Source organism: Pseudophryne corroboree, chromosome 11, assembly GCF_028390025.1.
Source record: "Pseudophryne corroboree isolate aPseCor3 chromosome 11, aPseCor3.hap2, whole genome shotgun sequence".
NCBI classification, from domain to species: domain Eukaryota; kingdom Metazoa; phylum Chordata; class Amphibia; order Anura; family Myobatrachidae; genus Pseudophryne; species Pseudophryne corroboree.
In genome coordinates, this window is record NC_086454.1 from 256,790,080 (window position 1) to 256,934,258 (window position 144,179).

Genomic DNA, 144,179 nt, shown 5'->3' on the forward strand with positions numbered 1-144,179 from the left:
CAGTAAACACAGCGGTATTTGTGGCCGCGGGAAATGCTTCAACCCAATTTGAGAACACATCAATACAGACCAATACATACTTTAAATTTCTACAAGGTGGCAATTGTATGAAATCACTTTGTATTACCTGAAAAGGGCCATCTGTCGGAGGGATATTGTCACGAACCGGTCTCTCACCTCTGCGGGTTCTGGGGTTCATCCATTGCCAGTGCGGTTGCTTGCGGTGCTGTGCGCCCGTGTGGGGACACGGCGTGATCAATGGCACAGGTGATGCAGAGTCTGGGAACTGTGAGTGCGGGGACCAAATGGCCTAAGGCACTGCGGTGTGTCTGCTGTATAGGAGGTGGCCATGTTGGAGACCAAATAGCTAATACAGAGCACTTGTGAAAACACCTGTGGGCAGGTGTAAGCCAATCCCGTGCTTGTGCTGCCTTTAAGTAGGCTGGGATTATGTTACTCTGAGCCAGTGCTTTGTTGTATCAAAGCTGTGCTCTAGCTCTGAACTCTCTCCGTGCATTCCTGTGTGATTCCCGTGGTCCAGATATCGCCTCCGTTCCCAGAGGTCCGTTTGCAGCCTTCACTGCCAAAGATCTACCGGCTCTCCATTGTGCTATCAGTCAATTGCACACCTATTGGAAATACTTGGATTCCCAGTGTCCTGCATGAGGTTACCTTGTCAGTCTGCCTATCCTACAAAGTCTGCAGGATCTCATTTCTCTCAGCTGTTCGTTTGTTCAACTCTGCATTTAACCCATTCATCACCTTGTCTTCTACTACAGTTTCACAGTGATCTCCGGAACCCGCAAGTAACCCAATTCAGTACTTTTGCTATGTTGTCATTACAAGGATAATTCATCACAGTCTCTCAGTTAACTCTCAAAACTCCATTGCAAATCCTTACAGTTATCTCTTCATGTCTGCATTATCCAGTTAATAACATTCTACAGTTCAGCATCAAAGTTTGTTTATATTTGCTATGTTGTCATAACAAGGATAATTCTTCACAGTCTCTCAGTTAACTCTCAAAACTCCATTGCAAATCCTTACAGTTATCTCTTCATGTCTGCATTATCCAGTTAATCACATTCTGCAGTTCTGCATCAAAGCTTGTTTATATTTGGACAATCCAACATTTATTCATCAGCTTGTTTTGCATATGTTTCCATGAACATTTCTTTTATTTATTTTTGAGTTTTCTCTTGCATATTATTCCTGCAATACTTCAGTATAATATGATGATTACCAACTTGTCAGTTAACCCTTTACTGAATTATTATTTTGAATAAATATATGAATCGGAACTTTCTTCGTCCTCCCTGCTTTCTTCATAGCCCAGCACCTACACCTGTGGTTGGTTCCGGGTTAACGGATTCACAAAAACACCCGGGCCTGACAGATATGGGATGGCTCTGTTGGTATTGCCTTTCCGATATTCTTCCTCAAGCAGGTGAGACATGTCATCGCTCTTTTACCCGCATGGGAAGAAAATCCTGGGGCGCACCAATAAGCTCTTACCAACTTACACATTCCTTCTTTGCCTAGATGAGTCAGCCCATGTGCCGCTTCCGCTAGACTTGGAAGGTATGCTCTGGGTGCCACTGGCTTACCCTGTCCATCTGTCCAGAGTCCTGAGGACTCCTGGCCATATCCTTTTGACCTCCAAACTGCCTTTTCCTGTGGGGAACACAAGTTTTGCATTTCACACAATTTCTGTGTGTTTACAGTATTAAATACCATCAGTTGTGTGGTGTCTGTCTGTATGGGGGTACTTGCTGCTGATTTAGCAGCTTCGTCTGCTCGGCTGTTACCAAGTGATACCGGGTCTTGGCTATATGTGTGAGCTTTACACTTGATAACAGCCACTCTGTCGGGTTCCTGTATCGCTGTTAGAAGTCTTTTGATGTGGTCTGCATGCGCTACCGGTGTGCCAGCTGCCGTCATGAAATTTCTGAGGCGCCATAGGGCCCCGAAATCATGGACTACTCCGAAGGCGTACCTAGAATCTGTGTAAATATTGGCTGACTTGCCCTTAGCCAATTCGCATGCTCTGGTTAGGGCAACCAGTTCAGCAACTTGTGCTGAGTGTGGTGGGCCTAGCGGTTCTGCTTCTATGGTACTTTGGTCATCTACGACTGCGTATCCAGTACACAAGTCTCCCGAGTCCGTCTGTCTGTGACAACTACCGTCAGTGTAGAAAGTAAAATCTACATCTTCCAGTGGGTTGTCACTGATGTCAGGCCTTGCCGTGAAATTTTGGGTCAAATATTCCATACAATCATGCGTGTCATCCCCTGTATTAAATCCTCCTTCACCATCACTCTCATCCTCCACCCTTTGTGCCTGTCCAGGCACACCTGGGAGATACGTTGCAGGATTTAATGCGCTGCATCTCCTTATGGTGATGTTTACGGGGGGCCATCAATGCCAATTCCCATCTTGTAAACCGCGCTGATGAGACGTGTCTGGTTTGGGCCGAATTCAGTAAGGCTGACACTGCATGTGGTGTATGAATTGTGAGGTTGTGTCCTAGCACTACATCTTCGCTTTTTGTGACTAGCAATGCTATTGTTGCAACACTTCGCAAGCATGTGGGGAGGGATCGCGCTACCGTATCTAGCTGAGCGCTATAGTAGGCTACCGGCCTGCTGGCATCACCATGTTTCTGGGTTAAGACACCTGCCGCGCACCCAGCACTCTCTGTTCCGTACAGCTCAAAGGGTTTCCCATAGTCTGGCATACCTAATGCTGGTGCCTGCGTTAGGCACTGTTTAAGTCTCTCAAATGCCATCTCAGATTCGTCTGTGTGCGAAATCCGATCAGGTTTGTTTGATGAGACCATCTCCTGCAAAGGTAGGGCCAGTATGGAAAAACCTGGGATCCAGTTACGGCAATACCCACACATTCCTAAAAATGTTCTAATCTGTTGCTGGGTTTGTGGCAGGGTCATGTCACGAATTGCTTGAATTCTATCAGCGGTGAGGTGTCTCAGTCCTTGTGTTAAACAGTGTCCCAAATACTTCACACGGGTCTGGCATAATTGTAACTTGTCCTTGGAAACCTTGTGTCCTGTGTCTGAAAGATGAAACAGGAGTTGTTTCGTATCTCTCAGGGACGCTTCCAGTGAATCTGAACACAGCAGTAAATCATCCACATACTGTATCAATATTGATCCACTCTCTGGTTGGAAAGACTGTAAACAATCATGCAGGGCCTGTGAGAAAATACTTGGACTATCTATGAAACCTTGTGGTAAGCGAGTCCAAGTGTACTGAACTCCTCTGTATGTGAATGCGAATAAGTATTGACTGTCAGGGTGCAGAGGTACCGAGAAGAAAGCGGAGCAGAGGTCAATCACAGTGAAAAATTTGGCAGTGGGAGGGATTTGCATAAGGATAACAGCTGGATTTGGCACTACAGGGAATTGACTCTCAACTATTTTGTTGATCCCCCTTAGATCCTGCACTAATCTGTAATCCCTCCCCCCACTCTTTTTAACAGGGAAGATGGGACTATTGGCAGTGCTGGACGTCCTTACCAGAATGCCCTGTTGTAGCAAGCGCTCTATTACAGGGTAAACTCCTAACTCCACCTCTGGCTTCAGAGGGTATTGTGGGATTTTTGGAGCTATCCTACCATCTTTTACTTGCACAACTACTGGGGCTACGTTTGCCATCAATCCAGTGTCTTGTCCGTCCTTGGTCCAAAGTGACTCCGGTATCTGGGAAGTCATTTCTTCTACCTTGGACGGACACCTATTTACAACAACAGTGTGTGACATTAATCTTGTTGGGGAGTCTAGCATATCCTGCGCTTCCTGAGCGTGGTTTTCGGGTATGTCCAAGAACACACCTTCAGGAGTACAGTATATGACGCATCCCATTTTGCACAGTAAATCTCTCCCTAGGAGATTAGTCGGAGCCGATGCAGCCAGCAGAAAAGAATGCTTGGTGTGCAAAGGCCCTATCGTAATCTCTGCTGGTTTGCTCAAAGGGTATTGTCGCACTACTCCTGTTACTCCCATGGCTGGAATTGTTTTACCAGTGGTTCTCATGCCCACGGTTTATCACTGACTTGGCCGCCCCCGTATCTACAAGGAAATTTAGAGATTTACCAGCTACATCAATTGTAACCTCGGGTTCACTTCCAAGGCTCGCAATTAATTTCACTGGCTGCAGATTACAGGTATGGCCCCGCCCCTATGGTGCATGGTGACCTCACTGCATCGCACTGGCAGCTATTACCTGTGAAGGGGGTAAATGGGGACTATCAGAGACTTGCCAGTCTCTTCTTGGGGGATACCTTCTTGTTTCCCCTGTGTGTGGCTCATAACTCCGTCTCTGCGGTCCTTGATCCCAATCTCGTATGTCATGTCGTTGTCTAAGGTTCTTATATGTATTGTGTGGGTTACTGGTGCAGTTACGTGCAAAATGACCTTCCCTGTTACAATTGTAACATTTTACCATATGCGGCTTACCACCAGGGGTCTGAGATTTAGACTGAAGCGGCCTTGTTGTAAGGGCTTGGATACTTATCGCCATCAGTTTATCACCCTGTGACTCCCTGCGTCTTGTGATGTTCCTGTCGTGCCCAACAGCAGTCTCTCTTAAGGCGGCCACCGACATACCTCTCCAGTTAGGTTGAGTGGTTTGTACCCTATTCCTTAATACTTCCTTTAAACCGTCCATCAAGACGGACACCGCTACCTCTCTATGGTGTATATTTGCCTCAATGTCCACAATCCCAGTATATTTAGCCATTTCCTCCAGTGCCCGGTGGAAATAGTCAGAGGCTGTTTCTCCTTCCGTTTGTTTGATGGAGAAAATTTTGTTCCATTTTACCACAGCTGGGAAGTATACTCCCAGCTGCAGATTGATCCTGGTTACATTATCTTGATTATACTCATCCGTAAGGGGTACCTCTTCATCTAATTTACAGTCAGCTATAAATTTCACAGGGTCAATACTAGAGGGCAGGCATGCCCTCAGTAGTGTCCGCCAATCTTTGTTGTTAGGTTCAGTGGAGTTACCCAGGTCCTTAATGAACCTCTGACATGCGGCTAAATCTTTTCTGGGATCAGGAAATTCAGACAAAATTGTTCTTAATTCTGCTCGGGACCAGGGACAGTGCATTGCAATATTCCTGATGGGTGTGACCCCATTTGTGTCGGTCTTCCCATTGGGGACCGCTATCACTCTAACAGGATTAAGATTAATTACTTCACTCTGGGTTGATTCTACAGTGTGTGGTGCAACAGTTTCAGCATATTGTACAGTGCCGTACTTACCTCTAGATACAACCTCACCTGTCCCTGAACTATGGGCCTTTGATACCACTCTTACTGGTTGGGCGGTGCCCACTGAAGTATCGTTTATGGTGGCCGCTAGAGAGAGAGCTGAAATCGTAGTGGGCTCATCTTCCTGGTCGTATTCCTGGGGGAAGTTTAAAATGGGATACAACTTGCATGGGTTAGCGTTAGTATCAACATTTGCATTAACTTTCATTTTATTCTTATCACTACTACATTGGTTAAGTGCACCCTTATCGTACACCCGCATGTCATTCTCTGCAGCCACTTTTTCCCCTACTATATACGGGGGTGGTGCCGTTGCTATCGGACTCCTACCAGGATTTGAATTTGCTTTCTGAGCTAATTCCTGTTGTATTTCACTTTCCTGTTGCCATACCTGTAAACAATCATAATGTCTAATCCTCTGCTTTGCAGATTTTATTAGACCTATCCTTTTTCTTAGATTCTGCAATACCTCAGGGTTCAAACTGCCTACCCGGGGAAACTGCTCCCCATCATCCTCTGTCATTCGTTCCCATTCTTTGCAAAATACCTGTGTGTGTGATCCGTATTTTTCACACATTATATACCGTGCTGACCCTTTGGGCCAACAAATACCAACGTGAACCCTTGTTGGGCGTCCCTTCTTTGAACAACTGGCCCCCATCGTTTGCAGATATTGCTGTCTCAGCGAATTCTTACAAACAAACCAAGTTGCCCGCGGTAAGGCGACAGTGAAAGTTCAACTAGTGCCTTCACTCACTTTACGCCCCAATTGGCCAATACGAGTTCCAGCAATGTGCCCACCACTGGACGTACCCAATTCGCGGGATCTTTTTGTAACCTCTATTTACTGGGGCGTGTGGGAGTATGCTACCCTCCCCAGTAAGTATTGGTTGTTGGAGATTTCCTGAGTGAACAGCGAAACTCCCTTAAAATAACAAAAACCTACACAAATCACGTTAGAATGTACAAATAGCGTTTATGATCCCACAGTAAATTTTAATGGGTATCAAGGTAACAAACTAATGCACACAATTACGTGCGGTCCAGTCGCACTGCGCATAAGTAACTTAATATTTATACGCTGTACGACCAACGGAATCGGTTGTTTAGGCTGCGAAACCTTCAGCCGGAGCTCAACTTGTGTCTATATGGGTACTACGCAAAACCCCCCGGGCTGCGCTTAAACCTTCGCAGTCCTTTTGTCTGCGGATACTACTTGCTCCTTTTACCTTGTATAATGTTAACGCAGGCAAGCCAGTCCCACGCCACCAAGTGTCCACTCACCTGATGTGGTCTCCGACGGGATCCCGATTTCTGGGTTCACAAAATAATACCTTTATTTCCACACTCACTCCTACTCACTCATATGCACACTGATCTTTCTGTACAGAAATTCCTTTCATACAGGCAGTAGTCCAATCCCTGAGTATTGCAAATAGAAAAAAGTTCTCTTTTAACTAAGCTTTTTGGAAACTGAACAAACCTGTGCTATTATCAGGTGGCTATACTATACCGCCCCCACTAAAACAATGTTATCGTGTGATTTGAGTCTCGGTGGGCGTAGCCGTACGCTCCGTTGCGTAAACACGTCACGTGCGTACGCCTTTGTGTTGCGTACGTAATCTCGCACGTTGCCCGAGACACGTATGCACAAGTCCAGATATGCCAACAGCAACGCAACTAACACGCTTCTATAAATGTAAACGATGTTCAACTGTAATCGCTTACCGTACACCACACAGTATTTGCTATGCTGTGTGCGTGTCCTTTACAATTATTCCCTTAAAAATTATCCTTTATAATCTCAACTAAATAGCACCAGATTTCCTCAGCACGTCTCTAATAATCGATTCTAATGGCAACAAGAGAGTGAGCCGCAACAATGCAGGTGTGTGCGTGCGTGCGTGTGTACGTATACAAAACAGAAATAAACAGTTATAAAAGATAATAGCGTATTGTTCTTACCTTCCGGTTTCGGATTCCACCCCAGCACTCCTACAGCGTAGCGTAACAGACGCTTATCTAGTCAGCACCACTGTATCCCTCACCACCAACACGGATACGAAAGGATACTGCTTTCCCGCCCTTTGCTGACAGATAAAGTCTGTGTTCACCAGTGTGGATATGTGGAGGACGGACGAGGCCCCAATTGATAAAGCTGATTATTTACCTTAGAACACAAGCTATTTACTAATATCGTGAAGCCGTAATGGCCGCTGTCCCTCGTGCACGTGCTACGCTCTTCGTACGCTATTTGCGTACAAAGACCTCGCACGTGGTACGCAAGTTACATACACACGCTGCGCTGTGAGTACGGGATACACACAGCGAGCGTACACACAGATAATAACCTTTTAAACCTTACACAGAGTATGCTTATACTGTAATTCTTAGTGTTGAGATACTGCAATGATATAACACTGTTTAACCTTGGTCTGTAAGCTAGCTGTTTGAGCGATTGAGATGCTCAGCAACCCTTAATAACAAATGGTGAAACACACTCCTTGCTAAGGTTCCAGCACCTTTACTAACAATATTTAGCTAAGTAAAAAGGGAAAAACAGTTAACAGTTCATACACTACAGGCTAACATTAATATCTAACAGAATAACTAAACAGAAATATACACAACAGCGAACGATCGCAAACACAAATACATAGGCTAAGAATGAATGGCTTACATTAAACGGGTAACAAAAGTGGCCACAGAGAAACATACCATACGGGGAACACTCGCTAGCGCAACCGGATCCAGTCCTCCAATTATCAGAGATAAATGTTGATGAGAGAGAGTACTGGCCGGTCTGGGGACAGTGACCCTTATATACACAACATACAGTGCACTACAAAGGGTCCTATAATCTCATTGTTCATTGGACACAGGAATGTCTCCTCGCATCATAACAAAAGGTCATAGGTTAGTTTGAACAGGTGGGCTGTGACTATATCAAACTGCTCAGGTGGGAGGGAATCTCAGAATTCCCGCCGCATGGATAATGAACCGCAAATATAGTAAATGTCCAGAAACTACTAATAGACATAACTATACGCAGGAGCGATTAATCTTTACCTAACCAGCACCGGATTGTTTCTAATAAAATGTTCTTTAGTTAGGTACCAAACACAACTGCTCAAACCCTGTCTGACCCTTCGTACCATGCAAAGAGGAATTCCTCTGTCCAGGGACCAGTTACATTAAACAAACTTACAGTTATTATTAAGGGGAACATTATCTATAAAACATATTATTTGGATTTATTATTTAACGATTGAGTCGCCCGCTAGACGCACACAAACTCTACCGTAAATGCACATACCATGCGCTCGAGCGCATGGCCGAGGAGGCGCCGTCACGCAACTGCGAATATGCGCACGCACGGGAGAGAATGTGTACGTGCAGCGGGCAAGCGCATGAGGTGAATATATGGCAACGTGTAGCATGATATTTTTCCGACTTTGACAATATATATAAAAAATAGGATTTTTATTACCTGCCGGTAAATCCTTTTCTCGCAGTCCATAGAGGATGCTGGGGTCCATTTTAGTACCATGGGGTATAGACGGTTCCGCAGGAGCCTTCGGCACTTTAAGACTTTTCAACAGTGTGAACTGGCTCCTCCCTCTATGCCCCTCCTCCAGACCTCAGTATAGGAACTGTGCCCGAGGAGACGGACATTCTCGAGAGAGGAATTACTATTAAACATGTGGCGAGATTCACTCCAGCTCACACCATCCATAAACAACATGTCGGCTAACATGGCCTTTAACATGAGTCATGCCAACCAGCATGCATAACGCAACAGCAACAGCTGTTAACATCTGAACACAAGAAAAATGTGCAAAAATATCAACGTAAACAGCAGGAAAAATGAGCACTGGGCGGGCGCCCAGCATCCTCTACGGACTACGAGAAAAGGATTTACCGGCAGGTAATTAAAATCCTATTTTCTCTTAAGTCCTAGAGGATGCTGGGGTCCATTTTAGTACCATGGGGATGTACCAAAGCTCCCAGTACGGGTGGGAAAGTGCTAATGTTCCTGCAGAACTGACTGACCAAATTTTAGGTCGTCAGCAGCCAAGTTGTCAAACTTATAAAACTTAGCAAATGTGTTTGCACCTGACCAAATAGCAGCTCGGCAGATTTGTAAAGCCGAGACACCCCGGGCAGCCGCCCAGGACGAACCCACTTTCCTTGTAGAGTGGGCTTTTAACGAAGTCGGTAACGGCAATCCTGCCATGGAATGAGCGTGCTGAATGGTACCCCTGATCCAGCGCGCAATAGTCTGCTTAGAAGCAGGACCCCCAATCTTGTTGGGGTCATAGAGGACAAACAAAGATTCTGTTTTCCTTATCCTAGCCGTTCTTGCAACATAAATCCTCAACGCTCTGACGACATCCAAGGATTTTGAGACGGCTGAGGTGTCAGAAGCCACTGGCACCACCACTGGTTGGTTGATATGAAAAGAAGACACAACCTTTGGAAGAAAGTGCTGACGTGTTTTCAGTTAGCCCTATCTTCATGAAATATTAAGTAAGGACTCTTGTGTGAGAGAGCTCCTAACTCAGACACTCGTCTGCCTGAGGCCAAGGCCAATAGCATGACCACTTTCCAAGTGAGAAATTTCAACTCTACCTCTTGTAGAGGCTCAAACCAGTCCGATTTAAGGAACTGCAACACCACATTAAGATCCCATAGCGCCGCAGGAGGCACAAAGGGAGGTTGAATGCGCAGAACCCCCTTTAACGAACGTCTGGACCTCAGGAAGAGAAGCCAATTGTTTTTGAAAGAAAACTGACAAAGCCGAAATCTGAACCTTGATAGATCCTAATCTCAATCCAGCATCCACACCCGCCTACAGAAATAGGAGAAGACGTCCTAATTGAAACTCCACCACAGGAGACTTCTTGGATTCACACCAAGATACATATTTTCTCCAAATACGATGATAATGTTTGGACGTTACCCCTTTCCAGGCCAGAATAAGTGTGGGAATGACTTCATTGGGAATTCCCTTACGGGCTAGGATCTGGCGCTCAACAGCCATGCCGTCAAACGCAGCCGCAATAAGTCCTGATAAACTAACGGCCCCTGCTGAAGCAGGTCCTCGCGAAGAGGAAGAGGCCGAGGATCTTCCAGTAATAACTCTTGAAGATCTGGATACCAGGCCCTCCTTGGCCAGTCTGGAGCAATGAGAATTGCTCGAACTCTTGTTCTTCTGATGATCTTGAGAACCTTTGGAACAAGTGGAAGTGGAAGGAACAGATACACAGACTGAAACACCCACTGGGTCACCAGTGCATCCACTGCTATTGCTTGTGGGTCTCTCGACCTGGAACAATATGTCGGAAGCTTCTTGTTGAGATGAGTTGCCATTGTGTCCACTTGAGGAACGCCCCAACGACTTGTTACCTCCACAAAACTTGTGGGTGGAGGCCCCATTCTCCTGGATGGAGATCGTGTCTGCTGAGGAAGTCTGCTTCCCAGTTGTCCACTCCCGGAATGAAAATTGCCAACAGAGCTTTTGCATGTGTTTCTACCCAGAGAAGTATCTTTGTCACCTCTGCCATTGCCGCCCTGCTTTTTGTTCCACCTTGACGGTTTATGTAAGCTACTGCCATTACATTGTCTGACTGGATCTGTATGGGACGACCTTGCAGAAGGTGTGCCGCTTGATGAAGGCTGTTATACACAGCTCTCAACTCCAGAATGTTTATGTGAAGGCGAGTTTCTTGACTTGACCATCTTCCTTGGAAGCTTTCTCCTTGCGTGACTGCTTCCCATCCCCGGAGACTTGCATCCGTGGTTACCAGGATCCAGGCCTGAATCCCGAACCTGCGTCCCTCCAGGAGGTGAGAAATTTGTAGCCACCGCAGGAGCGAAATTCTGGTTTTCACTGACAAGATTATCCTTTGATGCATGTGGAGATGCAACCCTGACCACTTGTCCAGTAGGTCCCACTGGAAGACCCTGGCATGGAATCAGCCATATTGTAGCGCATCGTAAGCCGCTACCATTTTCCCCAACAGGCGAATGCACTGATGAATTGATACTGTTCTTGGTCTCAAAAGTTGTTTGACCATGCTCTGGATCTCCTGAGCCTTTTCCACCGGTAGAAATATTCTCTGTACCTCGGTGTCCAGTATCATTCCCAAAAATGATAATCTCATTGTCGGTTCCAACTGGGATTTTGGAAAGTTGATGATCCAACCGTGTTGTTGAAGCACCTTCAGGGATAATGCTATGCTCTGGAGTATCTTGTCCCTGGATCTCGCTTTTATGAGGAGATTGTCCAGGTATGGAATTATGTTGACTCCTTGTTTGCGAAGGAGAACCATCATCTCCGCCATCATCTTGGTGAATATTCTCGGAGCCGTGGAGAGCCCGAACGGTAATGTCTGGAATTGGTAGTGGCAATCCTGAACCGCAAACTTCAGGTATGCTTGATGTGGCGGGTAAATGGGGACATGCAAGTAAGCATCCTTGATATCCACTGACACCTGAAATTCCTTTTCTTCCAAGCTGGAAATCACTGCTCTCAAGGATTCCATCTTGAATATGAATCTTTTCAAATAAAGATTCAGAGATTTTAGGTTTAAAATCGGTCTGACCGAGCCATCCGGCTTCGGTACCACAAACAGGCTTGAATAAAAGCCTTGGTTCCTTTGTTCGTCAGGAACCAATGCAATTACATTGTCTTGACATAATTTGTGTATTGCGTTCAGGACATTTGTGCTGTCTTGAGCAGAAACTGGCAAGGCTGATTTGAAAAATCGGCATCGGGGAAGGTCTTGAAATTCCAACTTGTAACCTTGGGATATTATCTGTAAAATCCAAGGATCCAGGTCTGAGCGAAGCCAGACCTGGCTGAAAAATAGTAGACGTGCCCCCACCTGATCGCACTCCAGCAGAGGAGCCCCAGCGTCATGCTGTGGCTTTTGCAGAAATAGTTGCTGACTTCTGCTCCTGGGAGCCTGAGGGTGTTGTAGGTTTTCTACCTTTTCCTCTCCCCTTTCCTTTGAAAAAAGGGGTAGTTTTAGCCTTTTTGTACTTGTTGGGCCGAAAGGACTGCATAGTATGAGAATGATATACTTTTTTAGCTGGTGCAGCTGCCGACAGCAGAAATGCTGACTTGCCAGATGTAGTAGTTGATATCATGGCATCTAGTTTCTCTCCAAAGAGGGCCTCACCATTGTAAGGGAGCACCTCAATATTTCTTTTGGATTCTGCGTCAGCATACCATTGACGGATCCAGAGCGCCCTGCGGGCTGAAATCGCCATAGCAGAGGCCTGTGAGCCCAGTAAGCCTACGTCCTTCATAGCCTCAACCAAGTAGCCTGCAGAGTCTTTTATATGACCTAGAATTTGCAGCATGTCATCTTTATCGACCGTGTCAATATTAACAATCAAGTTATCTGCCCACTTTTCAACTGCGTTGCCTACCCACGCAGAAGCAATTGTGGGCCTGAGTAATGTACCCGTAGCATCATAGATGGAATTTAAAGTCGTCTCTAATTTGTGGTCAGCAGGTTCTTTTAATGAAGCTGACCCCGGGGCAGGTAAAATGATTTTCTTTGACAACCTAGAGACTGAGGTGTCAATCATTGGGAGTGACACCCACTTATGCCTATCCTCATCAGGGAAAGGGTATGCTACCCGCAACCTTTTAGGGATAGCAAATTTCTTTTCCGGGTTAGCCCAGGAATCCTCAAAAAAGTTATTTAAGTCCTTAGAGGGAGGAAACGTCACCACCTGTTTTTTATTTAATTTAAAATAATATTTTTCCTCAGGTGTAGGTGTTGTGTCAGGAAATTTCAACACCTCTTTTACAGCGACTATCATACATTGAATGCTGTTAGCCAGTTTGGGATCTACCCCCGTCAAATCCCCAATGTCGACGTCAGTGTCGGAATCTGTGTCAGTGTCCCTTTGCATAATTTGGGCCAGGGACCTTTTCTGGGAACTGGAGGGGTCCCGAGTGGATGTTGTAGGTGAATCAGCAAATAAAGCATCTTCCACAGACTGTCTCCAATGCTTTTTCTGTTCCTTGCCAGTTTAGCCATATTACTCTGCAGCTTTCTCACCTACGCAGGCTCAGAACACTCTTGTGCCTCCAAATTGGGTTCCTCTGGGGAACTACTTTCTCTAGACATTGCACACACGTGTACAGTCACACCACTCACACACACGGGAGCTAATGGGGACAGACCTACACTAATGTCTGTCAGAGAGAATTGCCAGTCCACACCACGCGCCCTATATGTATTACATACAATGAATATACATATATACCAAAACAGCGCTTTATATCCAATGTGAAGCCCGCAGACTTCAATAAATTATGTGCTCCCCTCCCCTTCTATAACACCCTGGTACTTGTATCAGCGATGTGTGAGGAGAAGCAGCCTGTAGGATCAGCGCTCCGGCGTCTCTGTGAGGAGAAAATGGCGCCAAATGAGTGTTACAAGCAATTCTGAGGTGAATCCCCGCCCCCTGTAATGGCGCTGTTCAGCCACAGTAATATTTATAGTGTACATCAGCGGCTCACATGTATGTACATTTTGCCAGTGAGAGTAAGGATTTATCATGTCCCTCAGAGCGCCCCCCACGCGCGCACGCGCCCTGCACCCTGTGCTGAGAGACATGTGTGTGCGCAGCGTCCCGTGCTGTGCTGGTACCTTTATGCCGCCATGATGACCGGAGGGCCCCTCTCCGCAGGTCTCCGGTTAATACTCACCAGCCTTCTGGCTCTGTTAGGGGGTGACGGCAGTGCTGTGGGAGTGAGCAGCAGCCAGGCAAGGGCTGTGTTCAGTACCTTTCAGGAGCTAATGGTGTCCTGTCAGCGGAAGCACAGCCATTAAACTAACTGAGAAGTTGGTTCCTACTTCCCCCCCTAAGTCCCACGAAGCAGGGAAGCTGTTGCCAGCAGCTTTCCTGTAAAATAAAAAACCTAACAAAGTCTTTTTTAGCAAAACACAGTGGAGCTTCTCTGATGTGCAGCCAGTCTCCCGGGCACATTTTCTAAACTGAGTTCTGGAGGAGGGGCATAGAGGGAGGCTCCAGTTCACACTGTTGAAAAGTCTTAAAGTGTCGAAGGCTCCTGCGGAACTGTCTATACCCCATGGTACTAAAATGGACCCCAGCATCCTCTAGGACGTAAGAGAAATATATATATACTGTGTATATATATATATATATATATATATATATATGAGAAGGGAGGAGATGAGGGTGAGTAGCGACCACGGTGTCAATAAATAAGGTAAAAAATTGCCAGTAATATTTAAAAAGCTAGTTATTACCATAAAATCAAAACATAAAGGAGACACATAAAAATTGGGACAATAACATATACACAGCTGAACTAAAAGCACCAAATGAATATAAGAACAAATAAAGTTTCCTTATCTTAGAGTGAGGTAGGTAAAGGTCACCCAACGCGTTTCGTCTGATGAGACTTCTTTAAAGGGTAGGGACAAAATGAACCTGGGCAGCTATTTATAGCCATATCCCTTAATGGGAGGGTAGTGACATCATTAGGAGTCATGTGATCTAATTAACTAACATATACTTTAAAAATATAAATATACATAGAAGCAATGTATTCAGGTTGGTAGGGATTGAATGCAAGTAAAAATAGGCATAAACGAGTGTGCAGAAGGTCCAAAAAAGACTTTATCAGTCTTTATATGATGAAAACAGCGCTATTTCCGCCCCACTTCTGGTTGCGGCGGACGCAGCGCGTCACTTTCGCCCCACTTCCAGTTCCTTCTGCGCATGCGCCCGCGGCGATTCAATGCGCTCATGTGATCTGTATGCTTGTACATGGGTTGGTAGCTCCAGTTTATAGGGAAGATGGTTGTATTTATAGTGTCTATACAGCGGCGGCCATTTTCAGTAAGATTATGTCCATAGCTCCTCAGTGTACGGCGGCCATTATATATATATATATATATATATATATATATATATATTCACAGCGCTTCACTTTTTTCACATTTTGTTATGTTACAGCCTTATTCCAAACTGGAATAATTTTTTTCCCATCAAAATTCTACGCACAATACCCCATAATGACAACGTGCAAAAAGTTTTTTTGAGATTTTTGCACATTTATTAAAAATAAAAAAAATAGGAAATCACATGTACATAAATAGTCACAGCCTTTGTTCCATACTTTGTTGATGTACCTTTGGCAGAAATTACAGCTTCATGTCTTTGAATATGATGTCACAAACATAGCACACCTATCTTTTTTTTTTTATTCTGTAATTTTTATTGACATTTTTATGTATAACATCCAAACAAAAAGATGTATTGACAGACATAGCAAAACATGCGACAAAAACTAGAGAATAACATAGGGTACTATGTATAGGTGAGCCCATATGGCGCCATATGGGCTCAGGGAATCAGAAATAGGATAAATCGGAAATACAGGAAGCAAATATATCAAACACATATACCCCACAGCAGAAGGTGTTGCTTCACAGTGATGGTATTAAGAATGCATAAAACCACGTACGCAATGCATATATATTACAGTACGGTACATGGCCAGGCAATGATGTTCATAGTTAATAAAGTCACATTTATCATGTAAAATGAAAAAATAAACTTAATTGCATATAGTAATACAAGAATAAACACATCAGTAGCCTTCACCTTTACAAGCTCACTTGCCTATTTTACTGTAATCCTGCAGATAGATTGCAGCAGCATACTGAGAATATTAGCATAAGTGTTAGGGATTTAGGGGCCCATTTATCAAATTATATATTTGCAGCTATATCCCCCAAAACACCCATTATGGGGGGTTAGCCGCAAATATAAGGTATCTCCTGAATGAATGTAGGAGGGACCAGGGGCGTAAATTCATTCCAGTCACCCGGAGGCAAGTTGGAGATTGGTAAATAAAAACACACGCTACTTACATAATTATATAGATAGTGATCTCAGCCAATCTACAGGGACTGGAGCCCGCAGTAAATTGGCTGGGCTCCTGCTACGCTGTGACTCAGCCACCTGCAGCACGCAGAATCAGCATTCATCGGTGGGTCCCATCTCACAGTCCAGCAGTAGTTGCAGGCCTACCAATGCTTGCTGCAGTGCAGGCTGAGCAGTACAAGGCAGGGGCCATCCTGTCCCCTATTGTAGCTGTTAGCAGGGCTCCTGGGAAAGAGCCAATTAACTCTGCAGCAGTGGGTGTGCCGCAAAGCTCTGTTGTAAAAGCAGCGGTATCACTTGGATCCTGTTGTGAACCACACAGGTGCTGATTTAGAAATGTAGCCAAAGGAGGGCTAGAGGATCTGGCTGGAGGCATAGGGTAAAAATACTGTTAAGAAACGTTACCACTTTATTGCAGAAATGCCTTATTTTAGGGCATTCCCAGAAAATAAGATTTTACTCACCGGTAAATCTATTTCTCGTAGTCCGTAGTGGATGCTGGGAACTCGGTAAGGACCATGGGGAATAGACGGGCTCCGCAGGAGACTGGGCACTCTAAAAGAAAGATTAGGTACTATCTGGTGTGCACTGGCTCCTCCCTCTATGCCCCTCCTCCAGACCTCAGTTAGGATACTGTGCCCGGAAGAGATGACACAATAAGGAAGGATTTTGAATCCCGGGTAAGACTCATACCAGTGATAAAGCTAAATATTTATCTTATATAATACCTTTTATGAGGTCTAAGAACACTGTACGCTATTTACGTATGGAGTACCGTAAGGGTACGCACGTTGCGTAACAATCGCTTAGCCGTAGTCGAGACGCTCAAGCGTCACGTTCGCTCACGGCCAAGAGATCACAGGCAGGCACGCTATTGGCTGCCGACTAACGTAATGATTCGCTATAGCGTAGCGGACGCTCGGGACCACGAGGAGATCACCAGCGGCGCTGACGCTCACAATGTTAAACCTTTATATCTAAACCATAAACAGTGTATTATGCAGTAAGACCTTAGTGTAGTGATAGAGTGTAAATGCAGCACAGTATAACCTTATTAACTTAAAAGCTGTTCGAACGTCACAGATGCTCTGAGAATACTTAACACTATAAGAAATACACAGATACCGTGCTTAGGGTCCAACGCCTTATATATATATTATGAATGTTATACTTGCAAAAGAATTAATACAATACAAGTCATACACTACAATATAACATAGACTAACTAACCAGATAACTACACAGTAAATACAATACAATACTATTACGTTTAAGAGAATACTAGAGAAAGAGAAGAGAGAGAGAGAGAGAGACATGGCCCATAATAACAAGAAAGACAATATGATTGCGGAGAAAACTTACGCACAAAGGGGAACGATCGCATGCGCCTCTGGACATCCAGCTCCCGATTATCAGCAATGAGAACCGTTGAAGAGTGAGCTGGATGTGATCGGCTTGTCTATTTATGCCCCACACACAATACAATTCAATGGTCCCTACAATCTCATTGTTCATTGGACACAGGAATTCCTCCTCGCATTATAACAAAAGGTCATAGGTTGATTCATACAGGTGGGCTGTGACGATTTCCAACTGCTCAGGTGGGTGGGAAACTGGGTTTCCCGCCGCATGAATAAGTAAGTGCAAATAATAGTAAATGGACATAAACTTCTTATGTCCATAACTATTCGCACGAGCGATTAATCCGCTCCAAACCAACACCGGAATATTGCTAATGAAATACTCTTCCGATGGATACTAAACATCACTGTATGACCCCTGTTGGACCCTTCGTACAATACAAAGAGGGATCTCTCTGTCCAGGAACATGCTACATTAACTAAACTTTCAGAATCTATCAAAGGGACCATGATCTACAAAATACATTATATAGTGAAAATATGTAACGATTGAGTCGCACGCTACGATCACATAAACTCTACCGTAAATGCGCACATCGTGCGCCTGCGGGTGCACGCGACAGCGAGTATGCGCACGCACGGGAGAGTGTACGCATGCGCAGCACGGACCTGTATGAGGTGCAAATATGGTAGTGTGCATAGAGATATTTTTCTGACTTTGACAGTCCACCCTTTGGCAGTCAACAATAACTGCCACCTTCTAAAACATTTCAAAAAGAGAAAAATATATGTCAGGGGTTAATACATTTCCATGGTTGGGTAGGGGAGGAGAGGAGAGGAGAAGGTAGGAAAAGGGTATGACCTAGTGAGATAGCAGAAGCATGTGTGTATGAATCCGTGTTTGGGGGTCATGTATCATCGTGCCGTACGTGTTTTAAATCAAGCTTCGAGGTATTGCGAAGTATACATTTGAATTCCTTCTTATCCCGTGGTACGGGTCTGTGGATCTGCTGTCAAACTTTACCGAGCTCTTTTCGGATTTTGGTTGCAACAAAATGGGGAGCACATTTTAGTTGATGATACATGAATGGGGGAATATGTGATTGCTGATATCTGTGCCTGTATTCCCTATCGACTATGTGTGTAATTACCTGAAGGTTGTAGAGATGAAGAAAAGACATAATTACGGTAAATGCAGTTGTATTCTATGTCAGGTTAATGAACATTCGTCGGTTGAAGTCTTGTTCGGTGTCTGTTGAATGCAGTCTTCTTTGTGCTTTTGCCAAAAGGCGTGTGGGCAAAAAGCTTTGTCAATGTCCATAGATTTACAAAAGTGTTGGGCTAGCGTAATTTTAAAATTTCTAGGGAAACTGGGGATCTATGGCAAAGTTCATCAAATATCTGTGTATAAGGTTGTCAAAACTTCTTCTTTAATCCATCAGTTGTCTGTATACAGGATCATCAAATTCCTCGTCCAAGTGGGTCTTTTTACCTTGGAGAAAACGGAAAAACAGGTGAAAGAAACGGACCGTAGAAATCGCATTTTCATCACATCATTGTTTCTACATTTGGGTCATAAATCAAATCCATTGGAATTACAGTTTCCTCACTCCTTAAACTCATCACCCTGGTACTTCGTTTACACTTCGTTAAAGCCTGACCGCATCTAAATATCAAGCCAATCGTTATGATAACACCTAAGATACATAGGAGAAACTTTCCAACATCCATTATGACTCCTTGAGCCCATTCTCCTAAACCAGAGAACCAATTTCGCGGGTTCAACCATGACACCCAACCAGTCAGCTCATTACCTACAGCAGCAAGAGTGAGATTGTGTCTCCTGCGAAATTCCCACTTCAGTTGGAGAATATCGTCCATCTTTTGGTCTATGACCTCGACCGGGTCCTCGGTGCTATTTGTAATATATGTGCAACATTTCACGCCGTACTGCGTTGCCAGTGTGACACAATATCCACCTGTCACTGCCGTGAGATAATTGAGAATCATTCTATGCTGAACCAGTTCTGTTTTATAAGCTTGAAGTTCTCTTCCAGTATACCTAAACGTGTCATCATACATTTCAGTGATATTATCTAACAAATTTGCAAGCGCAGAGATGTATCTATAGTTCATCACTCCTCGAGCGCTGCGGATGAAATCTAGCGCACGTAGAACCTGAATCCCGGTGGATTCATGGATCAGATCAGAGGCCGGATGCTCTGTCCTTTCTGTCAGTTGCCTTTTAACTACGTGCTCGTAATGGGTGTGAGTATAAGGAGCTTGGGCACTACGGTGTATGTCTTTCATTTTGTCATGTGATACAGTCATTACTTCAGGCAGTACTTTTCCAATATAACACAATCCTTCAGAGTTTGGGGCAAGCCACTTATACGCCTTCCTCCCGCATATGAAATATGCATCATCGGGGAGAACATATGGGACGGAGTAAGACATAACCATATTACACATCCTCCATGTGAAATCTCCTACCCCTAATTCTCCCATTTGTTTAGTACACGTATCAGTTTGTACGATATGTGCGCAGTATCCTGGTGATACCTCTCCAACTCTCGTAATCCTACTTCCTAGGGTATACCTATATCGGAAAGATTTTTCTCTACTGGCTATGTGGCGTATAAGTTCTGTATCTGTCAGCATTCTATCTGCTCTATATGAAAAGGTCATGGTTTGGTTGCTCCATGACACTTCCCAACTTCCCGGCTTTCGGGGATTGGTAATGTTAAAACATATTAGGGATCTATCCACATGATATTGGTGGAGCTTCAAACTAGGAGGACTGGAGATATTAAACCTCCTGTCCACCGGTCTCCCACCCTTTAGCTCAAGTACCTCCCCTACCGTTAAAGGAAATGGTACTAGTCCTGATTTGCTATGACCTTGAGGTACTTGAGAGCATACCCAACAATCTGTTTGATTTAACACACACTACCCACTAAGGAGTGATAGTCACTCAATGGATGCCGGTCCATGTGGATATTAAAACTGGATTGGCATTTCTTAATGCACCCATCCTCAACTACGTTGTCACAGAGCCTACAGATACAGTTTTCTTCAGCTAACAATAAAAAAAAAAAATGTTTACAAATAACATGGCTGTTAGATTGTTTCCGGTACTCGCCTTTGTTCGGTGCTTGTGTTGCTATTGGAAATTTACACCTCCGTCTTAGTCATTGGAACCTTTCTGGTGTCAAAACTTCTTTCTCGACCTCACTGGTACTCTCACCGAAACAGACTGCTCTGGTCAACATCAGGGTCAACAGGAAAATCCATATCACAGTCTCTTGTGGCAAGTCCATCTTACAGGAGGAGAAAAGAAGAAATTTGTAATGGGGTACAGAAAAACAGTTTGAGGGGGAGAGAAACTTGTTACGATAATTAAGTTCTCTAGTCTTGTTGTTCTTCTTTTTTTGCTGTCATCTCAAAGGTGCTGTCTCTCAGTCTTCCAAACGAACATTCCGGTGATGCAATATTTCTTCCAAACCAGCGATCTTTCTGTAAGGAGCAAAAATCTTGCATTACCATTTGTCTAGCTGATGTATGACATACCATCTTTAAACCATGAAAACATGAGTGAGAAGAGAGGAAAATAAAAAAACAAAAGAGAGAGAACAATTCATATGCATATATATATTACATAAATCAACAATAACCAGCAATAGGAAAAGAGAAAAAAACATTTTTCGAACATTTTTTTTTTTTAAACATTGTCAGATCATCAGGCTGTCATATCTACATGTCCAATGGTTTCCTTGCGCAGTCCCTCCCCACCAGCACCTGCATTACTCCACTGTCTGTATCTGGCCAGGATACATTGATGCGGATAGGTCATGCTGGGGTTTGGTAGACTTCTGCAAAGACCAAGCGGATATGCAATGTTTGAGTCCTTACTAATAATCGTCAGAGATGGGGAGAGAGAGAGAAAAAAAACATTTTTCACAAATACATTTACAACGTTTCACCTTGTCATTCCTGTGTCTTCAGTGAATGACCTCCCAATTTATTAACCGTTACCTCAGGCTTACCATCAGTCCTAATGATCACCTTTCCTGACTACATATCATGGGTGTGGCCCAAAATTCTTCCTAAAAGATCCCTGATTATAATTGTGTGTGTTATAATTTTGCTCATTTCTTGGTCTAGGGGGTCTGACTTTATGTGGGTTATTACAGTTGCTGGCATAATGCCCTTCTCTTCTACAATGATAACAAATCCTTGGCTTTCTCCATGTGCTAGGGGCCTGGGGTTCCGGTCGACTTGATGCCTCCTCTAGTGCTTGGATGCTCAGTACCATCAACCGCTCTCCCTGTGCTTCCCTGGTTCTTTGGATATTTTGGTCATGCTCGATAGCGGACTCTCTTAATGCAGCCACCGAGATACCTCTCCAATGAGGTATAGAGGTTTGTACCCTAATTTTTAGTGTGTCTTTTAAGCTGTCCATTAATACAGACACAGCTACCTCTCTGTGGTGTACGTTAGTTTCAATGTCATCTATACCAGTGTACCTAGCCATATCCTGCAGAGCTCGGTGAAAATACTCTGATGCGGATTCACCTTCTTTTTGTTTTATTGTAAAGATTTTATTCCACTTTACTACTGTAGGAAAATATACTCCTAACTGTAGATTGATTCTTTTTACATTATCTTGGTTATACTTGTCTGTTAGTGGTACTTCCTCATCTAGCTTACAATCAGCGATAAATTTCAATGAATCAACATCGGGGGGTAAACATGCCCTCAAAACTGTCCTCCAATCTTTGTTATTTGGCTCTGCAGTGTTTCCTAGCACTCTAATGTATTTTTGACAAGCAACTAAGTCTTTCCTGGGATCAGGAAATTCAGACAGAATTGTTCTTAATTCTGTTCGGGAAAAGGGGCAGTACATGGCGATGTTCCTGACAGGAGTGACTCCTGAAGAGTCAGTTTTCCCATTTGGTACTGCAATTACCCTGACAGGATTAAGTCCAGTAACGTCATTCTGAATTGATTCCACGATATGAGGTACATTTGTTTGTGTGTGATGTATAATACCATACATACCTGTGGACACGACCTCACCTGACCCTCCGTTAGGGGGTTTGATTACAGTCTTTACCGATTTGGTCGCGTCCACCTGGATGTCTTGTGTGATGGCTGCTGGAAAAGGCTCCGACATTGTGCTGGGCTCACTTTCTTGTTGGTGTTCCTGAGGAAAGTTTAACAAGGGGTGCGACTTGCATGGGTTAATAGTTGTACATTTAACACTTTCATTTTTATAAACCTTATTACATTTGTTACATTCATTCTTAATATAGTTACTAAGTGCACTTTTATCGCACCCCATTGTGCCTTTCTCCGCAACCATAATCCTCTCCATTGCCATGTCTCTCCTCTCAGGATGAAAGTTAGGTATGTAAGTTACATTTCTTTGCATGTCACTTTCCTGTAGCCATATCTGTAAACAATCATTATGTTTAACTCGTTGTTTCCAGGATTTTATGAGACAGATCCTTCGCCTTAAATTATGCAATACCTCTAAGTCAAAACTACCTATCCCGGGAAATGGTGCCTTATCCCCCGCAGTCATTCGTGTCCATTCATCACAAAAGGTCTCAGTGTGGGGACCATACCTCCTCCACATTACTAACCGAGCAGACCCTCGGGGTCTGCAAGCCTCTGCAGTCTGAACCCTGACTGCTGAACGTCCCTGTGTTGTGCACTTGGCTTCCATTGTGGACCTTTTTAACACAGAAAAACTTCCTAAAATGCACCAAACACAGAAGTCTACGGTGGAAATCCTTAAAGCTCTTCCACTGAACTCCTTCTGCTCCGAGTACAACGAATCCGCCCCTTTTAGCAGACACGTGTAACCGTTACAGGCCCTATCTCTAGAGATTTTCCTGAGAGACCAGTGAAAATTCCCTTCTTTACACAAATCACGCTTGCATGTGCTCCCTACAACACGTATGAGGGCAAGATTTACGCATGGATATACTACCTCATATCACGTTGCGTTATTGGTCACACATACAACCGTGCGGTCCAATCGTACCACTTATAGACACTTGTTGCCCATAAATGGTAGGATCATTGGAGTCTCCCTACTGTGCTCCACAACAGCCAGAGCGTAATACAACGAAAACTTTATCACACTCTGTTGCACGTTTTCACTCAGACCGTGCTCATCACGTTCCACCAAAGATCACCCAGATCACTCAGTTCACAAAGCGGGATTCAATACACTCATACCGTTTTCAACCCACTATCATTCTTATAGTTTTCTGATCAGAAAAATCATTTCCCGTAGTCTGATAGCTGTCCCCAGAGGCATTACAGTAAAGTAAGGTATTTAAACTAAGTTTTGGAAAAACTGAAATCAATTTGTGCTATTATCACGTGGCTATGCTATACCGCCCCCACTAAAACAATGCTATTGTGCGATTTGAGTTTCGGTGGGCGTACCCAGACGCTCCGTTGCGTAATATACGCTGCGTGCGTCGGCCTTTGGGTTGTGTTCGCGAGTCTCAGCCTTTTGTTAGAGACACGTGTACGCTGGCCACAAAATACAATTAGCACGTTTATTAATGTAGATGATTCTTTTAACTGTAATCATCTACCAAGCCCCACACAGGTCTTTCTTGTATCTCAGGTAAAGCTGTGTGTGTATTTTACAAATTACCCCCTTAGTGTATAACTTTTACACTTTAACTATTTAAATAGCGACAAATCTCTCTTAGCACGTTTATCAATTATACAATGGCAAACAGGAGAGTGATATGAATATACACGAAAAAGGAATGCAGATATATGCGTGTGTATACAAAACAGAAATAAACAGTTTTAAAAGACACTAGTGTGTTGTTCTTACCTCCGGTTCCCGGATTCCTTCAGCACCCTTTACTAAGCGAAGCAGACGCTTATCCCGTCAGCACTGCGAAGAATATGATCTCCCGCCCTTTGCTGATGGATAATGTCTGCTGAAATTACCTAGCAGAGATATGTGAAGGACTGGACGAGCAGCCAATTGATAAAGCTAAATATTTATCTTATATAATACCTTTTATGAGGTCTAAGAACACTGTACGCTATTTACGTATGGAGTACCGTAAGGGTACGCACGTTGCGTAACAATCGCTTAGCCGTAGTCGAGACGCTCAAGCGTCACGTTCGCTCACGGCCAAGAGATCACAGGCAGGCACGCTATTGGCTGCCGACTAACGTAATGATTCGCTATAGCGTAGCGGACGCTCGGGACCACGAGGAGATCACCAGCGGCGCTGACGCTCACAATGTTAAACCTTTATATCTAAACCATAAACAGTGTATTATGCAGTAAGACCTTAGTGTAGTGATAGAGTGTAAATGCAGCACAGTATAACCTTAATAACTTAAAAGCTGTTCGAACGTCACAGACGCTCTGAGAATACTTAACACTATAAGAAATACACAGATACCGTGCTTAGGGTCCAACGCCTTATATATATATTATGAATGTTATACTTGCAAAAGAATTAATACAATACAAGTCATACACTACAATATAACATAGACTAACTAACCAGATAACTACACAGTAAATACAATACAATACTATTACGTTTAAGAGAATACTAGAGAAAGAGAAGAGAGAGAGAGAGAGAGACATGGCCCATAATAACAAGAAAGACAATATGATTGCGGAGAAAACTTACGCACAAAGGGGAACGATCGCATGCGCCTCTGGACATCCAGCTCCCGATTATCAGCAATGAGAACCGTTGAAGAGTGAGCTGGATGTGATCGGCTTGTCTATTTATGCCACACACACAATACAATTCAATGGTCCCTACAATCTCATTGTTCATTGGACACAGGAATTCCTCCTCGCATTATAACAAAAGGTCATAGGTTGATTCATACAGGTGGGCTGTGACGATTTCCAACTGCTCAGGTGGGTGGGAAACTGGGTTTCCCGCCGCATGAATAAGTAAGTGCAAATAATAGTAAATGGACATAAACTTCTTATGTCCATAACTATTCGCACGAGCGATTAATCCGCTCCAAACCAACACCGGAATATTGCTAATTAAATACTCTTCCGATGGATACTAAACATCACTGTATGACCCCTGTTGAACCCTTCGTACAATACAAAGAGGGATCTCTCTGTCCAGGAACATGCTACATTAACTAAACTTTCAGAATCTATCAAAGGGACCATGATCTACAAAATACATTATATAGTGAAAATATGTAACGATTGAGTCGCACGCTACGATCACATAAACTCTACCGTAAATGCGAACATCGTGCGCCTGCGGGTGCACGCGACAGCGAGTATGCGCACGCACGGGAGAGTGTACGCATGCGCAGCACGGACCTGTATGAGGTGCAAATATGGTAGTGTGCATAGAGATATTTTTCTGACTTTGACACCAGCCACACCAATCACACTGTATAACTTGTGATACAATACCCAGTTAACAGTATGAAATATAACTGAGCCTCTCAACAGATGGCTCAACAATAACCCTTTAGTTAGGCAATAACTATATACAAGTATTGCAGACAATCCGCACTTGGGATGGGCGTCCAGCATCCACTACGGACTACGAGAAATAGATTTACCGGTGAGTAAAATCTTATTTTCTCTGACGTCCTAGTGGATGCTGGGAACTCTGTAAGGACCATGGGGATTATACCAAAGCTCCCAAACGGGCGGGAGAGTGCGGATGACTCTGCAGCACCGAATGAGAGAACTCAAGGTCCTCCTCAGCCAGGGTATCAAATTTGTAGAATTTTGCAAACGTGTTTGCCCCTGACCAAGTTGCAGCTTGGCAAAGTTGTAAAGCCGAGACCCCTCGGGCAGCCGCCCAAGATGAGCCCCCCTTCCTTGTGGAATGGGCTTTTACTAATTTAGGATGCGGCAATCCAGCCGCAGAATGCGCCAGCTGAATTGTGCTACAAATCCAGCGAGCAATAGTCTGCTTAGAAGCAGGAGCACCTATTTTGTTGGGTGCATACAGGATAAAAAGCGAGTCGGTTTTCCTGACTCCAGCCGTCCTGGAAACATAAATTTTCAAGGCCCTGACTACGTCCAGTAACTTGGAATCTTCCAAGTCCCTAGTAGCCGCAGGCACTACAATAGGTTGGTTCAAGTGAAAAGCTGATACCACCTTAGGGAGAAAGTGGGGATGAGTCCTCAATTCTGCCCTATCCATATGGAAAATCAGATAAGGGCTTTTACATGACAAAGCCGCCAATTCTGACACCCGCCTGGCCGAAGCCAAGGCCAATAACATGACCACTTTCCACGTGAGATATCCACAGTTTTAAGTGGCTCAAACCAATGTGATTTCAGGAAACTCAACATCACGTTGAGATCCCAAGGTGCCACAGGAGGCACAAAAGGGGGCTGAATATGTAGCACTCCCTTTACAAAAGTCTGAACTTCAGGCAGTGAAGCCAGTTCTTTCTGGAAGAAAATCGACAGAGCCGAAATCTGGACCTTAATGGAACCCAATTTTAGGCCCATAGTCACTCCCGACTGTAGGAAGTGCAGAAAACGACCCAGCTGAAATTCCTCTGTAGGGGCCTTCCTGGCCTCACACCACGCAACATATTTTCGCCAAATACGGTGATAATGGTTTGCGGTTACTTCTTTCCTGGCTTTTATTAGCGTAGGAATGACTTCCTCCAGAATGCCCTTTTCCTTTAGGATCCGGAATTCAACCGCCATGCCGTCAAACGCAGCCGCGGTAAGTCTTGGAACAGACAGGGCCCCTGTTGTAGCAGATCCTGTCTGAGCGGTAGAGGCCATGGGTCCTCTGATATCATTTCTTGAAGTTCTGGGTACCAAGCTCTTCTTGGCCAATCCGGAACCACAAGTATCGTTCTTACTCCTCGCCTTCTTATTATTCTCAGTACCTTTGGTATGAGAGGCAGAGGAGGGAACACATAAACCGACTGGTACACCCACGGTGTCACTAGAGCGTCCACCGCTATTGCCTGAGGGTCCCTTGACCTGGCGCAATATCTAGTTTTTTGTTTAGGCGGGACGCCATCATGTCCACCTGTGGCCTTTCCCAACGGTTTACCAACAGTTGGAAGACTTCTTGATGAAGTCCCCACTCTCCCGGGTGGAGGTCGTGCCTGCTGAGGAAGTCTGCTTCCCAGTTGTCCACTCCCGGAATGAACACTGCTGACAGTGCTAAGACGTGATTTTCCGCCCATCGGAGAATCCTTGTGGCTTCTGCCATCGCCATCCTGCTTCTTGTGCCGCCCTGTCGGTTTACATGGGCGACTGTCGTGATGTTGTCTGATTGGATCAGTACCGGCTGGTTTTGAAGCAGAGGCCTTGCCAGACTTAGGGCATTGTAAATGGCCCTCAGTTCCAGAATATTTATGTGTAGGGACGACTCCTGACTTGACCAAAGTCCTTGGAAATTTCTTCCCTGTGTGACTGCCCCCCAGCCTTGAAGGCTGGCATCCGTGGTTACCAGGACCCAGTCCTGTATGCCGAATCTGCGGCCCTCTTGAAGATGAGCACTCTGCAGCCACCACAGTAGAGATACCCTGGTCCTTGGAGACAGGGTTATCAGCCGATGCATCTGAAGATGCGATCCCGACCACTTGTCCAAGAGGTCCCACTGAAAGGTTCTTGCATGGAACCTGCCGAATGGAATTGCTTCGTAAGAAGCTACCATTTTTCCTAGGACTCGTGTGCAGTGATGCACCGATACCTGTTTTGGTTTCAGGAGGTCTCTGACTAGAGATGACAGCTCCTTGGCTTTCTCCTGCGGGAGAAACACTTTTTTCTGTTCTGTGTCCAGAACCATCCCCAGGAACAGTAGGCGTGTGGTAGGAACCAGCTGCGACTTTGGAATGTTTAGAATCCATCTGTGCTGTTGTAGCACTTCCCGAGATAGTGCTACTCCGACCAACAACTGCTCCTTGGACCTCGCCTTTATAAGGAGATCGTCCAAGTACGGGATAATTAAAACTCCCTTTTTTCGAAGGAGTATCATCATTTCTGCCATTACCTTGGTAAAGACCCTCGGTGCCGTGGACAGTCCAAACGGCAGTGTTTGGAATTGGTAATGGCAATCCTATACCACAAATCTGAGGTACTCCTGGTGAGGATGGTAAATGGGGACATGTAGGTAAGCATCCTTGATGTCCAGGGATACCATGTAATCCCCCTCCTCCAGGCTTGCAATAACCGCCCTGAGCGATTCCATCTTGAACTTGAATTTTTTTATATATGTGTTCAAGGATTTCAAATTTAAAATGGGTCTCACCGAACCGTCCGGTTTCGGTACCACAAACAGTGTGGAATAGTAACCCCGTCCTTGTTGAAGTAGGGGCACCTTGACTATCACCTGCTGGGAATACAGCTTGTGAATTGCCTCTAGCACAGCCTCCCTGCCTGAGGGAGTTGTCGGCAAGGCAGATTTGAGGAAACGGCGGGGGGGAGACACCTCAAATTCCAGCTTGTACCCCTGAGATACTACTTGAAAGATCCAGGGATCCACCTGTGAGCGAGCCCACTGATCGCTGAAATTTTTGAGGCGGCCCCACACCGTACCTGGCTACGCCTGTGGAGCCCCCGCGTCATGCGGTGGACTCAGAGGAAGCGGGGGAAGAATTTTGATTCTGGGAACTGGCTGACTGGTGCAGCTTTTTCCCTCTTCCCTCGTCTCTGTGCAGAAAGGAAGCGCCTTTGACCCGCTTGCTTTTCTGAAGCCGAAAGGACTGTACCTGATAATACAGTGCTTTCTTAGGCTGTGAGGAAACCTGAGGTAAAAATTTTTCTTCCCAGCTGTTGCTGTGGATACGAGGTCCCAGAGACCATCCCCAAACAATTCCTCACCCTTATAAGGCAGAATCTCTATGTGCCTTTTAAAGTCAGCATCACCTGTCCAGTGTCGGGTCTCTAATACCCTCCTGACAGAATGGACATTGCATTAATTCTGGATGCCAGCCGGCAAAATATCCCTCTGTGCATCCCTCATATATAAGACGACGTCTTTATTATGCTCTTATGTTCGCAAAATAGTATCCCTGTTTGACAGGGTCACAGACCACGCTGCAGCAGCACTATCTGCTTGTCTCAGTCTAGTACCTGAGTGTGTAAATACAGACTTCAGGATAGCCTCCTGCTTTTATCAGCAGGTACCTTCAAAGTGGCCGTATCCTAAGACGGCAGTGCCACCTTTTTTGACAAACGTGTGAGCGCCTTATCCACCCTAGGGGATATCTCCCAGCGTAACTTATCCTCTGGCGGGAAAGGGTACGCCATCAGTAACTTTTTAGAAATTACCAGTTTCTTATCGGGGGAACCCATGCTTTTTCACACACTTCATTCACTCATTTGATGGGGGAACAAAACACTGCCTGCTTTTTCTCCCCAAACATAAAACCCTTTTTTAGTGGTACTTGGGTTAATGTCAGAAATGTGTAACACATATTTTATTGCCGGGATCATGTAACGGATGTTCCTAGTGGATTGTGTATATGTCTCAACCTCGTCGACACTGGAGTCAGACTCCGTGTCGACATCTGTGTCTGCCATCTGAGGGAGCGGGTGTTTTTGAGCCCCTGATGGCCTTTGAGACGCCTGGGCAGGCGTGGGCTGAGAAGCCGGCTGTCCCACAGCTGTTACGTCATTCAGCCTTTTATGTAAGGAGTTGACACTGTCGGTTTATACATTCCACCTATCCATCCACTCTGGTGTCGGCCCCACAGGGGGCGACATCACATTTATCGGCATCTGCTCTGCCACCACATAAGCCTCCTCATCAAACGTGTCGACACAGCCGTACCGACACACCGCACACACACAGGGAATGCTCTGACTGAGGACAGGACTCCACAAAGCCCTTTGGGGAGACAGAGAGAGAGTATGCCAGCACACACCAGAGCGCTATATAATGTAGGGATTAACACTATATTGAGTGAATTTTTCCCAATAGCTGCTTGTATATACAATATTGCGCCTAAATTTAGTGCCCCCCCTCTCTTTTTAACCCTTTGAGCCTGAAAACTACAGGGGAGAGCCTGGGGAGCTGTCTTCCAGCTGCACTGTGAAGAGAAAATGGCGCCAGTGTGCTGAGGGAGATAGCTCCGCCCCTTTTTCGCGGACTTTTCGCTTTTTTATGGATTCTGGCAGGGGTATTTATCACATATATAGCCTCTGGGGCTATATATTGTGATATATTTGCCAGCCAAGGTGTTTTTATTGCTGCTCAGGGCGCCCCCCCCCTGCGCCCTGCACCCTCAGTGACCGGAGTGTGAAGTGTGTATGAGGAGCAATGGCGCACAGCTGCAGTGCTGTGCGCTACCTTGGTGAAGACTGATGTCTTCTGCCGCCGATTTTCCGGACCTCTTCTTGCTTCTGGCTCTGTAAGGGGGACGGCGGCGCGGCTCCGGGAACGAACACCAAGGCCAGTTCCATGCGGTCGATCCCTCTGGAGCTAATGGTGTCCAGTAGCCTAAGAAGCCCAAGCTAGCTGCAAGCAGGTAGGTTCTCTTCTTCTCCCCTTAGTCCCTCGATGCAGTGAGCCTGTTGCCAGCAGGTCTCACTGTAAAATAAAAAACCTAAAATAAACTTTCTTTCTAGGAGCTCAGGAGAGCCCCTAGTGTGCATCCAGCTCGGCCGGGCACAGAAATCTAACTGAGGTCTGGAGGAGGGGCATAGAGGGAGGAGCCAGTGCACACCAGATAGTACCTAATCTTTCTTTTAGAGTGCCCAGTCTCCTGCGGAGCCCGTCTATTCCCCATGGTCCTTACGGAGTTCCCAGCATCCACTAGGACGTCAGAGAAATGATGATTAAAAGGTGGCCACCGAAGAGCGACACTTAGGGCACTGACCAGTCTCCTCTGCAACCATACGGGATCTTTGGTGCTGGGAAATATAAGCCCTATTCAATACACGATAATGCACTCCCTGTAATAAAGCTGTTCGTAAATGACGCATGGTAGAGTCAAAAGGGGATATTCAATTGTTTGAAAAGTCAGTTGGGAGTCTGTTTTTCCTATCTAATAGACAGGAAAAAACAGACATCCAACTGACTTTTCAAACAATTGAATCCCACCCAAAGTCTCGTAACAATACCTCCATAGTAGGAAAGTTGGGAATATCCTTCAACCAACTCTCATGGACTGCCTTCCAGATAGGCCCAAGAGATATGGGGCCTATTTGCAACCTTAGTAAAAAGGGTAGCCAACAATTTGATATGAAGAATGGGTATCTAAATAATCAATAAGAGAGACTAAAGGGTCAATGGCAATTGTAGGGGGGAATGCGGTAGGCAAGCTTTGTACGTAGTGGCACAATTGAAGGTACATATAGAAGTCTTAACTGGATACATTAAAGGTGTCTTTAAAGGGGTTGGAATGTATGCATACCCCCTCCCAGATTGAAAACATCTTTTACCAATAAAATACCTTTACGCCCCCAATCTGGGAATGTCATATATTTTCCAAGGTAGGAATAAAGGAGGGGTTACCATTAATAGGCAAATAGGTAGTAAACTGTCAATTTCCACATAATTTGCAATTAATCGCAATCCAAGCAAAGTAGGTATCTCTAAATAATATATTTGAGAAAATAGATTTAGGAAGGGAAGGCTTCCTAGCATGAAGAAGAGCGCTCGGGGAATAGGGTGCAAACAATTCCTTTTCAACTAATAGTGAAGCATACACAGAGCGGTTCCATAGCCAATGTGAAATATACCTGAAAAAGACAGACATCAAAAAATGACCTAAATCAGGGATTCCCAAGCCACCCTCCGTATGGGGCAATCGTAGTTTAGCCATAGCTATCTTTGGTTTCCCATTTTTCCATCAAAATTTGGTAAAAATCCTCTACCTCATTGCACCTATTTTTTTTTGTATCATGTGCTGTTTGTGGACTAGTTTTTTTAAATCTGCCATCCTGCTGACACTGCAGTGCCACTCATAGATGGGCCAGGTGTTTGTGTCGGCCACTTGGGTCGCTTAGCTTAGTCACACAGCTACCTCATTGCACCTCTTTTTTCTTTGCATCATGTGCTGTTTGGGGACTATTTTTTAAATCGGCCATCCTGTCTGACACTACAGTGCCACTCCTAGATGGGCCAGGTGTTTGTGTCGGCCACTTGGGTCGCTTAGCTTAGTCACACAGCTACCTCATTGCACCTTTTTTTTTTTCTTTGCATCATGTGCTGTTTGGGGACTATTTTTTAAATCTGCCATCCTGTCTGACACTGCAGTGCCACTCCTAGATGGGCCAGGTGTTTGTGTCGGCCACTTGGGTCGCTTAGCTTAGTCACACAGCTACCTCATTGCACCTCTTTTTTTCTTTGCATAATGTGCTGTTTGGGGACTATTTTTTAAATCTGCCATCCTGTCTGACACTGGAGTGCCACTCCTAGATGGGCCAGGTGTTTGTGTCGGCCACTTGGGTCGCTTAGCTTAGCCATCCAGCGACCTTGGTGCACCTCTTTTTTTCTTTGCATCATGTGCTGTTTGGGGACTATTTTTTTAAATCTGCCATCCTGTCTGACACTGCAGTGCCACTCCTAGATGGGCCAGGTGTTTGTGTCGGCCACTTGGGTCGCTTAGCTTAGTCACACAGCTACCTCATTGCACCTCTTTTTTTCTTTGCATAATGTGCTGTTTGGGGACTATTTTTTAAATCTGCCATCCTGTCTGACACTGCAGTGCCACTCCTAGATGGGCCAGGTGTTTGTGTCGGCCACTTGGGTCGCTTAGCTTAGCCATCCAGCGACCTTTGTACACCTCTTTTTTTCTTTGCATCATGTGCTGTTTGGGTACTATTTTTTAAATCTGCCATCCTGTCTGACACTGCAGTGCCACTCCTAGATGGGCCAGGTGTTTGTGTCGGCCACTTGGGTCGCTTAGCTTAGCCACACAGCTACCTCATTGCACCTCTTTTTTTCTTTGCATCATGTGCTGTTTGGGGACTATTTTTTTAAATCTGCCATTCTGTCTGACACTGCAGTGCCACTCCTAGATGGGCCAGGTGTTTGTGTCGGCCACTTGGGTCGCTTAGCTTAGTCATCCAGCGACCTTGGTGCACCTCTTTTTTTCTTTGCATCATGTGCTGTTTGGGGACAATTTTTTTTAAATCTGCCATCCTGTCTGACACTGCAGTGCCACTCCTAGATGGGCCAGGTGTTTGTGTCAGCCACTTGGGTCGCTTAGCTTAGCCACACAGCTACCTCATTGCACCTCTTTTTTTTTCTTTGTATCATGTGCTGTTTGGTGACTATTTTTTAAATCGCCCATCTTGTCTGACACCGCAGTGCCACTCCTAGATGGGCCAGGTGTTTGTGTCGGCCACTTGGGTCGCTTAGCTTAGTCATCCAGCAACCTCGGTGCAAATTTTAGGACTAAAAATAATATTGTGAGGTGTGAGGTGTTCAGAATAGACTGGAAATGAGTGGAAATTATGGTTATTGAGGGTAATAATACTATGGGATCAAAATGACCCCCAAATTCTATGATTTAAGCTGTTTTTGAGGGGGTTTTGTAAAAAAACCACCCGAATCCAAAACACACCCGAATCCGACAAAAAATTTTCAGGGAGGTTTTGCCAAAACGCGTCCGAATCCAAAACACGGCTGCGGAACCGAATCCAAAACCAAAACACAAAACCCGAAAAATTTCCGGTGCACATCACTAGTCTGAATTAGCCCCATAGACAACAACGCGCGTCCTAGCAACACACTTCGGCAGATAGACAGGGTGGCGGCAGATAGTGCGCTCACACACAAAATGCCCTGTGTCCGTCTGCCCTACCCTAGTTATTGCACCTGTGGGAAGGGAAACTTGTGGAGTCAAGGCTGGATTTTGTGGGGCCCTGCTCGACGCCACCTCAAATCCAGTGCCTAGGGCATGTGACTCCTTAGCCCCCCTAGTTACGGCCCTGCTAATGCTAACCCTAACCACAGCCTAATGTTTACACTAACCGCAGCCTAATGCTAACCCTAACAGCAGCCTAATGCTAACCCTAACAGCAGCCTAATGCTAACCATAACCACAGCCTAATGCTTACACTAACCGCAGCCTAATGCTTACACTAACCGCAGCCTAATCAGGGCCGTCTTAACAGCAGTGTGGGCCCCTGGGCACAGCAATGCACTGGGGCCCTTACCCATCCTCCAGCGGTAGGGGTGGGGGGTGCTATCAGCGGCAGCTTTGATGTTTCGCGGGCGGTAGGGGGTGTTCTATCATCCACTCAGCATGTAGGACCTGGAGCAGTAATTTCGGCTAAGTACTCCTTTACTGCACAGATGGTGGGAAATGGGGTGGGAGGGAGAACACTAAACTGTAGAAGGGGGCATTGAGCTGAATGAAGGGGCCTCGGTACATGACTTCCAGGGTGGTATGGGGTGTTTAATATCGGTAGGGGAGGGGTCGGTAGTGGAATGGGCTTAATATTCTACATTTTTTGGTGAGAGGGCTGCTTGCTTGACTGCAGATACAGTATCTCAAGTTCCTGGAAAAAGATTTCTTAGCTTTGAATGGGATAAAAAAAATTAGAATGTCTCACCTTTCAGGAGGTACTGGGGACTTGGGGATCAGAGTTCAGGAGCCAGAGCAATCTACCAATGAATATATAAAACTGCATATTAGGCTTGTGGAGCTGGAGCAGGGACCAGCTGCTGGAAGGCTGATATCTCTGGTTCTGGGCATAGCATAGACAAGCTGCCAATGTCCGCCGAAAGTGGAGACTCCCACTTTTTGGCGTATACCCTCAGAAAAACTGTAAGTCAGACAGAGCCAGAGAGATCTGGCTGGGAACAGCAATTAATAGGCTCGGATGGGGACCACTGCTTTGAAGTCAGATATCTCCGGTTCCCTAGGGTCGATTTTCAAAAATCTGGTACCCCTGGAAAGAGGGGACCCTAAGCTATCAGCCTAGGGCCCTTATACTCCTGGGGCCCTTGGACAAGTGCCCACTGAGACCATACGAAAAGACAGCCTAATGCTAACCCTAAACGCAGCCTAATGCTAACCCTAACTGCAGCCTAAACTTAACCTAACCGCAGCCTAATGCTAACCCTAACCGCAGCCTAATGCTAACCCTAACCGCAGCCTAAACCTCACCCTAACCGCAGCCTAATGTAAACCATAACCACAGCCTAATGGTAAGCCTAACCGCAGCCTAAATTTAACCCTAACCATGGCCTAATGCTAGCCCTAATCGCAGCAGAATCCTAAACGCAGCCTAATGCTAACCCCAACAACAGCCTAATGCTAACCCTAACTGCAGCCTAAATCTAACCTCAAACGCAGCCTAATGCTAACCCTAACTGCAGCCTAATGCTAACCCTAACCGCAGCCTAATGCTAACCCTAATCGCAGCCTAATGCTAACCCTAACTGCATTCTAAACCTAACCCTAACCGCAGCCTAATACTAACTGCAGCCTAATGCTAATCCTAACCACAGCCTAATGCTAACCCTAACCGTAGCCTAATGCTTACACTAACTGCAGCCTAATGCTTACACTAACCGCAGCCTAATGCTAACCCTAAGCTCAGCCTAATGCTAACCCTTACCGCAGCCTAATGCTAACCACAGCAAACCCTCACCGCACCCGAATGCTAACCCTAACTGCATTCTAAACCTAACCCTAACCGCAGCCTAATGCTAACTGCAGCCTAATGCTAACCCTAACCACAGCCTAATGCTAACCCTAACTGCAGTGTAAACCTAACCCTAACCGCAGCCTAATGCTAACTGCAGCCTAATACTAACCCTAACCACAGCCTAATGGTAACACTAACTGAAGCCAACACCTAACCCTAAATGCAGCCTAATGCTAATCCTAACCTCAGCGTAACCCTAACCACGACCTAATGCTAACCCTAACTGTAGCCTAACCCTAACCACAGCCTAATGCTAACCCTAACTGCAGCCTAATGCTAACCCTAACTGCAGCCTAATGCTAAATCTAACCACAGCCTAACCCTAACCACCACCTAATGCTACCCTAACCTCAGCCTAATGCTAACCATAGCCGCAGCCTAATGCTAACCCTAACTGCAGCCTAAACCTAAACCTAGCCACAGCCTAATGCAGGCGCTAACCGCATTCTAATGCTAACCTTAACCACAGCCTAATGCGAACCCTAGCTGCAGCCTAAACCTAACCCTAGCCACAGCCTAATGCTAACTCTAATCGCATTCTAATGCTAACCTTAACTGCAGCCTAATGCCAACCCTAACTGTATTCTAAATCTAACCCTAACCGCAGCCTAATGCTAACCGTAACAGCAATCTAAACCTAACTCTAACCACAGCCTAATGGTAATTCTAACCGTAGACTAAACCTAACTGCTGCCTAATGCTAACCCTAACTGCAACCTATACCTAAACCTAACCCTAACTGCAGCCTAATGGAAACCCTAACCTCAGTCTAATGCTAAGCCTAACCACAGCCTAAACCTAAGCCTAAAATCTACAAAAATCTGTGCCGACATTACCCTGATTCTATTCATGCAAGCGGTGTCTCAGATTTTGCAAATTTGAACACATGGTTGTACACAAGGGAAGGGCTTCTATGCAACTGCTGCAAATGCTACAAGGACAGTCACCAATGCGCCAGACTCAGAATCAGTCACATTGTGGGTGTGACACAGGGAAGCCATAGTGAGCATGTGGGTGATTGTTTCCCTCTGCGCATATGTCTGTGCCGCGTTGCACATGTGTCGCGATGGTTATCGCAAAGAGGAGCAGATCGTTGCATGGTGTTTCATGCAGTTTCGATGGGCATTTCTAGGAGTACCTTGGTGGGAAGAGGGGTGACTACCAAAAGCGTCTGTGTCGGTGTCCGCACACACACACACACATATATATATATATATATATATATATGGTCCCATGAAAGTCAATAAGTGGATACAGATGCTTCATAAAATTCACTGATCCCTTCACCGGAATGACACACATACTTTATTAAAGAGAAGTCATAAGTAGTAAAGAAAATTGCATACTACAAGGGATTTGGGTCATTAGGTCGACCACACTTAGGTCGACAGTCATTAGGTCGACATGCATTAGGTCAACATGTGTCATGTGTCAGACCAGGGTAAAATATTTGGGACATTGCTTGACTCAAGGACTTAGACACCTCACCGCTGATAGAATACAGGCGATTCGCGACATGACTCTACCACAAACCCAGCAACAGATCCGCACTTGGAATGTGTGGGTACTGTCGAAACTGGATTCCAGGGTTCTCTATACTTCTTTACCTTTGCAAGAAATGGTCTCTTCAAACAAACCAGAACGGGTCTCGCACACAGATGAGTCCGAACTGGCATTTGAGAGACTCAAACAGTGCCTATCACAGGCACCTGCATTAGGTATGCCAGATTATGGGAAGCCCTTTGAATTATACGGTAAAGAAAGTGCTGGGTGCGCGGCAGGAGTTTTAACCCAGAGACATGGTGATGCGAGCAGGCCGGTAGCTTACTACAGTGCACAGTTGGACACTGTAGCGCGGTCTCTCCCCACATGCTTGTGAAGTGTTGCAGCGATAGCTTTGCTAGTAAGTAAAAGCGAGGACGTAGTGTTAGGACACAACCTGACCATCCATACACCTCATGCAGTATCAGCCTTACTGAACTCCGCCCAAACCAGACAAGTCTCATCTGCTCGGTTTACAAAGTGGGAATTATCACTGATGGCCCCTGTAAACATCACCATTAAGAGATACAGCTCACTAAATCCTGCAACTTACTTGCCAAGTGTGTCTGGACAGGCACAAAGGGTGGAGGATGAGAATGATGGTGAAGGAGGATTTGGTGCAGACACTGATACGCATGATTGTATGGAATACCTGAATCAGACTTTCACAGCGAGACCTGACATCAGTGACAACTCACTGGAAGGGGTAGACTTTACCTTTTACACTGATGGCAGCTAATATATACACAGATTCTAGGTATGCCTTTGGAGTGGTGCATGATTTCGGGGCCCTATGGCGCCTCAGAAATTTCATGACGGCAGCTGGCACACCTGTAGCGCATGCGTCCAACATAAAAAGACTTCTAACAGCGATACAGGAACCAGACAGAGTGGCTGTTATCAAGTGCAAAGCACATACTTACAACCAAGACCCAATTTCACTTGGTAACAGCCGAGCAGACGAAGCTGCTAAATCAGCAGCCAGCACCCCCATACAAACGAACATCACATCACTGATGACATTTAACACGATCAATACACAACAATTAATTGAAATGCAAGATTTGTGTTCTCTACAGGAAAAGGCAGTCTGGAGGTCAAAGGGATATGGCCAGGAATCCTCGGGACTGTGGACAGGTGGACAAGGTAAGCCAGTAGCCCCCAGAGCATATCTTCCAAGCTTAGCTGATGCGGCACACGGTCTGACTCATCTGGGTAAAGAGGGTATGTGTATGCTGGTAAGAGCCTACTGGTGTGCGTCAGGATTCTCTTCTCATGCAGGTAAGAGAGCAATGACATGTTTTACTTGCTTGAGAAAGAATATTGGAAAGTCAATACCAACAGAGCCATCCCATATCCCTCCAACAGACGGCCCTTTTCAGGTAATACAAATCGATTTCATACAGTTACCACCCTGTAGGAATTTAAAATATGTGTTAGTTTGTATTGATGTATTTTCAAATTGGGTAGAAGCGTTCCCTGCTGCCACAAATACTGCTACGTTCACTGCAAAGAAAATTGTGCAGGAATTTGTGTGTAGATATGGTATCCCTAGAATAATTAAAAGTGATAGGGGTACCCATTTTACAGGTGAAGTCTTTCAGGTCATGTGCAAACTGATGGGAAGAAATAGCAAGCTGCGTACTCCGTACCGTCCACAGGCGAGTGCAAAGGTGGAGAGAGTGAATAGCACTATTAAGAACAAGCTGAGCAAATTAATGGTTGAAACTGGACTGTCGTAGCCAGAAGCTTTGCCACTAGTGTTGTACAGCATCAGAACCACTCCCAGGTCTCCCCTTAACCTATCACCCTTTGAAATCCTTTTTGGTCGACAACCTCATGTAATGATAGACCCCCAGGATGATTTGAAATGTAATAATGAAGTGACTGTGAAATATTTGGTTGGGATGAGCCAGCAGCTGAGAAATCAACAGAGAAATTTAAAGCTGGTGATTCCTGACCTACCGAACAGTAATTGTCATGACATTGAACCTGGGGATTATGTGATGATTCGAAATTTCTTATGCTCAGGTTGCCTCATAGACAGGTGGGAAGGACCATATCAAGTCTTGTTAACCAGCACAACAGCATTGAAAGTCGCCGAAAGAGAGACGTGGATCCACTCGTCCCACTGCAAGAAGGTCGCTGACCCGGAGAGAACTCGTGACAAAGAGCAGAGTGTAGAGAATCTCGTATCACTGGAGTGTCTGTTCCGGGAATGTTGAGAGGCAGGACTGTTGAAGGGCATCTGAGCACAGAGAGTAACAGGAGCTAGAACGGTTGTCGTACCACTTTCTTTTTTTTCACCTCCCCCTACATTTTTTCCTTTCTTTTCTCCTTCTTATTTTCCTCCTTTCCCCTAACGAAATGGATCGATCACAAGAGACTGCGTTTCGGGTTCTGTTAGTAATTTTGGTTTTGATAAGGACAGTTTGTTTTGGTGAGGGTCCCAGAGAGGTCAAGCAGGGATCTGGAATGGGTTCTGATGGCAAGTACGAATTTGTAGGATCTCAGGATCAGCACATCATTTTGGTAAAGGCTGGCATCAGTAAGCGCTCTGGTAGTCAAGGAGCTCGGAGGCACTGTGAGGGGTTATTGTCTGATGAATATTGCATTTGTAGGAATTCTGAGAATATAGTTGAGGATGGGTGCATCCAGAGATGTCAGTCCAACCTTAATATCGACATGGACCGTCATCCGTTGAGTGATTACCGCTCACTAGTGGGTAAGGTCTTAAACCAGACAGAATGCTGGGTGTGCTCACAGGTACCTCAAGGTCAGAGCAAGTCAGGATTAGTACCGTACCCTTTAGCAATAGATGAGGTACTCGAATTATGGGGTGGGAGACCGGTGGACAAGAAATTCAATATCTCTAGGCCCCCTAGTTTGAAGCTCCACCAGTATCATGTAGACAGATCCTTATTATGTTTCAATATTTCCAATTACCGAAAACCGGGAAATTGGGAAGTGACGTGGAATAACCAGACAGTGACCTTTTCACACAGAGCTGATAGGATACCCATAGACTCTGAACTTGTACGCCAAATAGCCAACAGTGGGAGGTATTTTCGGTATAGGTATACTCGTGGAAGCAAGACCATGTGGGTTGGAAAAGTATCGCCAGGGTACTGTGCTCATATCATCCAGCCCGATACTTGTACAGAGCAGATGGGAGAACTAGGGATTGGTTTCTTCACTTGGAAAGTTTGTAATATGGTGATGTTATATTTTGTCCCCTATGTTCTCCCAGATGATGCCTATTTCATATGTGGGAGGAAGGCGTACAAGTGGCTTGCCCCGAGCTCAGAGGGATTGTGTTATATTGGGAGAGTACTGCCAGAGGTCATGACCATAACCCATGATAAGATGAAAGACGTTCACCGCAGTGCTCAGGCTCCTTATACTCATACTCACTATGAACACATCATCAAGAGACACCTCATAGATAGGACAGAGCACGCAGCCTCTGATTTGATCCACGAATCCAACGGGATTCAATTCCTTCTCGCATTAGACATCACCCGTACTGCCAGAGGAATGATAAATTATAGGTATATCCATGCGCTAGCGAACTTGATAGATAATATCACTGAGATGTATGACGACACCTTCAGGTATACGGGAAGGGAGTTACAAGCTTACAAGAAGGAACTGATTCACCACAGGATGGTCCTAAATTATATCACAGCCGTGACAGGTGGGTACTGTGTTACTCTGGCAACTCAATATGGGGTGAAGTGCTGTACGTATATTACGAACAGTACTGACGACCCAACGGAGATTATCGATCAAAAGATGGACGATATCTTGCAGTTGAAGTGGGAGTTCAGGAGGAAACACAACCTTACCTTGGCGACTGTGAGTAATGAACTGACCGGCTGGGTCTCATGGTTGAACCCACGAAATTGGTTCTCAGGTTTAGGAGAGTGGGCTCAAAATGTTATTATGAGTGTAGGGAAGTTTCTCCTTTGTATCCTGGGAGTCGTCATAATTATTGGTTTGATATTTAGGTGTGTTCGAATTCTGACGCGGCGCAAGCACGGCACAAAGTTGATGAGTCTAAGGAGCAAGGGCGCTATTATAGCAGCAGATTTAATTTATGACCCATCCATAGAGACCGTGTTATGATAAGGATTGCAAATGAATTTCATGGCCTGTTTCTTTCACCCGTTTTTCTTTTGTTTCCCCCTCTGCCCAGATACATCCATCCGGAAAAGACATCAGCCCTACCCAAAATGTTTATGTGAATGTATTTTAGATATGTGTCTTATCTTCATCTCTGCAACCTCCAGTTAATGGCACACATAGTCAACAGGTGATATCCACATACTAGCACTCACATATGTTCCCCCTCCATGCATCATCAAATAAATGTGCACCCCATTTGTTGGAACAAGAAGCCAAAAAGAGCTCGGTAGTGTTTGTTGGCCCATTTACAGACCCTTAGTACGGGATGAGAAGGATTTAATGTATACTTCGCAATACCTCGAAGCTTATTTAGAACATATACGGCACGATGATACATGCCCCTCAGACATGGATTCATACATACATGCTTTTTACTATCCCACTAGGTCATACATTTCCCACCTACAACTCTCTCCGATCATCAAAGCTTCTGTAGATATTGTATAGATATTTTTCTGTTTAGTGATTAGATAGTGGCAGTTATTGGTGACTGCCAAAGGGTGGACTGTCAAAGTCGAAAAATATTGCAGTACACACATCACGTACAAACTACACACAGATTGCCTCCCTGTGTGCACTTGTTCTGTCGTGCGTGCGCATATCCGCAATTTGCGTATGGTCGCTCCCGCGGTCCTGCGCATTAGCGCGTGGTATGAGTATTTACGGTAGAGTTTGTGAACGCATGGAAGGCTATCAAAACACATTACATATTTAATCCAAATAGTGCACAATGTACACTTAGTATCCCTGCACCACATCAGAAAGTAACAACAGTTTAATGGTAACAGAACAAAGGGATTCACCTTTACAGAATAGGAGGGGACAGAACAAGGTCATAAGGTGGTGTTTGGTATCCAGCTGAAGGGTATTTTATGGGTAACATTCCGGTGTTGGTTTGAGAAAGATCGCATGTTCCTGCGGATAGTTATGTGCAGAAGCAGAATATAGATATAAACTGTATTTACTGTACATTATGTATGCGGTGGGAATCCAGAGGAGACCACCCACAAGAGCAGTTGGGAAAGACATCGCCTACCTATTCAAACCGACCTATGACCTCTCCTGTACTGTAAATGTGCATTCCTGTGTCCAATGGACAAAGAGATTACAGTATCTATTGTATTGCTTTTTGGAAGAATTGTATAAAGAGAGCTGCTGCAGGCCTGGTCTGACACAAGACTCACAAAGTTATCTATCAGAGGACCGGGCCGGGAAGCGCAAGCGAATCTACTCACGTAGGTACCATTGAATGTAGCCATTTACTCTGTTATATTATATTGTATTGTAACCCCCCTTTTAGCAATAATCCACTGTGGTGTCGGAACCCAGTGGTAAAATCACAATTGGTGTCGTGTCTTCATTGCCCTGCTAAGGTTTAAAGCGTATTTTCATTGCACTGTTCAGGGTTTGTGGTGTATCTCTGGGTGGGTACGCGCTGTGAGTACTTTGTAGAGTCAGCGCGGCGTTTGTACGCGAAGTCCGTACGCAGTACGGTACTTTGTATGCTAATAGCGTACAAAGTGCGCAGAGTGTGTTAAGTACAGCGGCCGCAGCGGCTCTATGGTAAAGTGTATTTAAGGTGTGTTTAAGGTATAGCTTTCTTTCCTAAGGATATTTTCAGCATTATCACATGGTTACTAGGTCAACATGTACTAGGTCGACGTGGAAAAAGGTCGGCATGAGTTTTTTTACTTTTTTGGTGTCGCTTTGGTCGTAAAGTGACAGAGAAACCCAATTAGTGCACCGTGTCCCCTCGCATGGCTCGCTTCACTCCCATGCATCGAGCAGGTTACTATTCCCAATAGAAGTCCACGTAGATCGTAAAGTATGAAAAAATTTACAAAATAAATAAATTGTGATAAACTCATGTCGACCTTTTTTCCATGTCGACCTAGTGACCATGTTGACCTAATGCATGTCGACCAATAGTGGTCGACCTAATGACTGTCGACCTAAGTGTTGTTGACCTAGTGACCGTATCCCACTACAAGAGACTTGTGGAGAATCAAAGAGGCCACAGACTCTGGTAATGGTGGCGAATATACAAAAAGATGTGGAATTCTTCCTAAAGAATTATGGAATTGAGCATCCAGTGACCATCGCCTAGACTCCAGAACACAACGGTGTAAGTAGGCGAGCAAACCACAACAGATTACCTGAAAAACCGTTCTCCCACAGTCACCTTAAAAGACAGAGGGGTTCTATGTATTAAGTCTTGGAGAGAGAGAAAGTGGGCGGAGCTCCTAACTGTAGTCTTTCAAACACAGCCTGTAACATGACAGGATCTGATTGGCTGGTACTTTATCTCCATCCACTTTATCTCTCCCCAAGGGTTGGTAAATAGACCCCAATACACCTACTGAAGCTATATAAATAAGATTTTACTCACCGGTAAATCTATTTCTCGTAGTCCGTAGTGGATGCTGGGAACTCCGTAAGGACCAGGGGGAATAGACGGGCTCCGCAGGAGACTGGGCACTCTAAGAAAGAATTAGATCTACTGGTGTGCACTGGCTCCTCCCTCTATTCCCCTCCTCCAGATCTCAGTTAGGGAAACTGTGCCCGGAAGAGCTGACACAATAAGGAAAGGATTTGGAATCCCGGGTAAGACTCATACCAGCCACACCAATCACACCGTACAACTCGTGATACTATACCCAGTTAACAGTATGAATAACAACTGAGCCTCACGAACAGATGGCTCATAACAATAACCCTTTAGTTAGGCAATAACTATATACAAGTATTGCAGACAATCCGCACTTGGGATGGGCGCCCAGCATCCACTACGGACTACGAGAAATAGATTTACCGGTGAGTAAAATCTTATTTTCTCTGACGTCCTAGTGGATGCTGGGAACTCCGTAAGGACCATGGGGATTATACCAAAGCTCCCAAACGGGCGGGAGAGTGCGGATGACTCTGCAGCACCGAATGAGCAAACTCAAGGTCCTCCTCAGCCAGGGTATCAAACTTGTAGAATTTAGCAAACGTGTTTGATCCCGACCAGGTAGCAGCTCGGCAAAGTTGTACAGCCGAGACCCCTCGGGCAGCCGCCCAAGAAAAGCCCACCTTCCTCGTGGAATGGGCTTTGACTGATTTAGGATGCGGCAGTCCAGCCTCAGAATGTGCAAGTTGAATCGTGGAGCAGATCCAGCGAGCAATAGTCTGCTTAGAAGCAGGAGCACCCAACTTGTTGGGTGCATGCAGGATAAACAGCGAATCAGTCTTTCTGACTCTAGCCGTCCTGGAAACATAGATTTTCAGGGCCCGTACTACGTCCAGCAACTTGGAAGCCTCCAAGTCCTGAGTAGCCGCCGGCACCACAATAGGTTGGTTCAAGTGAAACGCTGATACCACCTTAGGGAGGAATTGGGGACGCGTCCTCAATTCTGCTCTGTCCATATGGAAGATCAGATAGGGGCTTTTACAGGACAAAGCCGCCAATTCTGACACTTGCCTAGCCGAAGCCAAGGCCAAAAGCATGACCACTTTCCACGTGAGATATTTTAATTCCACGGTCTGAAGTGGCTCAAACCAATGTGATTTTAGGAAATCCAACACCACGTTGAGATCCCAAGGTGCCACTGGGGGCACAAAAGGGGGCTGAATATGCAGCACTCCCTTAACAAACGTCTGAACTTCAGGCAGTGAAGCCAGTTCTTTTTGAAAGAAAATAGACAGGGCCGAAATCTGGACTTTAATGGATCCCAATTTTAGGCCCATAGTCACTCCTGACTGTAGGAAGTGCAGAAATCGACCCAGCTGAAATTCTTCTGTGGGGTCCTTCATAGCCTCACACCAAGCAACATATTTTCGCCATATGCGGTGATAATGCTTTGCTGTCACCTCTTTCCTAGCCTTTATCAGCGTAGGAATGACTTCAACCGGAATGCCCTTTTCCATCAGGATCCGGCGTTCAACCGCCATGCCGTCAAACGCAGCCGCAGTAAGTCTTGGAACAGACAGGGCCCCTGCTGTAGCAGGTCCTGTCTGAGAGGCAGAGGCCAAGGGTCCTCTGAGATCATTTCTTGTAGTTCCGGGTACCAAGTCCTTCTTGGCCAATCCGGAACGATGAGTATAGTTCTTACTCCTCTTTTTCTTATTATCCTCAGCACCTTTGGTATGAGAGGAAGAGGAGGGAACACATAAACCGACTGGTACACCCACGGTGTCACTAGAGCGTCCACAGCTATCGCCTGAGGGTCCCTTGACCTGGCGCAATATCTTTTTAGCTTTTTGTTTAGGCGGGACGCCATCATGTCCTTCTGTGACCGTTCCCAACGGTTTACAATCAGTTGGAAGACTTCTGGATGAAGTCCCCACTCTCCCAGGTGGAGGTCGTGCCTGCTGAGGAAGTCTGCTTCCCAGTTGTCCACTCCCGGAATGAACACTGCTGACAGTGCTATCACGTGATTCTCCGCCCATCGGAGAATCCTTGTGGCTTCTGCCATCGCCATCCTGCTTCTTGTGCCGCCCTGTCGGTTTACATGGGCGACCGCCGTGATGTTGTCTGACTGAATCAGCACCGGCTGGTTTTGAAGCAGGGGTCTTGCCTGACTTAGGGCATTGTAAATGGCCCTTAGTTCCAGAATATTTATGTGTAGGGAAGCCTCCTGACTCGACCATTGTCCTTGGAAGTTTCTTCCCTGCGTGACTGCCCCCCAACCTCGGAGGCTTGCATCCGTGGTTACCAGGACCCAGTCCTGTATGTCGAATCTGCGGCCCTCTAGAAGATGAGCACTCTGCAGCCACCACAGCAGAGACACCCTGGCCCTCGGGGACAGGGTGATCAGCCGATGCATCTGAAGATGCGATCCGGACCACTTGTCTAACAGATCCCACTGAAAGATCCTTGCATGGAACCTGCCGAATGGAATTGCCTCGTAAGAAGCTACCATCTTTCCCAGGACTCACGTGCAGTGATGCACCGACACCTGTTTTGGTTTCAGGAAGTCTCTGACCAGAGATGACAACTCCTTGGCCTTCTCCTCCGGGAGAAACACCTTCTTCTGTTCTGTGTCCAGAATCATACCCAGGAATAGCAGACGCATCGTAGGAACCAGCTGCGACTTTGGAATATTCAGAATCCAGCCGTGCTGTTGTAGCACTTCCTGAGATAGTGCTACTCCGACCAACAACTGCTCCCTGGACCTCGCCTTTATAAGGAGATTGTCCAAGTATGGGATAATGAGAACTCCCTTCTTTCGAAGGAGTATCATCATGTCGGCCATTACCTTGGTAAATACCCTCGGTGCCATGGACAGACCAAACGGCAACGTCTGGAATTGGTAATGGCAGTCTTGTACCACAAACCGGAGGTACACCTGGTGAGGTGGGTAAATGGGGACATGCAGGTACGCATCCTTGATGTCCAGTGATACCATGTAATCCCCTTCTTCCAGGCTTGCAATAACCGCCCTGAGCGATTCCATTTTGAACTTGAACCTTCTTATATAAGTGTTCAAGGATTTTAAATTTAGAATGGGTCTCACCGAACCGTCTGGTTTCGGTACCACAAACATTGTGGAATAGTAACCCCGTCCCTGTTGAAGGAGGGGAACTTTTATTATCACCTGCTGGAGGAACAGCTTGTGAATTGCCGCCAGCACCACCTCCCTGTCCGGGGGAGTAGCTGGCAAGGCTGATTTGAGGTAACAGCGAGGGGGAGACGTCTCGAATTCCAGCTTGTATCCCTGAGATACCACTTGTAGAACCCAGGGATCCACCTGTGAGCGAACCCACCGGTCGCTGAAGTTCCGGAGACGGGCCCCCACCGCACCTGGCTCCACCAGTGGAGCCCCAGCGTCATGCGGTGGATTTAGTGGAAGCAGGGGAGGATTTCTGTTCTTGGGAACTGGCTGTATGGTGCAGCTTTTTCCCTCTACCCCTGCCTCTGGGCAGAAAGGATGCGCCTTTAACCCGCTTGCCTTTCTGGGGCCGAAAGGACTGTAACTGATAATACGGTGCTTTCTTTGGCTGTGAGGGAACCTGGGGTAAAAATGTCGACTTCCCAGCTGTCGCTGTGAAAACGAGGTCCGAGAGACCATCCCCAAACAATTCCTCACCCTTGTAAGGCAAAACCTCCATGTGCCTTTTAGAATCCGCATCACCTGTCCACTGCCGAGTCCATAATACTCTCCTGGCAGAAATGGACATTGCATTTATTCTAGATGCCAGCCGGCAAATATCCCTCTGTGCATCTCTCATGTATAAGACTACGTCTTTAATATGCTCTATGGTTAGCAATATAGTGTCCCTGTCAAGGGAATCAATATTATCAGACAGGGAATCAGACCACGCTGCTGCAGCACTGCACATTCATGCTGAAGCAATAGCAGGTCTCAGTATAGTACCTGAGTGTGTATATACAGACTTCAGGATAGCCTCCTGCTTTCTATCCGCAGGCTCCTTTAAGGCGGCCGTATCCTGAGACGGTAGTGCCACCTTTTTTGATAAGCGTGTGAGCGCTTTATCCACCCTCGGGGATGTCTCCCAACGTACCCTGTCCTCTGGCGGGAAAGGGTACGCCATTAGTAACTTTTTAGAAATCACTAATTTTTTATCTGGGGAAGCCCACGCTTCTTCACACACTTCATTTAACTCATCTGAAGGGGGAAAAACCACTGGTTGCTTTTTCTCCCCAAACATAATACCCTTTTTAGTGGTACCTGGGTAAATGTCAGAAATGTGCAACACATTTTTCATTGCCGTAATCATGCAACAGATAGCCTTAGTGGAATGTACATTAGTCTCGTCGTCGTCGACACTGGAGTCAGACTCCGTGTCGACATCTGTGTCTGTCATCTGAGGTAGCGGGCGTTTTTGAGCCCCTGATGGCCTTTGAGACGCCTGGGCAGGCACTGGCTGAGCCGGCTGTCCCACAGCTGTTATGTCATCAAACCTTTTATGTAAGGAGTTGACACTGTCGGTTAATACCTTCCACATATCCATCCACTCTGGTGTCGACATCACATTTATCGGCACCTGCTCCGCCTCCACATAAGCCTCCTCATCAAACATGTCGACACAGCCGTACCGACACACCGCACACACACAGGGAGTGCTCTGACTGAGGACAGGACCCCACCCAAGTCCTTTGGGGAGACAGAGAGAAAGTATGCCAGCACATACCACAGCGCTATATAACACAGGGATTTACACTACACAAAGTGATTTTCCCTATAGCAGCTATAATACACAGTATTGCGCCTAAATTTAGTGCCCCCCCTCTCTTTTTTACCCTATTGAGCCTGGAAACTGCAGGAGAGAGCCTGGGGAGCTGTCTTCCAGCGGAACTGTGAAGAGAAAATGGCGCCAGTGTGCTGAGGGAGATAGGCCCGCCCCTTTCATGGCGGACTTCTCCCGCTCTTCTATTAATATTATGGCAGGGAATTTTTACACATATATAGTTTATTAGACTATATTATGTGTTTTTTTGCCATTTTTAAGGTACTCTAATTGCAGCCCAGGGCGCCCCCCCCCCCCAGCGCCCTGCACCCATCAGTGACCGGAGTATGTGGTGTGCATGGGGAGCAATGGCGCACAGCTGCAGTGCTGTGCGCTACCTTAATGAAGACCGGAGTCTTCAGCCGCCGATTTTCTCCTCGGAATCTTCCGTCTTCTGGCTCTGCAAGGGGGACGGCGGCGCGGCTCCGGGACCGGATGACCGGGCTGGGCCTGTGTTCGATCCCTCTGGAGCTAATGGTGTCCAGTAGCCTAGAAGCCCAAGCTAGCTGCAAGCAGGTAGGTTCGCTTCTCTCCCCTAAGTCCCTCGTAGCAGTGAGTCTGTTGCCAGCAGATCTCACTGAAAATAAAAAACCTAACAAATACTTTCTTTACTAAGAGCTCAGGAGAGCCCCTAGTGTGCAACCAGCTCGAGCCGGGCACAGATTCTAACTGAGGTCTAGAGGAGGGGCATAGAGGGAGGAGCCAGTGCACACCAGTAGATCTAATTCTTTCTTAGAGTGCCCAGTCTCCTGCGGAGCCCGTCTATTCCCACTGGTCCTTACGGAGTTCCCAGCATCCACTAGGACGTCAGAGAAAATATATATAGCAAATACTGCATAATTTATCATTCAAGTACACAGTCGGGAACCTGATCCCTAGAGGAGGATGTGGGGCCCCAGGCAGTGGGGCCCACCGGGGGTTACCCCTGTGGCCCAGTCCGACCCTGTTGTACAGTATATGGTTTTAGCAACTAGTTCCTATGGTGAGTTGTACACTAATCCAACCTAATAAGTGAACCAAAAAATTACAAGATGTAGAACTATTAAAATTTGTATATATAACACTAAAAAAAAATAAGATTTTAAACCTACCGGTAAATCTATTTTTCGTAGTCCGTAGAGGATGCTGGGAACTCCGTAAGGACCATGGGGAATAGACGGGCTCCGCAGGAGACATGGGCACTTTAAGAAAGAACTTGACTCTGGGTGTGCACTGGCTCCTCCCTCTATGCCCCTCCTCCAGACCTCAGTTAGAGAAACTGTGCCCAGAGGAGATGGACAGTACGAGGAAAGGATTTTTGTTAATCCAAGGGCAAGGTCCATACCAGCCACACCAATCACACCGTATAACTCGTGATAAACTACCCAGTTAACAGTATGAAACCAACAACATAGCATCAGTCCAAGACCGATGAAACTATAACATAACCCTTATGTAAGCAATAACTATATACAAGTCTTGCAGAAGTAGTCCGCACTTGGGACGGGCGCCCAGCATCCTCTACGGACTACGAGAAATAACGTCCTAGAGGAGGCTGGGGACTCCGTAAGGACCATGAGGATTATACCAAAGCTCCCAAACGGGCGGGAGAGTGCGGATGACTCTGCAGCACCGCTTGAGCAAACAGGAGGTCCCCCTCAGCCAGGGTATCAAACTTATAGAACTTTGCAAAGGTGTTTGACCCCGACCAAGTAGCAGCCCGGCACAACTGTAGTGCCGAGACCCCTCGAGCAGCCGCCCAAGAAGAGCCCACCTTCCTAGTGGAATGGGCCTTAACCGATTTTGGTAACGGCAATCCTGCTGTAGAATGCGCCTGCTGAATCGTGTTACAGATCCAGCGAGCAATAGTCTGCTTTAAAGCAGGGCTGCCAACTTTGATGGCTGCATACAGGACAAACAGTGCTTTTGTTTTTCTGATCCTAGCCGTTCTGGCCACGTAAATTTTTAAAGCCCTGACCACATCAGGGGACTCAGAATCCTCGAAGTCACGTGTAGCCACAAGCACGACAATAGGTTGGTTCATATGAAAGGATGAGACCACCTTAGGTAGGAATTGAGGACGGGTCCGCAATTCCGCTCTATCCATATGGAAAACCAGATAGGGGCTTTTATGTGATAAAGCCGCCAATTCCGAAACTCGCCTAGCCGAATCCAAGGCTAACAACATGACTACCATCCAGGTGAGATATTTCAACTCCACTGTCTTAAGTGGTTCAAACCAATGTGACTTAAGGAGACTTAACACCACGTTAAGGTCCCAAGGCGCCACCGGAGGTACAAGAAAATGGATAAGGCCGAAATCTGAACTTTTAATGGAGCCTAATTTCAGGCCCAAATTCACTCCAGTTTGTAGGAAACGAAGAAAACGGCCCAGGTGGAATTCTTCCGTAGGAGCATTCCTGGCCTCACACCAAGAAACATATTTTCTCCATACTCGGTGATAATGTTTAGATGTCACGTCCTTCCTAGCCTTTATTTGCGTAGGAATGACCTCATCCGGAATACCTTTTTCCGCTAGGATCCGGCGTTCAACCGCCATGCCGTCAAACGCAGCCGTTGTAAGTCTTGGAACAGACAGGGACCTTGTTGTAACAAGTCTAGCCTTAGAGGAAGAGGCCACGGATCTTCTGTGAGCATTTCTTGCAGATCCGGATACCAGGTCCTCCGTGGCCAATCTGGAACAATGAGAATTGCTCTCACTCCTCTTTTTCTTATTATCCTCAACACCTTGGGTATGAGAGGAAAAGAAGGAAACACATACACCGACTGGAACACCCACGGTGTCACCAGGGCGTCTACAGCTACCGCCTGAGGGTCTCTTGACCTGGCGCAATACCTTTGTAGCTTTTTGTTGAGACGGGATGCCATCATGTCTATTTGGGGTAGTCTCCACCGTCTTGCAATCTGCGCGAAGACTTCCTGATGAAGTCCGCACTCTCCCGCATGCAGAGCGTGTCTGCTGAGGAAGTCTGCTTCCCAGTCGTCCATTCCCGGAATGAACACTGCTGACAGAGCGCTTACATGATTCCCCGCCCAGTGAAGAACTCTGGTGGCTTCCGCCATTGCCACTCTGCTCCTTTTGCCGCCCTGGCGGTTTACATGAGCTGATGTACTGACACTTGTTGTGGTTTCAACAAGTTCATGACTAGAGTCATGAGTTCCTGCGCTTTTCCCTTCGGAAGAAAAAACCTTTTCTGGTCTGTGTCCAGAATCATGCCCAAGAAGGGCAGACGAGTTGTAGGATTCAGCTGCGACTTTGGAATATTGAGAATCCAACCGTGTCGCTGTAACACAGTGAAAGTGATGCGCTGCTCAGCAACTTCTCCCGTGATCTCACTTTTATGAGAAGATCGTCCAAGTATGGGATAATTGTGACACCCTGCTTGCGCCGGAGCACCATCGTTTCCGCCATTACCTTGGTGAAAATTCTCGGGGCCGTGGAAAGCCCAAATGGCAACGTCTGAAATTGGTAATGACAATCCTGTACCTCAAATCTCAGGTACGCCTGATGAGGAGGATATATGGGGGCATGTAGGTATGCATCCTTTATGTCCTGAGATACCAAAAAATCTCCCCCTTCTAGGCTGGCGATGACCGCCCTGAGGGATTCCATCTTGAAATTGAACCGTTTTAAGTAAAGGTTCAGGGGTTTTAAATTTAAAATGGGTCTGACCGAACCGTCCGGTTTCGGAACCACAAACAGAGTTGAGTAGTACCCCTGCCCTCTTTGAAGCAGGGGAACCTCTACCACCACTTGTTGCAGACACAAACTGTGAATCGCATGTAACACTATCTCCCTTTCCAGGGGTTGTTTCGGTAGGGCCGATTTATAAAAAAACGGCGAGGAGGCACTTCTTCGAAATCCAGCTTGTAACCCTGGGAAACAATTTCTATTGCCCATGGATCCACCTGTGAGTGGACCCAGACGTGGCTGAACAATCGAAGACGTGCCCCCACAGGAGCTGACTCCCTCAGGGGAGCCCCAGCGTCATGCGGTGGATTTAGCAGAGGCCGGGGAGGACTTCTGTTCCTGGGAACTAGCTGTGTTGTGCAGCTTTTTCCCTCCGTCCTTACCTCTGGCAAGAAAGGACGAACCACGTGCTCTCTCGCTTTTATTGGAACAAAAGGACTGCATTTGATAATGAGGCACTTTCTTAGATTGTGAGGGAATATATGGCAAAAAAATTTATTTACCTGCCGTAGCCGTGGAAACGAGATCCGAGAGGCCCTCTCCAAACAATTCCTCACCCTTGTAAGGCAACAACTCCATATGCCTCTTTTAGTCGGCATCACTTGTCCAATGCATGTGCCCCAGGACACGTCTAGCAGAAATCGACATAGCGCTAACTCTAGAACCCAGTAGACTAACGTCTCTTTGGGCATGTCTTTTATATATATATATATATATATATATATAAAAGACAACATCTTTTACATATAAATTTATATATATATATATATATATATATATATATATATATTAGGGACAATAACATGGTATCCTTATCTAGGGTTTCAATCTCCGCAGATAAGATATCTGTCTACGCTGCTACAGCGCTATAAACCCATGCCCACACAATCGCCGGTCTGAGTAGTGTACCAGAATGTGTGTAAATGGCCTTCAAAGTACTTTTACTGCATGCTATCTGCAGGATCCCTGAGGATAGCTGTAAAGTCAGGGCTACCTTTTTGGGTAAACGTGTCAATGCCTTGTACACCCTAGGGGAAGATTCCCATCTTATCCTAGCCCCATTAGGTAAAGGATACTCCCTGAGAATTCTTTTTGGGAAGCTGCAGCTTCTTGTCTGGAGATTCCCGCTCTTTTTCTTCATGAGAGGAGGGAAATTTACCATAGCTTTCTTCCCCTTAAATCTGTGTACCCTCGTGTCAGGGACAGATGAGTCATCAGTGATAAGCAAAACATCTTTCATTACAATAATCATATATTGAATACTTTTCTGCCAGTTTTGGCTGTACTTTGCATTATCGTAGTCGACACTGGAGTCAGACTCCGTGTCGATATCAGTGTCTATTATTTTGGATAGTGAGTGTTGTGAGACTCTGAAAGTCTCTGTGACATAGGGACAGACATGGGTAGATTCCCTGTCTGTTCTCTAATCTTTTGTGTAATAAATTCATCTTAGCCCTTAATTTCACATATCCCATCAGGCGTCGGCTTTGTCGACGGAGACACCACACACACATTTGCTCCATCTCCTCCATAGGAGAGCCTTTTACCTCAGACATGTCGACACACATGTACCGACACACCACACACTCAGGGAATGCTCTTCTGAAGACAGTTCCCCCACAAGGCCCTTTGGAGAGACAGAGAGAGAGTATGCCAGCACACACCGCAGCGCAATATGACCCAAGAAAAACACAGCAATTTAATGTTTTCCCCGTAGCGCTGTTATTAATATCTGCGCCGAATTATGTGCCCCCCCCCTCTTCTTTAAAACCCTCTCCTACCGTGGTATAAGCAGGGGAGAGTCCGGGGAGCTTCCTCTCAGCGGTGCTGTGGAGAAAAACACGGCGCTGGTGAGTGCTGAGGGAGAAGCCCCGCCCCCTCGGCGGCGGGCTTCAGTCCAGCTAAAAGTGTAAAATTGGCGGGGGCTCATGCATATATACAGTGTCCAGCTGTATATATGCTCTCTTTTGCCAAATAAGAGGTTTATATTGCTGCCCAGGGCGCCCCCCTGCGCCCTGCACCCTTACAGTGACCGGAGTATGTGAGGTGTACGGGAGCAATGGCGCACAGCTGCCGTGCTGTGCGTTACCTCAGTGAAGCTCACGAAGTCTTCTGCCGCCTTTTGAAGCCTTCTTTCTTCTCATACTCACCCGGCTTCTTTCTTCTGGCTCTGTGAGGAGCTCTGTGAGGAGGACGGCGGCGCGGCTCTGGGACGAACGTCCAGGGCGAACCTGTGTTCAGCCTCCCTCTGGAGCTAATGGTGTCCAGTAGCCTTAGAAGCAGAGCCTATCATTTAAGTAGGCCTGCTCCCCTCTCCTCAGTCCCTCGATGCAGGGAGTATGCTGCCAGCAGTGCTCCCTGAAAATAAAAAACCTAACAAATATACTTTCTTAGCAGGAAACTCAGGAGAGCTCCCTGCAGTGCACCCATCTGCCTCTGGGCACAGTCTCAAACTGAGGTCTGGAGGAGGGGCATAGAGGGAGGAGCCAGTGCACACCCAGAGTCAAGTTCTTTCTTAAAGTGCCCATGTCTCCTGCGGAGCCCGTCTATTCCCCATGGTCCTTACGGAGTCCCCAGCATCCTTTAGGACGTTAGAGAAAAACTGGTGTCATGCTAACAAACAAAAAGAATAGTAATGATTTAATAACAAATGTAATACATCATCACTATAATAATAAATACGGTATATAATATTACAATAAAAACTATTCCATAAGGTTATATGCCCTTAGAAATTGCTTTTCATGCTGATGCACAAGCCACCCAATAGTGAACAGCGTAATGCATGCATACTATTTTCTGTCCTGGGTACAATCAATTGCAATCAGCACCTGCTTTGCAATAAGAAAACATGAGCCAGGAATAGCACCAGGTGAATGTATGTGGAGAGCAAAATTAGGTAATGATTAATTATGCAGCAAGTAATTATATGAAGTTGTACACTAATAATTCTGTAATTGGTATTTATGAAGTGTTGCATATCAAACTAACTTTTTTGCTGGAAACAAGACAAAAATATCAGAATGAGCCTGCTGTCAGCGCTGAACACTTGCACTGCCGAGGAATCTGACAGCAGTAGTCACACATAACACTGGCAGAGGAATGGTTAATGTTAGGCAGGAAAACGGTAAAAGGTGTTTACAGGGCAGTGTATAGTTATGTACGCTACTGGACTGTTATCTATCTATGGGACAATGCATTCAAAATGTTATTGATTCTTAGATTTTACAGCTGTCATTAGCTATTGTGCCCGTCACCCCACCCCACCCACACACACCCATTTGTTCATTCTCTTTTCTGTCTCTCACTGTCCTGTCTTCTGGATACTGTTGTCTGTAGACTAGAGTTGTCTCACCATCTTCGGGGAACACAGCAGCCTTCAGGTTCCTGTGTCTCCAGTCACAACTTAGGTGAGTAGGAGCATTATGTGCCAGTGACGACCAGGGGAGGACACATGCAGTGGCGATGAGAGAGGGAAGGAGGTACTAATTACATGGGCCTCGGTCTGATGGAGAGGACCCCTAACCTGGCAGCAGCAGCTATTCTCCTCAGCCCAGCACACGGTGCTGTGTGCTGGGCCGCATAAAGTACTATTTTTCCTGTATTTTTTTCCAAGGGTGCATGGACACGCCTCCTGTGATTAGGCCACACACCCTGAAAAGTACCTGGGCCCCGCCAGGCTCTCTACTACCCCGGACACATGCGCTTGCCACAATAACACAGGTGTAGCAGGCAATGGGCCATTGCATGCAGCTTTCTACTCTGTCACAGGGTTGTGTGCTCCTGAGAACAGTGCAGTACATCATGTTAGGTGGCCCGGTGTATGTCATGCAATGGTGGCTCCTACCTTTTAAGGGGGGCTGCAATTGCCCAGCCTCTGCTGGTTGTACATGGTACCCAACATACAGATAATAACCTGCCTCACAGGTTCTCAAACTCAATCCTCAGAACCCAAAACAGTTCGTTTTCCAGGTCTCCTCACAGAATCACAAGTGAAATAATGTGGTTGTTTTAAAATGTGTCAGTGAGTAATGAATACACCTATGCACCTGCTAGGTCAGGGCCGAAACTAGGATTTTTGTCACCCGGGGCAAGGTAGTCAATTGACCCCCCCCCCCCCCCCCCCCCCCCCCCCGCAAAAAAAAAAAAAATCATTTACAATAAATAAATAAAAATAGTAATAAAATAAAATAAATAAATACATGAATAAAAATATTATATATATATATATATATATATATATATATATATCTCTTTCAGAACTTTTTTACCTGAAAAATTGCCTTTTCTAACATAAATTTCATATCCAGGAAAAAGTGTCCCCATTTTACACAGTACGACAGGCAAGTGTCCCCATTCCCCATTTTACACATTGCGGCAGACAGGTGACCCCATTTTACACATTGCGGCAGGAAAAAGTGTCCCCATTTTACACATTGCGGCAGACAGGTGACCCCATTTTACACATTGCGGCAGACAGGTGTCCCCATTTTACACATTGCGGCAGGAAAAAGTGTCCCCATTTTACACATTGCGGCAGGCACGTGTCCCCATTTTACACAGTACGCTGGCAAGTGTCCCCATTTTACACATTGCGGCAGGCACGTGTCCCCATTTTACACAGTACGCTGGCAAGTGTCCCCATTTTACACATTGCGGCAGGCAAGTGTCCCCATTTTACACATTGCGGCAGGAAAGTGTCCCCATTTTACACATTGCGGCAGGAAAAAGTGTCACCATTTTACACATTGCGGCAGGAAAAAGTGTCCCCATTTTACACATTGCGGCAGGCACAGGTCCCCATTTTACACATTGCGGCAGGAAAAAGTGTCCCCATTTTACACATTGCGGCAGGCACAGGTCCCCATTTTACACAGTACGCTGGCAAGTGTCCCCATTTTACACATTGCGGCAGGCACAGGTCCCCATTTTACACAGTACGCTGGCAAGTGTCCCCATTTTACACATTGCGGCAGGAAAAAGTGTCCCCATTTTACACATTGCGGCAGGTACAGGTCCCCATTTTACACATTGCGGCAGGCACAGGTCCCCATTTTACACATTGTGGCAGGCACAGGTCCCCATTTTAAACATTGCGGCAGGCACAGGTCCCCATTTTACACATTGCGGCAGGTGGTGGAGGGAGAGAGAGAGAGAGAGAGAGGAAGGGAGAGGGGCTGACTTACATTTGAAGCGGTTCTCGCCGCTCTTCAGCCGCCTCTCCCTCCTCGTCCGGTCTGCGCGGCTCCCCCTTCTCCCTCCTCCGGCGGGGTTTCGTGGAATGACGCGTTTGCGCCGTGACGTCACGACGCAATCGCGTCATTCCGCGAAACCCCGCCCCCCGAGCTGGGCACTCGGGAGAAGGGGGTTTCAAAGTTATAAAAGTGCCGCGGCGGGTGTTAGGGGGTCTCGGCGCCCCCTCCAATCCGGCGCCCAGGTCGCCTGCCCCCCTAGCCCCCCCCTAGTTTCGGCCCTGGCTAGGTGACCTGCAAACCGTGAATTGTATGGGGTCATGAGGACCGAGTTTGAGAACCATTGTCCTACTTTAAATAACCTTAATCCATGGCATACAGCCTCACTCCCATAACACGCCCATAAGACAGCGCATCAATGTGCTTCAGGATAGACATGGCCAGGAAGATCTCAATACATTTCCAATTTATTTATGAGACCATGGGCTAAATGTAATAGGGCGAGAGAATTAAGCGGGAGTCAAACTTGCACGTTCTCGCACATTTTGAAGATGAGAGTTTGACCTACAACTCACAAATGTAATTGCCTATGAATTTGTGAGTTGAAAGTTATTGCATATACAAGTCAATGCAAGTTTTTTATGTGTAAACTCACACCTTGTAATTAGTGATGAGCGGGTTCGGTTCCTCGGAATCCGAACCCGCCCGAACTTCAGCTTTTTTTACACGGATCTGAGCGACTCGGATCTTCCCGCCTTGCTCGGTTAACCCGAGCGCGCCCGAACGTCATCATGACGCTGTCGGATTCTCGCGAGGCTCGGATTCTATCGCGAGACTCGGATTCTATATAAGGAGCCGCGCGTCGCCGCCATTTTACACGTGCATTGAGATTGATAGTGAGAGGACGTGGCTGGCGTCCTCTCCGTTTAGAGAAGAAATAGATAGGAGAGTGAGAGTGAGACAGTGACACTTCATTTACTGGAGCTTAGGAGGAGTACTCAGACAGAGAGTGCAGAATTTTGCTGATAGTATGTCACGATCCGGGTATCTGGACGCCATTTCTTACCCATCAGATGCCTCCTAAGGCTGGCTCAGCGCTCCAGGACCGGATCCCATCTGTTATCCTGATGTGTACATTCCTGTGTCCTCTCCTGTCACTCTGGGACGCTGTCACAGTGGACGCCGTGTTGCACCTGGCATGGCGTCTCCCGCGGCCTCCGCCGCCGTCCCTGAACTTCTGCATGCGGAGTGTCTGAGTGGCGATTGCGTTGGCCGCGGCCTCCGCTGTGTCCGCGTGGTTGGATGTGCATCTGTCAGTCTGGCGCCTCCTGTCTCCGGTGGCCGGCGCCGCCATTACTGTTTTCATTACCACATGGATTACAAACCAAACTTCCCTCCAAGTGTCTGCATGGGCGCAGCCATCTTGGATTCTGTCAGCTGATCATTTCCACCAATCTGTTCTCAGTATTGATAATCTGTATAATTGCCTAGCCAATCCCTTCCTTGCTGCAGGTATAAATACACTGTGCCTGAGCAAGGAAGGCGTCAGTGCTTTGGTTGTCAAACCTAGTTCCTGTTTGTCTCTCTCCTGTGATTGTCTTCCAGGTTCCAGCTCCTGTCTCAAGACTTCCACCATAGAGATCCGCACCAGCATTCCACCTGCGGTGTAGCCTGACTCTCCAATCCATTGTGGATTCATCTGTTTCCAGCTACAACATTACCTGCTTCCAGCTCAGCTTCCAGCAGAGTACAGCTTCCCTTAAAGGGCCGGTGTCCTTTCTACACTTTACCACTCTCCACCGGTATTATTATTTCTCCGCTCTCAAGTTCTACATTTCAGTTCATATTTCATCGCTCCCAAGTTCATTTATTATTTAACTGGTTCCAGCCAGTATCCACTCCGTGCTAACAACAGTCTGGTTCCAGCCAGTATCCACAGCAGCTGTTTTATCTTCAGCAACCCAGCTTTTCCTGGAACACCAGCTGGCACAATCCTGGGTTATCTCCATTGCTACAGTCGGGCCTGGTAAGGACTTTCCATCTAGAAGATCATAAGAACTATCTCACACTACCAGTGCCCTGTGGCTCCTGCCATCCTGTAGTACCCAGGAACTGTATTTATTCTTTGCTGACTTTTACGTTTTCTTTTACTGCTGCTGTGTTGCGGAGTTGTCATAATAAACATCATTGACTTTTATCCAAGTTGTCGTGGTCACGCCTTCGGGCAGTTATTATTCATGTTACTTACATGTCCAGGGGTCTGATACAACCTCCCAGGTTCCGGTACATCTCAGCCCCTACAACTGAGGCTGCCTCCCGTCAGCTCAGGCCCTCAGTTGTGACAGTAAGCACTGACCTAATGAATCCAGCCGGAGACCAGGATCAAGCGGCCAGGCCGATGCAAGAACTGGCAGCCCGACTAGAACATCAGGAGGCTGCACAGGGCCACATCATCCGCTGTCTCCAGGATCTCTCTACTCGGCTGGATGGGATTCAGACAACTCTCCGTGGATCAGGCGCGTCTGGTGCGTCAACCACAGTGACTCCAGCTATAACCCCACCCACCTTACCCATTTCTGCTCCACGTCTTCATCTTCCAACGCCAGCAAAATTTGACGGATCTCCAAGATTCTGCAGGGGATTTCTCAACCAGTGTGAGATTCAGTTTGAGCTACAACCTGGCAATTTTCCCAGTGACCGTACAAAAATTGCCTACATTATTTCTCTTCTCAGTGGCTCAGCCCTTGATTGGGCATCACCGTTATGGGAGAGGTCCGACACCCTGCTATCTTCCTACACTGCCTTCGTGTCAACATTCAGGCGCATCTTCGACGAGCCAGGCCGGGTAACCTCAGCTTCATCCGAGATTCTCCGTTTACGCCAGGGGTCACGTACTGTAGGACAATATCTGATACAGTTCCAGATCCTGGCATCCGAACTGGCATGGAACGACGAGGCCCTGTATGCTGCATTCTGGCATGGCTTATCTGAGCGTATTAAAGATGAGTTAGCTACCAGAGACTTACCTTCTAAGTTAGATGAGCTAATCTCACTCTGCACGAAAGTTGATTTACGTTTCAGAGAGAGAGCAACTGAGCGTGGAAGATCATCTGCTCCAAAATCTTCTGCTCCTCCTCCTCGTCAACTGTCACCATCTAAAGATGAGCCCATGCAACTTGGCCGTTCCCGTTTAACTCCTGCTGAGCGCCGAAGACGTCTCTCCGAGTTTCTCTGTCTCTATTGTGCAGCTCCGTCTCACACCATTAATGCCTGTCCCAAACGTCCGGGAAACTCCAAATCCTAGCTCGCCAAGGAGAGGGCCGGCTAGGAGTAATGATCTCCTCTCCATCTCCTCAAGATTGTAATCTCCCAGTCTCGCTTCAAGTTGCTCAACGTTATCGGAACGTCATTGCCCTCCTTGATTCCGGAGCAGCTGGGAACTTTATTACCGAAGCCTATGTTAAACGGTGGTCCCTACCCACTGAGAGACTTCCTTCGTCCATTTCTTTAACTGCCGTGGATGGCAGCAAAATTTTTGATGCAGTTATTTCTTTAAGGACTCTACCAGTTCGTCTGAGAGTGGGAGTTCTTCATTCCGAACTTATTTCTTTTTTAGTGATTCCAAGAGCCACACATCCTGTGGTCCTGGGCCTTCCATGGCTCCGTCTTCACAATCCTACAATTGATTGGACGACTACGAAAATCCTGGCATGGGGTTCCTCCTGTGCTGAGACATGTTTGTTTAAAGTATTGCCTGTCTGTTCTTCCTCCCCCAGGTCGTCTGATGTTCCACCTCCTCCATATCAAGATTTCACGGATGTGTTCAGTAAAGCTTCTGCTGATATCCTTCCTCCTCATAGAGAATGGGACTGTCCGATTGATCTCGTTCCAGGGAAGGTTCCACCTCGAGGCCGAACTTATCCGTTGTCTCTGCCTGAGACGCATTCTATGGAGGAATATATTAAAGAGAACCTAGCAAAGGGGTTCATTCGACCTTCTTCTTCTCCAGCCGGCGCAGGCTTCTTTTTTGTAAAAAAGAAAGATGGTGGTCTGCGGCCGTGCATCGACTACAGAGGTTTGAACGACATTACCATCAAGAACCGTTATCCTTTACCCCTGATTACTGAGCTCTTTGACAGAGTTAGCGGAGCTACCATCTTTACAAAGCTGGACTTGCGAGGTGCATACAATCTCATCCGGATCCGTGAGGGTGACGAGTGGAAGACCGCCTTTAACACCCGTGACGGACATTATGAGTACCTCGTCATGCCCTTCGGATTGAGCAATGCTCCAGCTGTCTTCCAGCATTTTGTTAATGAGATCTTCAGAGACATTCTATACCGTCATGTCGTGGTCTATCTAGACGATATCCTCATTTTTGCCAACGATTTAGAGGAACATCGTTTTTGGGTTAAAGAGGTTCTGTCCCGTCTCCGTGTCAATCATCTCTATTGCAAATTAGTAAAATGCGTCTTTGAAGTCAAGTCCATTCCGTTTCTAGGGTACATTGTGTCCGGTTCCGGACTAGAGATGGATCCTGAGAAACTACAAGCAATCCAAAATTGGCCGGTACCCTTAACCCTCAAAGGGGTCCAGAGGTTCTTAGGGTTCGCCAACTATTACCGAAAGTTTATACGAGACTTTTCCACCATTGTGGCGCCTATTACTGCTTTCACTAAGAAGGGTGCTAACCCGTCCAAGTGGTCTGAAGAAGCCATGCAAGCATTTCATCTTTTAAAACAAAGGTTCATCTCTGCGCCTGTTCTGAAACAGCCTGACATCGACTCTCCTTTCATCTTAGAGGTGGATGCCTCCTCCGTTGGAGTAGGAGCGGTGTTATCTCAGAGGGCTAAAGATGGCCATTTACACCCTTGCAGTTTCTTCTCCCGGAAGTTCTCCCCAGCTGAGCGCAACTATGCCATTGGCGACCAGGAGTTGCTAGCCATCAAGCTCGCTCTAGAAGAGTTGAGGTATCTGTTGGAGGGAGCTTCTCATTCAATCACCATACTTACAGACCACAAGAACCTTTTATACCTGAAGGGCGCACAATGTCTCAACCCTCGTCAGGCCAGATGGGCACTTTTCTTTTCCAGGTTCGACTTTAAACTCCAGTTCTGTCCGGGCTCTCAGAATCGCAAGGCCGATGCCCTTTCCCGCTCATGGGAGCAAGAAAATGAGTCAGAGTCTTCAGACAAGCATCCTATTATAAATCCGTTGGCATTCTCCACGGTAGGGATGGACTCTACGCCCCCATCAGGGAAAAGTTTTGTGAAGCCGATGCTAAGGAAGAAGCTCATGCATTGGGCCCATGCTTCCCGTTTTGCCGGACATACAGGTATCCAAAAAACCCTGGAGTTTATCTCTAGGTCCTATTGGTGGCCAACTCTGAAAAAGGACGTCTTGGAGTTTATTGCATCTTGCCCAAAGTGTGCCCAACATAAAGTATCCCGCCAGTCGCCTGCGGGGCAACTGGTTCCACTATCCGTTCCCCGTCGACCATGGACCCACTTGTCGATGGATTTCATTACAGACTTACCCATGTGCAACAAGTTCAATACCATCTGGGTGGTAGTTGACCGGTTCACCAAGATGGCACACTTCATTCCTCTCACCGGTCTTCCGTCAGCTTCCAAGTTGGCTCAAGTATTCATACAAGAGATCTTCCGACTCCACGGTCTTCCTGAAGAAATTATCTCAGATCGAGGAGTTCAATTCACAGCCAAATTCTGGCGAAGTTTATGTCAAGTCCTCCAAGTCAAGCTAAAGTTTTCCACGGCTTACCATCCTCAGACCAATGGTCAAACCGAGAGGGTGAATCAGGACTTGGAGGCCTTCCTCCGCATCTATGTGTCCTCCTCTCAAGATAACTGGGTTCAATTACTTCCCTGGGCCGAGTTCTGTCATAACAACCAGTATCATTCTTCATCTGCTTCAACACCATTCTTCACTAACTTTGGATTCCACCCTAAAGTCCCTGAGTTCCAACCGCTTCCAGCAACTTCTGTCCCCGCAGTGGATATCACCTTGCATCAGTTTGACAATATCTGGAAGAGCGTACGATCAGCTCTGCTCAAGGCATCGTTCAGGTACAAGAAGTTTGCGGATAAGAAGCGTCGAGCAGTTCCTGCTCTCAAGGTGGGTGATCGGGTATGGTTATCCACGAAGAATTTGAGGTTAAGAGTTCCCAGTATGAAGTTTGCACCTCGCTATATCGGTCCTTTCAAGATTGAACAAGTCATCAATCCTGTTGCTTACAGACTCCAGTTGCCTCCCTTCTTAAAAATACCCAGGACATTCCATGTTTCCCTGTTGAAACCGCTGATCTTGAATCGGTTTCATTCCTCACTTCCTCCAACTCCGAAAGTCCAAACTCAACGAGGCGTTGAGTATGAAGTGGCCAAGATCCTGGACTCACGTCACCGTTACGGTCAACTACAATATCTTATTGACTGGAAGGGTTATGGTCCTGAGGAACGTTCATGGACCAATGCTTCTGATGTCCATGCTCCTGCCTTGGTCCGGAGATTCCATTCCAAGTTTCCTCAAAAGCCAAAGAAGTGTCCTGGGGCCACTCCTAAAGGGGGGGGGTGCTGTCACGATCCGGGTATCTGGACGCCATTTCTTACCCATCAGATGCCTCCTAAGGCTGGCTCAGCGCTCCAGGACCGGATCCCATCTGTTATCCTGATGTGTACATTCCTGTGTCCTCTCCTGTCACTCTGGGACGCTGTCACAGTGGACGCCGTGTTGCACCTGGCATGGCGTCTCCCGCGGCCTCCGCCGTGGTCCCTGAACTTCTGCATGCGGAGTGTCTGAGTGGCGATTGCGTCGGCCGCGGCCTCCGCTGTGTCCGCGTGGTTGGATGTGCATCTGTCAGTCTGGCGCCTCCTGTCTCCGGTGGCCGGCGCCGCCATTACTGTTTTCATTACCACATGGATTACAAACCAAACTTCCCTCCAAGTGTCTGCATGGGCGCAGCCATCTTGGATTCTGTCAGCTGATCATTTCCACCAATCTGTTCTCAGTATTGATAATCTGCATAATTGCCTAGCCAATCCCTTCCTTGCTGCAGGTATAAATACACTGTGCCTGAGCAAGGAAGGCGTCAGTGCTTTGGTTGTCAAACCTAGTTCCTGTTTGTCTCTCTCCTGTGATTGTCTTCCAGGTTCCAGCTCCTGTCTCAAGACTTCCACCATAGAGATCCGCACCAGCATTCCACCTGCGGTGTAGCCTGACTCTCCAATCCATTGTGGATTCATCTGTTTCCAGCTACAACATTACCTGCTTCCAGCTCAGCTTCCAGCAGAGTACAGCTTCCCTTAAAGGGCCGGTGTCCTTTCTACACTTTACCACTCTCCACCGGTATTATTATTTCTCCGCTCTCAAGTTCTACATTTCAGTTCATATTTCATCGCTCCCAAGTTCATTTATTATTTAACTGGTTCCAGCCAGTATCCACTCCGTGCTAACAACAGTCTGGTTCCAGCCAGTATCCACAGCAGCTGTTTTATCTTCAGCAACCCAGCTTTTCCTGGAACACCAGCTGGCACAATCCTGGGTTATCTCCATTGCTACAGTCGGGCCTGGTAAGGACTTTCCATCTAGAAGATCATAAGAACTATCTCACACTACCAGTGCCCTGTGGCTCCTGCCATCCTGTAGTACCCAGGAACTGTATTTATTCTTTGCTGACTTTTACGTTTTCTTTTACTGCTGCTGTGTTGCGGAGTTGTCATAATAAACATCATTGACTTTTATCCAAGTTGTCGTGGTCACGCCTTCGGGCAGTTATTATTCATGTTACTTACATGTCCAGGGGTCTGATACAACCTCCCAGGTTCCGGTACATCTCAGCCCCTACAACTGAGGCTGCCTCCCGTCAGCTCAGGCCCTCAGTTGTGACATAGTATTAGTTAGTTATACTAGTGACAGAGTGAGACAGTGACACTTCATTTACTGGAGCTTAGGAAGAGTACTCAGACAGAGAGTGCAGAATTTTGCTGATAGTATTAGTTAGTTATACTAGTGACTGACCAGTGACCACCAGTGCAGTTTTATATTATTTAATATAATCCGTTCTCTGCCTGAAAAAACGATACACAGTGACTCAGTCACATACCATATCTGTGCTCAGCCCAGTGTGCTGCTGCATCATCTATGTATAATATCTGACTGTGCTCACACAGCTTAATTGTGGGGGAGACTGGGGAGCAGTTAGGTTATAGCAGGAGCCAGGAGTACATATTAAAATTAAACAGTGCACACTTTTTTTCTGCAGGAGTGCCACTGCCAGTGTGACTGACCAGTGACCTGACCACCAGTATATAGTATACTATATTGTATTGTGAATGTCTGCCTGTAAAAGTTAAACACACGTCGTGTGACTTGTGTGGTGTTTTTTTATTCTATAAAATAAAAAACTCATTCTGCTGACAGACAGTGTCCAGCAGGTCCGTCATTATATAATATATACCTGTCCGGCTGCAGTAGTGATATATATATATTTTTTATATCATTATTTATCATCCAGTCGCAGCAGACACAGTACGGTAGTTCACGGCTGTAGCTACCTCTGTGTCGGCACTCGGCAGTCCATCCATAATTGTATACCACCTACCCGTGTTTTTTTTTTTCTTTCTTCTTTATACATACTACATCTCATTATCATCCAGTCTATATTAGCAGCAGACACAGTACAGTACGGTAGTCCACGGCTGTAGCTACCTCTGTGTCGGTACTCGGCAGTCCGTCCATAATTGTATACCACCTACCCGTGGTTTTTTTTCTTTCTTCTTTATACATACTACATCTCATTATCAACCAGTCTATATTAGCAGCAGACACAGTACGGTAGTCCACGGCTGTAGCTACCTCTGTGTCGGCACTCGGCAGTCCATCCATAATTGTATACCACCTACCCGTGGTTTTTTTTTTCTTTCTTCTTTATACATACTACATCTCATTATCATCCAGTCTATATTAGCAGCAGACACAGTACAGTACGGTAGTCCACGGCTGTAGCTACCTCTGTGTCGGCACTCGGCAGTCCATCCATAATTGTATACCACCTACCCGTGTTTTTTTTTTCTTTCTTCTTTATACATACATACTACATCTCTTTATCAACCAGTCTATATTAGCAGCAGACACAGTACGGTAGTCCACGGCTGTAGCTACCTCTGTGTCGGCACTCGGCAGTCCATCCATAATTGTATACCACCTACCCGTGGTTTTTTTTTTCTTTCTTCTTTATACATACTACATCTCATTATCATCCAGTCTATATTAGCAGCAGACACAGTACAGTACGGTAGTCCACGGCTGTAGCTACCTCTGTGTCGGCACTCGGCAATCCATCCATAATTGTATACTAGTATCCATCCATCTCCATTGTTTACCTGAGGTGCCTTTTAGTTGTGCCTATTAAAATATGGAGAACAAAAATGTTGAGGTTCCAAAATTAGGGAAAGATCAAGATCCACTTCCACCTCGTGCTGAAGCTGCTGCCACTAGTCATGGCCGAGACGATGAAATGCCAGCAACGTCGTCTGCCAAGGCCGATGCCCAATGGCATAGTACAGAGCATGTCAAATCCAAAACACCAAATATCAGTAAAAAAAGGACTCCAAAACCTAAAATAAAATTGTCGGAGGAGAAGCGTAAACTTGCCAATATGCCATTTACCACACGGAGTGGCAAGGAACGGCTGAGGCCCTGGCCTATGTTCATGGCTAGTGGTTCAGCTTCACATGAGGATGGAGGCACTCAGCCTCTCGCTAGAAAAATGAAAAGACTCAAGCTGGCAAAAGCAGTAGCACCGCAAAGAACTGAGCGTTCTTCGAAATCCCAAATCCACAAGGAGAGTCCAATTGTGTCGGTTGCGATGCCTGACCTTCCCAACACTGGACGTGAAGAGCATGCGCCTTCCACCATTTGCACGCCCCCTGCAAGTGCTGGAAGGAGCACCCGCAGTCCAGTTCCTGATAGTCAGATTGAAGATGTCAGTGTTGAAGTACACCAGGATGAGGAGGATATGGGTGTTGCTGGCGCTGGGGAGGAAATTGACCAGGAGGATTCTGATGGTGAGGTGGTTTGTTTAAGTCAGGCACCCGGGGAGACACCTGTTGTCCGTGGGAGGAATATGGCCGTTGACATGCCTGGTGAAAATACCAAAAAAATCAGCTCTTCGGTGTGGAAGTATTTCACCAGAAATGCGGACAACATTTGTCAAGCCGTGTGTTCCCTTTGTCAAGCTGTAATAAGTAGGGGTAAGGACGTTAACCACCTCGGAACATCCTCCCTTATACGTCACCTGCAGCGCATTCATAATAAGTCAGTGACAAGTTCAAAAACTTTGGCCGACAGCGGAAGCAGTCCACTGACCAGTAAATCCCTTCCTCTTGTAACCAAGCTCACGCAAACCACCCCACCAACTCCCTTAGTGTCAATTTCCTCCTTCCCCAGGAATGCCAATAGTCCTGCAGGCCATGTCACTGGCAATTCTGATGAGTCCTCTCCTGCCTGGGATTCCTCCGATGCATCCTTGCGTGTAACGCCTACTGCTGCTGGCGCTGCTGTTGTTGCTGCTGGGAGTCGATGGTCATCCCAGAGGGGAAGTCGTAAGCCCACTTGTACTACTTCCAGTAAGCAATTGACTGTCCAACAGTCCTTTGCGAGGAAGATGAAATATCACAGCAGTCATCCTGCTGCAAAGCGGATAACTGAGGCCTTGACAACTATGTTGGTGTTAGACGTGCGTCCGGTATCCGCCGTTAGTTCACAGGGAACTAGACAATTTATTGAGGCAGTGTGCCCCCGTTACCAAATACCATCTAGGTTCCACTTCTCTAGGCAGGCGATACCGAGAATGTACACGGACGTCAGAAAAAGACTCACCAGTGTCCTAAAAAATGCAGTTGTACCCAATGTCCACTTAACCACGGACATGTGGACAAGTGGAGCAGTTTGGATCAGGACTATATGACTGTGACAGCCCACTGGGTAGATGTATGGACTCCCGCCGCAAGAACAGCAGCGGCGGCACCAGTAGCAGCATCTCGCAAACGCCAACTCTTTCCTAGGCAGGCTACGCTTTGTATCACCGGTTTCCAGAATACGCACACAGCTGAAAACCTCTTACGGCAACTGAGGAAGATCATCGCGGAATGGCTTACCCCAATTGGACTCTCCTGTGGATTTGTGGCATCGGACAACGCCAGCAATATTGTGTGTGCATTAAATATGGGCAAATTCCAGCACGTCCCATGTTTTGCACATACCTTGAATTTGGTGGTGCAGAATTTTTTAAAAAACGACAGGGGCGTGCAAGAGATGCTGTCGGTGGCCAGAAGAATTGCGGGACACTTTCGGCGTACAGGCACCACGTACAGAAGACTGGAGCACCACCAAAAACTACTGAACCTGCCCTGCCATCATCTGAAGCAAGAAGTGGTAACGAGGTGGAATTCAACCCTCTATATGCTTCAGAGGTTGGAGGAGCAGCAAAAGGCCATTCAAGCCTATACAATTGAGCACGATATAGGAGGTGGAATGCACCTGTCTCAAGTGCAGTGGAGAATGATTTCAACGTTGTGCAAGGTTCTGATGCCCTTTGAACTTGCCACACGTGAAGTCAGTTCAGACACTGCCAGCCTGAGTCAGGTCATTCCCCTCATCAGGCTTTTGCAGAAGAAGCTGGAGACATTGAAGGAGGAGCTAACACAGAGCGATTCCGCTAGGCATGTGGGACTTGTGGATGGAGCCCTTAATTCGCTTAACAAGGATTCACGGGTGGTCAATCTGTTGAAATTAGAGCACTACATTTTGGCCACCGTGCTCGATCCTAGATTTAAAACCTACCTTGGATCTCTCTTTCCGGCAGACACAAGTCTGCTGGGGTTGAAAGACCTGCTGGTGAGAAAATTGTCAAGTCAAGCGGAACGCGACCTGTCAACATCTCCTCCTTCACATTCTCCCGCAACTGGGGGTGCGAGGAAAAGGCTCAGAATTCCGAGCCCACCCGCTGGCGGTGATGCAGGGCAGTCTGGAGCGACTGCTGATGCTGACATCTGGTCCGGACTGAAGGACCTGACAACGATTACGGACATGTCGTCTACTGTCACTGCATATGATTCTCTCAACATTGAAAGAATGGTGGAGGATTATATGAGTGACCGCATCCAAGTAGGCACGTCACACAGTCCGTACTTATACTGGCAGGAAAAAGAGGCAATTTGGAGGCCCTTGCACAAACTGGCTTTATTCTACCTAAGTTGCCCTCCCACAAGTGTGTACTCCGAAAGAGTGTTTAGTTCCGCCGCTCACCTTGTCAGCAATCGGCGTACGAGGTTACATCCAGAAAATGTGGAGAAGATGATGTTCATTAAAATGAATTATAATCAATTCCTCCGCGGAGACATTGACCAGCAGCAATTGCCTCCACAAAGTACACAGGGAGCTGAGATGGTGGATTCCAGTGGGGACGAATTGATAATCTGTGAGGAGGGGGATGTACACGGTGATATATCGGAGGATGATGATGAGGTGGACATCTTGCCTCTGTAGAGCCAGTTTGTGCAAGGAGAGATTAATTGCTTCTTTTTTGGGGGGGGTCCAAACCAACCCGTCATATCAGTCACAGTCGTGTGGCAGACCCTGTCACTGAAATGATGGGTTGGTTAAAGTGTGCATGTCCTGTTTATACAACATAAGGGTGGGTGGGAGGGCCCAAGGACAATTCCATCTTGCACCTCTTTTTTCTTTTATTTTTCTTTGCGTCATGTGCTGTTTGGGGAGGGTTTTTTGGAAGGGCCATCCTGCGTGACACTGCAGTGCCACTCCTAGATGGGCCCGGTGTTTGTGTCGGCCACTAGGGTCGCTTATCTTACTCACACAGTCAGCTACCTCATTGCGCCTCTTTTTTTCTTTGCGTCATGTGCTGTTTGGGGAGGGTTTTTTGGAAGGGACATCCTGCGTGACACTGCAGTGCCACTCCTAGATGGGCCCGGTGTTTGTGTCGGCCACTAGGGTCGCTTATCTTACTCACACAGTCAGCTACCTCATTGCGCCTCTTTTTTTCTTTGCGTCATGTGCTGTTTGGGGAGGGTTTTTTGGAAGGGACATCCTGCGTGACACTGCAGTGCCACTCCTAGATGGGCCCGGTGTTTGTGTCGGCCACTAGGGTCGCTTATCTTACTCACACAGTCAGCTACCTCATTGCGCCTCTTTTTTTCTTTGCGTCATGTGCTGTTTGGGGAGGGTTTTTTGGAAGGGACATCCTGCGTGACACTGCAGTGCCACTCCTAGATGGGCCCGGTGTTTGTGTCGGCCACTAGGGTCGCTTATCTTACTCACACAGTCAGCTACCTCATTGCGCCTCTTTTTTTCTTTGCGTCATGTGCTGTTTGGGGAGGGTTTTTTGGAAGGGACATCCTGCGTGACACTGCAGTGCCACTCCTAGATGGGCCCGGTGTTTGTGTCGGCCACTAGGGTTGCTTATCTTACTCACACAGTCAGCTACCTCATTGCGCCTCTTTTTTTCTTTGCGTCATGTGCTGTTTGGGGAGGGTTTTTTGGAAGGGCCATCCTGCGTGACACTGCAGTGCCACTCCTAGATGGGCCCGGTGTTTGTGTCGGCCACTAGGGTCGCTTATCTTACTCACACAGTCAGCTACCTCATTGCGCCTCTTTTTTTCTTTGCGTCATGTGCTGTTTGGGGAGGGTTTTTTGGAAGGGACATCCTGCGTGACACTGCAGTGCCACTCCTAGATGGGCCCGGTGTTTGTGTCGCCACTAGGGTCGCTTATCTTACTCACACAGCGACCTCGGTGCAAATTTTAGGACTAAAAATAATATTGTGAGGTGTGAGGTATTCAGAATAGACTGAAAATGAGTGTAAATTATGGCTTTTGAGGTTAATAATACTTTGGGATCAAAATGACCCCCAAATTCTATGATTTAAGCTGTTTTTTAGGGTTTTTTGAAAAAAACACCCGAATCCAAAACACACCCGAATCCGACAAAAAAATTCGGTGAGGTTTTGCCAAAACGCGGTCGAACCCAAAACACGGCCGCGGAACCGAACCCAAAACCAAAACACAAAACCCGAAAAATTTCCGGCGCTCATCTCTACTTGTAATGCGAGTTTCATTACAAGGTGCAAGTTGTACAGAAGTATGCTCAGTGAGATCTGTGCATGCTACTGTCCAGTTGTGAAATAGTTAAACAAATGTAAAAAATGGTGTGCCCCTCCCCCCCAGCATGTCCTGGTTCAAAATACAGGGAAAAAATGTGTCAGGTCCCCCTGTATTTTAAGAACCAGCACTGGGCTCTTGGACTGGTCCTGGTTCTGAAAATATGGGAGGAAAAAGGCATAGGGGTCCTCCGTATTTTAAAGACCGCCACAGGACTGCAGTAGCAGGTTGGTAATGCCACTGCCAGGGAACACGCTTATATTGGTGCAACTGGCCATAGCATTAACCTCCTTAACTAGTCTGCCCAAGCCAGCATTTCTTGGAGGAGTGGGGACCCCCTAATAAAATGGTCCACCTCCTCCAAGGCACCCAATACCAGGGCTGAAGCCTTGGGCTATCCCTGGCATCCCTGGGCTGTCGGTGCCGAGTTGATAGCAATCAAGTGTAAAATTAGAAATAATAGTCTTTTACATGAGGACTACATGTCCCAGCAAGCCTCCCCGCATGCTGGTACTTGAAGAACCACAAGTACCAGCATGCGAGGCATTAGAGGCTATTACAGAGGTTCTCAAATGCAGTCCTCAAGGCACCCCAACGGTCCGGGTTTTAGGTATATTCATCACTTAGCATAGATGATCAAATTGACTGAGATGCTAATTAAGTCACCTGTGGCCAAGCATGAATAAACTTAAAACCTGGACCGTTGGGGTGCCTTGAGGACCGCGTTTGAGAACCTCGGACTATTACATTGGCCGAGTTGTATGTTTTCCTTTGGAAAACATCTGGATATGAGGATGGCCATTGCAAGTTGGGGGAATGCGGGAAACATGAGAGTTTGCATTTTTCTAATACATTGTCCGAGTTCTAAAAATGTGTGAGCTTTGCAGTAAAATCGCACATTTTCACAACTCGGACCTTATTACATTTAGTCCCATGCATCTCAATCACTAATGTGCCTCTGTGCACATAGACTGTGGGACACTTGCACAGTTGAAAATCATTGACCATTTGTGCAAAATCGCCATTGCGTGCAACTCAGAATCAGGCCCAATGTGTGTGTGTGCTATGGATAGGGTAGTCCAGGGTTCACTATTGCAAAATAAGCTACAATACAAAGTCAGTTGCATCAGATACAATTGTCACATGTGGAATTTATTGGTAAGAGGGCTTGTATCTCACCACAATTCAAGAGAGAGGAAAACAAGACCTGCACATTCTGCACCTCCAGTAGTAATTTGGAACTCCGGGCTTTCTGGGCTACACAGCTCCAAGTGAAAAAATAGAATTCCAGGTTTTTCAGCTCACCCAGAGCAAGAGAGGGGTTTAAAACTCTCATACACCCACTGCACAGTGCAGTGATGCCTGCTATAGGCCATTTAGTAGGCTGGTGTTTTGTAGGGACTGTGGACGTTAGCTGTGCCAGGAAGAGCATGGTGGATGGTGACTGCAGGTCTTTGCAGCAGAATGACTGCTGAGCATGGAGAGTGTTAAGACATTTACTTTTCATTTGTTAATGTTAAGTTATGTACCTGTGTGACCAAGCCCAGGCCTGTGTATGCTGTGCTCAGTGTCTGATGCCATTAAAGACACTGTGTTTCACCGATTGGCGTAGCCAGAACTTTGGGGGCCCCATAGCAACATTTTGAAGGGGCCCCTGTCCCAATGCTTCTAGGGATACACCTCTCCACAGCAGTTGTTAATTGTATGCCCCATAATAGTGCCCTAGTTGATTTTTTGAGACATAGTAGTGCCTTAGTTAATGTTATGCCACATAGTAGTGCCCTAGTTTATTTTATGAACCATAGTAGTGCTCTGGTTCACATTATGTCACATTTTAGGGCTGCCAGTACAATCTATGCCAGTACACATTACTATTATACAGTACCCCCAATTCACCTTATGACATACAGTGTCCCAGGTTCACAATATGCCACATTATAATACCCTCCAGTTCATTTTATACATTACAATTATCAGGATCAGGGGCATAACCAGGGGTTAAAGTGAGCCGGAACGGGGCGGAACTGCGTTCCGTCAGTTCCACCAGGAGACGGAACGCAGTTCCGCCTCCCCCAGCTCACCTAACCTGATGTCCCGGGCGGCGCTGCAGGGAGATGCCGGGCGCCCGCTGAGATCGCGTTACCAGCGGGCGCCCCTCTCCCTCTCCACAGCGGCAACCGGAGCTCAGTACTGAGCTCCTGCTTCCAGCTCTGTCAGTGCGCGCTATGGGAGAGACGTCATGACGTCTCTCCCATAGTGCCGAGGAGCGGGCGGCGAGAGAGGACTGCGGCGGGAGCGGGGCTTGGTAAGTATGGTGCTCCCCCCCCCCTCCCTCCTATATGTGTACCACTAGCGGCGTTTCTACTGGGGGCTAGTTACTGGGGGGCTTTTACTACTGGGGGGCTTTACTACTGGGGCAAACTACAGAGGGGCAAAACTACTGGGGGGCTTTACTACTGGGGCAAACTACAGAGGGGCAAACTACTGGGGGGCTTTACTACTGGGGCAAACTACAGAGGGGCAAACTACTGGGGGGCTTTAGTACTGGGGGCAAACTACTGGGGGGTTTTACTGCTGGGGCAAACTACAAGGGGCAAACTACTGGGGGCATTACTACAAGGGGGCAAGCTACAAAGGGGCAAACTACTGGCAGCATTACTACTGGGGGCTAAACTACAAGGGGGCATAATTTCAGGAGCTAAACTACTGGGGGTATAACTACAAGGGGGCAAACTACTGGGGACATTACTAACTTTGGCAAACTACATGGGGGCTAAACTACAGGGGCTAAACAACTGGGGGCACAACTGCAGGGGGCATTACCACTGGGGTATAAACTACATGGGGCAAACTACATGAGGGCAAAACTACTGGGGGCATTACCACTCAGAGGCTAAACTAAAGGGGGGGGGGGAGTAAATTGCTGGGGTCATAACTGCAGGGGCATTACCAGTATGGGCATGACTACTGGGGCTAAACTACAGGGGCTAAACGACTAGGGGCAATACTACACAGGGGCATTACCATTAAGGGCATTACTGATGGGGTGCACAGCTAATGAGGGCATTGTAAAGGGGGCACTTCATAAGGGGCACTACTGTTGGGGGCATTGCATAAGGGGCACTACTACTGTGGGCATTGTATATGCTACTGCTGGGGGCATTACTGTATGAGCTGACAAAGAAGCTGCGTTCCCGGTCCGCCCTCCGTCGCTCCACCCCTACCATCGCCGCCGCACTGGAAGCCCAGGTTCCAGACTCCCAGCTGCAGCGGATCTGGGACCAGGCCGGCTTTATTAACCCTGCCGCTGCATCGAGCTCCTGTGACCGCGGCGCTACTAGTTCAAATCTGTCGCTGATTGGCTGCCGGTCCGCAGCAGTTTTGAAATATTAGCGCCGTGGTCACAGGAGCTCGATGCGGCGGCAGGAATAAAGCCAGCCCGGTTCCAGATCCACTGCAGCCGCCCTCAGCCTCTTCTGCCGCCCCGCCCTCGGACCTCTGCGCACCCACAGCCTCCTCCTCCGCACTATCTCCGAGGCCCATAGCCTCCTCCACGTCACGCCTACTACAGCCTACTCATCCACAGCACCGCAGACCACCGCCGCTGCTAAACAGGTAATCTAACCTGCTGCCTTTCTCTCTCCCTAGTCCCTACTGTATTCCCTTGCTGTCACTTTCCATGTCCCTGCTGTCACTTTCCATGTCCCTGCTGTCACTCTCCCTGTCACTCTGTCACTCTATAATGTGAATTTCGGCTCATACCGTGTGCTATAATGTGAATTTCGGCTCATACCGTGTGCTATAATGTGAATTTCGGCTCATACTGTGTGGTGTAATGTGAATTTCGGCTCATACCGTGTGCTATAATGTGAATTTCGGCTCATACTGTGTGGTGTAATGTGAATTTCGGCTCATACCGTGTGGTGTAATGTGAATTTGGCTCATACTGTGTGCTGTAATGTGAATTTGGCTCATACTGTGTGGTGTAATATGAATGTGGCTCATACTGTGTGGTATAAATGTGAATTTCGGCTCATACTGTGAGGTATAATGTGAAAGGGGTCCTACTATTGTGGTGCATAATGTGTATAAGTGGTATATGGTGTGGTAAACTACACTGAAGGGCACGCCCCCTTTTGCGTGGCCACGCCCCCTTGTCAGGAGTACGCGCGCCTTCGACGCGCACATAATTGCACCCTTCACTTTTCCATACCCCCACTTCAAAATGTCCACTTGGGTACTACTACTGTGGGCATTATTACTATTGTGTGACCACGCCCCTTTCTTTTTGAGGCCACCCCCCCTTTTTGCTGCGCGCGCCTATGGCGCACGCAATACCTTTATTACATGGGCACCGTGGGAAGGGGGGTGAGTTCCACCACCTCTCTAGGACCACTTTAAGCACTGGGCATAACTAGATATACTGTAAGCCCCAAGGCAAAAGTTGTAAGGGCCCTTATGTATCTACTAATGGTGAAAAAGGTATGTAACATGTAACAGGGAAGGTGGGCCCCTCTCAGCTCTGGCCTCCGGGCCCCATGGCAGCTGCACTGACTGCACCTATGGTAGCTACACTCTAGGCTTCACCAGAAAACCTGCCTAAAAGTCCTCATTTCTGGTACCTGTTTACATATTATAAATACATTGGTATATGTATGTATGTATGTATGTATGTATGTATATATCTATCTATATATATATATATATATTTATTGGAAAGTGAAGAAAAGGGCGCCTACTAGTGTCTAATAAGATTATGTAAAAAAGAACTGGTGTGATCGAGAACAGGACGCTACTTATCTGGCATAAACAGACTTTTGCTTCAGTCATAAGACCAGTATGGGTACATGAAACAAGAAGAACAAGATAACATAGCGCGTACTGTTTTTACGCAATTTTCAATCTACAGATCAAGTGAGCCAATTATGTGTTTATAAAAAACTTTCCGGGTAAAAGCAACATACATAAAGCAACATACATGAAACCAACTCCCATGACATAGAGATTAAGGGGGCGGGGCCTAATGACTCGATTATATGCTAATCGCGTCATGTTAACCCCGTCCCTATGCAAGTCCGAGCCAATCAAGCAATTTTCCCCATGAGGGGGCAGAGCCTAATGACGCTATTAACTCGGCCCCGCCCACCTGATTCTCCTCTCCAGGCATCTCCCCAGAGAGGAGCTTTATAATGTAGGTAAGTATGTTTCTCACACCTTATTACATTTACTCCTTGAAGCTCGGATAAACTACCAGTCAATCAGATCCTAATTGGCATGCTACAAGCTGTGGGGTAGATGTATTAAGATATATTTTATAATAATGACAGCATTCTGTATGTTAGAATTAATGTTATTAGTTTTTAAAAAAACATAAAATTATTATTGTATGTGTATTTAAGTATATATAATATATATATCCTTCTGTCAAAATCATGTATGCACAAGTTTACAAGCACGGGGGCCACTGGGAGAGTTACAGGGGCACCTGCTGTCCAAAGCGCTGAAGAAGAGTTCCCAAAGTTGGAGGGCGCAGATCACCAGACAGGTAATTTGATGCTCTCCCACAATGGCAAATGGAGCATCAGTACATGCTACCAATATCAGTACCCGCTTCACCACGATACTGCGGGGAACCGAAAATAAGGTTTTACACTTACCGGTAAATCTATTTCTCGTAGTCCGTAGAGGATGCTGGGACTCCGTAAGGACCATGAGGAATAGACGGGCTCCGCAGGAGGCATGGGCACTTTAAGAAAGACTTTGGACTCTGGGTGTGCACTGGATCCTCCCTCTATGCCCCTCCTCCAGACCTCAGTTAGAGAAACTGTGCCCAGAGGAGATGGACAGTACGAGGAAAGGATTTTTGGGAATCCCAGGGCAAGATTCATACCAGCCACACCAATCACACCGTATAACTTGTGATAACTACCCAGTTAATAGTATGAACAAACAACATAGTCTCGGTCTAAACCGATGAAACTATAACATAACCCTTATGTAAGCAATAACTATATACAAGTCTTGCAGAAGAAGTCCGCACTTGGAACGGGCGCCCAGCATCCTCTACGGACTACGAGAAGATTTACCGGTAAGTGTAAAATCTTATTTTCTCTAACGTCCTAGAGGATGCTGGGACTCCGTAAGGACCATGGGGATTATACCAAAGCTCCCAAACGGGCGGGAGAGTGCGGATGACTCTGCAGCACCGATTGAGCAAACAGGAGGTCCTCCTCAGCCAGGGTATCAAATTTATAGAACTTTGCAAAGGTGTTTGACCCCGACCAAGTAGCTGCTCGGCACAACTGTAATGCCGAGACCCCTTGGGCAGCCGCCCAAGACGATCCCACCTTCCTAGTGGAATGGGCCTTAACCGATTTAGGCAATCCTGCCCTAGAATCCGCCTGCTGAATCGTGTTACAGATCCAGCGAGCAATAGTCTGCTTTGAAGCAGGCGCGCCGACTTTGTTGGCTGCATACAGAACAAACAGCGCTTCAGTTTTCCTAACCCTCGCTGTTCTGGCCACATTAATCTTCAAAGCCCTGACCACATCAAGGGACTCGGAATCCTCCAAGTACCGTGTAGCCACAGGCACGACAATAGGTTGATTCATATGAAAAGAAGAGACCACTTTAGGCAGAAATTGAGGACGAGTCCTCAATTCTGCCCTATCCACGTGGAAAACCAGATAGGGGCTTTTATGTGACAAAGCCGCTAATTCCGAAACACGCCTCGCAGAAGCCAAGGCCAACAACATGAACACTTTCCAAGTGAGATATTTCACCTCCACTGTTGTGAGTGGTTCAAACCAAGGTGACCTGAGGAAACTTAATACCACATTAAGATCCCACGGCGCCACCGGAGGTACAAAAGGAGGCTGGATATGCAGCACCCCCTTCACGAATGTCTGTACTTCAGGAAGAGAAGCCAATTCTTTTTGAAAGAAAATGGATAAGGCCGAAATTTGGACCTTTATGGACCCTAATTTTAGGCCCAAAGTCACTCCTGTTTGCAGGAAGTGAAGCAGACGATCCAAATGGAACTCCTCTGTAGGAGCAGTCCTGGCCTCACACCAAGAAACACATTATCGCCTATACGGTGATAATTTTTCAATGTCACGTCCTTCCTAGCCTTGACCAGGGTAGGAATGACCTCCTCCGGAATACCTTTTTTCGCTAGGATCCGGCGTTCAACCGCCATGCCGTCAAACGCAGCCGCAGTAAGTCTTGGAACAGACAGAGCCCCTGCTGCAGCAGGTCCTGTCTTAGAGGAAGAGGCCACGGATCTTCTGTGAGCAACTCTTGCAGATCCGGATACCAAGTCCTTCGTGGCCAATCTGGAACAATGAGGATTGTTCTTACTCTTCTTAGTCTTATTATTCCCAACACCTTGGGTATGAGAGGTAGAGGAGGGAATACATAGACCGATCTGAACACCCAAGGTGTCACTAGAGCGTCCACCGCTACCGCCTGAGGGTCTCTTGACCTGGCGCAATACCGCTTTAGCTTTTTGTTGAGACCGGATGCCATCATGTCTATCTGAGGCAGTCCCCACCGACCCACGATCTGTGCGAAGACTTCTTGATGAAGTCCCCACTCTCCCAGATGCAGGTCGTGCCTGCTGAGGAAGTCCGCTTCCCAGTTGTCCACCCCCGGGATGAATACAGCTGATAGGGCGCTTACATGGCCTTCCGCCCAGCGAAGAATCCTGGTCGCTTCTGCCATGGCCGCTCTGCTCCTTGTGCCGCTTTGGAGGTTTACATGAGCCACTGCTGTGACATTGTCTGACTGAATCAGAACCGGTTTGTCCCGAAGCAATGCCTCCGCCTGGCGTAGGGCGTTGTATATGGCCCTCAACTCCAGGACGTTGATGTGGAGACAAGTCTCTAGATTCAACCAGAGACCTTGGAAATTTCTTCCCAGTGTGACTGCTCCTCAACCTCGGAGGCTTGCGTCCGTGGTCACCAGGATCCAGTCCTGAATTTCCGAACCTGCGGCCTTCTAGGAGGTGAGCACTGTGCAGCCACCACAGGAGAGATACCCTGGCTCTGGGAGACAGGGTGATCCTCTGATGCATTTGTAAATGGGACCCGGACCATTTGTCCAGTAGATCCCATTGAAAGGTCCTCGCATGGAACCTTCCGAAGGGGATGGCCTCGTACGATGCCACCATCTTCCCCAGGACACGCGTGCAGTGATGCACTGAAACCTTTTTTAGCTTTAATAGGTTCCTGACCAGGGCTATGAGCTCCTGAGCCTTTTCCATCGGAAGAAAAACCTTTTTCTGGTCTGTGTCTAGAATCAGACCCAGAAAGGTCAGGCGCGTTGTAGGGACTAGCTGGGACTTCGGTATATTGAGAATCCAGCTGTGCCCCTGCAACATCCTCACCGACAGCGACACGCTGTCCAGCAACTTCTCCCAAGATCTCGCCTTTATGAGGAGATCATCCAAGTATGGGATAATTGTGACACCCTGCTTGCGCAGGAGCACCATCATTTCCGCCATTACCTTGGTGAAAATTCTCGGGGCTGTGGAAAGCCCAAACGGCAACTTCTGAAATTGGTAATGACAGTCCTGTACTGCAAATCTCAGGAACGCCTGGTAAGGAGGGAAAATCGGAACATGAAGGTATGCATCCTTTATGTCCAGGGACACCATCCAATGCCCCCCCTCCAGGCTGGCGATGACCACTCTGAGCGATTCCATCTTGAACTTGAACTTTTTCAAGTACAAGTTCAGGGATTTTAGATTCAAAATGGGCCTGACCGAACCGTCCGGTTTCGGGACCACAAACAGGGTTGAGCAATACATACACAGAATGGTGAACCTTCCCAGTACACACAGCGCAAATAAAGGGAAAAGATTACGTTCCTGGTTGGTTGTGTCGGCTCAGATGTCTCTGTCTGGCTTTCCAAGTATGTAGAATCCAACTCGTGAGTATAAAACAGAAAAAAATGAAAGAACAACCAATGTGTAGTATTTCACAATAAAAAAGTCTCTTTAAGTAAATAGATTTTAGATGTCCAGATCCAGCGTACCCCACTCACTCAGTGATAAGTGGATACAAGCATATAAAGGTATCTTTATGCCATCAAATGGTGTGTCAATTCACCCCTGAAGTGCGTTGAGAAGACCGATAGGGGAAATAGAAAGCATCAACTTTATAGAGCGTACCCGAAAACTCACAGGGCAAAGAGGGTTGTAACACATATAAAGGTATCTTTTAAATGCGTTATTCCAGTAGAATACAGCATACCCCAACTCACTCCTGAAGATGCAAAGCAAATCCTATCAAGGTATCTTTGATCTTGATGGGTTTTTCTTCATATGTTCAATCATATATCCTCACAGTTCCACCATAGAAATAAAACAAGAGGAGGAAAAACCCAATGTGTAGTATGTAGAAATTTATATTATACTCTAAATTAAATCTCCTTTTTTTAGATGTTTAATATAGGAGACACAATTTAAGCTCAACTTACACTATATAAAGTAGTAATTTGAGCAAATGTATATAGCCTGATTATATGGTAGTGTAAACCAGGGTAGCGTACCCCAACACTCACGGGAACACCACCAGTCACAAGCACATCAAGGTATCTTTTTTTTTTTTTTTTTTTTTTTTTTTTTTTTTTTCCTTTAAAGGTATATAAAAATTATCACAGATGGCGTACCAGCACTCACACGTATAGATCATGCGCCGCTCCTATCAAGGTATCTTTATGCAGTTTGTCAGATAATTTCATTCCAAGTCGTGAGTTTTTTTTCCCAAGAAAAGGTAAAAATTTATTGAATCCCCAAACTCCACAGAGGAGTGAGTGAAATGTACAATTGATAAAACACAAAAAGAAAGTCCCAGAAAAATATTTAAAAAAATAAAAATGAAAAAACGGAAGTGAAAAAAATAAAAACTAAGTCCACATGGATACAGTTAAAAATGGTTACTCACACTCCTTGTAGTATAATCAACGCGTTTCGGTCTGAATAGACCTTTATCAAGATAAACTGGAGTGTCTAGGAGTGAGATATTTATGCTACAGGTAACCAATGGGAGTCTACCAGAAGTGACATCATCATGTTTACAATTATATGAAGACGCATTCATTAGTGCGACATTTAGCCACTGGATGGTTACATATAAATTTTACAAGTGAATAAAATGTCTTTACATCAGTTATTTACAAAATACATAGATTAACCTGTACAGGAAAAACCGCTAAAAACCAAGCTAAACCGGAAATTCCGGTACCCCGGGAGAGATGGGAAATGTAGTTTATCCCTTGTGGATAACGTCTGTGCTGTTTGTTTCCGGCCGCCGAAACCGGAAGTGCAGCGGCGTCAGCATAGCCCGCGGTATTCTGGGAAATGTAGTTTGGAGACATGTGTAGTTCCGGCCGCCGGAACCGGAAGCGCGGCGACGTCAGCATAGTCCGCGGTTCTCTGGGAAATGTAGTTTGGAGGCATGTAAATAAATCTTCTCCTGTTCCCGAACCCGGAAGTGCGTCTCAAAACGGCAAAGTGGATGTCAAATTGAAGCGTCATGGGAGATGTAGTTTTAAAAGGGATTTTAATGCACCAAAACATGATCCGTACTGGGAATTATAAAAAATAAAATCAGTATTCATTACATATAAATTCAGCCACAATTGACAATACATACTGAAAATGTTACAATCTACATTTTGATATTGAACAACCGAAGAAATGACATATATTGGTAAAAAGAATAAAGATGTATATCAGAAAAAAATGACATAAAACGTTTTGACATTAAGCAACCGAAAAAATGACATGTATCGTTAAAGATGTTATTGGATCATAATGATGTTATTATAAAAACCATTTGAGTTCAAAGTCACAATTAAGACCATTTGGACTCAGGGTATTATAATTATAAATACAATTCATTTCGGATCTAGCCAAGGTGCATACTGTGTCTTTATTTCTTAAAGACCCCTTTATGTGCTTTATACCAAAAAAACCCGTAACATCCGAAACCGAACAATTATGTACATTTTTAAAGTGCAAAGATAATGAATGGGTGTCTAGACCCTTCTTTATATTTCTTATGTGTTCCCCTATTCGTATTTTGAAGGGGCGAGATGTGCGTCCTATATAAAATAAGTTGCACTTGCATCTGACTGCATAAACAATGTTTTTAGTATCACATGTTATAAAATCAGTGATGTCAATATCCATATTATTAATGGAAATTTTTGTGATTTTACTTTGACCTTCACTTTTTATACTTCTGCAGCCAATGCAACTGCCACACCTAAAAAAACCTTTTGATATAACCCTAGATCCAGATGGTACAGAGGGGAGGGCACTAGAGACCAATTTGTTTTTTAAATTGGGTGCCCTGCGATATATATGTACTGGTTTGACCGGTACTAGGGACCCAATAACTGGATCTCTCTTTATGAGACCCCAATGCTTTTTGAAAATGTGCTCAATAGACTTGTATTGGGTATTAAACTCAGTGATGAACGCCCATTCATACTTTTCACTTTTTTTATTTTTGTTACTACTTAATAGGAGATCCTTCCGTTCTATTTCGTTGGTTTTTAATTTTGCTTCCTCAATTTTTCCTTTGTTGTAACCACATGTTTCAAATTTCTGTATTAACCTAGATGCTTGATTCTGAAAGGTACTTTCCTCGCTGCAATTTCTTTTTAACCTTTTTAATTGGCTCACAGGAATTGAATCGAGCCAATTACTATGGTGGCAGCTAGTAGCTGCGATGTAAGTCCCACAGTCAGTAGGTTTGGAGAAAGTCCTAGTGTTAATTTTCTTTTCTTTGATGTAAACTGTAATATCCAAGAAATTAATGGTTTGTTGATTTCTCTCAAAAGTGAGTTTAATGTTCTTATCATTTGAATTAAGGGAAGTGCAGAAATTTTGTAGTGAAACCTCATCACCCCTCCATACAAAAAAAATGTCATCTATATATCTTGCATAGGACACCAGGTTCACCCCCAGTGCTGGGCTGGACCAGATGGAATTGGTCTCCCACAACCCCATAAAGAGGTTGGCATAACTGGGGGCGAACCTGGTGCCCATAGCCGTGCCTGTCTTCTGGATATAAAACTGATCTTTAAAAAGAAAAAAATTGTTTTGGAGGATGAACTGTATCCCCTCTAATACCAGATTCTTCATATCCGCTGTTAAATTGGTTTGATCTAGGAAAAAGGAAACCGCCTCTACTCCATGTTTGTGATTAATAATAGTGTAGAGCGAACAGACGTCGGCGGTAACCAGCCAATCGCCATCTCTCCATTCGACTGTTTCTAACATTGTTAGGAAATCTCTAGTGTCTTTTAAATGTGACTTATTGGTAAGCACCATGGGTTGCAATAAGAAATCAATGAACTGAGATAGGTTTGCTGTTATCGACCCAACCCCTGAAATTATGGGCCTACCCGGAGGATCCACAAGGCTCTTGTGGACCTTCGGAAGGACATAAATCACAGGAGTTATAGGGTTTTCTGGCAAAATAAATTCTTGCAGATCCGGATACCAAGTCCTTCGTGGCCAATCTGGAACAATGAGGATTGTTCTTACTCTTCTTAGTCTTATTATTCCCAACACCTTGGGTATGAGAGGTAGAGGAGGGAATACATAGACCGATCTGAACACCCAAGGTGTCACTAGAGCGTCCACCGCTACCGCCTGAGGGTCTCTTGACCTGGCGCAATACCGCTTTAGCTTTTTGTTGAGACCGGATGCCATCATGTCTATCTGAGGCAGTCCCCACCGACCCACGATCTGTGCGAAGACTTCTTGATGAAGTCCCCACTCTCCCAGATGCAGGTCGTGCCTGCTGAGGAAGTCCGCTTCCCAGTTGTCCACCCCCGGGATGAATACAGCTGATAGGGCGCTTACATGGCCTTCCGCCCAGCGAAGAATCCTGGTCGCTTCTGCCATGGCCGCTCTGCTCCTTGTGCCGCTTTGGAGGTTTACATGAGCCACTGCTGTGACATTGTCTGACTGAATCAGAACCGGTTTGTCCCGAAGCAATGCCTCCGCCTGGCGTAGGGCGTTGTATATGGCCCTCAACTCCAGGACGTTGATGTGGAGACAAGTCTCTAGATTCAACCAGAGACCTTGGAAATTTCTTCCCAGTGTGACTGCTCCTCAACCTCGGAGGCTTGCGTCCGTGGTCACCAGGATCCAGTCCTGAATTTCCGAACCTGCGGCCTTCTAGGAGGTGAGCACTGTGCAGCCACCACAGGAGAGATACCCTGGCTCTGGGAGACAGGGTGATCCTCTGATGCATTTGTAAATGGGACCCGGACCATTTGTCCAGTAGATCCCATTGAAAGGTCCTCGCATGGAACCTTCCGAAGGGGATGGCCTCGTACGATGCCACCATCTTCCCCAGGACACGCGTGCAGTGATGCACTGAAACCTTTTTTAGCTTTAATAGGTTCCTGACCAGGGCTATGAGCTCCTGAGCCTTTTCCATCGGAAGAAAAACCTTTTTCTGGTCTGTGTCTAGAATCAGACCCAGAAAGGTCAGGCGCGTTGTAGGGACTAGCTGGGACTTCGGTATATTGAGAATCCAGCTGTGCCCCTGCAACATCCTCACCGACAGCGACACGCTGTCCAGCAACTTCTCCCAAGATCTCGCCTTTATGAGGAGATCATCCAAGTATGGGATAATTGTGACACCCTGCTTGCGCAGGAGCACCATCATTTCCGCCATTACCTTGGTGAAAATTCTCGGGGCTGTGGAAAGCCCAAACGGCAACTTCTGAAATTGGTAATGACAGTCCTGTACTGCAAATCTCAGGAACGCCTGGTAAGGAGGGAAAATCGGAACATGAAGGTATGCATCCTTTATGTCCAGGGACACCATCCAATGCCCCCCCTCCAGGCTGGCGATGACCACTCTGAGCGATTCCATCTTGAACTTGAACTTTTTCAAGTACAAGTTCAGGGATTTTAGATTCAAAATGGGCCTGACCGAACCGTCCGGTTTCGGGACCACAAACAGGGTTGAGCAATACCCCTTTCCTTGCTGGAGAAGAGGAACTTTGACTATCACCTGTTGAAGATACAATTTTTGAATTGCAGTCAACACTAACTCCCTCTCTGACGGGGAAGCTGGCAGAGCCGATTTGAAAAAACGGCGAGGAGGCACGTCTTCGAATTCCAGCCTGTATCCTTGAGAAACAATCTCTATAGCCCAGGGATCCACCTGTGAGTGAACCCAGACCTGGCTGAAAAATCGAAGATGTGCCCCCACTTGAGCTGACTCCCCCCGGGAAGCCTCAGCATCATGCGGTGGACTTTGCAGATGTAGGGGAGGACTTATGCTCCTGGGAACTAGCTGCATGCAGCTTTTTTCCCTTGCCTTTTCCTCTGGCAAGGAAGGACGATCCCCGTACCTTCTTGCTTTTATTGGAACGAAAGGACTGCATTTGATAATGAGGTGCCTTTTTAGTATGCTGCGGGGGGACATAAGGTAAAAAATTCGATTTACCGGCCGTAGCAGTAGAGACAAGGTCCGTGAGGCCTTCTCCAAACAACAACTCCCCCTTGTAAGGCAATGACTCCATATGCCGCCTTGAGTCGGCATCCCCCCTGTCCACTGTCGGGTCCACAGGAGTCGCCTAGCAGAAATAGACATAGCATTTATTCTGGAGCTTCTCTAGGGTCATTAGAATGGTATCCTTATCTAGGGTGTCAAGTTCCGTAGATAAGGAATCTGTCCATGCTGCGACAGCACTACACACCCAGGCCGATGCCATAGCCGGTCTAACGATAGTACCGGAATGTGTGTAAATGTGCTTCATGGTAACCTCCTGCTTACGATCAACAGAATCCTTGAGGGAAGCTGTACCCTGAGAAGGCAGTGCCACCTTCTTGGATAAGCGAGTCAGCGTCTTGTCTACCTTCGGCGAAGATTCCCATCGTATCCTGTCCTTTTGTGGAAAGGGATACGCCATAAGAATCCTTTTGGAAACTTGTAGTCTCCTATCTGGAGATTCCCAAGCGTTTTCGCACAAGTCGCTTAGTTCAAATGAGGTCGAAAAAGTGACCTCAGGCTTTTTCCCTTTATACATGTGTACCCTCGTGTCAGGGATAGGGGGTTCCTCAGTGATATGCAAAACCTCTTTAATGGCAATAATCATGTAACGAATACCTTTCGCCACCTTTGGCTGTAATTTTGCATCCTCATAGTCGACCCTAGAGTCAGTATCTGTGTCGGTATCTGTGTCAGTGATCTGGGATTAGATACGTTTTTGAGACCCCGAAGGTCCTGGTGCCACAGGAACAGGCATGGTCTGACTACCTGACTGATCCCTAGCTTCAGCCTTGTCTAATCGTTTATGCAGTAAATTTACATTTGCATTCAAGACATTCCACATATCCACCCAGTCCGGTGTCGGCGTTGCCGACGGCGACCTGACCATCATGCACTCCCTCTCCTCCTTAGGTGAGCCTTCCTCATCAAACATGTCGACACACACGTACCGACACACTTCACACACACAGGGAATCTCTTTTCTGAAGACAGGTTCCCCCTGAGGCCCCTTGGAGAGACAGAGAGAGAGTATGCCAGCACACACCCCAGCGCTATATAACCCTGGAGAAAAAATAAGAATTTACTTACCGATAATTCTATTTCTCATAGTCCGTAGTGGATGCTGGGGACTCCGTAAGGACCATGGGGAATAGCGGCTCCGCAGGAGACTGGGCACATCTAAAGAAAGCTTTAGGACTATCTGGTGTGCACTGGCTCCTCCCCCTATGACCCTCCTCCAAGCCTCAGTTAGGATACTGTGCCCGGACGAGCGTACACAATAAGGAAGGATTTTGAATCCCGGGTAAGACTCATACCAGCCACACCAATCACACCGTACAACTTGTGATCTGAACCCAGTTAACAGCATGATAACAGAGGAGCCTCTAGAAAAGATGGCTCACTACAGCAATAACCTGATTTTTTGGTAACAATAACTATGTACCAGTATTGCAGACAATCCGCACTTGGGATGGGCGCCCAGCATCCACTACGGACTATGGCCCTCATTCCGAGTTGATCGCTCGCAAGGCGATTATAGCAGAGTTACACACGCTAAGCCGCCGCCTACTGGGAGTGAATCTAAACATCTTAAATGTGCGACCGATGTATTCGCAATATTGCGATCAAAACCGAGTTAGCAGTTTCTGAGTAACTCCAGACTTACTCTGCCTGTGCGATCAATTCAGTGCTTTTCGGTCCCGGCTGACGTCATAAACACACCCAGCGTTCGCCCAAGCACTCCCACCGTTTCTCCAGACACGCCTGCGTTTTTTCCGGAAACGGTAGCGTTTCCAGCCACACGCCCCTAAAACGCCGTACATCCGCCCAGTAACACCCATTTCCTGTCAATCACAATGCGTTCTCCGGAGCGACGAAAAAGCCGTGAGTAAAATTACTTTCTTCTTAGTAAAGTTACTTGACGCATGCGCAGTGCGAACATTACGCATGCGCACTAAGAGAATTCTCACTGCGATGCGATGAAAAATACCGAGCGAACAACTCGGAATGAGGGCCTATGAGAAATAGAATTATCGGTAAGTAAATTCTTATTTTCTCTAACGTCCTAAGTGGATGCTGGGGACTCCGTAAGGACCATGGGGATTATACCAAAGCTCCCAAACGGGCGGGAGAGTGCGGATGACTCTGCAGCACCAAATGAGAGAACTCCAGGTCCTCCTCAGCCAGGATATCAATTTTGTAGAATTTTACAAACGTATTTGCTCCTGACCAAGTAGCTGCTCGGCAAAGTTGTAAAGCCGAGACCCCTCGGGCAGCCGCCCAAGATGAGCCCACCTTCCTTGTGGAGTGGGCATTTACAGATTTTTGGCTGTGGCAGGCCTGCCACAGAATGTGCAAGCTGAATTGTACTACAAATCCAACGAGCAATAGTCTGCTTAGAAGCAGGAGCACCCAGCTTGTTGGGTGCATACAGGATAAACAGCGAGTCAGATTTCCTGACTCCAGCCGTCCTGGAGACATATTTTCAGGGCCCTGACAACGTCTAGCAACTTGGATTTCTCCAAGTCCCTAGTAGCCGCAGGCACCACAAATAGGTTGGTTCAGGTGAAACGCTGAAACCACCTTAGGGAGAAACTGAGGACGAGTCCTCAATTCCGCCCTGTCCGAATGGAAAATCAGATAAGGGCTTTTTCAGGATAAAGCCGCCAATTCTGACACGCGCCTGGCCCAGGCCAGGGCCAACAGCATGACCACTTTCCATGTGAGATATTTTTAACTCCACAGATTTAAGTGGTTCAAACCAATGTGACTTTTGGAACCCAAAACTACATTGAGATCCCAAAGTGCCACTGGAGGCACAAAAGGAGGCTGTATATGCAGTACCCCTTTTACAAACGTCTGAACTTCAGGGACTGAAGCTAGTTCTTTTTGGAAGAAAATTGACAGGGCCGAAATTTGAACCTTAATGGACCCCAATTTCAGGCCCATAGACACTCCTGTTTGCAGGAAATGTAGGAATCGACCCAGTTGAATTTCCTCCGTCGGGCCTTACTGGCCTCGCACCACGCAACATATTTTCGCCAATTGCGGTGATAATGTTTTTGCGGTTACATCCTTCCTGGCTTTGATCAGGATAGGGATGACTTCATCCGGAATGCCTTTTTTCCTTCAGGATCCGGCGTTCAACCGCCATGCCGTCAAACGCAGCCGCGGTAAGTCTTGGAACAGACAGGGTCCTTGCTGGAGCAGGTCCCTTCTTAGAGGTAGAGGCCACGGATCCTCCGTGAGCATCTCTTGAAGTTCCGGTTACCAAGTCCTTCTTGGCCAATCCGGAGCCACGAATATAGTGCTTACTCCTCTCCATCTTATCAATCTCAGTACCTTGGGTATGAGAGGCAGAGGAGGGAACACATACCCTGACTGGTACACCCACGGTGTTACCAGAGCGTCTACAGCTATTGCCTGAGGGTCCCTGGACCTGGCACAATACCTGTCGAGTTTTTCCCAACGGTTTATAATCATGTGGAAGACTTCTGGATGAAGTCCCCACTCTCCCGGGTGGAGGTCGTGCTGAGGAAGTCTGCTTCCCAGTTGTCCACTCCCGGAATGAATACTGCCGACAGTGCTATCACATGATTTTCCGCCCAGCGAAGAATCCTTGCAGCTTCTGCCATTGCCCTCCTGCTTCTTGTGCCACCCTGTCTGTTTACGTGGGTGACTGCCGTGATGTTGTCCGACTGGATCAACACCGGCTGACCTTGAAGCAGAGGTCTTGCTAAGCTTAGAGCATTGTAAATGTCCCTTAGCTTCAGGATATTTATGTGAAGTGATGTCTCCAGGCTTGACCATAAGCCCTGGATATTCCTTCCCTGTGTGACTGCTCCCCAGCCTCGCAGGCTGGCATCCGTGGTCACCAGGACCCAGTCCTGAATGCCGAATCTGCGGCCCTCTAGAAGATGAGCACTCTGCAACCACCACAGGAGGGACACCCTTGTCCTTGGTGACAGGGTTATCCGCTGATGCATCTGAAGATGCGACCCGGACCATTTGTCCAGCAGGTCCCACTGGAAAGTTCTTGCGTGGAATCTGCCGAATGGGATTGCTTCGTAGGAAGCCACCATTTTACCCAGAACCCTTGTGCATTGATGCACTGAGACTTGGCTCGGTTTTAGGAGGTTCCTGACTAGCTCGGATAACTCCCCGGCTTTCTCCTCCGGGAGAAACACCTTTTTCTGGACTGTGTCCAGGATCATCCCTAGGAACAGAAGACAAGTCGTCGGAACCAGCTGTGATTTTGGAATATTGAGTGTCACAACTGAGGGCCTGAGCTGACGGAAGGCAGCCTCAGTTGTAGGGGCTGAGATGTACCGGAACCTGGGAGGTTGTATCAGACCCCTGGACATGTAAGTAACATGAAGAGAAACCGCCCGAAGGCGTGACCACGACAACTTGAGTAAAAGTCAATGATATTTATTTATGACAAACTCCATGCATCACAGTAGCAGTAAAAAGTAACATAAAAATCAGCAGAGAAATAATAATACAGTTCCTGGGTACTACAGGGTGGCAGGGGCCACAGAGCTCTGGTGGTATGAGACAGTTCTTATTATCTGCAAGTTGAAAAGTCCTTACCAGGCTCAACTGTAGCAATGAGGAAAGCCCAGGGTCATACCAGCTGGTGTTCCAGGGAAAGCTGGACTGCTGTAGATAAAATGCTGCTGTGGGTACTGGTTAGAACCAGACAGGTGTTGGCACGGAGTGGATACTGGCTGGAACCAGTTAAATAATAAATAAAGCTTGAGAGCGATGCAATGTAGATGAAATGTAGAATTTGAGAGCGGAGAAATAATAATACCGGTGGAGAGTGGTAAACTGCAGAAAGGACACCGGCCCTTTAAGAGAAGCTGTACACTGCTGGAAGCTGAGCTGGAAGCAGGTGATGTTGTAGCTGGAAACAGGTGAGTCCAGAATGGATCGGAGAGTCAGGCTACACCGCAGATGGAATGCTGGTGTGGGTCTCTATAGCAGAAGTCTGGAGACAGGAGCTGGAACCTGAAAGACATTCACAGAAGAGAGACAAACTGGAACTAGGTTTGACAACCAAAGCACTGACGCCTTCCTTGCTCAGGCACAACCTATTTATACCTGCAGCAAGGAAGGCATTGGCTAGGCAATTATGCAAATTAATAATACTGACAACGGATTGGTAGGAATGATCAGCTGACAGAATCCAAGATGGCTGCGCCCATGCAGACACTTGGAGGGAAGTTTGGATTGTAATCCATGTGGTCTGGAAAACAGTAATGGCGGCGCCGGCCACCGGAGACAGGAGACGCCAGGCTGACAGATGCACATCCGACCACGCGGACACAGCGGAGGCCGCGGCTGACGTAATCGCCACTCTGAATGCAGAAGCTCAGGGACGGCGGCGGAGGCCGCGGGAGACGCCATGCCAGATGTATAAGGCGTTACTGTGACTGCGTCCAGAGAGACAGGAGAGGATGCGGGAATGTGCACATCAGGATAACAGATGGGATCCGGTCCTGGAGCGCTGAGCCAGCCTTAGGAGGCATCTGATAGGTAAGAAATGGCGTCCAGATACCCGGATCGTGACAGCACCCCCCCCTTTAGGAGTGGCCCCAGGACACTTCTTTAGCTTTTGAGGAAACTTGGAATGGAATCTCCGGACCAAGGCAGGAGCATGGACATCAGAAGCATTGGTCCATGAACGTTCCTCAGGGCCATAACCCTTCCAGTCAATAAGATACTGAAGTTGACCGTAACGGTGACGTGAGTCCAGGATCTTGGCTACTTCATACTCAACGCCTCGTTGAGTTTGGACTTTCGGAGTTGGAGGAAGTGAGGAATGAAACCGATTCAAGATTAGCGGTTTCAACAGGGAAACATGGAATGTCCTGGGTATCTTTAAGAAGGGAGGCAACTGGAGTCTGTAAGCAACAGGATTGATGACTTGATCAATTTTAAAAGGACCGATGTAGCGAGGTGCAAACTTCATACTGGGAACTCTTAACCTCAAATTCTTCGTGGATAACCATACCCGATCACCCACCTTGAGAGCAGGAACTGCTCGACGCTTCTTATCCGCAAACTTCTTGTACCTGAACGATGCCTTGAGCAGAGCTGATCGTACGCTCTTCCAGATATTGGCAAACTGATGCAAGGTGATATCCACTGCGGGAACAGAAGTTGCTGGAAGCGGTTGGAACTCAGGGACTTTAGGGTGGAATCCAAAGTTGGTGAAGAATGGTGTTGAAGAAGATGAAGAATGATACTGGTTGTTATGACAGAACTCGGCCCAGGGAAGTAATTGAACCCAGTCATCTTGAGAGGAGGACACATAGATGCGGAGGAAGGACTCCAAGTCCTGATTCACCCTCTCAGTTTGACCATTGGTCTGAGGATGGTAAGCCGTGGAAAACTTTAGCTTGACTTGGAGGGCTTGACATAAACTTCGCCAGAATTTGGCTGTGAATTGAACTCCTCGATCTGAGATAATTTCTTCTGGAAGACCGTGGAGTCGAAAGATCTCTTGTATGAATACTTGAGCCAACTTGGAAGCTGACGGAAGACCGGTGAGAGGAATGAAGTGTGCCATCTTGGTGAACCGGTCAACTACCACCCAGATGGTATTAAACTTGTTGCACATGGGCAAATCTGTAATAAAATCCATCGACAAATGGGTCCATGGTCGACGGGGAACAGATAGTGGAACCAGTTGCCCCGCAGGCGACTGGCGGGATACTTTATGTTGAGCACACTTTGGGCAAGATGCAATAAACTCCAAAACGTCCTTTTTCAGAGTTGGCCACCAATAGGACCTAGAGATAAACTCCAGGGTTTTTTGGATACCTGTATGTCCGGCAAAGCGGGAAGCATGGGCCCAATGCATGAGCTTCTTCCTTAGTGTCGGCTTCACAAAACTTTTCCCTGATGGGGGCGTAGAGTCCATCCCTACCGTGGAGAATGCCAACGGACTTATAATAGGATGCTTGTCTGAAGACTCTGACTCATTTTCTTGCTCCCATGAGCGGGAAAGGGCATCGGCCTTGCGATTCTGAGAGCCCGGACAGAACTGGAGTTTAAAGTCGAACCTGGAAAAGAAAAGTGCCCATCTGGCCTGACGAGGGTTGAGACATTGTGCGCCTTTCAGATATAGAAGGTTCTTGTGGTCTGTAAGGATGGTGATTGAATGAGAAGCTCCCTCCAACAGATATCTCCACTCCTCTAGAGCGAGCTTGATGGCTAGCAACTCCTGGTCGCCAATGGCATAGTTGCGCTCCGCTGGGGAGAACTTCCGTGAGAAGAAACTGCAAGGATGTAAATGGCCATCTTTAGCCCTCTGAGATAACACCGCTCCTACTCCAACGGAGGAGGCATCCACCTCTAGAATGAAAGGAGAGTCGATGTCAGGCTGTTTCAGGACAGGCGCAGAGATGAACCTCTGTTTTAAAAGATGAAAAGCTTGCATGGCTTCTTCAGACCACTTGGACGGGTTAGCACCCTTCTTGGTGAAAGCAGTAATAGGCGCCACAATGGTGGAAAAGTCTCGTATAAACTTTCGGTAATAATTGGCGAACCCTAAGAACCTCTGGACCCCTTTGAGGGTTAAGGGTACCGGCCAATTCTGGATTGCTTGTAGTTTCTCAGGATCCATATCTAGTCCGGAACCGGACACAATGTACCCTAGAAACGGAATGGACTTGACTTCAAAGACGCATTTCTCTAATTTGCAATAGAGATGATTGACACGGAGACGGGACAGAACCTCCTTTACCCAAAAACGATGTTCCTCTAAATTGTTGGCAAAAATGAGGATATCATCTAGATAGACCACGACATGACGGTATAGAATGTCTCTGAAGATCTCATTGACGAAATGCTGGAAGACAGCTGGAGCATTGCTCAATCCGAAGGGCATGACGAGGTACTCATAATGTCCGTCACGGGTGTTAAATGCGGTCTTCCACTCGTCACCCTCACGGATCCGGATGAGATTGTATGCACCTCTCAAGTCCAGCTTTGTAAAGATGGTAGCTCCGCTAACTCTGTCAAAGAGCTCAGTAATCAGGGGTAAAGGATAGCGGTTCTTGATGGTAATGTCGTTCAAACCTCTGTAGTCGATGCACGGCCGCAGACCACCATCTTTCTTTTTTACAAAAAAGAAGCCTGCGCCGGCTGGAGAAGAAGAAGGTCGAATGAACCCCTTTGCTAGGTTCTCTTTAATGTATTCCTCCATAGAATGCGTCTCGGGCAGAGACAACGGATAAGTTCGGCCTCGAGGTGGAACCTTCCCTGGAACGAGATCAATCGGGCAGTCCCATTCTCTATGAGGAGGAAGGATATCAGCAGAAGCTTTACTGAACACATCCGTGAAATCTTGATATGGAGGAGGTGGAACATCAGACGACCTGGGGGAGGAAGAACAGACAGGCAACACTTTAAACAAACATGTCTCAGCACAGGAGGGACCCCATGCCAGGATTTGCGTAGTCGTCCAATCAATTGTAGGATTGTGAAGACCGAGCCATGGAAGGCCCAGGACCACAGGATGTGTGGCTCTTGGAATCACTAAAAGTGAAATAAGTTCGGAATGAAGAACTCCCACTCTCAGACGAACTGGTAGAGTCCTTAGAGCAATAACTGTATCAAAAATTTTACTGCCATCCACGGCAGTTAAGGAAAAGGAGGAAGGAAGTCTCTCGGTGGGTAGGGACCACCGTTTAACATAGGCTTCGGTAATAAAGTTCCCAGCTGCTCCGGAATCCAGGAGGGCAATGACGTTCTGATAACGTTGAGCAACTTGAAGCGAGACTGGGAGATTACAATCTTGAGGAGATGGAGAGGAGATCATTACTCCTAGCCGGCCCTCTCCTTGGCGAGCTAGGATTTGAAGTTTCCCGGACGTTTGGGACAGGCATGAATAGTGTGAGACGGGGCTGCACAATACAGACAGAGAGACTCAGAGAGACGTCTTCGGCGCTCAGCAGGAGTTAAACGGGAACGGCCAATTTGCATGGGTTCATCTTTAGTTGGTGACAGTTGGCGAGGACGAGGAGCAGAAGATTTTGGAGCAGATGATCTTCCACGCTCAGTTGCTCTCTCTCTGAAACGTAAGTCAACTTTTGTACAAAGTGAGATTAGCTCATCTAACTTGGAGGGTAAGTCTCTGGTAGCTAACTCATCTTTAATACGCTCGGATAAACCATGCCAGAATGCAGCATACAGGGCCTCGTCGTTCCATGCCAGTTCAGATGCCAGGATCTGGAACTGTATAAGATATTGTCCTACAGTATGTGATCTCTGGCGTAAACGGAGAATCTCAGACGAAGCTGAAGTTACCCGGCCTGGCTCGTCGAAGATGCGCCTGAATGTTGACACGAATGCAGTGTAAGAAGATAGCAGGGTGTCGGACCTCTCCCATAACGGTGATGCCCAGTCAAGGGCTGAGCCACTGAGAAGTGAGATGATGTAGGCAATTTTTGTACGGTCACTGGGAAAATTGCCAGGTTGTAGCTCAAACTGAATCTCACACTGGTTGAGAAATCCCCTGCAGAATCTTGAAGATCCGTCAAATTTTGCTGGCGTTGGAAGATGAAGACGTGGAGCAGAAACGGGTAAGGTGGGTGGGGTTATAGTTGGAGTCACTGTGGTTGACGCCCCAGAAGCGCCTGATCCACGGAGAGTTGTCTGAATCCCATCCAGCCGAGTAGAGAAATCCTGGAGACAGCGGATGATGTGGCCCTGTGCAGCCTCCTGATGTTCAAGTCGGGCTGCCAGTTCTTGCATCGGCCTGGCCGCTTGATCCTGGTCTCCGGCTGGATTCATTTGGTCAGTGCTTACTGTCACAACTGAGGGCCTGAGCTGACGGAAGGCAGCCTCAGTTGTAGGGGCTGAGATGTACCGGAACCTGGGAGGTTGTATCAGACCCCTGGACATGTAAGTAACATGAAGAGAAACCGCCCGAAGGCGTGACCACGACAACTTGAGTAAAAGTCAATGATATTTATTTATGACAAACTCCATGCATCACAGTAGCAGTAAAAAGTAACATAAAAATCAGCAGAGAAATAATAATACAGTTCCTGGGTACTACAGGGTGGCAGGGGCCACAGAGCTCTGGTGGTATGAGACAGTTCTTATTATCTGCAAGTTGGAAAGTCCTTACCAGGCTCAACTGTAGCAATGAGGAAAGCCCAGGGTCGTACCAGCTGGTGTTCCAGGGAAAGCTGGACTGCTGTAGATAAAATGCTGCTGTGGGTACTGGTTAGAACCAGACAGGTGTTGGCACGGAGTGGATACTGGCTGGAACCAGTTAAATAATAAATAAAGCTTGAGAGCGATGCAATGTAGATGAAATGTAGAATTTGAGAGCGGAGAAATAATAATACCGGTGGAGAGTGGTAAACTGCAGAAAGGACACCGGCCCTTTAAGAGAAGCTGTACACTGCTGGAAGCTGAGCTGGAAGCAGGTGATGTTGTAGCTGGAAACAGGTGAGTCCAGAATGGATCGGAGAGTCAGGCTACACCGCAGATGGAATGCTGGTGCGGGTCTCTATAGCAGAAGTCTGGAGACAGGAGCTGGAACCTGAAAGACATTCACAGAAGAGAGACAAACTGGAACTAGGTTTGACAACCAAAGCACTGACGCCTTCCTTGCTCAGGCACAACCTATTTATACCTGCAGCAAGGAAGGCATTGGCTAGGCAATTATGCAAATTAATAATACTGACAACGGATTGGTAGGAATGATCAGCTGACAGAATCCAAGATGGCTGCGCCCATGCAGACACTTGGAGGGAAGTTTGGATTGTAATCCATGTGGTCTGGAAAACAGTAATGGCGGCGCCGGCCACCGGAGACAGGAGACGCCAGGCTGACAGATGCACATCCGACCACGCGGACACAGCGGAGGCCGCGGCTGACGTAATCGCCACTCTGAATGCAGAAGCTCAGGGACGGCGGCGGAGGCCGCGGGAGACGCCATGCCAGATGTATAAGGCGTTACTGTGACTGCGTCCAGAGAGACAGGAGAGGATGCGGGAATGTGCACATCAGGATAACAGATGGGATCCGGTCCTGGAGCGCTGAGCCAGCCTTAGGAGGCATCTGATAGGTAAGAAATGGCGTCCAGATACCCGGATCGTGACATTGAGAATCCAATCGTGCTGCCGCAACACTACCTGAGATAGTGCTACTCCGACCTCCAACTGTTCCCTGGATCTTACCCTTATCAGGGAATTGTCCAAGTAAGGGATAACTAAAATTCCCTTCCTTTGAAGGAATTTCATCATTTCGGCCATTACCTTGGTAAAGACCCGGGGTGCCGTGGACCATCCATACGGCAGCGTCTGAACTGATAGTGACAGTTCTGTACCATAAACCTGAGGTACCCTTGGTGAGAAGGGTAAATTTTGACATGAAGGTAAGCATCCTTGATGTCCCGAGACATCATGTAGTCCCCTTCTTCCAGGTTCGCAATCACTGCTCTGAGTGACTCAATCTTGAATTTGAACCTCTGTATGTAAGTGTTCAAAGATTTTAGATTTAGAATCGGTCTCACCGAGCCGTCCGGCTTCGGCACCACAACAGTGTGGAATAATACCCCGTTCCCTGTTGCAGGAGGGGTATCTTGATTATCACCTGCTGGGAATACAGCTTGTGAATGGCTTCCAAAACTGTCTCCCTGTCAGAAGGAGACATCGGTAAAGCCGACTTTAGGAAACGGCGAGGGGGAGACGTCTCGAATTCTAATTTGTACCCCTGAGATATCACCTGAAGGATCCAGGGGTCTACTTGCGAGTGAGCCCACTGCGCGCTGAAATTCATTGAGACGGGCCCCCCACCGTGCCTGATTCTGCTTGTAAAGCCCCAGCGTATACTGAGGGCTTGGCAGAGGCGGGAGAGGGTTTCTGTTCCTAGGAACTGGCTGATTTCTGCAGCCTTTTTCCTCTCCCTCTGTCACGGGCAGAAATGAGGAACCTTTTGCCCGCTTGTCCACGAAAAGACTGCGCCTGATAATACGGCGTCTTCTCATGTTGAGAGGCGACCTGGGGTACAAACGTGGATTTCCCAGCTGTTGCCGTGGCCACCAGGTCTGAAAGACCGACCCCAAATAACTCCTCCCCTTAATAAGGCAATACTTCCAAATGCTGTTTGGAATACGCATCACCTGACCACTGACGTGTCCATAACCCTCTACTGGTAGAAATGGACAACGCACTTAGACTTGATGCCAGTCGGCAAATATTCCGCTGTGCATCACGCATATATAGAAATGCATCTTTTAAATGCTCTATAGGCAAAAATATACTGTCCCTATCTAGGGTATCAATATTTTCAGTCAGGGAATCCGACCACGCCAACCCAGCACTGCACATCCAGGCTGAGGCGATTGCTGGTCGCAGTATAACACCAGTATGTGTGTAAATACATTTTAGGATACCCTCCTGCTTTCTATCAGCAGGATCCTTAAGGGCGGCCATCTCAGGAGAGGGTAGAGCCCTTACAAGCGTGTGAGCGCTTTATCCACCCTAGGGGGTGTTTCCCAACGCACCCTAACCTCTGGCGGGAAAGGATATAATGCCAATAACATTTTAGAAATTATCAGTTGTTATCGGGGGAAACCCACGCATCATCACACCCTCATTTAATTTCTCAGATTCAGGAAAACTACAGGTAGTTTTTCCTCACCGAACATAATACCCCTTTTTTGGTGGTACTCGTATTATCAGAAATGTGTAAAACATTTTTCATTGCCTCAATCATGTAACGTGTGGCCCTACTGGAAGTCACATTTGTCTCTTCACCGTCGACACTGGAGTCAGTATCCGTGTCGGCGTCTATATCTGCCATCTGAGGTAACGGGCGCTTTAGAGCCCCTGACGGCCTATGAGACGTCTGGACAGGCACAAGCTGAGTAGCCGGCTGTCTCATGTCAACCACTGTCTTTTATACAGAGCTGACACTGTCACGTAATTCCTTCCAACAGTTCATCCACTCAGGTGTCGACCCCCTAGGGGGTGACATCACTATTACGGGCAATCTGCTCCGTCTCCACATCATTTTTCTCCTCATACATGTCGACACAAACGTACCGACATACAGCACATACACAGGGAATGCTCTGATAGAGGACAGGACCCCACTAGCCCTTTGGGGAGACAGAGGGAGAGTTTGCCAGCACACACCAGAGCGCTATAAATATACAGGGATAACCTTATATAAGTGTTTTTCCCCTTATAGCTGCTGTATAGTTAATAATACTGCGCCTAATTAGTGCCCCCCTCTCTTTTTTAACCCTTTCTGTAGTGTAGTGACTGCAGGGGAGAGCCAGGGAGCTTCCCTCCAACGGAGCTGTGAGGGAAAATGGCGCCAGTGTGCTGAGGAGATAGGCTCCGCCCCCTTATCGGCGGCCTTATCTCCCGTTTTTCTATGTATTCAGGCAGGGGTTAAATGCATCCATATAGCCCAGGAGCTATATGTGATGCATTTTTTTTTTTGCCATCCAAGGTGTTTTTATTGCGTCTCAGGGCGCCCCCCCCCCCACCCCCAGCGCCCTGCACCCTCAGTGACCGGAGTGTGAAGTGTGCTGAGAGCAATGGCGCACAGCTGCAGTGCTGTGCGCTACCTTGTTGAAGACAGGACGTCTTCTGCCGCCGATTTTCCGGACCTCTTCTGCCTTCTGGCTCTGTAAGGGGGCCGGCGGCGCGGCTCTGGGACCCATCCAAGCTGGGCCTGTGATCGTCCCTCTGGAGCTAATGTCCAGTAGCCTAAGAAGCCCAATCCACTCTGCACGCAGGTGAGTTCGCTTCTTCTCCCCTTAGTCCCTCGATGCAGTGAGCCTGTTGCCAGCAGGTCTCACTGAAAATTAAAAACCTAAACTAAAACTTTCACTAAGAAGCTCAGGAGAGCCCCTAGTGTGCACCCTTCTCGTTCGGGCACAGAGATCTAACTGAGGCTTGGAGGAGGATCATAGGGGGAGGAGCCAGTGCACACCAGATAGTCCTAAAGCTTTCTTTAGATGTGCCCAGTCTCCTGCGGAGCCGCTATTCCCCATGGTCCTTACGGAGTCCCCAGCATCCACTTAGGACGTTAGAGAAACACAGATTGTTTACCCAGTAGCGCTGCTTAATGTATAAACGCCAATAATGTGCCCCCCCTCTACTTTAAAACCCCCTTTCACCGAGTGTCAAGCAGGGGAGAGTCCGGGGAGCTTCCTCTCAGCGGTGCTGTGGAGAGAAATTGGCGCTGGTGAGTGCTGAGGGAGAAGCCCCGCCCCCTCAACGGCGGGCTTCTGTCCCGCTCAAACTTACTAAAAAATGGCGGGGGCTCTTTTATATACATGTACAGTGCCCACCTGTACATGTATATAGACTTTTGCCATAGGAGAGGTGTTTTATTGCTGCCCAGGGCGCCCCCCCTGCGCCCTGCACCCTTACAGTGACCGGAGTGTGTGAGGTGTATGGGAGCAATGACGCACAGCTGCGGTGCTGTGCGTTACCTCAGTGAAGCACCGAAGGCTTCTGCCGTCTGAGACGTCTTCTGTCTTCGTTTCTTCTGGCTCTGTGAGGAGAACGGCGGCGCGGCTCTGGGGTGAACGCCCAGGACGAACCTGTGTTCACTCCCTCTGGAGCTAATGGTGTCCAGTAGCCGAGGAAGCAGAGCCTATCATTTAAGTAGGTCTGCTCCTCTCTCCTCAGTCCCTCGATGTAGGGAGCCTGTTGCCAGCAGTGCTCCCTGAAAAAGAGAAAAAAATCCTAACAAAAATTCTTTCTAAGCAGGAAACTCAGGAGAGCTCCCTGCAGTGCACCCATTCTCCTCTGGGCACAGTCTAAAACTGGGGTCTGGAGGAGGGGCATAGAGGGAGGAGCCAGTGCACACCCAGAGTCCAAAGTCTTTCTTAAAGTGCCCATGCCTCCTGCGGAGCCCGTCTATTCCCCATGGTCCTTACGGAGTCCCAGCATCCTCTAGGACGTTAGAGAAAACAAACATACAGTATAAGGAATGAAAATACCATAATGATACATCTATCTTTGTTTAAAAAATGACAGGAGCTGGTTGGTTGGTACTTAATCTCCTGTCACTTTATCTCTCTCCAAAGCTTAGTACATAGGACCTTATTCAGTAAGGATTGCAAATTCTGCTTTTTAGTAGAGTTCGTAATCCTTTTTCTCGCATGCTGGGGGCCACCCATAGCAGGGCAAGGCCGCCCAGCATGCTGTCAACCGCCCACCCACTGCGATCACGCTGAAATTGCGGGCGATCGCAATTTCAACATGATCGCAGAAATGATGGAAGCTATTTTTAAGATCAGAGCTCAAGATAGCTCAATTAATAGATTGTCTGACTGCAATGCCAAAAGAAATGGGTTTGAATCCCAGGTATGTCAGCATCTTGAAATGTAATAAAGGACAGCGTGACTGAATAACAAAGAAATCTTGAGTTGAGTTCATGAATGTTATATACAGTAGGTATTACCGAAGGGGTGAGGGTAGGAGACAGGTACGGTCAGGAGATGCTAGTCTTCGAAAAGGGGGGAATCTGCAAGTAATTAAAACAGATAATTGCCAAGTGCCGCCAACAGCGCCACCTACCCTGCAGCGCTATGTGCAGTGCCCCTTCCTCACACACCTAGTTATGGCCCTGATCATATATGGTGACCTTCGAGTGCAGCCACGCTGACATCATAATCACAGCCCCACTATTGGTGACATTTCAAGGGAATAGTGAGAATTAAAGGGAGGCATGTGCAGTGGGTAGGCGCCCATGATAAAGTCTGCAGCTCTCTGAGCAACAAGACCTACTGCTGTCTGCCCACATTTACACACCCACCTTCCTTAACAATATCCACATCAGGATCTTCTGTCTGTTGCCAGCCAAACATGGGGTCTTCATTATCACCACTGCTACTAAATTCTGATAACTGTAGTTGCAGTGGTACATTTAACAATGGATCAGAAGTTGTCAAGAGAATATAGTTTAGCCTTTGAGGAGGCAAGGGAGAAGCTGGAATGCAAGTTTAAGATAGAACTTATGGTCACCACAAAAAGCCAAGTTATATATACCTGAAATTGAAAATTACTTATGGAACTTTACTTTTGATTTGGAAAAAAAATATTACAAATGGGCTAAAGTGACTGGTTGTATGTGCTTGCCCTTCCTACATCCCACCAATCCCAGCAGCTCTGTCCTACCAATGATGCAATTGTCTCTACTGTCCTACCACCAGTGACAGAGAATCCACTACACTTGACTCTCCGCAATAAAGTCACTCAGCGCTCATCTGGGGCTCTCCTTTGAGGTCCAGCCACACAAAACCATCACCTGCTGGCTGAATACAGGATACTACCAACCTCTGAGCAGTTGAAGGCCAAATAGAGCACTTCTGAGGCGGTCAGCAATTGCTAGAGCCTGGGCCACAATGTACTGCTGGTGGAAGAGGGCATCTGTGTAATGGTGCTGTGGCCTGGCATTGTTATTGTCAGGTTAGAAAAGTAAACAAGGAGAAGGTGGTAGAAAAAGGAGGTAAACGAACAACCAAAAGAAATCAATAAATACAACTTTAACTAGGATCAAATTAAGTTTTGTGGGGGGCCCCAGGACAACTAATTTGTGGGGGCCCCTACCAATAAAATTGTCAATATGATATGCTGACGATGTTACTTAAAATTATAATGTGTAAATATTCCCAGCACCACAAATGTATTGAATACACTGTAGTGCCCCAGTTCACATTATGCAATACAGAAACCCCAGTTCGCATATGCCACACTGCCCTTTATGCTGGCGATGTGTAGGGGCACTCCAGTATGTGGACGTTCCCTGGGCAAGCACCCAGTTATCTTGTTTTTAACCCAGCTCTGGTCTGAACAGAAAAAAAAACTGCATAGGAAACAAAGAACGTAACTAAAGGGGGGTACTCACGGGGGATCCGGTCTGAAGATCGACACTGTCTAGGTCGACAATGTTTAGGTCGACCACTATAGGTCGACAGTCACTAGCTCGACAGGGATGGAAGGTCGACAGGGTTTCTAGGTCGACATGTGCTAGGTCGACAGGTCGAAAAGTCGACATGTGACTGTCGACCTATAGTGGTCGACCTAGACACTGTCGATTTGATGAACCACACCCACTCACGGAGCGATTGCTGCTTAAAATCTAAGCAATCTGACTAGCATGATTGCTCCATGTGTACCCCCCACAGCGATAGCGATGCGCAGCCCCGCGCATCGCTATCGTTGGTGCAGGCCAATCTAGCAGGTCGCTCATCTAGCAGGTTGCTCACTTCACCCGCTTGGTGAAATAAGTGCCCCCTCCCCCCGTCTCCCCCCACACACTCAGCACACATCGCGCTGTGCTGAGTGGGGGGAGAGATGTGTGTTGAGCGGTTCGCTCAGCACACATCTCTCCCACATCGGCCAGTGAGTACTGGCCTTTAGAGACACAAAGCAATAAATAAGGGGGGGGGGGAGAGAAAAGAATAAAAAGAGATAAGAATGGATGAGAGAGAAAGGAGAGATAAAAGAGCGGGTGGGGGAGACAAGGCTATGAAAGCAAAAAACCAGGGGGAAGAGAAATGGGGAAGAGGGAGAGAGGGTCATGGATAGGGACAGAAACACAGAGGGTGGAGAGAAACAAAGACAGATAGAAAAGTATGGAGAGTCAAGGGAATAGAGGGGCAGAGAGAGCTAGAGAGAGTGTGGAAGAGAGATGGAGAGGTGAGCAAATGCAGGGGATTAAAAAAAAACAACTGCCAACACCAGGCATAATAGCAAACTGGCAAATGACAGGTACACAATACCAGTACATAACTACATAAATAGCTGTAACAATTTAGTAGCTGTTTGAACAAAAATCAAGTTTCCTAGAATGGAGTAACAAATGGCATTAGAATTTCCTGAACTTTAGCATTTAGCAGCAGATCCTAGAACGTCATCAAAAAGAAATAGCCCCATCTATTGCTGAAAGTATTAACTACACGGTGCAGAAATGCTAAGCCTTGGAGTCTAGTAAAGTGGAGAGATAAGGTACCAGCCAATCAGCTCATAACTGCAATGTTATAGGCTGTGTTTGCAAAAGGACAGGAGCTGATTGGTTGGTAGTTTATTTCTCTCCACTTTATCATTCTCCAAGGCTTAGAACATCTGCCCTCTGCCCTCTAGGGAGGTGAACATTTTAAATGCACCGTGGCGAGCGAGGGTGTTGCAGCATAGTTTGTTAATCACTAATCTAGGATGAGTAATGATTATTGTATTGTGAAAATAGATTTGTTTACTTTCTGGGCTATATATTAGTGATGTGCACCGGACATTTTTCGGGTTTTGTGAATTGGTTTTGGATTCGGTTCCGCGGCCGTGTTTTGGATTCGGACGCGTTTTGGCAAAACCTCACCGAAAATTTTTTGTCGGATTCGGGTGTGTTTTGGATTCGGGTGTTTTTCTCAAAAAATCCTAAAAAACAGCTTAAATCATAGAATTTGGAGGTCATTTTGATCCCATAGTATTATTAACCTCAATAACCATAATTTCCACTCATTTCCAGTCTATTCTGAACACCTCACACCTCACAATATTATTTTTAGTCCTAAAATTTGCACCGAGGTCGCTGTGTGACTAAGCTAAGCGACACAAGTGGCCGACACAAACAGCTGGCCCATCTAGGAGTGGCACTGCAGTGTCAGACAGGATGGCACTTCAAAAAAATTGTCCCCAAACAGCACATGATGCAAAGAAAAAAAGAGGCGCACCAAGGTCGCTGTGTGACTAAGCTAAGCGACACAAGTGGCCGACACAAACACCTGGCCCATCTAGGAGTGGCACTGCAGTGTCAGACAGGATGGCACTTCAAAAAAATTGTCCCCAAACAGCACATGATGCAAAGAAAAATGAAAGAAAAAAGAGGTGCAAAATGGAATTGTCCTTGGGCCCTCACACCCACCCTTATGTTGTATAAACAGAACATGCACACTTTAACGAACCCATCATTTCAGCGACAGGGTCTGCCACACGACTGTGACTGAAATGACGGGTTGGTTTGGGCCCCCACCAAAAAAGAAGCAATCAATCTCTCCTTGCACAAACTGGCTCTACAGAGGCAAGATGTCCTCCTCATCATCATCCTCCGATTCCTCACCCCTTTCACTGTGTACATCCCCCTCCTCACAGATTATTAATTCGTCCTCACTGGAATCCACCATCTCAGATCCCTGTGTACTTTCTGGAGGCAATTGCTGGTGAATGTCTCCACGGAGGAATTGATTATAATTCATTTTGATGAACATCATCTTCTCCACATTTTCTGGAAGTAACCTCGTACGCCGATTGCTGACAAGGTGAGCGGCTGCACTAACCACTCTTTCGGAGTACACACTGGAGGGAGGGAGGGCAACTTAGGTAGAATAAAGCCAGTTTGTGCAAGGGCCTCCAAATTGCCTCTTTTTCCTGCCAGTATACGTACGGACTGTCTGACGTGCCTACTTGGATGCGGTCACTCATATAATCCTCCACCATTCTTTCAATGGTGAGAGAATCATATGCAGTGACAGTAGATGACATGTCAGTAATCGTTGGCAGGTCCTTCAGTCCGGACCAGATGTCAGCACTCGCTCCAGACTGCCCTGCATCAGCGCCAGCGGGTGGGCTCGGAATTCTTAGCCTTTTCCTCGCACCCCCAGTTGCGGGAGAATGTGAAGGAGGAGCTGTTGACGGGTCACGTTTCGCTTGACTTGACAATTTTCTCACCAGCAGGTCTTTGAACCTCTGCAGACTTGTGTCTGCCGGAAAGAGAGATCCAACGTAGGTTTTAAATCTAGGATCGAGCACGGTGGCCAAAATGTAGTGCTCTGATTTCAACAGATTGACCACCCGTGAATCCTGGTTAAGCGAATTAAGGGCTCCATCCACAAGTCCCACATGCCTAGCGGAATCTCTCTGTTTTAGCTCCTCCTTCAATGTCTCCAGCTTCTTCTGCAAAAGCCTGATGAGGGGAATGACCTGACTCAGGCTGGCAGTGTCTGAACTGACTTCACGTGTGGCAAGTTCAAAGGGTTGCAGAACCTTGCACAACGTTGAAATCATTCTCCACTGCGCTTGAGTCAGGTGCATTCCCCCTCCTTTGCCTATATCGTGGCCAGATGTATAGGCTTGAATGGCCTTTTGCTGTTCCTCCATCCTCTGAAGCATATAGAGTGTTGAATTCCACCTCGTTACCACCTCTTGCTTCAGATGATGGCAGGGCAGGTTCAGGATTGTTTGGTGGTGCTCCAGTCTTTTGTACGCGGTGGCTGAATGCCGAAAGTGGCCCGCAATTCTTCGGGCCACCGACAGCATCTCTTGCACGCCCCTGTCGTTTTTTAAATAATTCTGCACCACCAAATTCAATGTATGTGCAAAACATGGGACGTGCTGGAATGTGCCCAGATGTAATGCACGCACAATATTGCTGGCATTGTCCGATGTCACAAATCCCCAGGAGAGTCCAATTGGGGTAAGCCATTCTGCGATGATGTTCCTCAGTTTTCGTAAGAGGTTGTCAGCTGTGTGCCTTTTATGGAAAGCGGTGATACAAAGCGTAGCCTGCCTAGGAATGAGTTGGCGTTTACGAGATGCTGTTCTTGCTGCGGGTGGCAATACATCTACCCAGTGGGCTGTCACAGTCATATAGTCCTGAGTCTGCCCTGCTCCACTTGTCCACATGTCCGTGGTTAAGTGGACATTGGGTACAACTGCATTTTTAGGACACTGGTGACTCTTTTTCTGAGGTCTGTGTACCTTTTCGGTATCGCCTGCCTAGAGAAATGGAACCTAGATGGTATTTGGTACCGGGGACACAGTACCTCAATCAAGTCTCTAGTTGCCTCTGAATTAACGGTGGATACCGGAACCACGTTACTCACCGCCCAGGCTGCCAAGGCCTGAGTTATCTGCTTTGCAGCAGGATGACTGCTGTGATATTTCATCTTCCTCACAAAGGACTGTTGGACAGTCAATTGCTTACTGGAAGTAGTACAAGTGGGCTTACGACTTCCCCTCTGGGATGACGATCGACTCCCAGCAGCAACAACAGCAGCGCCAGCAGCAGTAGGCGTTACACTCAAGGATGCATCGGAGGAATCCCAGGCAGGAGAGGACTCGTCAGACTTGCCAGTGACATGGCCTGCAGGACTATTGGCTTTCCTGGGTAAGGAGGAAATTGACACTGAGGGAGTTGGTGGTGTGGTTTGCAGGAGCTTGGTTACAACAAGAGGAAGGGATTTAGTGGTCAGTGGACTGCTTCCGCTGTCATCCAAAGTTTTTGAACTTGTCACTGACTTATGATGAATGCGCTGCAGGTGACGTATAAGGGAGGATGTTCCAAGGTGGTTAACGTCCTTACCCCTACTTATTACAGCTTGACAAAGGCAACACATGGCTTGACACCTGTTGTCTGCATTTGTGTTGAAATAATTCCACACCAAAGAGCTAATTTTTTTTGTATTTTGACCAGGCATGTCAATGGCCATATTCGTCCCACGGACAACAGGTATCTCCCCGGGTGCCTGACTTAAACAAACCACCTCACCATCAGAATCCTCCTTGTCAATTTCCTCCCCAGCGCCAGCAACACCCATATCCTCATCCTGGTGTACTTCAACAGTGATATCTTCAATTTGACTATCAGGAACTGGACTGCGGGTGCTCTTTCCATCACTTGCAGGGGGCGTGCAAATGGTGGAAGGCGCAACCTCTTCCCGTCCAGTGTTGGGAAGGTCAGGCATCGCAGCCGACACAATTGGACTCTCCTTGGGGATTTGTGATTTAGAAGAACGCACAGTTCTTTGCTGTGCTTTTGCCAGCTTAAGTCTTTTCATTTTTCTAGCGAGAGGATGAGTGCTTCCATCCTCATGTGAATCTAAACCACTAGCTATGAACATAGACCAGGGCCTCAGCCGTTCCTTGCCACTCCGTGTCGTAAATGGCATATTGGCAAGTTTACGCTTCTCATCAGACGCTTTCAATTTTGATTTTTGGGTCATTTTACTGAACTTTTGTTTTTTGGATTTTACATGCTCTCTACTATGACATTGGGCATCAGCCTTGGCAGACGACGTTGATGGCATTTCATCGTCTCGGCCATGACTAGTGGCAGCAGCTTCAGCACGAGGTGGAAGTGGATCTTGATCTTTCCCTATTTTAACCTCCACATTTTTGTTCTCCATTTTTTAATGTGTGGAATTATATGCCAGTATCAATAGCAATGGCCTACTACTATATATACTGTGCACAACTAAAATGCACCACAGGTATAGAATGTAGATGGATAGTATACTTAATGACGACACAGAGGTAGGTACAGCAGTGGCCTTCCATACCGTACTGCTATATATAGTATACTGGTGGTCACTGTGTCAGCAAACTGCAAAACTAAAATGCACCACAGGTATAGAATGTAGATGGATAGTTTACTTAATGACGACATAGAGGTAGGTACAGCAGTGGCCTTCCGTACCGTACTGCTATATATAGTATACTGGTGGTCACTGTGTCAGCAAACTGCAAAACTAAAATGCACCACAGGTATAGAATGTAGATGGATAGTATACTTAATGACGACACAGAGGTAGGTACAGCAGTGGCCTTCCGTACCGTACTGCTATATATACTGGTGGTCACTGTGTTAGCAAACTGCACAACTGAAATGCACCACAGGTATAGAATTAGAATGTAGATGGATAGTATACTTAATGACGACACAGAGGTAGGTACAGCAGTGGCCTTCCGTACCGTACTGCTATATATACTGGTGGTCACTGTGTCAGCAAAACTCTGCACTGTACTCCTCCTATATAATATTATACTGGTGGTCCCGACTCCCCAGTCCCCACAATAAAGCAGCACACTGAGCACAGATATGGAGTGTTTTTCAGGCAGACAACGTATACTGGTGGTCATTGTCAGCAAAACTCTGCACTGTACTCCTGCTATATAATACAGCTGCTCCCCAGTCCCCACAATTAAGCAGTGTGAGCACAGATATATGCAGCACACTGAGCATAGATAAGGAGCGTTTTTTCAGGCAGAGAACGGATAAAACTGGTGGTCACTGATCAGCAAAACTCTGCACTGTACTCCTCCTATATTATACAGCTGCTCCCCAGTCCTCCCCACAATTAAGCAATAAAGCACAATCAAGTTCAACAATAACGGAGAGGACGCCAGCCACGTCCTCTCCCTAACATTTCCAATGCACGAGTGAAAATGGCGGCGACGCGCGGCTGCTTATATAGAATCCGAATCTCGCGAGAATCCGACAGTGGGATGATGACGTTCGGGCGCACTCGGGTTAACCGAGCCATACGGGAGAATCCGAGTATGGCTCGGACCCGTGTAAAAAGGGTGAAGTTCGGTGGGGTTCGGTTTCCGAGAAACCGAACCCGCTCATCACTACTATATATATGGCAATTACATGAGCTAAAAGTGGCAGGGGGCTGTGGTGAGAAGACCACCAGTGTTTATAAAAATAAAAAAAAATTCAGTTTATGAATCATAATGTAGTTGTGTTGTGGTACAAAAAGCATTAGGGGACGGAATGTAAGAGTTAATAATACAGTGATCTCAAAACTCACGGTTTGGTGGTTCAGAACCAGCTCAAATTATTTATGGTCAATGTGATATGTGGATGTTATGCCCATCATAAAATGTGTGGACAAACAGAAGCGCAGCCCTGTCCACCACCAAATAACGGAGACTAATTTTAATTAATTAAAAAAAACAAACGGAATATTTTAAGAAGAAACTTTTGCCCTATGGGTGTCACGGAAAAAAAAAACAGCTTACACTAAAGGGTGCCATGATTTAAAAAAGTTTGGGAACCACTGTGTTAACAGAACAATGACTGTCTACGTAAGTGCATCGATACGTGTATGTGACAAAGATAGGTTTAAAGTTTAGCCTTGAGTCCTATGTAAGAAGTAGTTGTTTTCTGTATAAAATGTTCTGCCGGGTATCAGTGATACTGTATGGAGACATGGACAACATCATGTTACCTTATTATCAAAGTTATATCTTTCTTTCTCTTTTCATGTATAAATGGTTTGGGAGTTTTTTTTTATATTTGTTTTGCAAGCTGAAATTTAGATATGAATTTCACTTATCAATATTTCTTTTTAGATTTTAACCCACTGGCACTGGGAATGGGGGAGTGACTTGGCATGTATCCAATTTGGTTAGTCAAGTGGGTGGCCAATTTAGATGGATGTCTGGTTACAATCAACAGACGATTACACATCACATAGCCCTATGGATTTTCTGCCAGTCCAGATCACCATAATTACTTCTGATCACATTTTGATTTAAATTGCAGATTCTTTTGTCCACGGAAAGTTGAAAATTAGTCTAAAATGAGGGACTTGACCCTCCAAATTGTACGTAAGGGTAAGTATGTCATATTTGGTTTAAATAACTTTAAAATTTAAATTGAAGCTGAATTAGAGAATGTTTATACTTCCCGAAACACACACAACAGGACTTAAATTGTTAACGGGCAAACTTTAACTATAACTGTAAAAAAATAAATAAAAATTAATTAATTAATTAATTAATTACATCCTGAAACACAGACGGCTGAATGGAAGAATTCTGTCATTTTTATGTCAACAGCCATGTTTCTTTTGTTCAGGACTGTCATGAATAGTTAGTGTTTTTACTAGCAAGAATAAAGGTATTATTCACTAGAACCACCCAAATACTAATAAGATGACTAACTTAATATTGGTGACGACTAAAGAGATAGATAGATAGATAGATAGATGATAGATAGATAGATAGATAGATAGATAGATAGATAGATAGAATATTTGTACAAGGGACCCGAAAACCCTATTACTTTCCAGTGATCCTAAAGCCTGTTTTCTATTTAAACTGAAATTAAATCCAAGATGTGCCCCATATCCTTCCATTATTACACTTTTAATAGGCTTTCTGTGGTTTATTTTTCATTAAAATCTTTCTACTTCCTACCCAGTTGTGCTGCAGCGAATCACAGATCGAACATAACCTCCCAGCAGGTGTGTAATTTCCCCCATCCAGGTGCCACCTTAAAGGCATTCTGTCCACATGCCACCGGGAGTATGGAGATAGGCTATTTTATTTGTAGGTTTTTTTTATTTTCCATGTCATCAATTTGGCAATAAAATTAGTTTAGCAGAACATTAACCCCTTTCTTTACCATTATTTTCTAGAATGTGTTACTTTGGTGTCATAGAAGTGAATCACAGATTTGTGGCTTTGCTGTTTATCAGCAAGGCAGATGAATGTGGAGGTAGTGTGTGCACATATGCGGATGAATGGAGACAATACTTTATAGTAAAAAAAAAATATATATATACAAATTATCTTTTGAAGCTCTGTTTATAAATAATACTGTTCTGTGCCGGTAGCTGTGCCTCTCTTAGGGAGAGAATACTGACAAATTAATTGTTTGGCAAAGTTTTTAGAGTATATAGTATACATGTGGGGTAGTAATGTAGTTATGTGACCCGTGGTGTCCAATATCCAATAGCCTCATGATTTAAGGTTTTGCAGATAAGTAGTTTTTACTATTATCTGGAATAATGGGCTAAAATATAGATTACAATAAAAAAAGTCTCCAGTTTTTCCACAAATGTTCTGCCCTATGATTCAAGAAAGTGTGGGAGCCACTGGCTTAAAGTGTATCCAATATTTTAAAACGGGATCCAGTCGGGACCCCAGCAGTCGGGATCCTAGCAGTCAGAATCCCGACGCTGGAATCCCGACACTATTCGGAATGCTGACAGTGCCGTCCCGAATAGGGTCACCATCCCCGCGCTGGAATCCTGACAGCCGGTATCCCAAACGACCACCCACCGGAATGCAGGGGGAAGTTAGGTTAAGGCTGCGGGGAAGGGGGGGAGGGTTAGGGTTAGGCTGCGATCCGGGGGGGGGGGGTTAGGTTTAGGCACCCCCCAAGGAGAGTTAGGGTTAGGCTGTGGGGGTGGAGGATTAAGTTTAGACTGTGGGGGGTTAGGCACCACTAGGGAGGGTTAGGGTTACGCTGCATGGTCGGAGGATTAGGTGTAGGCTGAGAGGAGGGGAGGGATAGGTTTAGGCTCGGGGTGGGTGGGTTAGGGTTAGGGGGCCAGGGGGAGAAGGTAAGCATACTTACCTTCTCCTGTCAGGATTCAGATCACTGGGATGCCGCGGTCGGTATTCTGACCCGCGGCATCCCGACAACCGGCAAATCAATCCCAACCCTTTAAAACTAGGATCCATTTTTCTTTTGCAATGTGATATCAATATTTGGTTTTATACACTAGAAAAGTACTGCAGACAGTGCTTACATGCTGATGGGACTTTACTTTTATGTTCCCATTGAATTTAACAAACATTAAGAAATATATGCTGGATAGTGCATCTGGTGGTTATCATCATAGCATATCTGTACCACAGTCCTCTGCAACCCACATACAATTGGTAAAGTTAAATGGCCTTTTATAGTTTCTATAATGGTGCTACAAAGTATTGCTACATTTAATATAATCCTGTCATTTGACTTCTACCTCAATTTTTTGTTCATTTCCTCCCACAGCTCTCCTGTCTACGTTACATAGAAACATAGAATTTGTCGGCAGATAAGAACCACTTGGCCCATCTAGTCTGCCCCTTTTTTTTTATATATTATTTTTATCTCTAACCTTATTTGATCCTTATTTCTTTGTAAGGATATCCTTATGTCTATCCCATGCATGTTTAAATTGCTCTACTGTCTTAGCCTCTACCACCTCTGATGGGAGGCTATTCCACTTGTCCACTACCCTTTCTGTGAAATAATTTTTCCGCAAATTTCCCCTGAACCTCCCCCCCTCCAGTCTCAGTGCATGTCCTCGTGTCCTATTGCTTCTCTTCATTTGGAGAATGTTTCCCTCCTGGACTTTGTTAAGACCCTTGATATATTTGAAAGTTTCTATCATGTCCCCCCTTTCCCTTCTCTGCTCCAAACTATACATATTGAGATTTCTTAGTCTTTCTGGGTATGTTTTGTGATGTAGGCCATGCACCATTTTAGTTGCCCTCCTTTGTACAGTTTCTAATGTATTAATATCCTTTTGAAGATATGGCCTCCAGAACTGAATACAGTATTCTAGATGAGGCCGTACCAATGACCTATACAGTGGCATTATTACTTCTTTCTTTCTGCTGCTGATTCCTCTCCCAATGCAGCCAAGCATCTGACTAGCCTTCCTCATTGCCTTGTTACATTGCTTACCTGCCTTTAAGTCATCTGAAATAGTGACTCCTAGATCCCTTTCCTCCTCAGTAGTTTCAGGTATAGTGCCATTAATACTGTATTTAGCTTTAGGATTTTTGAGACCCAAGTGCATGATTTTGCGTTTTTTGGCATTAAACTGTAATTGCCAGACTCTTGACCATTCCTCTAGTCTACCTAGATCCTCAATCATTTGTTTTACCCCACCTGGTGTGTCTACCCTGTTGCATACCTTTGTGTCATCTGCAAAAAGGCATACTTTCCCTTTAATGCCATTTGCAATGTCACCAATAAAGATATTAAAAAGCACTGGTCCAAGTACAGATCCCTGGGGTACTCCACTGGTAACATTTCCCTCCTGTGAATGCACTCCATTTACCACAACTCTCTGTTTTCTATCCTTCAACCAAGATCTTATCCATTCAATAATCCTAATATCCAATCCCAAACTTTCAAGTTTATTTAGCAGTCTGCGATGTGGAACTGTGTCAAAAGCCTTACTAAAGTCTAGATAAGCTATATCCATGGCTCCACCTTTATCCATCACTTTAGTCACACAATCAAAAAAGTCAATAAGATTTGTTTGACATGATCTCCCCCCAGTGAATCCATGCTGTTTGGGATCCAGTAAATTGCCGGATTTGAGATAATCTACAACTCGTTCTTTTAAGAGTGTTTCCATCAATTTCCCTACTACTGATGTAAGACTCACTGGTCTGTAGTTGTTTGCCTCTTCCTTGCTTCCACTTTTGTGCAGTGGGACTACGTTTGCTCTTTTCCAGTCCTCTGGAATTACTCCTGTAGCTAATGACTGGTTGAATAATTCTGTCAATGGTGCTACCAGCACCTCTTTAAGTTCTTTTAGTATCCTTGGATGTATCCCATCTGGCCCCATAGATTTGTCCACTTTCAGCTTTGAGAGTTCTGTTAGGACCTTCTCCTCTGTAAATGTACTTGTTTCATTTTCCTGAATATCCATGCAACTTAACTGTGGCCCCTTCCCCTCTCTTTCAGTAGTAAATACTGAGCAAAAATAATCATTAAGATGATCTGCTATTAAATTGTCTCCTTCAACAAGACTCCCAGTGTCCGTCTTTAGTTTTTTAATTCCGCCTTTTGTTTTTCTCCTTTCGCTTATATACCTAAAAAAAGTTTTGCCTCCTTTACCCACTGACTGGGCCATTTTCTCCTCAGCTTGTGCCTTTGCACATCTGATTACCTTCTTTGTCTCCTTCTGTCTAACAAGATATATCTTTTTGTCTTCATTATTTTGTGTCTGCTTATATTCCCTAAAAGCCATCTTTTTTGCTCTCACAATATTTGCTACTTCTTTTGCAAACCACACTGGCTTCCTTTTCCTTGTGTTTTTCCTAACAGTTTTGATACAAAGGTCTGTTGCCTTCAATATTGCACATTTTAATGTTTCCCACCTCTCCTGCACTGTTTCCAAGTTCCTCCACTCTGCTTACACATTTTCCCATCCCTACAAAATCAGCCTTCCTAAAATCCAACACCTTTGTTTTTGTATGGGACGAGTCAGTCTCTGTCTTAATGCTGAACCATACTGCTTGATGATCACTGGATCCCAGGTTTTCACCCACTTTTACGTCCGATAATCTGTCTCCATTTGTAAGTATTAAGTCTAATATTGCGTCTTTCCGAGTGGGCTCCCTCACCAATTGGTGGAGGGATGCTCCCTGAAGAGAATTTAAAATGTTCCTACTTCTAGTGGAACTAGCAACAGACACCTCCCAGTTTACATCAGGAAGATTAAAGTCTCCCATGATTATTACCTCTCCTTTTAATGCCATTTTAGTTATGTCCTGCAATAGGTTCTTGTCAAGTTCCTCTTCCTGACCTGGTGGCCTGTATATCACGCCAATACGTATAATCAACTTTTCCCCTGTTTCTATGGTCACCCAAAGGGCCTCACGTTGTTTAGATGTGATCATCCCTTGAAATAGCATCACAACACAAACAGAGCCGGACTGCCCATCTGGCACTTCTGGCAAATGCCAGAAGGGCTGATGGGCCGGTTCGGTCAACAGAGAGCTGGGAAGGCAGCGCACAGCTCCCGGCTCTATGGATTGTCCCCTGCTGCCACCGCCGCCGCCTATAGTGCCCCGTTGCTAAGCAATATGGGGGCATGCCACAAGTCCATGCCCCCTAACTCGCGGCACGCCCCTATTTGCAGTTTCCGTGCGCCCCTTTGCCGAAAGGGAACGCACGCGCACACGGATGCCTAAAAGGAAGCAGCAGCGATAGTATCACGCCTCCTGCATGCATTACTGATCCGTTGCTACCTTCCTAGGACACAGCATCAGATCACCTGCGTCATCGGCCGGCAGCGTGACCCATCGGAATGTGCAAGGCGGTTGCTGTAGATACAACAAAGAGGCCAGGAAATCTCCATCCTCCAACGGAGATCCTGGCCTCGTCCCTCCCCCACAACAGCGGCAACATTTCTCAGTTTTGGAAATGGAGGCTTCACCCTACCCAGAGAAGTAACTAGGGTATGGCGAGTGGGGCACGTGCCCTGGGCGCCTTGGCAGGCCCAGCAGAGGGAGACGTCACCGGCGGCCAGGGCATCATGCCCCACTCGCCCCAGTCACGCCGCAATGTGAGGGGAGGAGAGCGCAGCGTCTCTCCCTCCCCTCACCGCCGCTGCCAGCACCAGCAGCGCTGCGTGTGTCCGGTCTCCGGCGGCGTTAGCCAATCAGAGCTTGCGGACCGGCTCCTGATTGGCTGCCGGTCTGCGAGCTTTGATTGGCTAGTGAACCGGCGCCACATAGCCGCCGCCGGCCGGAGACCTGGAGCGTTGAGGGGCAGGAGAGGCGCTGCGCTGCGCTCTCCTCCCCTCACATAGCACAGAGGGAAGAAGCGGTGAGTGAGCGGGGGGGGGGGGGGTGCATGTAACTGGAACTGTGGGGCATGTATCTGTCACTGTGGCGCATGTATCTGGCAGTGTGGGGCATGTATCTGGCAGTGTGGGGCATGTATCTTGCACTGTGGGGCAATGTAACTGGCACAGTGGGGAATGTAACTGGCACAGTGGGGCATGTAACTGGCACTGTGGGGCAATGTAACTGGCACAGTGGGGCATGTAACTGGCACAGTGGTGCATGTAACTGGCAGTGTGGGGCATGTATCTTGCACTGTGGGGCAATGTAACTGGCACAGTGGGGCATGTAACTGGCACAGTGGGGCATGTAACTGGCACTGTTGGGCAATGTAACTGGCACTGTGGGGCATGTATCTGGCAGTGTGGAGCATGTATCTTGCACTGTGGGGCAATGTAACTGGCACAGTGGGGCATGTAACTGGCACTGTGGGGCAATGTAACTGGCACAGTGGGGCATGTAACTGGCACAGTGGGGCATGTAACTGGCACTGTGGGGCATGTATCTGGCACAGTGGGGCATGTAACTGGCACAGTGGGGCATGTAACTGGCACAGTGGGGCAATGTATCTGGCACTGTTGTGCAATGTAACTGGCACTGTGGGGCATGTATCTGGCAGTGTGGGGCATGTATCTGGCACAGTGGGGCATGTAACTGGCACAGTGGGGCATGTAACTGGCACAGTGGGGCAATGTATCTGGCACTGTTGGGCAATGTAACTGGCACTGTGGGGCATGTATCTGGCAGTGTGGAGCATGTATCTGGCACTGTGAGGCATTATAACTGGTACTGTGGGGCAATGTAACTGGCACTGTGGGGCATGTAACTAGCACTGTGGGGCATTTTCCGTGGCCACACCCCTTCTGGTGCGTGGCCACACCTCTTATGGTGCGTGGCCAGGCCCATTTTTCTGCCGCACGCGCCTTCGGCGCGCGCACATACTTCTTTTGGTGTTTTGGGTTGTTTTTTTTGGGGGGTGGGGGGCGCCACTCTTCATCTTGCCCTGGGCTCCAAAAACCCTAGTTACGCCTCTGGCCCTACCCCTAACTGACAGTCTGCTGCCGATCTGCATGCTATGTCACACACCTGTACTGTACATGCGCAGTACAGGTCCAGCAGGTAATTTGCGATATGCGCTGCTACTCCACCAGGACCTGAATCAGACCCATCATGCGCAAACAACGCAAATAATTCTGGCTTGTATATTGTGGGAGTGGGTCGTTTTAAGAAAGACCACCTGTGACCCGTGCTGTAACTGAATGCTGGACACAGACTTTGAACTTTAAGGCAACTCTCTGTTCTGGACACCCTTCAAACCAAATACAGTGCCACAGGGGCAGCAATAGTGACACCCCTTGACCTTGCCCCCTGGGTGGTGGTACCACTCACACACCCCTAGTTATGTCCCAGCCTGTGTCCACCAGCGCACAAGAAAAAAAAACATAAGCTGATGCTCTTGTTAGTGCATTAGTCCAATGTGTGTTCCGCCCACGCTTTTTCCCTCTTCACAGTTTTCATATATTCCCATCCCTAGGCTTTTAAAAGTAGAACAATGGAACCAAAGCAAATCACAAAATTCACAAATCTTTGCAAGCGTACACGCAACCCCGCTGTCTTAAGAATCTTGAGTCCTATTTGAGAAAAGTGCTATATAAATATAATGATTATTATTTCCTTGTATTAACTGTTTTATGGTCTCCAGGTCTAAAAATTAGCCACACAGGAGCTATGAGTCCCTTCGCTATACCCCATCCTAGTCTTGCCCATCTCCAGTGCCTTAGCTATCGGCAGGCTAATACTTACAGTGCCCAACTCAGAGGAAATGTGGGAATTTCTGGGGGTGAAAAACAGTGTTGGACTTTACCTATGGGCTGCGGGACTGCCACCTTAGCTAGTGTCAGTGAGGCAGATGCAGTCATGACTACACTGGCTTCACTGTGACTGGCAGTGACCTCCTATTGGAAGTGCTACCTGTCAGTTCACGCAGGGCAGGCAGTCCCATTGGGAGGTGTTTCCTCCCTCCAGGACTGCCAGACCGTGCTGTGATTAGCTGAGAACTGGCTTCCTATAGGTAGCCCCTCCCTGCCTTTCATGCAGCCGATGCAGTCCATAGCAGCCTGTGTTTTGCGCATGTGCAGTTGAAGCGCGGCTTGTGCGCATGCGCCTGTCCTGGTGCCTGACATGTCCATTACGCAGGTGCCGGGACCTGCCTGTCTCCTCCCCACTCCTCTCTGGGCACAGGGGTAGCAGCAGCCCCTCTCCTACAAGTAGTTAGGAACCACCGGTGGTAGAAAATATGTTTGGCTAATGATCCGCAAATTTTGATTTAAGCCTAAACTTGATATCCCTTCTGGAAAAATTGTGTGCACCTGCATAGTAACTGATGGTAAGTCACATTCTGTGTGATCCAGTTTCAATAGCAAATGTGAGATTGGTCGCAGTGAGCGATTATTGGCAAACTGCGCTTGCGCTGCGAATGCATTCGTGCGTGAATGGTAAAATTGTAAATTTAATGCTAATTGTGAATTGAACGCATTTTGATTGACAGGAAGTAACCATTTGTGGGTGGTAACATGGCGTTTGTGGGGAGTGGTTGGGAAAACGCAGGCGTGTCATGGCCGTTTTCAGGGCGTGTATCTGACGTCATCTGTGAACACTGAGTTCAAACACATGGCACCCGGTGCGACTGCATTCTCATTGATTTGAGTATGCTGGGGTCAGCCACAAATGTCGATGGTGTCCTTTTTTTGCGTATGCATTGTGAATATGCTAATGCAAATACAGATTTGCGAATGCATCGATAGGTCGTCTTTTATCCTTTCTGGGTCGGCTCTTCACATGCAAATTTTTGCAAGAGCAGATTTGTAAACATCGCTATCTCAGCCTCAGTAGCGATCCGTAATGAATCAGGCCCAACAGTACAATCCACAGTACTCAACTCTCTGGGGTGCCTGGGGTATGTGACCACACCACACCATGTGACCACACCATGCTCTGCACTCACCTACTTACACTCCAGACTGTTTTTCAGTTAAATTCATGGAATGTTGGTTCCAAGATTTTGCAATAATTGTTAAGCTCACCATCTAACATCAAAGTCTTCCCTTCTGGCCAGTCCCTACACTAACCCTGCATCAATTACCACCAGGGATTAAACATTTTATTCACAAGCTATGCTTTTTCATGGGGTGCAAGAGAAAATGGGGTGCAAGAGAAATGGGGTGCAAGAGAAAATGTGACCTTATTGATCTTATATAAACAACAGGCTTTAATCCATGGAACTCAACCATCTGTGGTGCCTGAGGTAAGTGCCCAAACCATTTAAATATAAAAACTCATACTGTCAGGATCCTGGAATATTTTGTGCATGTACTAAGTGTTCCTTGTAGCTTACCTCCTGATCTGCAGGGGTTTCAGGATTTCTCTCAGTCTTGCAAAGCTCCATGCAGTGTTCAACTTCCAAGATACAGCATGTGTTTGTGTTGCTCATTCCTGATTAAGCCACCTGTGTAGGAATTCCTCTGTGTGCGTCATTGCCAGGTTCCTACTGTATGTACTGCATCTAGGTCTCTCTGTAGATTGTTTCCAGCAGCCATGTTACTTGGTCAGCTGACCGGATTGTTTACCAATAGTAACATAGTAACATAGTATCTGAGGTTGAAAAAAGACAATTGTCCATCGAGTTCAACCTATTTGTGGTCTCCTATGCATGATGATTTGACTAAAATTTCTGACTGATGCTGCTGTCAGCCGTTGCATTTTATCCCTATTTATAGTAACTATAATGCATGACTATGCACCATACCCCTGGATATCCTTATCCATTAGGAATTTATCTAACCCATTCTTAAAGGTGTTGACAGATTCCGCCATTACAACTCCCTCGGGGAGGGAATTCCAAACACGTATTGTCCTTACCGTGAAAAAGCCTTTACGCCGTATTGTGCGGAATCTCCTCTCCTCTAACCTGAGCGAGTGTCCACGAGTCCTCTGTGTTGATCTAACCAAAAACAGGTCCCGCGCAAGCTCTGTGTATTGTCCCCTTATATATTTGTAGATGTTGATCATATCCCTCTTAGTCTCCGCTTTTCCAATGTAAACATGCCTAGTCTTTCAAGCCTTTCCTTGTATTCCATCGTCTCCATGCCCTTAATTAGTTTGGTCGCCCTCCTCTGTACCTTTTCAAGCTCCATGATATCCTTTTTGTAGTACGGTGCCCAAAATTGTACACAGTATTCAAGGTGTGGCCTCACTAGTGATTTATATAATGGGAGTATAATACTCTCGCCCCTAGCATCAATACCCCGTTTTATGCATGCTAATATCTTATTAGCCTTCTTTGCTGCAGTCCTACTTTGGGTACTACTGCTTAGCTTGCTATCTATGAGGACACCTAAGTCCTTTTCCAGTACAGAATCCCCTAATTTTACCCCATTTAGTAGGTAGGTGTAATTTTTGTTATTGTTACCACAGTGCATTACCTTACACTTGTCTGTGTTGAAGCGCATTCTCCATTTGGCTGCCCATGCTTCTGATTTAACTAAGTCGTTCTGAAGAGACTCGGCATCCTCCTCTGTATTTATAGCCTTACACAATTTGGTATCATCTGCAAAAATTTACACCATGCTCTCTAGACCTTCTGTTAGGTCGTTAATGAAAATATTGAACAATAGCGGTCCTAATACTGAGCCTTGCGGCACACCACTTAGCACTTCAGTCCAAGTTGAAAAAGATCCATTAACCACAACGCGCTGCTCCCTGTTATCTAACCAGTTTTTGACCCAAGTGCATATTGTGCTTCCTAGCCCTGATTCTTGTAGCTTGTAGATAAGTCTCATGTGTGGTACAGTATCGAACGCTTTGGCAAAGTCTAAAAAGATTACATCCACGTCTTTACCCTGATCTAGGTTTGCGCTTACTGTTTCATAAAAGCCAAGTAAGTTGGTGTGACAGGATCTTTCCTTCATAAACCCATGTTGATTCCTTTTAATGACCTTATTGACTTCAAGAAACTTCTGAATACTATCTCTTAGAATACCTTCCAATACTTTCCCCACTATAGATGTAAGACTAACTGGTCTATAATTACCTGGTTCAGCTTTACTTCCCTTTTTGAATATAGGCACTACTTCCGCTATACGCCAGTCTTTGGGAACCATACCTGATATAACTGAATCCTTAAAGATCAAAGATAGCGGTTTTGCCAGTTCAGAGTGAAGCTCCATTAGAACCCTTGGGTGAATACCATCGGGCCCTGGTGATTTATTAATCTTTAAATGTTTTAATCGGTCACAGACTACTTCCTCACTTAAATAAGTACCTATCAGTGGGATATTCTCATTATTGAGATTGTGTGTCAGTCCCTGAAATGGGTCCTCTCTAGTGAATACTGTTGAAAAAAACTCATTTAGTGTGTCCGCTATGTCATTATCATTTTTGCTTAAGACTCCCAACTTGTCTTTTAAATGGTCTATACTCTCCTTCTTTAATCTCTTGCTATTAATGTATTTAAAGAATTTTTGGGGATTCGCTTTGCTTTCCTTTGCTACTAGTTTTTCAGTTTCTACTTTAGCCGCTCTTATTTCCTTTTTGCAAATTTTGTTACATTCCTTATAGTGCTGAAATGACTCTGCTTCCCCGTCAGATTTGTATTTTTTAAATGCTCGCCTTTTCTTGCCCATAAGTTCCTTAATCTTTTTGTTAAGCCACATCGGTTTATGATTTTTATTCCTTTTTTTGCTACTCATAGGAATAAATTTGAGTGTATTTTTAGCTAGCAGGAATTTTAGTACCTCCCATTTCTCCGTAGTATTTTTTCCTAAAAACAAACCTTCCCATTCAATATCCCTGAAAAATACCCTCATCTTTTCAAAATTTGCTTTGCTAAAGTTTAGAGTCCTAGTTGAGCCAGTATAGGGCTGTTTATGGAAACTGATATTGAATGTGACCATATTGTGGTCGCTGTTTTCTATGGGTTCCCCTACTATAATACCTGATACCAAATCCCCATTGTTTGTTAATACCAGGTCTAAGATTGCATTGTACCTAGTTGGTTCCTCAATTAGTTGGACTAAGTAGTTATCATTAAGTGTGTTTAAAAACATATTGCCCCTAGCAGTATCACATGAATAGAAGTAGAAGTAGAAACTGACTAATTCCTCCAATGGCAGTCTACCTAAGGGTATAAAACAGGTCTCCGAGAACAGGAAGGGGCCTGAATAACTTCCTTCTTCATTGCATGCTGCTGTGTGTTGCAGCTCCAGGTTCTAGGCTACACTCTATCTCCACGTGTTTCCCAGAGCATTTCTACACTGATCATCGCTCAGAGTTATTAAACATCGATCCAATATCAATTCAGTATCAATCATCAATCAGAATTATTCAACATCAAACTTCTCCAAGTGCTTCCTGGTGTTGTGTGCTATCAGCAATCTCCAGTACAACAGTGGATATCTCTACGTGTTCTCCAGTGCCGATTACCATCAGATATCTCTACGTGTTCTCCAGTGATGATTACCATCGGATATCTCTATGTGTTCTCCACTGCTGATTACCATTGGATATCTCTATGTGGTCTCCCATTACTATCAATTTGTTTCTTCAAGTGTCGTCTAGTACTTCAGTGTCTCCAGTACCAAGTGCCATCGATTACCATCAATTGCTTTTTTAAGTATCTTCTAGTTCTTCAGTGACTCAAGTACCATGTGCTATCGGTTACTATCGATTGCTTCTTCAAGTACCAACTGCCATCGGTCACCATCGATTGCTTCTTTAAGTATCTTCTACTTCTCCAGTGTCTCAAGTACCGTGTGCCATAGGTTACCATTGATTTTTTCTTCAAATAACTTTCAGTTCTCCAAGTATCATCAGTAATTCTGTATATTGTCATTTGTTGTTTCTCCTGGTTCTCAGGTCCTCCAGGCAATCAGTGCCTAGCATCTGGTTTCTGATTGTTCCATCACAGACTGATTCATATCTCACGGACTACCTCTAGCTATCTATCCTCTGACTCCTTAGCTTTTACTGTGTACATGTCCAGGGGCCACGACCTGCTCATCGGGTGAGGTGAAACCCTAATCCCTATTGGAGGGGTCATTGGTGAAAACCTCCCGGTGGGTTAGACTCCGTGCTTCTGGTCAGGTCTTGTCAACATCCGGTACTAGCAGTACATAAGGAAGTCCTATGTTCACCCTCTCCAGTATTGTGGCATTCCAACCCAGTAACAACTTCTCGCAACCATCAGCTGAGTTCACAGGGACTCAGGACGTGACCCATACATTCTCTGTACTCATCTAATTACGCTCCAAACTATATTTAATTTAAATTCAGGAAATGTTGGTTCCAAATTATTGCAATAACTGTCAAGCTTGCCAACAAATGTCAAAGTAAAAAAAATCTCTAAATAAATAAAATATCTATGAAAGTCTTCCTTTCTGGCCAATTTGATACCTGATGGCAAATTTCACAGTCAGTGTAGGGACTGGCCAGAATGGAAGACTTTGGAGTTAGTTGGCCAGCTTGGTGAGTACAGAGCATATGTGATGTGTATCTACAGGAAGCAGTTTCCCCGCTGTTGGGATCCCGGCAGTCAGAATTCTGACACCGGAATCCCGACAGCCAAGGGACACCTGGTGGTTGGAATCCTGACCTGGGCCCAGAATCCCCATTTGGGAGGTGGTCCATGACACCCCTCCCCCCCCCGCTAAATTAGTGCGACGTGTGAAGCTCACCACCTGTCCTGAAGTGTGACGAGCGCAGCGAGGCTGCGAGGGGACACACTGTGCTCGCCGTCCAGATCCCGACCGTCGGGATACCATAATGAATCCATAGCTAGGTGTAGTGGCATTTAAAAATTTATTGTGAGCATATGTAAACATAGGTGGAGTCGTACCAAGTTTAAGTGAGATATAGGGTGAGATGTAATGTTGTCTGAGTTGGCTGGAGGTGCTGGTTGCTGGACGAACTGACTTTATTTAAAGCAGCAACATTTAACAGGGATGGTTTTGCCTTTTAAATGATTGCTGCTTTAAAAAAAAGTCCAGTTTTGCCGGCAGCTCGGACGGCATTACACCCGGCCCATAGTCCCAATAACAGCACTAAAGTTTTGGGTTCAGCCAGTGCTGTTATTGTGGGTATTATGTTGCAGGTGCAGCAATGCATATACTTTATAGCCTGTTTCCTATGGTGTGCCGTGGAGGTCACCCAGTGGAGGTCACCCTTTTTAAGGTGCATCACTTTTCTTTGTGGGGTCCAGGAGTGTGAGTCCCTATCTGTATCCAATTTGGGTTTCAGGACCATCGATTGGTACATCATTGGTGGCCTGAGGGTGAGAGTGAGTAGCGGGAAGTAAGTGTGAGACTGCACCTGCACCTCTGCAGCCTTTTTGCACCACCCCTAGTTACCCCTCGATATTAGCATTGGGGACGTTTGAGTTTGAGTTGAGGGGAATAAAAGAGGTGAGAGGGTGGTATATGAGTAATGGGGATAAGATAACGGAAAGGGTGAGGAAAAGAGAGAGATTTCTAGGCATAAGAGGACCAGTCATGATGAGGCAGTAAAATAACCAATGTTAGTACCGTTGCTGTATCACACAGTAAGCACATTGAATTAAGTAGATAAGACAGTAAGTTATATGTACAGAGGAGAAGGCTAAGTAGTATTTAGAGGCAGAAGCATCATTTTGCCATAGTGCAGTGGACGTCATAGGCAAACGCAGGGGGGGTTTCCGGTTGCCTTGAAACCCCCCTCCTCTTGGCAAGTGGCTCAAATTATGACAACAATAGCAATGGTATATAATACAATTACTAGAACTGCTACCACATCATGCAGTTTAAGGGACAGAGCAGAGCTGCTGCACGTGCCCAGTGGTAGCAGCTTCTGTTAGCAAGTTTTTCTGTGTTAGGTGGATCTGAGTCCTCAATCAGTGCACTGGACCAGAGAGTAGCTACCAGGAAGAGTAGACATAATAGCCTTACCATCAGGTGGGAGAATGTGGACTTAGATAGTGCAGTACTGGTTCTTTTATGTTTGTTATTCATTAATTGATATATTTATTATAGTGTGTTTAACTTTTCCTGACCACTTATCTTATTTATATTATTTAAGTATTTGATACAGCCTATATTGTAGACCATCTATAGTATTAAATATTAATACTGTATTCCATACAGTATCCAATGTATAAATAGACCAATATTTACCTTAATGTCTAGGATTGTTACTAGGTTCTTCTGGCGCTCCCACAGACTCCTGCACTTGCTCCAATGTTCCGCAGAATGGGAGACTGTGGACTGAATTTGGAAACCCCCCTCTAGAAATCCTGCGTTTGCCACTGGACGTGAAAGAACTAAAAACTATGGTGCACAGTCCATGGACAATATATGTGTACGTTTATGCATGGGGACTTTGGATATGTACAGTATCAGTGTTTTAGTAAATATGTGTATGGTAGTGGTGGACCAGCTACTGATCAGATATGCAGTTACACCTTTACAGCGGCTGTCTGGCAGGATAATGAAGCAATGTTATAAAGCTTCCCATCATTCCCAGCACAGCCATGACTCCTGATTGGCCCCAACTCCCGCCTATTTGCCTCCAGCAGTATCTCCTTTGCTACATTCAGGAATATTCATATTGAGTTATTGGAGTTTACACACATCTCAGTGTCACTTTTCTGTAACGGTAAGAAAACGTACATGCACGTCTGAAATATCTTTACATGCAGGAAAATAATGATTCCCAGACAAGCTGATATCAGTCACAAACCCCACATCAGACAAGTCAGAAAAGAGTAACATTTGTTTCTGTAAATGGTGATGGTCTGTCTCCTAAAATCACCTATTTCCATACAACTGCTTGTTTAACTTTGTCAGGCCTCTAGCCAGGAGCAGTTTACAGTCTCCTAACTCTCTATTTCCCACTGTCGGTTCCCCCCTGAGACAAGAAGCTATACCAGCTCGGAGGCATCTCTTCAAATCTGACAGATGCAATTAGCAAGTCAATCTGGGGGGGCTTTTGTCAGTCTTCAAGCTGCACATGCACAGTTCATTGTGAGTCTGTTCACACGGCAAGTGTGTGTTAATTGTGACAGCATAGACACCTCTGACTGTAAAGGACAGAAGGAAGTGTTACTGAAGAGTGACAATGGGAACATACTGTATTTGGAATGTTGAACATAATTACTAATAGTGCGATCATTACTGTACAGTTTAATAATTAGTTGATCATTTATAATTCTGTTTCAAAAAGTTAAATACTATCTGATATTCAATTTTGCCAATCGCTGCTTGGTGGGCACATATATGTGTCTAAGGCTGGGTACACACTGTACGATGTCTGCCAGATGCGACATCGCACACGATATATTGTAAGTGTATACACACTGTACGATGTATCGTCTGTGTCCGCATCCACCCACATCCCGGAGCATGCAGGGCTGTCACATATCTTCTGCTCTCAAGTGCAGAACAAAAGATGTGTCACGTCGTATACGACCTGCGGGACCGCGTATCGTACACAATATCTCCGTACACACTCTCCGATGTGACCCATATATTGTTTGAGCCGGCGGCTCGTATGATATATAGGGTGCACATCAGACAGTGTGTACCAAGTCTTACCTATAGACCCCTCTGCATGGACATAAGCCAGTGATCTCTCAGTAGAACTTGATGCTGAAATATGACTTATAAGAGATTGCATTTTTTTTTGTGTGCATTATACTTGCAATGAGCTATTGTAGCAGCTCTCACTTTATTTTATTTGAAATAAGAAGTCCCTGAAGTAGATCTGTGTTTTCCCGTGAACTCCCAGTGGAGTTCCTGTAACAGAAAAGAGTTGATCTTTTGGTGTCAATGTGTAAAACAGACACCACAGATATAGAAACAGAGTTTGACGAGCGAAGATAGAAATGGGAAGTTTAATGATTTCAAGAATCCATTTAAATCATACAATACCTTACTGCCTGTTCTAGCAATGGTTGGATTCCTTTGTAGTATCAGCCTCTTGTACTTATCCTGAAGCAAGTAATTTTACCCATTTTATATTTGCTTAAATAAGAAATTCCATTACTATTTTTCTTCCAATGAACCTCATGTCCACAAAAAGAGGTGTTTAGAGGATAACTCCTATGCCCATGAAGCAGGATACTTCTTCCCAGGTTACCAACATTAAAAAAATGTACAGTAAACGGCTTTCATTGACTGCCTTTTAAGGGAAGTGGACAGCTGTCACTGCCGCCCAATTTTGATGCACAATGCAGGCAATGGCACTGAACATTCTGCTAGCATTTAATCAAAGGGGATGTGTTTAGCATCCCGGCAGTTGGAATGACAGCAGTCTTGGTAGACCGGCGCCGGGATACCGACAGCAGACATCCCGAAGGTAAGTATCAGGGTTCTAGTTAGAGTTAGTCACTAGGTGGGGTTAAGGTTAGGCACTAGGGGGGTTAGCCCTAGCCACCAGCCCTCAAAGGTTAGCCCTAACCACCACCCCCGAAAGGGTTATTTCTAGTCGCCACCCCCCGGAGGGTTAGGTTTAGGCAGGGCCGGATCCAGGCCTACTAGCACCCTGTGCGAGAAAATTTGAAGTGCCCCCCATACTCAATGCGCGTGTTGTAGGCGGGTGCGCTCCTGGAAAATTTCATCCACGTAGTGCATAATTTACACATAGCCCACACACACCACACCAGCAAGTTACATTTACTTTAGAGGTATAACAACAGAGGTATTCAACTTTACAGGATATGAGGGGACAGAATTAGGTTAGGAAGTGGTGTTTGGTATCCAGTTGTACAGTATTTCAAGGGCAATATTCCGATAGCAGTTTGCAGAAAGTAGCACGCTCATGCGCATAGATATGCGCAGGAATATATTATTAATATCACACTGTATTTACTGTACTCCTGATATTCGGTGGGAACCCAGTGGAGGACACCTGCAAGTGCACCTGGACCAGGCACCACCCACCTATTCAAACCGACCTATGATGCCTCATGTACTGTAAATGACCAGCTCTTTGACCTATGAAAGAAGAGATTACAGTTTCCTTTCTTTCATGCTTTGGACCATTGTATAAAAACCAAGCCTCCTGGCTGGCCTCAGTCTATTCTCTGAAGGTCATCTTTCCAGATTGACTGAGGACCGGATCCGGGTGGCGCAGGCGAACAAACGTATGTATCCATTGGTTGTAGCTTTTCTCTTGTATTGTTGTATTTCTCTGTGAACCCCATTTAAGTAAATATTTGTTGCTGCGTTGGACCACAACATAACATATACAATTGGTGTTGCATTCCTTTCCTGTTAGGGGTTTAAAGTGTATTAGGCCGCACGTGTAGCTACTTTGTGCTTACATAGAGGGTTATCACACACACGCTTAGTGGGTCGCAGCGGCCTGAACAGTTCTGTATTTAGGTATTGCTTTTTCCTGTAAGTTAAACGATCTTAATGCTCAGAGACTTGGCCAACTATTAGCGAGAGCATGGCTTGGGCCATTTGAAAAATATATATAGTAAATACTGCTATTGCATGCATGATAATGTAGCAGATTAATATCAGCAATGTACTGTAGAAAATACCCCCTAGTCCTGTGCAGTATACTGCAACATATGTATAATGAACCTGATCCACGGAAGAAGGGGTGTAGCCCCAGGCAGCAGGGCCCACCGGGGGTTTCCCCTGTATCCCTGTAGGCCAGTCTGGCCCTGGCATTAGGTATGTTGCTTTTTAAGATACATATCTGCCCAGTGCCGTAACTACATATGTGCCAGGTGTGCCTGGCACACAGCGCATTCGTCCTGAGGGCGCACGGCCAGCAACTATGTCAGCGGCTTGTAATGAGTCAAATTGACTCATTACATGCCGCCTGTACTGTGTGCGCCGCCGGAGGAGAAGAGGAGAGGAGCAGCGTCAGGTGAAAGCCCGGAGGAGGAGGAGGGAGGGGGACTGGAGCCACAGCAGCGCTATGTAATTCGTAGCGGCGCGCTGCAGCAGTCCCTCTCCTTCCGCTTTGGCTGGCCGGCGCTGCTGTGAATGCTGGGATGCGTTTCCCTCATGACAGCATTCACAGCGGCGTCGGGCAGCCAATGCGGAAGCAGAGGGACAGCTGCAGAGGCACCTCTACCAATTACATAGTGCTGCTGCCCGGGATCTGCCAGCACCGAGGAGCCTGACTGCCTGAGCCAGCGGGGAGAGATGGTAAGTATCTATCTGTCTATCTATCTCTGTCTATCTATCTCTCTATTTATTCTGTCTACTGTAATGTGTAAAAAGGGGGACGCTGTCTGCTGTAATGTGTAAAAAGAGGGACGCTGTCTGCCGTAATGTGTAAAAAGGGGGACTTTCTGCTGTAATGTGTAAAAGGGGCTTTACCTGATGTAGTGGCGCTACTGTGCGGCGTCATTTGTATAATGGATACTACTGTGCACCGTAAAATGAATTGGTATTATTTTGTGGCCACACCCCTTCCCCATGAAGCCACTCTCCTAATGCTGTGGTCACACCCCTTCCCCATGAAGCCACTCCCCTAATGTTTTTTGCGCGCGCCTCTGGCGCACTGCCCGTATTTTACATAAGGTGGGGGGGGGGGGGGTGCCAATGCCGTTTCTTGCACACAGCGCTAAAATGCCTAGTTACGGCACTGTATCTGCCTATGGGTGTTCCAGGCAAGGGTTTATTATTAATCTGCACTGGTAAAAAGCAGTGGTAAGCCTTCAATTTTCTGTTCCCTGGTTATGCTCATTAAACATTTCTACAGCTGTCATTTTTCTTCTGAGTCACTGAATATTCTCAGTTCATGCTCACCACTCTGCAGCTTCCTTATCTGTGACTTTTATCATTTAACAAAGGACCTTTAGTATCCAAGCATTGCGAAGTGCTGCAATTTCCAAGTCTGCTGCTGAATATCCTGCTTTTCTGGAAACCTGACCATGTGGATTTCTGGAAACCCTAACCATGGCTTGTTCTTGGACACCTCTCTCTCTCTCTCTCTCTCTCTCTCTCTCAGACATTGCAGTTTTCCTCAATGCAAGCTTATGTCTATTAGAGATGAGCGGGTTCGGTTCCTCTGAATCCGAACCCGCCCGAACTTCAGGTTTTTTACACGGGTCCGAGCAGGCTCGGATCTTCCCGCCTTGCTCGGCTAACCCGAGCGCGCCCGAACGTCATCATCACGCTGTCGGATTCTCGCGAGGCTCGGATTCTATCGCGAGACTCGGATTCTATATAAGGAGCCGCGCGTCGCCGCCATTTTCACACGTGCATTGAGAGTCATAGGGAGAGGACGTGGCTGGCGTCCTCTCCGTTTAGAGAAGAGAGAGACACAGTATTTTGGGGAGCATTATTAGGAGGAGTACTACTATACTGTATACTACTATACTACTTGCTGAAGTGATATTTATAGATTAGATAATAGATAGTGTGACTGTAAGTGTATTATCTGACTTGTGGGGGAGACACTGACAGTGGGGAGCAGTTAGAGTCTGAGAGCAGGACTCAGGAGTACATATAACGTACAGTGCACACTTTTGCTGCCAGAGTCAGTGCCACACTGCCATTGTTGTGACCACACTGACCACCAGTATAATAATATATTTTGTGATTGTCTGCTTAGGCCTCGGAGTACTAGTTGCAAGTTGCAACGTGACCTGAAGTGACCACCAGTTTAATAATCAATCACCACCAGCTTAATATATATATATATATATATATATATATAATTGTATATAATATATATATATATATATATATATATATATATATAATATTGTATACCACCTACCCGTGGTTTTTTTTTCATTCATTCTTCTTTATACATACTACTATAGTAGCTTACTGTAGCAGTCTGCGGTGCTGTGCTGACCTGACAGTGTCCAGCAGGTCCGTCATCAGTCATTACATAATAAATATATATAGTACCTGTCCGGCTGCAGTACTAGTGATATTATATTGATTTAATCTCATTATCAATAATTTATCATCCAGTCTAGACTCTATATTAGCAGCAGACACAGTACGTTAGTCCACGGCTGTAGCTACCTCTGTGTCGGCACTCGGCAGTCCATCCATAATTGTATACCACCTACCCGTGGTTTTTTTTTTTTCTTTCTTCTTTGTACATACTACTATAGAGTATAGTAGCTTACTGTAGCAGTCTGCGGTGCTGCTGAGCTGACAGTGTCCAGCAGGTCCGTCATCAGTCATCATTACCTAATAAATATATTATCTACCTGTCCGGCTGCAGTACTAGTGATATTATATATACATACATATATATATTGATTTCATCTCATTATCAATCATCCAGTCTATATTAGCAGCAGACACAGTACGTTAGTCCACGGCTGTAGCTACCTCTGTGTCGGCACTCGGCAGTCCATCCATAATTGTATACCACCTACCCGTGGTTTTTTTCTTTTCTTTCTTCTTTGTACATACTACTATAGTATAGTAGCTTACTGTAGCAGTCTGCGGTGCTGCTGAGCTGACAGTGTCCAGCAGGTCCGTCATCAGTCATCATTATCTAATAAATATATTATCTACCTGTCCGGCTGCAGTACTAGTGATATTATATATACATACATATATATATTGATTTCATCTCATTATCAATCATCCAGTCTATATTAGCAGCAGACACAGTACGTTAGTCCACGGCTGTAGCTACCTCTGTGTCGGCACTCGGCAGTCCATCCATAATTGTATACCACCTACCCGTGGTTTTTTTTTTCTTTCTTCTTTGTACATACTACTATAGAGTATAGTAGCTTACTGTAGCAGTCTGCGGTGCTGCTGAGCTGACAGTGTCCAGCAGGTCCGTCATCAGTCATCATTACCTAATAAATATATTATCTACCTGTCCGGCTGCAGTACTAGTGATATTATATATACATACATATATATATTGATTTCATCTCATTATCAATCATCCAGTCTATATTAGCAGCAGACACAGTACGTTAGTCCACGGCTGTAGCTACCTCTGTGTCGGCACTCGGCAGTCCATCCATAATTGTATACCACCTACCCGTGGTTTTTTTTTTTTTCTTTCTTCTTTGTACATACTACTATAGTATAGTAGCTTACTGTAGCAGTCTGCGGTGCTGCTGAGCTGACAGTGTCCAGCAGGTCCGTCATCAGTCATCATTACCTAATAAATATATTATCTACCTGTCCGGCTGCAGTACTAGTGATATTATATATACATACATATATATATTGATTTCATCTCATTATCAATCATCCAGTCTATATTAGCAGCAGACACAGTACGTTAGTCCACGGCTGTAGCTACCTCTGTGTCGGCACTCGGCAGTCCATCCATAATTGTATACCACCTACCCGTGGTTTTTTTCTTTTCTTTCTTCTTTGTACATACTACTATAGAGTATAGTAGCTTACTGTAGCAGTCTGCGGTGCTGCTGAGCTGACAGTGTCCAGCAGGTCCGTCATCAGTCATCATTACCTAATAAATATATTATCTACCTGTCCGGCTGCAGTACTAGTGATATTATATATACATACATATATATATTGATTTCATCTCATTATCAATCATCCAGTCTATATTAGCAGCAGACACAGTACGTTAGTCCACGGCTGTAGCTACCTCTGTGTCGGCACTCGGCAGTCCATCCATAATTGTATACCACCTACCCGTGGTTTTTTTTTTCTTTCTTCTTTGTACATGCTACTATAGTATAATAGCTTACTGTAGCAGTCTGCGGTGCTGCTGAGCTGACAGTGTCCAGCAGGTCCGTCATCAGTCATCATTACCTAATAAATATATTATCTACCTGTCCGGCTGCAGTACTAGTGATATTATATATACATACATATATATATTGATTTCATCTCATTATCAATCATCCAGTCTATATTAGCAGCAGACACAGTACGGTAGTCCACGGCTGTAGCTACCTCTGTGTCGGCACTCGGCAGTCCATCCATAAGTATACTAGTATCCATCCATCTCCATTGCTTACCTGAGGTGCCTTTTAGTTGTGCCTATTAAAATATGGAGAACAAAAATGTTGAGGTTCCAAAATTAGGGAAAGATCAAGATCCACTTCCACCTCGTGCTGAAGCTGCTGCCACTAGTCATGGCCGAGATGATGAAATGCCAGCAACGTCGTCTGCCAAGGCCGATGCCCAATGTCATAGTACAGAGCATGTCAAATCCAAAACACCAAATATCAGTAAAAAAAGGACTCCAAAACCTAAAATAAAATTGTCGGAGGAGAAGCGTAAACTTGCCAATATGCCATTTACCACACGGAGTGGCAAGGAACGGCTGAGGCCCTGGCCTATGTTCATGGCTAGTGGTTCAGCTTCACATGAGGATGGAAGCACTCAGCCTCTCGCTAGAAAACTGAAAAGACTCAAGCTGGCAAAAGCACCGCAAAGAACTGTGCGTTCTTCGAAATCCCAAATCCACAAGGAGAGTCCAATTGTGTCGGTTGCGATGCCTGACCTTCCCAACACTGGACATGAAGAGCATGCGCCTTCCACCATTTGCACGCCCCCTGCAAGTGCTGGAAGGAGCACCCGCAGTCCAGTTCCTGATAGTCAGATTGAAGATGTCAGTGTTGAAGTACACCAGGATGAGGAGGATATGGGTGTTGCTGGCGCTGGGGAGGAAATTGACCAGGAGGATTCTGATGGTGAGGTGGTTTGTTTAAGTCAGGCACCCGGGGAGACACCTGTTGTCCGTGGGAGGAATATGGCCGTTGACATGCCTGGTGAAAATACCAAAAAAATCAGCTCTTCAGTGTGGAGGTATTTCAACAGAAAAGCGGACAACAGGTGTCAAGCCGTGTGTTGCCTTTGTCAAGCTGTAATAAGTAGGGGTAAGGACGTTAACCACCTCGGAACATCCTCCCTTATACGTCACCTGCAGCGCATTCATAATAAGTCAGTGACAAGTTCAAAAACTTTGGGTGACAGCGGAAGCAGTCCACTGACCAGTAAATCCCTTCCTCTTGTAACCAAGCTCCTGCAAACCACCCCACCAACTCCCTCAGTGTCAATTTCCTCCTTCCCCAGGAATGCCAATAGTCCTGCAGGCCATGTCACTGGCAATTCTGATGATTCCTCTCCTGCCTGGGATTCCTCCGATGCATCCTTGCGTGTAACGCCTACTGCTGCTGGCGCTGCTGTTGTTGCTGCTGGGAGTCGATGGTCATCCCAGAGGGGAAGTCGAAAGACCACTTGTACTACTTCCAGTAAGCAATTGACTGTCCAACAGTCCTTTGCGAGGAAGATGAAATATCACAGCAGTCATCCTGCTGCAAAGCGGATAACTGAGGCCTTGACAACTATGTTGGTGTTAGACGTGCGTCCGGTATCCGCCGTTAGTTCACAGGGAACTACACAATTTCTTGAGGTAGTGTGCCCCCGTTACCAAATACCATCTAGGTTCCACTTCTCTAGGCAGGCGATACCGAAAATGTACACAGACCTCAGAAAAAGACTCACCAGTGTCCTAAAAAATGCAGCTGTACCCAATGTCCACTTAACCACGGACATGTGGACAAGTGGAGCAGGGCAGGGTCAGGACTATATGACTGTGACAGCCCACTGGGTAGATGTATGGACTCCCGCCGCAAGAACAGCAGCGGCGGCACCAGTAGCAGCATCTCGCAAACGCCAACTCTTTCCTAGGCAGGCTACGCTTTGTATCACCGCTTTCCAGAATACGCACACAGCTGAAAACCTCTTACGGCAACTGAGGAAGATCATCGCGGAATGGCTTACCCCAATTGGACTCTCCTGTGGATTTGTGGCATCGGACAACGCCAGCAATATTGTGTGTGCATTAAATATGGGCAAATTCCAGCACGTCCCATGTTTTGCACATACCTTGAATTTGGTGGTGCAGAATTTTTAAAAAAACGACAGGGGCGTGCAAGAGATGCTGTCGGTGGCCAGAAGAATTGCGGGACACTTTCGGCGTACAGGCACCACGTACAGAAGACTGGAGCACCACCAAAAACTACTGAACCTGCCCTGCCATCATCTGAAGCAAGAAGTGGTAACGAGGTGGAATTCAACCCTCTATATGCTTCAGAGGTTGGAGGAGCAGCAAAAGGCCATTCAAGCCTATACAATTGAGCACGATATAGGAGGTGGAATGCACCTGTCTCAAGCGCAGTGGAGAATGATTTCAACGTTGTGCAAGGTTCTGATGCCCTTTGAACTTGCCACACGTGAAGTCAGTTCAGACACTGCCAGCCTGAGTCAGGTCATTCCCCTCATCAGGCTTTTGCAGAAGAAGCTGGAGACATTGAAGGAGGAGCTAACACGGAGCGATTCCGCTAGGCATGTGGGACTTGTGGATGGAGCCCTTAATTCGCTTAACAAGGATTCACGGGTGGTCAATCTGTTGAAATCAGAGCACTACATTTTGGCCACCGTGCTCGATCCTAGATTTAAAGCCTACCTTGGATCTCTCTTTCCGGCAGACACAAGTCTGCTGGGGTTGAAAGACCTGCTGGTGAGAAAATTGTCAAGTCAAGCGGAACGCGACCTGTCAACATCTCCTCCTTCACATTCTCCCGCAACTGGGGGTGCGAGGAAAAGGCTCAGAATTCCGAACCCACCCGCTGGCGGTGATGCAGGGCAGTCTGGAGCGACTGCTGATGCTGACATCTGGTCCGGACTGAAGGACCTGACAACGATTACGGACATGTCGTCTACTGTCACTGCATATGATTCTCTCACCATTGAAAGAATGGTGGAGGATTATATGAGTGACCGCATCCAAGTAGGCATGTCACACAGTCCGTACTTATACTGGCAGGAAAAAGAGGCAATTTGGAGGCCCTTGCACAAACTGGCTTTATTCTACCTAAGTTGCCCTCCCACAAGTGTGTACTCCGAAAGAGTGTTTAGTGCCGCCGCTCACCTTGTCAGCAATCGGCGTACGAGGTTACATCCAGAAAATGTGGAGAAGATGATGTTCATTAAAATGAATTATAATCAATTCCTCCGTGGAGACATTGACCAGCAGCAATTGCCTCCACAAAGTACACAGGGAGCTGAGATGGTGGATTCCAGTGGGGACGAATTGATAATCTGTGAGGAGGGGGATGTACACGGTGATATATCGGAGGATGATGATGAGGTGGACATCTTGCCTCTGTAGAGCCAGTTTGTGCAAGGAGAGATTAATTGCTTCTTTTTTGGTGGGGGTCCAAACCAACCCGTCATTTCAGTCACAGTCGTGTGGCAGACCCTGTCACTGAAATGATGGGTTGGTTAAAGTGTGCATGTCCTGTTTATACAACATAAGGGTGGGTGGGAGGGCCCAAGGACAATTCCATCTTGCACCTCTTTTTTCTTTAATTTTTCTTTGCGTCATGTGCTGTTTGTGGAATGTTTTTTGGAAGGGCCATCCTGCGTGACACTGCAGTGCCACTCCTAGATGGGCCCGGTGTTTGTGTCGGCCACTAGGGTCGCTTATCTTACTCACACAGCTACCTCATTGCGCCTCTTTTTTTCTTTGCGTCATGTGCTGTTTGGGAAGGGTTTTTTGGAAGGGCCATCCTGCGTGACACTGCAGTGCCACTCCTAGATGGGCACGGTGTTTGTGTCGGCCACTAGGGTCGCTTATCTTACTCACACAGCTACCTCATTGCGCCTCTTTTTTTCTTTGCGTCATGTGCTGTTTGGGGAGGGTTTTTTGGAAGGGCCATCCTGCGTGACACTGCAGTGCCACTCCTAGATGGGCCCGGTGTTTGTGTCGGCCACTAGGGTCGCTTATCTTACTCACACAGCTACCTCATTGCGCCTCTTTTTTTCTTTGCGTCATGTGCTGTTTGGGGAGGGTTTTTTGGAAGGGCCATCCTGCGTGACACTGCAGTGCCACTCCTAGATGGGCCCGGTGTTTGTGTCGGCCACTAGGGTCGCTTATCTTACTCACACAGCTACCTCATTGCGCCTCTTTTTTTCTTTGCGTCATGTGCTGTTTGGGGAGGGTTTTTTGGAAGGGCCATCCTGCGTGACACTGCAGTGCCACTCCTAGATGGGCACGGTGTTTGTGTCGGCCACTAGGGTCGCTTATCTTACTCACACAGCTACCTCATTGCGCCTCTTTTTTTCTTTGCGTCATGTGCTGTTTGGGGAGGGTTTTTTGGAAGGGCCATCCTGCGTGACACTGCAGTGCCACTCCTAGATGGGCCCGGTGTTTGTGTCGGCCACTAGGGTCGCTTATCTTACTCACACAGCTACCTCATTGCGCCTCTTTTTTTCTTTGCGTCATGTGCTGTTTGGGGAGGGTTTTTTGGAAGGGCCATCCTGCGTGACACTGCAGTGCCACTCCTAGATGGGCCCGGTGTTTGTGTCGGCCACTAGGGTCGCTTATCTTACTCACACAGCTACCTCATTGCGCCTCTTTTTTTCTTTGCGTCATGTGCTGTTTGGGGAGGGTTTTTTGGAAGGGCCATCCTGCGTGACACTGCAGTGCCACTCCTAGATGGGCCCGGTGTTTGTGTCGGCCACTAGGGTCGCTTATCTTACTCACACAGCTACCTCATTGCGCCTCTTTTTTTCTTTGCGTCATGTGCTGTTTGGGGAGTGTTTTTTGGAAGGGCCATCCTGCGTGACACTGCAGTGCCACTCCTAGATGGGCACGGTGTTTGTGTCGGCCACTAGGGTCGCTTAGCTTAGTCATCCAGCGACCTAGGTGCAAATTTTAGGACTAAAAATAATATTGTGAGGTGTGAGGTATTCAGAATAGACTGAAAATGAGTGGAAATTATGGTTTTTGAGGTTAATAATACTTTGGGATCAAAATGACCCCCAAATTCTATGATTTAAGCTGTTTTTTAGTGTTTTTTAAAAAAAAACACCCGAATCCAAAACACACCCGAATCCGACAAAAAAAATTCGGTGAGGTTTTGCCAAAACGCGGTCGAACCCAAAACACGGCCGCGGAACCGAACCCAAAACCAAAACACAAAACCCGAAAAATTTCAAGTGCACATCTCTAATATCCCTGGAATGTTCATATCATCCAAAATATTAAAGAATGAAACCGCAGCATGTGTGTACTGTGTCTTACTTGTTGTGTATTTCTACTATCAGCTTTTGTTGACAGCATTTTGGTAACCAGCTGAGTTATAGAGAGCAGGGGTGTATCTAAGGGTCCGAGTACCCCTGGCAAAGTAAGGGGCTGGCGCCCTTCCCTACACACATTTGAAATAAGGTGTGACTATTGGAAATGGAGCATGGTCTTGTGGGGGAAGTGCGTGGACACAATAGTACTTCCAATTCAAATTATGCCACACAGTAGTGTCCCTTATTCGCATTACACCGGACAGTAGTGTCTCATATTCACGTTACACCATCCCTCCTCCCTAACCCAACTTTCCCACAGCCTGACCTTAACCCGCCCCCCCAAAAGCCTCTTCAGTGGTGCCTAACCCACCATTTATAATCTCCCACCCTCGCAGCCTAACCCTAACCCTCCCACCCTCGCAGCCTAACCATAACCCTCCCACATGGCTTGCCAGTGGAGACTTTGGAACCAACTCGATCCAGATTTTGGCATTCTGCATCGCTATCTATGTTGCGATGCCAGCATCAGCATTCCGAGCAGTTTTGTTATGCTGGCGTCAGCTTTCCGACCGCCGGGATGCCAAATGCCGGCATCTTGACTGCATCCCGAATGAAATGCTAATGAGATGCTGTGAGATGAGCCTCAAATGGACCCAGCCATTAACCAAACACCATTAGTTGGATGGTAGAAGTGTTTCCTATTAGAAGAAACATCAGGGTGCCGTCACTTCCAAGATAAAATGATCAATTATACAATTAACTGATATACATTTCCTTGAACCTGGCCTTAAAATAGGTAAGATATGTATTTTCTTTATTACACTCAACAAGTTAAAGTTTTCGCTTACTTACTTACTACTTACTTACATCTAACATGCATGAGAATTGTGTCGTTTTCCAGGTACTACAGTCCCTTCTCCCAAACACTACCACATTTTTATTATCTTCAACAACAAATATATCTATAGCACTGTGCTATATAACAATTGCTATGTATCTGGTGAGCGTCTGTTATTGTTGGCGCGGTGCCGGTGTCTGTCAGCACCGTACTGCACTAGTGATCAGACTAGTGTCCAGCAGCACCGCACTTGTAATCATACTCAAAATAAACTATAGTTCCCAGCAGCCGTTGCTACCGGGAGCTGCCAGCAACAAGGCTGTAGATTATTTTGAGTCTGATTACAAGTGCGGTGCTGCCGGACACCAGCGCCGCTCCAGCAGTAACAGACTCTCACCAGGTACAGTCTGACAGTACTACTTTTCTACCCTCTGGCCGCAGGTGGCACAGCCAGGTGGCGCCCCCTCCTTGCCTGGCGCCCCTGGCGAGTGCCTTCCTGGCCAATGGGTAGACACGCCTCTGATAGAGAGTATAGAGGAGGCCATTAGCAACTTCCTTTCTCCTGCTGCTAACCAGAGCTATGCATTGCTACTGTTGAGTCTTAGGACCTATGCAAATGCTAGTTTCAGCTTACCCCTTGTGTACTAGTGTGCACCAGAATGTGCAAGCCCTGAGATGCCTCCTTTCTGTGTATGGTGTAGCACCACCAGTGGTTCTGGACAATCCACCATTGGTGCACCATAAGTCCTATGGCAGGTGCAGTTTTTCCAGCTGAACATGGCCTCCGTGGCTGCGGCTCTGCTTTCACTGACATGCCTGCGGCATTCCCATAACACGCCTTGCCAATGAGACAGCCTTTTTTGTGCTCACTTCAGGTCACCACCCAGTCGCTGCCCAAAAATGTCCACGGTTTTGCCTCACCACCAACAAATCCATATGCAACAGTGCATTCTTGCGTACACTCAGGGTTTTAAGAATATGTTGTGTATTTGCAGTAGCAAATAATCACTCAACTAAGCAAATAATCAGCAATGCGTGCAGTTAGCATCCACCGCTGGATCAGGCCCTTAAGGTACAGGCTGCATCCTATACCACCACCAATAGCGGTGCAAAAAGGCTCAGATACACATGACATGCAGTCATTGTATCACCAGGTTTTCTGTCCATCCTAATTTATAACTGATAGATGCCAATCAAATATTCATTTTTATCAGCTGTCTTTTTGGGGTTATACTTTCTATAGTATAGCCACGTAGGTAAAAAAATATATATAATCTCTTCTCAAAAAGTTCGAGATTGTAAAGTGACTGCGACATGTGTACACATTTACTGATTAAATGATAAAAACTGAAGTTTAAAGGGTAGCAGATAAAATTGCCATAACATTATTACCATTTCTAACTACAGAGATCAATCAGGCTTTCGCTCCCAACACTCCACAGAGACAGCACTGACTAAAGTAGTGAATGATCTGGTCACTACTCATTCTTCTAGCTCTCTCTGCTGCTTTTGACACTGTTGACCACTCTCTTCTCATGCAAACACTGCAATCCCTAGGTCTTCAGAACACGTCCCTCTCTTGGTTCCTATCCTACCTATCTAATCGCTCTTTCAGTGTCCGGTTCTCTGAATCCACCTTTTCTCTGCTACCTCTATCAGTTGGAGTACCGCAAGGCTCAGTCTTAGGTCCTCTGCTTTTCTCAATCTATACCTCATGTCACTGAATGCCTCCCTGCCATTTCATCTTGGATGTCATCTCGCCACCTCAAATTTAATATTTCCAAAGCAGAGTTAATTATATTTCCACCGGCCAATAGCAGTTACCAACCTGATATTTCTATCACTGTTGAGAACTCTACAATCAACCCTACACCACAAGCTCGCTGCCTAAGAGTCATACTTGACTCAAAACTGTCCTTTGCTCCCCACATTCAATCTGTCTCAAAATCATGTTACATGCATCTAAGAAACATATCCAAAGTACAATCATACCTTACACAAGACACTGCTAAAACCCTAATCCATGCTCTCATTATCTCCTGCATTGATTATTTCAATAGTCTTCTTGCTGGTCTTACTAAGAAGAGACTCTCACCATTACAATCCATTAAGAATGCAGCTGCAAGGCTAATATTCCTTGCTAGATGTTCTGCAGATCCACTTTGTCAGTCCCTCCATTGGCTACCTGTATTCTACTGTATTCAATATACAAAAAAAATTGAATCAAAAATAAAAAGAACACTAAAATAACATATCCTAGATCTGAATGAATGAAATATTCTTATTAAATACTTTGTTCTTTACATAGTTGAATGTGCTGACAACAGAATCACACAAAAATTATCAATGGAAATCAAATTTATTAACCCATGGAGGACTGGATTTGGAGTCACACTCAAAATTAAAGTGGAAAAATACACTACATGCTGATCCAACTTTGATGTAATGTCCTTAAAACAAGTCAAAATGAGGCTCAGTAGTGTGTGTGGCCTCCATGTGCCCGTATGACCTCCCTACAATGCCTGGGTATGCTCCTGATGAGGTGGCGGATGGTCTCCTGAGGGATCTCCTCCCAGACCTGGACTAAAGCATCCGTCAACTCCTGAACAGTTTGTGGTGCAATGTGGCGTTGGTGGATGGAGCGAATCATGATGTCCCAGATGTGCTCAATTGGATTCAGGTCTGGGGAACGGGCGGGCCAGTCCATAGCATCAATGCCTTCGTCTTGCAGGAACTGCTGACACACTCCAGCCACATGAGGTCTAGCATTGTCTTGCATTAGGAGGAACCCAGGGCCAACCGCACCAGCATATGGTCTCACAAGGGGTCTGAGGATCTCATCTCGGTACCTAATTGTACGCCCCCCCAAAGAAATGCCACCCCACACCATTACTGACCCACTGTCAAACCGGTCATGCTGGAGGATGTTGCAGGCAGCAGAACGTTCTCCTTGGCATCTCCAGACTCTGTCACGTCTGTCACATGTGCTCAGTGAGAACCTGCTTTCATCTGTGAAGCGCACAGGGCGCCAGTGGCGAAAAATGCCAATCTTGGTGTTCTCTGGCAAATGCCAAACGTCCTGCACGGTGTTGGGCTGTAAGCACAACCCCCACCTGTGGACGTCGGGCCCTCATACCACCCTCATGAAGTCTGTTTCTGATCGTTTGAGTAGACACATGCACATTTGTGGCTTGCTGGAGGTCATTTTGCAGGGCTCTGGCAGTACTCCTCCTGTTCCTCCTTGCACAAAGGTGGAGGTAGCAGTCCTGCTGCTGGGTTGTTGCCCTCCTACGGCCTCCTCCACGTCTCCTGATGTACTGGCCTGTCTCCTGGTAGCGCCTCCATGCTCTGGACACTACGCTGACAGACACAGCAAACCTTCTTGCCACAGCATTGATGTGCCATCCTGGATGAGCTGCACTACCTGAGCCACTTGTTTGGGTTGTAGACTCTGTCTCATGCTACCACTAAAGTGAAAGCACCGCCAGCTTTCAAAAGTGACCAAAACATCAGCCAGAAATCATAGAAGCTGAGAAGTGGTCTGTGGTCACCACCTGCAGAACAACTCCTTTATTGGGGGTATCTTGCTAATTGCCTATAATTTCCACCTGTTGTCTATTCCATTTGCACAACAGCATGTGAAATTAATTGTCAATCAGTGTTGCTTTCTAAGTGGACAGTTTGATTTCACAGAAGTGTGATTGACTTGGAGTTACATTGTGTTGTTTAAGTGTTCCCTTTATTTTTTTGAGCAGTGTAGTTACTTACACACAAGGCTATTAACCATACTACATCAACATACATCTCTTTGCTTATCTCAAAATATCTCCCAACCTGGCCCCTTCGCTCTTCACAAGTTCTACGTCTCTCATCCACACTCATTACTCACTCCCATGTATTATTACAGGACTTTCTTTGGGCTGCACCCAGTCTGTGGAATGCCCTACCACTTACAATAAGACTCTCCTCTAGTCTTCAAACCTTCAAGCGTTCCCTGAAAACTCACATATTCAGAAAAGCTTTTTAAATTCCAGAACCACTCACATTACCTTCATAGCTTTCCTATCCAATTATATCCCCACAGTACAGTCCACACTTTTCCTCACATATTTTCTTTCTTTTACTCTCCTTTCCTCTTGACCCTGGTTCATCATTGCTGTGTTGTGATATCATGCAGCCCTCCAAGAATCTTTACAACCTAGTGGACAACTATGCAATAGATAGCACTAGTGATGAGCGGGTTCGGATCCTCGGAAACCGAACCCCCCCGAACTTCACCCATTTTACACGGGTACGAGGCATACTCGGATTCTCCCGTATGGCTCGGTTAACCCGAGCGCGC